General features: G+C 42.2%; 1 protein-coding gene across 1 annotated transcript; it reads right to left on the reverse strand.

Moving 5' to 3' along the window:
• Nucleotides 1-11,727: 11,727 nt before the first annotated feature.
• LOC124015176 (protein ELFN1-like) lies at nt 11,728-106,327 on the reverse strand. Its single transcript, XM_046330181.1, has 3 exons — nt 105,923-106,327; nt 56,025-56,120; nt 11,728-16,670 (listed from the first exon to the last, which is right to left on the reverse strand). Exon 3 carries the CDS (start codon nt 16,279-16,281, stop codon nt 13,873-13,875), a length of 2,409 nt encoding a protein of 802 aa, XP_046186137.1. The 5' UTR covers nt 16,282-16,670; nt 56,025-56,120; nt 105,923-106,327; the 3' UTR covers nt 11,728-13,872.
• Between the last annotated feature and the right edge of the window lie 37,852 nt (nt 106,328-144,179).

Genomic DNA, 144,179 nt, shown 5'->3' on the forward strand with positions numbered 1-144,179 from the left:
AAGACATCAAAACTATGAAACCAAAAAAGTGTTGAACAAATCAAAATATATTTTATATTTGAGATTCTTCAAATAGCCACCCTTTGCCTTAATGACAGCTTTGCACACTCTTGGCATTCTCTCAACCAGCTTCACCTTGAATGCTTTTACAACAGTCTTGAAGGAGTTCCCACATATGCTGAGCATTTGTTAGCTGCTTTTCCTTCACTCTGTGGTCCGACTCATCCCAAACCATCTCAATTTGGTTGAGGTCGGGGGATTGTGGAGGCCAGGTCATCTGATGCAGCACTCCATCACTCTTCTTCTTGGTTAAATAGCCCATACACAGCTTGGAGGTTTGTTGGGTCATTTTCCTGTTGAAAAACAAATGATAGTCCCACTAAGCCAAAACCAGATGGGATGGTATATCGCTGCAGAGTGCTGTGGTAGCCATTCTGGTTAAGTGTGCCTTGAATTCTAAATAAATCACAGACAGTGTCACCAGCAAAGCAACCCCACAACATAACACCTCCTCCTCCATGCTTTACAGTGGGAAATATGCATGCAGAGATCTTCCGTTCATCCACACCGCGTCTCACAAAGACACGGTGGGTTGAAAACAAAAATCTCAAATTTCAAAAAGGACAAATTTCCACCGGTCTAATGTCCATTCCTTGTGTTTCTTGGCCCAAACATGTCTCTTCTTCTTATTGGTGTCCTTTAGTAGTGGTTTCTTTGCAGAATTACGACCATGAAGGACTAATTCACCCAGTCTACTCTGAACAGTTGATGTTGAGATGCGTCTGTTACTTGGACTCTGTGAAGCATTTATTTGGGCTGAAATTTCTGAGGCTGGTAACTCTAATGAACTTATCCTCTGCAGCAGAGGTAACTCTGGGTCTTCCATTCCTGTGGCGGGCCTCATGAGAGCCAGTTTCATCATAGCGCTTGATGGTTTTTGCGACTGCACTTGAAGAAACTTTAAAAGTTCCGTATTGACTGACCTTCATGTCTTAAAGTAATGATGGACTGTCATTTCTCTTTGCTTATTCTAGCTGTTCTCACCATAATATGGACTTGATCTTTTACCAAATAGGGCTATCTTCTTTATACCCCCCATACCTTGTCACAACACAACTGATTGGCTCAAACGCATTCATACGCATTAAGAAGGAAATACATTTCACAAATGTACTTTTAAGAAGACACACCTGTTAATTGAAACGCATTCAAAGTGGAATCGAGGGCGAAGACAATATCACCAAACTAACCATGAAGCTGGTTGAGAAAATGCCAAGAGTGTGTAAAGCTATCATCCAGGCAAAGGGTGGCTATTTGAATAACCTCAAATATAAACACTTTTTTTGGTTACTATGTGATTCCATGTGTGTTATTTCATAGTTTTGATGTCTTCACTATTATTCTACAATGTAGAAAATAGTAAAAGAATAAAGAAAAACCCTTGAATGAGAAGTTGTTCTAAAACTTTTGACCGGTAGTGTCACACATGTAAGGGAACAAATGAGTAATTTTGTAATTTGGGAGAACTATCTCTTTCAAACTACTCTGTCCAGTGACAAATAAAACTACACTAGTATTGTGACAATTAATATACTGCAGGCAAATGTTCTATTGATGTCCCTCCGATCCTCCATATCATTCCAACCCCACAGCAGTTCTATTGCCAGACTCTGATGTCGGATTTCCATATAAAAATGAAGGGGAGAACTGAGAGGAAGAGGAATGGTACTTATCGCTATGGAGAGGCAGCTTTATGGTAACATTTATTTGCACAGAGGGAGCTGTGTCACTTAAGAGGATACAACCGTTTCAAAGATGAGAGTTTTAAGCAGTGAAATGCACAGTATTCTCCTTTCCTGAGTGACTCAAACTGCTGTCTTTGTTGACAAGCTCTCTCCATTTTGCTTCTTATTATATGATGATGGTGTGAGCAGATTTCCGTAGCAAATAGAGAGAATAGAGAATCAGGGTTGACGTAAAGTAGGCACTGTAGACTAAAGAGGGACATTTTGAGATGTCCCTCAACTGTACATAAGATCCTGGAGATGGCAAAGGCAGTCATTAGTCTTTATTGTGTGTTGCAATTTCATCATGGATTGCAATCAACTCAAACCCCAGAGTGTCTTCCTCTTTGCTTGAATCTTATTCGCACCACAAAAAGTGTATTTACTATGTAAATAGCAACAAAATGTATTCAAATTTGGTTGGATATGTTAATTTGTGCTTTCGTTCTATACAGTACCATAGATATCTCAGTTGGATACCTACCCCGAGTCACAGTGAATTGCATTCCTCATTGCACAAATACAGTATATTATTCAATAGGAAGCTCTTTCTGATCTGCAGGATGCTTCAGAGATAGCTAGCTGCCATACAAACCAAAGATCTGTCTGTTCTAAGATGTCAAAATCATCCTCCATTTTCCCTCGCATAAGGAAGAAAATATCGTGACCAACAATGAAGATGGGGATTTGCCAAGACAATGACGTTGCTAGCATTGCTGAATGCATACGTAGTAATGATAGCTATGTAATGTGTGATTTCCAAGTCCCAAACAGTAACACTCAAACTAGTTCAATTTTGACTACTGGTCTCACGGCAATTCACATTGTTCTGTATGGAAATCTGTGACACTCTATTTGTTGGATAAGTTTCATTACATACATTATGAACGGAATAGCAGTTATACAATATCATACATATTAGAGGACGTATAGTATCATGCCTCTTACCTGGTCATACAATAGCATACGAATTGGATGATGTAACTTTCCGTCTTGAAGGATTTTAACAACGAAGGACAATTACAGCGAGAATTTACTTTGATGGTTAGGTGAACTAACGACAAAGGTTAGGATAATTTATGTGGAAAGTTAGGGGAACTAAAACGACAGAGGTTAGGGGAATTGACTTAGCAGATTAGGTGAATTGGGTTTAGAATAAGGGTTAAATAAAAGGTTACACTAGTCCCCGACGAGACTCTGACACACAACCTTTGGTCGGGGAGGATGGGTGGGCGTTAATCCGCGACCATCTAACAATCCAATCTCCCTACTTTCGTTTCTTTCTAAAGTAACTACACCATTAGTAGGTATCATATGTCTTGGAGGTGCTCAGGCATATGTATAGTATGTTTCGTATGTCTCTGAGGCCAGGCTGGTATATCCAACATACATTTAGAGTGAATTAATAGTTATCGTGATCCTCCTCAAAAAAGTATAATTTCTTCCAATCACCACACTGTCTGCGTTGCAATCAGCTTCTGGACACCCAGTCGGTGTGTCTGATTGTTGGACCGATTTGAAGAGTAGATTTTGGCATTTGCATCAGAGAGGCTTCAGCCCAGGAAGGAAAGAACAAGTGCCTCAGAAATCACAAATGAACTCCCGTGGGGTCCAAATCAAGTCTATGATTGCAGTGTTTGATATATTATCACTTACACACCACAACAGTAAAAGGTCTCCTTTCAGGAGGGTGCTCAACAACCCATTGGTTTAAGCCAACCATACAATTATGATTATAACAACAGAGAATGAGAACATTTGCCTTCGGTTTTTATATTTTGACAATGTTTCTGTTTATGGCATTAAGCATCATCTCAGACTCATAATTGCAGGTGTATCGATTGAGAGTCGATAGAGAGGTTGTCTTGATCGTGGAGAGATTCTGCATTGAGGAAGTGTTATCAACCTTTAAGCACCATCTCAGACTCATAATTGCAGGTGTATCGATTGAGAGTCGATAGAGAGGTTGTCTTGATCATGGAGATATTCTGCATTGAGGAAGTGTTTTCAACCTGCCTGCTAGACAGTAGATTGAATAGTTTCCTTGCTATGTTTACCAACGTGTCAGCCGTTGCATTTTTTTCCCCTGGGGATAGTCCTTTACATTCATAGAACTTTAACTGTGAACACTTGGATTTACTGTAATTTGCACTTGCATTTACTGACCCACTCGTTGTAAGTGGGTCAGATATTATACAATGTAATTCATTTCCTGATTTCCCAAAGATAAGTGTGATGCTTAGTGTTTAGTTTTTGTGTAGTAGCCTACAGTACATGGTCTGTGCATATCTGCGGGCACGTTGTTAGAACATGAATGTACTGACCTGAGTTATCCCTAATATACTGTACTGTTTAATGTCTTTTTTGAAAGGAAAAGCATTTCAACTATTGTAAGTATTTGCAGGGGAGCCCTCACCTCTGAATTGAGTTGTAAGCATATGAATAAAGCTACAAGGGGGACATAATTAAAGCCTAAAAGCTGTTTATCTTCCTCAAGAATGGAGCCATTGATTCCTCCCCACCCCAGCTTCCTCTCCTTTGTACTCATCTATGATCAGAAGCGTCTTTGTTTCGAGAATAAAATAAATGAGGACCGAGATGTGGAGAGGAGACCGGCGTGCTCATTATCACCAGAAGCAAAAGTTCCTGGAACAAAAAGTCACGTGACCTGTGTGGGTTACTCTTCTTATGTTCTCCTGTCTGCGGTGTGAAGAGGCTCTTTGATTTGCTCACTCTTTTATATCTTAATGAGCAATACGGTTGAATCCTGCTCCAACATATGGCGCGCTCAGCGATTCCCCTTCTTTCTACCCGCCACTTGTGTTGACTGGCGGTCCCTGTGACCTGCCTTTGCACAGCGCTCATTTGATGGTTGGCTCACTCGCTCTCCCTGCTTGTCATTGGGGCTTCACTCTGGTTGCAGTGCCTTGTATTAATGAGCAGGTCCTGGCTCCTTTTGCAACATCCATCAACATCCATCCTCTTTAACTAGAGTGGAGGGATTCAACCCAACAAGATCGAGACACTCGTACATCACAGGCCAAGACGCCCCTTTGATAATAATAACCTAATAGACTTGCATCGAGATTGACTGATTTACTTTAGGACAGTTGTGTTTTTTGCTTCATACGAAGTGAAAGGGATTTTCCAATTCATTTAGACCTGATCTTGACTCAAGCACATCCAATCAAATTAGCTATAAGCAAATCTATGAAGTGCAAACATCATATCACACAGTGGAATTTGATATTTTCGAAAAGCTTTTTAAGTGAGGCTGTATAGCTAGCTATACTGTTTGTAATCTTCTGAATATCATCACATCCTTCATCTGTTAGCTTTTATTCTTCTCTTAAGAGCTTTATATGGACACAACCTAGTAATTATACCATCCATTTGAGCTTTGAGCTTTGCCAGTGGAGATCTCATTTGGAAGTGCACTGTAGATCCTGTATACTCTGTACTTGATCACCCATATCCTATTAAACATGAGCTACATCTCTGAAGAGTGGAGAGGAACTTTTGGTGTTTTCTCTCTTTTTCCACTTTTCATAACTTCTCCTCTCTGAGCCTTAGTCACGCTCTGTCTACAGCTGATTAATGCTCTCTCCACCATGTCCAGGGGAAACTCGTTGGCTTCCATCTCTTAACTTTGGTGGGGGATGACGGAGAGGCTGGCTGGGAGAAAATAACCATATCTTCCCTTGTGGGGAAGGATTTGACGAGACAAAATGAACGTTTGTTTTAGCCCATTGCAGCCTTAATGCAACTTATATATTCCAATTCGTTTTTTCCCATTAAAATAACCTTGTGAATTCAAATGAATGATGATCAGACCGGCCTATGATGTACAGCCATTGTACAGTGTAGTTGGCATATCCCCACTTTGAGACTCACAATTCAAAAGAAGTGACTCAGCTCTGCACCAACCAGCTCTTTACTATTTGACAATGGATAATGTGAGGGTTGTAAGTGCTTAAGAGATTTTGAAACAAGTTTGACAGTGTACAGTAGTGCACACACAGTGCTTCTCCTCACACAACTAGCTGTCGACGCGTAATAGTAGTTAATTAATAAGACATTTAGTGCTTAGAGACATGGGCCACATCATTTAAACGACATTTGGAATGTTTTGCCAGTAAAAACCTCATTCATTTCCCTGGATGTGGTGTGGCGGAAGAAAGGCATATGCTGACTAATTGCTGAACTGTGTGAAGTTTCACTTTATCAATGATTCATATAGCATAAGGTTAAAAGCAGTAAAACACAATGAATAGAAATCTGAATTGGCCATATATCTTAGACCAAACTATTTATTCAGACTTCCTTGTTAAATATCTGTACATATACTACTACTGGCAAGGTACATTTCATACTGTAAATTACTGCAAAAAAAGACGTATTTACTGAATTAATTTGGTGCGAACCCTAAGGTTGGGAATGTGCTCTCTCCCTGACAGTGCACTTTCAAATCAGATATTCCTTTAAAAAACTGGAGCCTGGCTAGATTAAAGGCAGGGTGAAGCTGATGCTTGGATGCTTTCAAAGAGGGCCTGGTTTATCTTATTTTCCATAAAGCCCTAAAGCAATGGTTCCATACTTATCAGTTCTTTCCAGAATAATCTCCGATGACACTACCCATCCCATTATTTCTGCTGTCAAAAGTACCATACCTTCCTGGAGATATGAGTCCCTAGTTTTAGATGCATTGGATGATATTGACGGGGGATTTACAGAGGAGTACAAGGGAGTCCATTAACAGTATCACACTGAGGAAATATGTCAACTACTCATAAGTGTTATTTCTCAAATTCATTCAATTCCTCCAACAGCAAAATGCTTATCAATTCAATATAATTAGCCCTTGACTAAGCAATCAAAGAAGACCTTCATGTTAGACTCAGATTTCTGATACAAATTGCCTCTAATAACATTGGCTAATCGCAACAATTAGGAGCAGGTCGAAGCCCCGGAATGATACTTCCAATAATGACCTTCTTCGAAAAACATTTACAGTGCCTTCAGAAGGTATTCACACCCCTTGACTTATTCCACATTTTGTTGTGTTACAGCCTGAATTCAACATGGATTACATTCATTCGTTTTGTAACCCATCTATGCACAATATCCCATAATGACAAAGTGAAAACATTTTTTTGCACATTCATTGAAAATTAAATACAGACATTTCTCATTTACATAAGTATTCACACCCGAGTCAATACTTTGTCGAACCACCTTAGGCAGTGATTACAGCTGTGACTCTTTGTAGGTACGTCTCTAAGAGCTTTCCACACCTGGATTGTGCAACATTTGCCTTTTGTTATTCAAAGAATTATTCAAGCCCTGTCAAATTGGTTGTTGATCATTAGACAAACATTTTCAGGTCGTGCCATAGATTCCAAGTAGATTTAAGTCAAAACTTTAACTCGGCCACGCATGAACATTCACTGTCTTCTTGGTAAGCAACTTCAGTGTAGATTTGGCCTGTGTTTTTGGTTATTGTCCTGCTGGAAGGTGAATTCATCTCCCAGTGTCTGGTGGAAAGCAGGCTGAACCAGGTTTTCCTCTAGTATTTGGCCTGTGCTTAGCTCTATTCCATTTCCTTTTTATCCTGAATAACTCCCCAGTCCTTAACGATTACAAGCACACCCATAACATGATACATCCACCACTATGCTTGAAAATAAGGAAGATGATATTCAGTAATGTGTTGTATTGGATTTGCCCCAAACACAACACTTTGTATTCAGGACAGACAGTAAATTGCTTTTGTTGCAAACATGATGAATGTTTTGGAATATTTTATTCTGTACAGGCTTCATTCTTTTCAATTAGGTTAGTATTGTGGAGTAACTGCAATATTGTTCCATCCTGTTTTAAAGTCACCATTGGCCTCATGGTGAAATCCCAGAGGGTTACCTTCCTGTCTGGCAACTGAGTTAGGTAGGACGCCTGTATCTTGGTAGTGACTGGGTGTATTGATACACCATCCAAAGTGTAATTAATAACTTCACCATGCTCAAAGGGATATTCAATGTCTGCTTTTTTTACCCATTTACTAATAGGTGCCCTTCTTTGCGAAGCCTTGGAAAAGATCCCTGGTCTTTGTGAATGACTCCGTGGTTGAAATGCACTGCTCGACTGAGGGACATTATAGATCATTGTATGTGTAGGATAGAGAGATGAGGTAGTCATTCAAAAATAGTGCTAAACGCTATTATGGCACACAGAGTGAGTCCATGCAATTTCTTATGTGACTTGTTAAGCACATGTTTACTTCTGACCACATGTTTACTTCTGACCACATGTTTACTTCTGACCACATGTTTACTTGCCATAACAAAGGGGTTGAATATTTCTTGAATCAAGGCAGTTCAGCTTTTCATTTTAAGTTGATAACATTTTCTAAAAAACATAATTCCACTTTGACGTGATGAATTATTGTGTGTAGGCCACTGCCAAAAAAGTCTAAATGCAGGCTGTTACACAACAAAATGGGAAGCAAGTTAGCAGGTGTGAATACTTCCTGAAAGTACTATATGCAGGGTAACAGAAATACTATTACTATTACTAATACTAATATAAATATAAATACTAAGTCGAATCTGAATATTTTATAGGCTAATAGATTTATTTAACAGTTTCAATGAGCATATGGAGTTGAATTTGAACAGAGTATACATTACTTACTGTTTTAATTTAACACAAATGTGCAAATTTACATGTGTTTTTAGTCTTACCTAAGATACATTGTTGCCTGGTTTACACCGAGTTTCATTTCAACACTTATAAGAGGCCTCTTTCACTCCAACACAATTAGTAACAGGAGATGGAAAGTGTGTATTACAGTTCAATTATTCAAGGATATTAGCTTGCCTTTTGCATATGGTATTATCGGTATAGCTGCTGAAGCGTGCAAGGGCTAGTATTTCAGTTTTAATTTCTGAAATAGAGAACATGATATCACATGCAGAAGTCAGTGTGTTATATACAGTGCATTCAGAAAGTATTCAGACCCCTTTAGTTTTTTCACATTTTCTTACATTACAACTTTATTCTAACATGTATTAAATCATTTTCCCCCTCATCAATTTACACACAATACCACATAATGACAAAGCAAAAACAGGTTTAGAGGTTTTTGCAAATGTATTAAAATAAAAAACTGAAATATCACATTTAGATAAGTATTCAGAACCTTTACTCAGTACTTGGTTGAAGCACTTCTTGGGTCTTCTTGGGTGTGACTCTACAAGCTTGGCACACCTGTATTTGGAGAGTTTCTCCCATTCATCTCTGCAGATCCTCTCAAGCTCTGTCAGGTTGGATGGAGAGCATTGCTGAACAGCTATGTGAACCTTCGGCCCAGTCTGAGGTCCTGAGAACTCTGGAGTAGGTTTTCATCAAGGATCTCCCTCGATTATCGCCTCGATTCTGACTAGTCTCCCAGTCCCTGCCCCTAAAAAACATCTCCACAGCATGAGGCTGCCACCACCATGCTTCATCGTAGGGAGAGTGCCAGGTTTCCGCCAGACGTAACACTTGACATTCAGGCCAAAGAGTTCAACATTGTTTTCATCAGACCAGATAATATTTCTCATGGTCTGAAAGTCTTTAGGTGCCTTTTGGCAAAATCCAAGCGGGCTGTCATGTACCTTTTACTGAGGAGTTGCTTCCCTCTGGCCACTCTACCATAAAGGCCAGATTTCTGGAGCGCTTCAGAGATGGTTGTCCTTCTGGAAGGTTCTCCCATTTCCACAGAGGAACACTAGAGCTTTGTCAGAGTGACCATCTGGGCTCTCGAGTGGCGCAGCGGTCCAAGGCACCGCAGTGCAAGAGGGGTCACTACAGTCCCTGGTTTGAATCAAGGCTGCATCACATCCGGCCGTGACTGGAAGTCCCATATGGTGGTGTACAATTGGCCCAGCATCGTCCGGGTTTGGCCGGGGTAGGCAGTCATTGTAAATACGAATTTGTTCATAACTGACTTGCCTATTTAAATAAAGGTAAAATAAAAAAATCTGGTTCTTGGTCACCTCTCTGACCAAGGTCCTTCTCCCCCGATTGCTCAGTTTGGCCCGGCGGCCAGCTCTAGGAAGAGTCTTGGTGGTTCCAAACGTCTTCCATTTAAGAATGATGGAGGCCACTGTGTTCTTGGGGACCTTCAATGCGGCAGACATTTTTGGGTGCCCTTCCCCTGATCTGTGTCTCAACACAATCCTGTCTCGTAGCTCTATGGACAATTCCTTCGACCTCATAGCTTGGTTTTTGCTCTGACATGCATTGTCAACTGTGGGACCTTATATATATCCTGTCCAAATCATTGGAATTTACCATAAGTGGACTCCAATCAAATTGTTGAAACATCTCATGGATGATCAATGAAAACAGCATGCAGCTCAATTTCGAGTCTCATAGCAAAATGTCTGAATGCTTATTTTTTTATTCTAAAAAGCTGTTTGGTGATGTATTGTCTATAGATTGCTGAGGAAAAACATTTATTTTATAAATTGTAGAATAAGTCTGTAACGTAACAATATGTGGAAAAAGACAAGTGGTCTGCACTGTAATCTGAACACTTGAGATTCTCTGGAGACAGTTACGTCATGTCTGAGAGAAAAGGAAATAGCTTTTTTCAAATGGTACCACAATTGCTAACAATCTCCTGACTCCTTATCTATTGAACACTTTCCAGTCACTTTCAGTTGCTGAAATCTTATCTGAGATATGAAGATACACTTTCATAACAAATACCTGTGTTATTTCCCATCATTCCTCAAAAAAAAATGTAGGTGCTGTTTTAACCTACAAAACAAATAGAATACATATATGTATTAGGTGACCCTTACATTTTGTGAATGATAGTGATTTTTCAAGAAAAGCAATAACTAAAATATTAAAATATAACTTTCTAAGCCAAATACACTTTAAGTGATAGTTCACCCAAATTAGAAATGACATATTGGTTTCCTTTCCCTGTCAGCAGTCTATGGACAAAGTATAACAGCAATACATGCTTTGGATTTTGCTTTGCAGGTTGGCATTTAATGTCAGGAATCTTGTCCTGGAGGCAGCTCTGCAGAATGGTCACTAGCACAGCGACAAAGTCATAAAATCTGATTTTAAACCTAACCCTAACCTTAACCACAATGCTAACCCTAATGTCTAACCTTATATTTTGTTTTCATGAATTTTTATGATATAACCAATTTTGACTTAGCAGCTTGCCCATATAGTGAAAAATTGCTCAGTTCTTTCTTCAGGGCAAGATTCATGACAATAAATGTCAACCTGCTTTTGCTTTGAATGTTTTGGAAGCATATTGGTTTCCTTACTCATTCCACAGTCCTGTGTAGATTGTCAGACAAGCGTGATTGACTCTAAGAGCATTACTTATAGAAGCGACACAGTATGTGCAGTCAATATGGGGTTTCAGGTTTTGAAGTTCTGACAACCTTTGGGGACAAGAAAATTGATGTTTGTTTTTCAAAGTATAGGCAGTCCTAGGGCTCGATTCAATCCATACAGCTGAAGATAAGCGCTGTAGTGCGATTGAAATGTAAAGGTCATTTCCGATTGAGACGACATGTAGCGTTTATCGTGAATGCAGTCTCGGTGAACGCAGGAGCATTAAATGAAATGTATATCGCTCTTCAGCGCAGATCTTCAGCGCTGCATACTGAATCTAGCCCTCAGCATTTTGTGAACATAATAAATATCTTCAGCCCCCAAGATAAAACGCATGCAGTCACTTCTTCAAACATGATAATGATGTGTGTGACACAAATAAGCAAGTCTTCTCATACATTCAGGATTCCATACATTCAGGATTCCATACATTCAGGATTCCATACATTCAGGATTCCATACATTCAGGATTCCATACATTCAGGATTCATACCTTGATTCAGAATTCAAAAGCAGCAAAAGAACATCATGAAGATACTGATGGGTGCACCCTTCCCTTTATTTCACAGTACTTTGTCTGAAAGCAGGTAACATAGTATTAAGAAATGAAATAAAAACACTTTATTGTGCTCTTGTTTGTTTCTGGTGTACTTAAACAACAGCTTTTCACTGTTTTTTTCCACCGGTTTCCCAACAATTCTAACTTTTATGAGCCACAGAAGTGCTACAATATGCAATATAAAAACATGTAGCTTACTTGCTAATTTATCTAGAAATCTGACAGCTCTTGGAATCTATTGAAATGCATTTAGAAAAATTACATCAAATAAGGACTTGTCAACAATATCAACACTGAAAGAAAAATGAAGAAAATGACAGTCGCACACATATCCCAGAAGTTTAAGGCGGTTGAAATAAGAACTCAGACAGCCAAGTTACCTCTTGTATCCACTCAAAAATAGTGTATAGATAATGTACAAATCCAGCGGCAGAATTTTAGTTCAGGCATTCATGGGATATTATTTCATAGTTAACCCAGGCATGTCGATATGCCTCTGATAAGTGACTTCTAATTTACAAAAGTGCCATAACAGCCACACAGTATAGGAAAATATCCTTCAACAAGAGCTTTCAGTGAAACCAACAACTTTGCTGTTTTTTTTACTTTGTTGGCCGAGACAAATACAAAATATGATAAGTTATGGGAAATATATGAATTGAAAAACCAAGTAGAGACAAAGGAAACTCAAGATTATGGTTGTAAATAGCAAACAATTGCTCCGAAATCAAATGAAAAAGCTGCCACATACAGATGTCATCATCTATATTGTACATTCATCCATCGGGCTATAAGGACAGATATTCCAGTAGAGAATGTGAACTGCCTAAACAACAGGTGGGAAACTAAAGTTGCCTTCGGTGGAAAATATTGGTAATATATAGGTGAACGGTCAATTACACTTTCAACAAAAGTAACTCTTAAAATGTTTTGGCTCTTTGAAACACAGTAGAACATATTCAAATTAAATGCATATGGAACCTGATTTACTATGTTCACACATATCTAAGACCTGTGTTTCCCAACCCCCAACTGTACATCTTTTTGTTGTAGCTCCAGACAACCACACCTGATTCTACTTATCAACTAATCGTCAAGCCCTTGACCAAGTTGAATCAGGGGTTTTTGTGCTTGGGCTACAACTCAAATGTGTGCTGTTGGGGGTACTTGAGGACCGGAGTTGGGAAACACTTTCTTAGACCATGCAGAAAAAAAATGTAAACTCTTCAGCTTTTTCTACTTTGGTTCTAAAGATATGACTAATGGCTTACGATGCCGATGTCTAAGACAGACCATCAGCATCAGAATAATACAATGAACTGTTTTATGTAGGATATTACATTTAGAAAACTCCAGCCTTTTAATATTGTGCAGTTTGTTTAGTGGCCTCTAAAATGTATTATGTGAAAGTGCTGCAAATAGGGGAAGGGAAAGTTAAGTGGTCTGGGCAAGATAATACCAATTATCTGACCAGTGTAATGTTTATCAGTTAGGACACGGAAATCATTAGAAAACAAATAACGAGCTGTCTTTGAAATCCATGGGCTAAACCTGAATCAAACATCATTTTTTAAAATCTTATTAACATAAAACATTGCAGATATAGAAACTGTATCAGTACATAGTTCCATTGTAGAATTAAATATATGTGAGGAGAAAAAAAATATTTTTCGTATGATTGTTCAGTAGTTCTTGAAGAAAAAATATTGAGGTTTCAGTAGACATGTTTTTCAATATTTGTTACAGTATTTTCTCAAAGTACACAACAGCAAATCCACTGTCACAGGACTTGGCCATGCGATACCCAAATACCTATAATCCATTGCAACATATAATATGTATATTCTTAATTTGCAATATGTTTTCTTCTTGAAACGTTAGATTACAGTTTATTCCCATAAATTCCATACACAATGTGACAAATTTAAGATGGTAATTTCCAAGAAGGTCATTCCCAAGGTTATTTTCCTATTTTACTCACAGTCAAAATATGTTGCTATATATACGTTTAAGTAGTTGATCGCAATATGGAAGTATCCATCCAATCAATAGTGAGTTTCACATATAAGGTTTCTGTGTCATTTCTAAAAGTTGTGGTCCAGTAGAAAATACTTGGAGAGATTAAGATTTCTGTTGAGCAGATACACCTTTCCAGTAGTCTAAAATGTCATGCAGGTCCTCATCCTTGGCAAACTGCACTTTTTTACGTAGCGCATGCCCTGCAGCCATGTACTCGTCCTCGTCTTTGTGCCGTTTGCCGCGGAGTTTGAAGCGCTCCCAGATGGTGTGATGTGGTTTGCAGTAGTACTCAGGACTGGAGGAGTAGCTGAGGTTATGGTACTGAGGTGAGAGCGGAGAGTACGCCATGTCTCTGGGACGGGGCCGAGTTAGGGGCTCCAGGATGGAGGGCTTGTGGCTTCCGGGCCCTTCCAGCTCCTCGATCTGCAGCTGGTGGCTGTCGGGATAGGAGTGCCGGTGCTCATTGTACTGCCTGATCTTCTCCGCCTCTGCCCTAAGGATGGCAGCGGCAGGCGTTACAGTGAGGATGGTCTCACCCGTTGGCGAGGTCTTCTCTATGTACTTGGACTCTGAGCGGTAAGGCCTTGGGCTCCGCATTGGACCTCCAGTGGCAGTGCTGGGCCGCTTTGGCGGGACATCCGAGGTGTGGTGCCTCTGTAACGAGTGGTGGTAGCTGTCCTTATACACCGGGGACAGGAAGCTAGACTTGCTCTGCGGCTGCTCTGATATTAGGACCAGCTGGGGCTCCTGGGTGGACACAGCTCCTGATTTCACCCCTTGAAAAGATGTGGATTCTGACTTCAGAGCATCGATGCAGTTGTTAATGATCTGATTGACCTTATCCACCTCCTTTGCAATGGTTGAAATCTCGGCCACTGACCCTTGGCTGTTCCCAGGCATGGACATCCCAGGCATGGACATCTCACACTCTCTGCGTTCATGGTGGTCCCCGGTTCCTCGCACCTCTATGTAACTTCCCTTGGCCATTTTAGGCGTGTCATCTCTTATCTCCTGCAGTTTGTACTGCTCCATTTCACTACCAGATGGTAGGTATGGCATGCGGGACATACTCTCCCCACCCATCATTTGCTTCTGTGACATCCTGGAAATGGTTCCCCCTTCGAGCTCTTGTCCATATTTGAGTTCAATTATACTTTTCTTTAGGCTGCCTGCCTTTTTGTGCTTTTCATCTTGCTGACGTTTTTTACGCAAGCAATAGTAGACCACCCCTAGGACAATCACCATACTAAAGAGACAACCTAGGATGGTCATAATGTAGTGGGTAGCTGTTGCATGGTTTTGTGATCTCTCTTTCCCATTCCAGGGTCCTGTGGAGACTGCCAGACAAGTGTGATTGAATCTAAGATTATTCTTTATAGAAGCGACACAGTACGTGTATTCAGTATGGGGTTTCAGGTTTTTAAGTTCAATGTCCTCATTCTGAATTTTGAGGTTTTGAATATCAGTGAAAAAACTGTTATTGTAGAGAACCAGGCTGTACATCTTCTTGAAGGGATGGGGGATCTGAACAGTGATGGTGGCGCTTGTTTTAGAGACTTGCTTGAGCTTCATACTGGGTTTTATATCCACATTAATCACCGTTGGGTTGATACTCATACTCTCATCTGGCTCAGTTCCGGAGGGACAGTCCTCCAGCCCACAGGGAGTGTAGTCTGGTGGGAGGGTGGTGGTCTCAGGAGGCACAGGTATGTACGGCGTCACATAGTCGTCTGTACACACAGTGGAGAGCATATGGAGGGCATTCCGAAAAGTCGGATTGTTAGGGTTCTGGCTGAGCAGACTGTAGCCAGAGACACCTGATGGGGAGTCACAGACCATCCGTTCATTTGTCCTGTTGGGGAATGCAGAGAGCCACTTCACAAAGCCAAGTAGTTCACAGGAACAGTTGAAAGGGTTGGTGTAAAGCTCACAGGTAGTCAGTTTAGTCAGGCTGGTAAACGTGGTCCCATCTAGTTGCTGGATACGGTTCATGGAGAGGTCGATGTTTTCCAGGCTATAGCACTCCAAAAAGGCATTGGGTGTCACAGTCTCAATCAGATTTGCCTGGAGGTAGAGGTACTGCAGCTTGCCCAAACCCCTGAGGATGCCCTCAGTAAGGTTACGGAGTTTGTTGAAGCCTAACTGAAGGACCTGTAAGTTGAACTGGGCAGAAAAGGCCCCGTCATCTATGTAGTTGATCTCATTCTTGGTCAGGTTTAGGTAGGTCAGGTTGGCGAAGCGGCTGAGGGCAGAGAAATGGATACTTTTGATCTTGTTTTCATTGAGCCGAAGGTCCACAATGGTGCTGTTGATATGCGTGGGGATTGCCTCGTATGGAGGCTGGTTTTGGCTGCAGATGGCCAGCCACACAAAACCCTTCTCGCCTTCGATGAGCCAGCAATCCCCATTGACTCTGCCTATATGGGTCAAATATACTATAGCCACAGACCAGAAAAAGGCACTCATTACCATAGCTCCACCGCAGGCCATTGGTGCTCCTCTTGATGTCATGGGCAGTGCCCAAAAGCTCTAAGACGGGAACACCACTGTGGTTTCTAAAGATGCGGAACTGAACTCTTTGTAATCTAGCTGGACTTTCAAGTGTTCTCCTCCGCGAGGACAATCAATATATTGGCCTTGTGTCCAGGGAAGGATAATTCGGTCCCAATGTTCCAGCCATTTACAAAAAGGTGTTGGGCATGTGCATTTAGACCAGCATCCATCCAATGACTTTAGCCTGGAATGAAGTTCTAGAGATGGTTCGCTGAGATTCAGTATTTCACCACCTCAGATTGTCTTGTGCTTATTTCCCCAGGGATAACATCGTTGATCGGTCTCATCCTATTGTTTCTTCCTCTGTCCTTCTTGCTGTGTCACATTCATGGGCTCAGAGGAACTCCCTGTGAAGACAAGAGAAGCAGGCACACGTTAGGGGAATCAATAACTGCTTGAATGTGAGGTTTTCAATTTGAATATAACCACATTTACACCACAAAACGTAAAAAGTATATATTCTTTTGGCCAGAAATATTGAGAATACATGACATGATGCACAAGTAGAATTATATTTCTCCTCCATAGACCATGTATTAGGTATTAGGTGAACAATAGGTAGGTAAAGAGGTAGGTAAAGAAATAAAAACAACAGTAAAAAGACAGTGAAAAATAACATTACGGATCCAAATAATCAAGACACATTTTCATTTTGAACGTTAAGTAAAAATAGCAAATATCATTTTAAAGGAAAAATTGGATTCATGTGTATGCTTCCTCTTTCATCGCCATCCAATTATTTCGTACACAATTTCAGAGGTGCTTTGCGTTCCCTGTGGCATATTGCTATTAAAGGAAACCTTTGGCCAATTACCACTTGACAGGTCGGGGAAAGCAGGGTCCCTATTCTCACATCATTAACCTGTGGACTGTCAAACACAACTGAGTCCAACTAATGTTTAGATGCAGCATGGAATTAATTAATTACTCTGCACCATACTGAAATGTTCCTTTGAAACGGTCTTCTCGAGAATCTTATAGAACCGAAAACTCGAGAACCTTATAGAACCTTACAGAAATAGAACTTAATGTATTTCAGTGTCATGGATGTATCTCTTAAACATCTTACGGTAACTACTGCGGATACAAACCGTGAACCAAAAATAGCAAACTGTTCATGTCACACCCTGACCATCGTTTGCTTTGTATGTTTCTATGTTTTGTTTGGTCAGGGTGTGATCTGAGTGGGCATTCTATGTTGTGTGTCTAGTTTGTCTGTTTCTGTGTTTGGCCTGATATGGTTCTCAATCAGAGGCAGGTTGTCTCTGATTAGTCATTGTCTCTGATTGGGAACCATATTTAGGTAGCCTGTTTGATGTTGGGGTTTGTGGGTGATTGTTCCTGTCTCTGTGTTTGCACCAGATAGGGCCGTTTTGGTTTTTCACGTTTCTTGTTTTGTTAGTCTATTCATGTATAGAACCATGAATAATAACCACGCTGCATTTTGGTCCGCCTCTCCTTCAACTCAAGAAAACCGTTACAGTTCATTGTCAATTTAACCCTGTCAGACAGCTCCCCTGGAAAATTGCAGTGTTCCATTGGGTCTGGTTAAATCGTTTGACCCAATCAATTTGATCAAAAAAAGACACAGCACACAGACAGTCCAAACAGCCCAAGGTTTCCGAACAAAGTTGATAGCTGCAGGAGGAAACCTTGGAGCCTATAGATCCTGTTTTTATGTAGAGGTATTAATGAATTATTAGTCATAAACAGCAGGTGACCTCAGCATGGGAGGTGCTGAGAGGAAGGAAAGTGAAATGTTTAAGTATATGAGTCATTCTCCTAATAGTCTTTGGTATTAACTTGCACCACAGTCGACCAGCACAGCCGTGGTCATAATCAGCAGCAGTGGCCAGCAAGGAACACGTCTTCAGCGAGAAACACACACGGCCAGCGAGGAACACGGAGACACTTCGTCTTCCTGGAAAAAAATACTTTTGTGTTTGGACTATGAATTGCATACACTAGTTCCATTCGAAGAACTACCATATAACTTTGATATTCCCACCATACATATTTCATTGTGCTGAATTTTTATTTTTTAAATGATGGGATAGGCTACTGCACGTGCCAATTACGATATTGATTTATACGTTATGACTGCATGCCAAATACAAAAGTATTTGTTCTGCTTTTTGAGAATAAGAACTGAGGCTGCAAAATGCTTATGAAGGAATGAAAAGGATTTACTGCATGCCAGACATTTCTGAGTGAAAGGGGAAACCTTTCATCTGCATTCACTAATGTGTAGTCAATACATCTTGCTGACCCAAGGGCTACAGTATACTTCATTGTCAGTGGCGCCTAGTATTGCTTTTTATCCAAACCTGAGCCACTTAACTAGCTTTCTAATCAGATTGGACTCAGTCAGATATTCATTTTTCATTGTTAAAATTCTATATGATGGCAAACACAGCCACAGAAGAAACGCTCACCACCATGGCAGGGGTCTCGGCTCAGAGCGATGAATTACAGGTTCTCTTCTCCGGTCCACTTAAAGCAGCCCAGACATCTCAGAGGGAGATATATGTTCAGACCTCACAGAGATGTGTAGGCTGCTGTACAGAACAACACCCGGTACCTCGTCTGCCATGCTTACTGCTGTCACACTTGAATATTTCTAAGAACAATGAGAATCAAGAAGACAAGCAACCTCCAACCTGCAAAGACAGAGAGGGATTTGTGTATATTCATAATTTAACAAAGCCAATGAGAGATGTTTCAATTATGAAAATCATGTTTATGAGGAGAATTCATTTATTTTTCATTTTATACACATTATTCATATTAAGACCTGGAAGGATTCCTACTGTAGATAACGTTTTTTTTTTTTTTTTTAAAGAAAGCAAATCAAATTTTTATCCAATCGAATACAATATATTAGAAATGCAAGTCACTGTTCAAGAAATGGTACTTGTGGACTTCCCTTAAGTAACGTCAAATGTTCAACTCTTCCAGATCCGGTGACTGTGTTATTAGAGCCATTAATTCATTGCGAATGGTGTGGGAGTGACTGACCATGAAAGTGGGCTGTAAACTCAAGTGATGGATAGGTTAATCATAGAGGACAGCAGTTGAATACTTTAAACCCAGAGGTATGTGGTGTGCGCCCTCGTCACTGGCATCTCTTAGCCCTCTGATGCAGCTGCTGACACAGGCCAGGAAGTGGATGTGTTGCCTTGTGGGAGGCCACAGAGGGTGAGAAGAAAGGTGTCCCTAGGTGGTAGAGGACACGGGCCTTTACATAAAGGGGATAATCATGTTGCTACAACAGGATAATTGTGACAGTTTAGTGCGGAGGGAATACACCTCAAATTGGAACTGTGGACGTAAGGTCATTCCAGCAGTCTGTTGACCTTTCGTGTGGTCTGCCCACCGCGCTCCAATTAGGCCTAAACAAATGTTGTGTTGCCATCTAGCATTGCTATCATAAATGAGGAAGTGAGCATATGTTTTCAGGAAGTCAAAATAACTAACAGCCATACCATGATCTCTAGGGCACAATGCGGAACTGTTCATATTCAAAAACAAAACTGTCCGCAATCCACGAACTAACGGACAATATGAATACAATTTCCATTGTTTAGTATCCTCTTACCACACAGTGTACATGATGCTGGCTTCTAATGGGAATCACTGATAATAGAGGAAGTATGTCCATTGTTCAACATAAACCTATTCAGGACTACACTGGTCAGCGTGTTTGCACATAAGTGCTGATTGGGACAGAAACAGGGTTGTTGAGGCTAAGATTCATCACCATGTAGTACTGACACAGTCATCAGTCAGTGGAAACCTTCCAGTGTTTTCATCTTCTCAATATGCTCTACCTTGAAAAGAACATTTATTATGTCCGTGCAATGATTAATTATACGCTTAGCACCTTTCATTCAAATCACTGCTGTAACTGAGTCAAGCTATGCATTTTCCATTTTGATTGAGATGTTTAAGCCTAATTGAAACAAAAGAGTGGAGCCATTCGTAGCGCTGCCTTGTGTGTGTGTGTGTGTGTGTGTGGGGGGGGGCATACTGTGGCTATGGATGAGTTCTGACAGTAAATGTGTACAATTGGATCGGAGGGAGCAGTGCTGAAGTAACCTACTGAGGGACTGTTTGTTTTGCTTGGATTTGTATGAGCCCCGAGGGAGAGATTACACACAAATCTAAAGCCCAGCTTTGTCTACTCGTGCCTGTGTTATGTGGGAATCGTAAACCCGATACATTGGAATACTAAATAAGGAAGCACACTGTAATACAGCACGGTAGCAAACTGGGTTGTCTCCCCTTCTCATATTTCTGCACCCTCACCATTCCTGTACACAGTCTGTCGCCATACATACCAAAGATCCCCCATTTTGGGTATGCGTTTTGTGGGGGACTTTGAAGCAGTGTTATAATAATTGACTTTGTTTCCATTGAGCTTGGGGATGGCTTGAGGCAGTAATATGCTGTGAGCTGCTCAACATAAAATGATCAGGTGGATGTTTGGGTTTGGCAGGTTTCTATAAGGCTGGGGTCGTGCCGGCCCACTCACATCCCTGTGTTCCACTGCTGTATGACATGGTCACCAGAGGAGGCTGGTATGAGGAGCTATAGGAGGATGGGCTTATTGTAAAGACTGGAATGGAATAAATCAAATCAAATCAAAGTGTATTTGTCATGTGCGCCGAATACGAAAGGTATAGACCTTACAGTGAAATGCTTACTTACAGGCCCTAACCAACAGTGCGTATTCGGTGAACAATAGATAAGTAAAGAAATAAAAACAACAGTAAAAAGACAATGAAAAATAACAGTAGCGAGGCTATCTATATACAGTAGTGGAACTGTATCAAACACAATAAACATGTGGAAACCGTTCCATTGACTCAATTCAATGGAACGTCCTCCTATAGCTCCTCCCACCAGGCTCCACTGATGGCCACACTTTATGTGGAGCTCTCTTTTAATGTCTGTCCGTTGAAACTGGAGGATTTTGTTCGCACTGAAGAGGACTGTGCCCGTTGGCTGAAAAATGCATGTGCCCCAGATTTTAATCAAAAGCACATTAAGACAACATTTTATGAGTACATGGTTGGCATTTGTCCAAAGTATTTAAGTGACATTTAGTTTAGTATACCTATTTCCCACTATATCATGGGCATGGTAAAGTGGGTGGAGTCACTCTGTCAGCTGCTAACCTAGACATAGAACCAGGAAGTACATTGTGCACCTCCATACACTGTGTGGAACGCTCTACAAGGAAATGCCAAAAGGCTACCACTACAAAAACCACCTACCACAAAAGTGCATTTACCACGGGGCATTCAAATATAATTACTTTTAAACCCTCTGAAATAAAGAAGGTTTCCGTTTGGAAAGCCAAACCAAATGTTCCATGAAATGAATATGAAAAGTATGGCTCTGGGAAATATCTGGCGAGGCTAAACTTTTTAAAGAGAAAATTGTCTCCTATCATTGTCCCCACCATTCTCTGACCTTTATCGTAAATACCGGCTGGCAGTGTCTGAGAGCCGTTCTGACCCGTCCTCAGTTCTCTCTTAGCAGGGAGGGACCCCTTTAGGTGTTACATGGAAGTTGACGTGAAACCTGAAAAGACTTCCTCTCATTAATAATGCATAGAGGGGTTTGTTTGTCCACTGTGACTCACCCCAGTGGGCTCCGCATCAATTCCACCACCGCTACTGCGGTCCACGGCATAAATTACAACCCTGCTAGTTCGCCTCGTTAGAGTCACCCGCTGTTGCATATGAATGTTAGTGATTTAGTCAACTACCTTTTGCATAAACAAACCTCTCATCATACATTCAGGTTTAGTGTCTCCGAGTGCTTTAATGCCACCCTGGTGCCTATATGCTTAACCAACAAATACCGCAGTGCTCACTAATAAAAAGAGCTTGGAGATGGTGGGAAAAGAACAACCAACATTGGAATCCATGTGTATGCATTAGTTTCACCTAAATCAAATCAAATGTTATTAGTTGTCACATACACGTGTTTAGCAGATGTTATTGCGGGTGTAGCGAAATGCTTGTAAAACGTGTCACATACTAACAATGAGCTTAAGGCAGTTAGGGCAGCATGGCATGTTCATCCTCAGAACAGCCTATTGGTCTATTTGCAGCCCTGGAATCTTTCCCCATTGGCAGCAATCTCTATGGTCCAGTGGTAGTGTAGCCCTGAGGGCAGTAGGCCAGAACACCCAGGGCATCAGAGCCAAGCTCCTCTCCCAGTGGACACCCAGGCAGCCCAGGCAGCCATTCCCCAGTCTACTTGTTCCCATTGGGGCCCTGCTGCATACAGATTAATGATGGATTTTCTTGTCATCCCCTATGAACAACTAATGATGCCCTGATTCAATGGTCCTACATTAAGTTGTTGTAATTCCCACTGTTTTGCTTGCTCAGGGCACTTTCATACACTTACGTAGCCACACTTTTTTGCATTGAATATGTTATTGATGGATTTTATTTGAGAGAGATACTGTATTCTCCATTAGCAGTCAGCGTTGAGGAAAGATACTTCTTTCAAATTATGTTTAACTCAGAGTGTAGATGCTATTTGATCTTTGTTGTAAGTAGTTGCCTTCAAAGTGCCTACAATTAACATATTGGGGCAATACATAGACCCAATGTTTACCATATGACAACTGACATAACACCGTGTAACTGTGAGGCCAACTAGCATTACTGTTTGATGTTAGGGGGCAGACAAGGGTGCTTCGGAAGCTAAGAGCTCATGTTACCTTGAAGGGGAAGTCTTTCAATGCACTGAATTCAAGTCTGTGATTGTGAGACAGGCTTCTACTCTCATATGCCGAGCCTCTGGGGTTCACTCCTCCGCAGCGGCGAGCCTGGGCTTCAAGGCAAAGACATGACAGAATCTCCCATAAGCCTTGTGGATGAAACAGATACAGTAACAAGTGCAACTGTCTCCCAATGAGGTATATTGTATGTAAAGCTGTCATACTGTATCCTCTCTGTCTCTGTCTCTGTCTCTCCTTCTCTCTTGCTCTCTCGGAGGAAAACACACATTTGCAAATTGTATTAGACAGCCTGTATTGGTCAGAAGGGCACAGCGAGACTGGATTCTCAGTTTAATCTGGTCATATCTGTACTGCTATATATAGTCATGTTATCTCCCTCTCATGTCTATGTGTCCAAGGCCTCACCCCCCCACCTCTGCTGTTCGTCTTTATATCTTGCTCCGTCTTTCTCTTTCGGATGGTGACGGTGCCTCAGTCCCCTGAGACCGTCCTCATCCCTCCCAATGACTGCCCTTTATTTGATGTCATTGAAAATGCATGCGCATCTTGCTGGGAAAGAATGAAAAAAGGTAAAGATGGGCGACCAGAAGTGGAGAATCAATTGAGCTGAAATGGAACTGCTTCTCTTGGGGGAGAAAAATATTGTGCTCACTGAGGTACTGAATTGCTTTGGAGAGAAAGGGAGGAGGTGGATGCATGCTTCAGCTATATCCAAGGATATTAAAGTCATGCATTAATTACTAAAAGGAATATTGCCTGGAATTGAATGGAATGTTCTCCCTAGCCCCCAATCCTGTTTGTTTGGAAATGTGCTTGCTTCCTTTGTGGCATCAATGGCATACTTTGTGGACATGCCAGGCCTCTTCAGAAAAAGGGCTTCGTACAGGAGCACAAACAGCTGCAAGGCACTGCACACTAATGAGTTTATATCTAACTTTACTTCCCTGATAAGTGAAGGGTATTGTGCCGCATCTCTGTGATTTGAATTGTTTTTCAGACAAAGCCCTTTTCTTTCCCCATGATAATTGGAATCGGCTCATATAAATTCAGCCAGGAAAAGCTTTCACAATGGTATTTATCTCAATGGAGGAGAATGAATGTCACCGCAGTGATCAAAAACGTGACGAAAACGAACAAAGGAAACACGTAATGGTAAAGTTGTGAATGTGGAGATGCACACAATTTCCAGGTTCGTGCTCTCAATGTGCTCTTCAGACGTTCTTTGAAACCACTCGAAATGCAGTACTCGTGACCTTCTACAGCAGAGGCAGAAAAGGACGTGTAGCAAAAGCTATACCAGTTTTCTTAATGTTTTGCTAGATTGCTTTTCAGTGTTGTCACATACGGTATATCCTGTGGTGGTGTTGGGGGATGGTGGTTGTGGTGGAATGACACGCTTGCACTATGTATGGACAGTGCACTACAAACCAGCCAACAACTTCAGCACGATGGACAGCAGCAAGGGGAAAAAAGGTCAACCAATGCATAAAGACGTAGGATCTTCATTTGAGTCCGTTTTCTACAGCAGGAACATAATCCTGCAGTAACAGGAAATGTGGATTATTATGTGGATTATAATTCATCTATATTTTTGTAGGGGTTGATACATCTTCCGTAAGGGAAAAATCAAGTCTGAAAAATCAAAGTGGCAATTACAATCTTCAGAAGCCTTTTTAAACCTCAAATATACGACACGTTTGACATTTTCTGCATTGCAGGAACCTTCTCCTGCAACTGGGTGATCAAATTAAGATCTTGCATCTGTATGAAGTGCTGGAAGGAGGAAGTAAGGCTGTGCTTACACAGGCAGCCCAATGCTGATTCTTTTGCCCAATTGTTGGCAAAGAGCTGATCTGATTGGTCAAAAGACCAATTAGTAGAAAAATATCATAATTGTGCTGGATGTGTAAACACAGCCTTACACCACTCTTCCCCACAGGGGGAATCCTAAAGAGCAACATTTATCCTTTCGTCAGGATGAACTGTAATGTATGTAAATGTTGACCATTTGTGCGGAATCTATTTCCAATGCATATCTACTGGGAGAGCACTTTTTAAGTTGCTGAAAACAGCTCCACTTGCACACCCAAATGAGGGTGAAACTGTGCTTGTCCTTTTGCATGCCTGTTTCCATCTCCCCCAGTTAATTACTCGAAATAGCCAATTAGCCACATATATTAGCATTTCATACATCCACCTCCGTCATAAATCTAGCTTAAGTGTAGTGTATTTGGTCATTTTGAAGGTAGAACATTTGCTTAAATAGTGAATGATTGGGCTAATTAAGCGCTTTGAGGGCCAAGGGTTGAGGCCAACTATGTAAGTCCAGACCTCGGGAATTAGAATTTGACACAAATGTTCTATTCTACAACAGACTATTTGGTATTCCTGACAGTGTGATGCTTTGTAAAACTTGAAATGACTTACTGCTCTGGCATCTCTTGTAAATTCCCAATGCCACACTCAATTGTTCTTCAGTGGATCGAGTCCTTCAACAGGCTGATGACCTAGTACGATTCTCACCTTTCCGGGAGCAAGAAATCTCATTACAAAGCACAAACTCCATTCCGGATGGCCCTTTAAAAAAAGATGATACGCCATGGAGAATGGCTTGGAATTACAGTGTGCACTGATGGAAACAGTAGCCTTAATGGAGAGAGCTTTTAGAGTTAAAGTCATATCCAAAGTGGAGTTATTGGGAACTGCGGTATGAACGCACTTCAGACAGTTTGCTCAGTTGGTACAATGAGCAAAAAAATAAAATATCATGGTCTGAAACTGTAGATCTAATATGCAAAACCTTCCTTTAACAACATTCATTGATTTGCTACATAAACAAACAAAAAAGTTATGGATTTGTCCCAACAATAATTGTGCATTATGCCACAGACTTGTATTGAGTAAACTTGTAGACAATTCAATTATACTAAGGCCTATTACAAACTGGCAAACCAACTGAGGTATTGTCAGAATTGTCAGAACCAACAGCAGTAGAACGAATCCAATGAGAAAACAATTAGGTTGTAGACAGCCTGTATTTGTCATAAGAACAAGGAGAGCACAACCAACACTTACAGTTTAATTTAATTCAGTTCATGTAAGAGTAAGATACAACTTGGGATAATACCTGCAGGTTTTATTGCAATTTTCCAGACCATCAACTCAGCACTCACGTCTCTGGTCTTTGAGCTCACCAGCTGCCGGTGGGCAGGAGGATGTATGCCGACACATCTTCTGCTGCTGACTCAAGACATGGCAGACTAAACTGGAATCTACTGTACAGTCTTACCTTGATAGTTCACCCAAATTAGGAAATGACACATTGGTTTCCTTACGCTGTAAGCAGTCTTTGGACAAGGTTTGGCAGCGACCCATGCTTTGGTTTAGTTTACCTGGCACTCTTTCCAACGTTTTAGCATTTGTGGCACAAATCCCATTCAAGTCATGGTACTGATATTAGCATTTTTTTTGCACATTGTATTCAAATAATCTACGTGACTTTGTTGAGCTTCACAGTCAATTTCGGTACTTTCGGGTGATTCGGACATGATTCGTGGAAAATGCTAATATCGGTACCATAACTTGAATGGGTATTGAGCCAAAAATGCTAAAAGGTTAGCATTTCAAAATGGTACAAGGGAAATAAAACCAAAGCATGGATCACTGTCATACCTTGTCCATAGACTGCTTACAGGGTAAGAAAACCAATGTGTCATTTTGTATTTTAAGTGAACTATCCCTTTAAGTGTGACGCTAGACGGAGCACATATTGTAAAGCCTGAGTGTTTGTATTGATAGGTTCCATTTGCCTGCTGCACAGTCCTGCTGCTGTTGTCAGTACATACTGTATATAGGGGCTGTCTGTGAGGTCAAATCAGGGCATAAAGTTAAACGTCTGCTAACTACGCGTGTACAGGAACAACGGCACTAATTCCCTCTTCTTGTCAATTACTTTGCTCTGCCAAAGCAGCTTTCTACCCCACCAATTAACCTTCTGAAACCGAGTGGAGTTCCTCAATCAAATTATGCCGTGGGAGAGAACCCAGGGTTCTGAGTGACAGCGAACCCTGCCTCAGCACTCTCATTAAGAGGATATGATTCACTGTCTCCTCCTTTTTCTCCACTCAAGTCCATCAAATTACACATTAACCTTTTTATTTTATTTTATCCGTCCAGGAACCTGTGAGGTGACATGGCGTGTTTAGGGACAGAACACTGACACTGTGTGATATCCAGCTCGGCCAACAACAAATGTCAGAGTGGCCAAAAACAGATTGGTGGGAGACAGAGAACACCTGGGGGCCTGAGCTTAAAGGTCATGAACAGTCAAAAATCCTGTTTTTCATGAAATTGGATGATATTTGAGGGAAACGAGATCAAAATATGATGACCAACGTACGAAAAATGCCTGTTGCTTCTACATTGACAAAGTTTGATCGTAAAGTTACTGGCCCCCTCCCCCGTGTCCAAAACTTTGAATCGTTATTAAGGGGACAAGGTGACATCACCTCAACTCTCATTTTAATACACCAATGGTGACGCGATATTCTCTTACCTAATTGAAATGATGTGCCGGCTTGTAACCGACATCGGTGTGTTTGCAGAGGGGCGTGGTTTAAATAGCTCGACTAAGGTGTCAGCAAATATAATTCAGAGTTTACCCTATTCATCTACGGCAAAGATACTTATATGTTGCACCTGTCATCTGTATCGGGTGTTAGCTAGTTACTGGCTAACTAGGTCTTCAGCCAACATGGAACAGAAAAGAGCGGGGGTTGTCGTTCAAAACTCAAGTCAACACGTCTGTCAGTGTTGCTCTGAACGGCTTCAAAAGAAACATGCCAAATGGGAGATGAATAAAATTCTCTCTATATATATCATTGATGCAATTTCAATGTTGTTTGAGTTGCTTTGTGTATCACCAAATTAGCTTGAGATGATCTCACTGCAACACTGCTCACTGCATCCAAGTTTCTTGACATAGGAGTTTCAAAGAGCTGTCAGTCAAGGTGGGCTCATGAATATAAGCCCTCCGCCCACTCAGCCTGTCTTTTCAAACTCCCTGGTAGTTAGCCATGAGTACTTTTCAGAACTTTTCAGAATGTCTGTTCAGGACCTTTGGCCTAGCGAAGAGATTCTCACTGTTGAAATCCCAACAGCACCTGGAACCACTACAGCAGAGTACACTGTACGTCTGTGACACTGTGACTCACCTGCCCAAGGACCAAGTACCTACATCAACATAACATTGCAGAATGTGGGGGGAAGCTATTTCACAGCCAACACGTAGGGCTTATTTCAGAGGTGTATTTGTTGTTTCCTTGAATCATTCCTCTGCCAGATTCTTACGCACACAGTCTGTAGTCCTTGTGCCAATCATTTTACATTATCAGCACTCAGTGGAGTTACTGTATATAATGTACATATTAATTTGTGGTATTTTAGCTATTGATTAATACATGGAATGTTGGGAGATAAGGAAGGTACTTTGCCAATCTATCGTTGAGGATTTGTACACATGTTTAAAAAAAACAATACATAATGTTTAAGGCAAAAGCACTGTTGGTTTGTGAAAAAATATAAACATTTTTTTTATATGAATACACCAGCAAATTGCTCTTCTTTATCTTTTTAAATACTAATCACAATTCCCTGACAGAATATTTCATGCTGCATGTCTTATGATAATGGCTTTGTGTGGTTGTTTACATTTTATATGTACTTCAATAATGGAACTGCATTCTGGACTCGTAGGCTAATTGTTGCAAGTCACTATTCAGCTTTACAAGCTCCAGCGAACCAGAGACCTGCATTACACATATCAACCCCCAATGCTCTCCCACTCTGTGGTGACAAGGAACTATGCCAACAATAGACATGGCGCATCTGATTCACTCTGACCTTGGCAGCCTTCAGAGGTCACCGTTCCTCTCCAATACATCCCCCATAAAGAAACTCAGCCTGCCTGATAATAGTGCTGTGGCAGCTGTACCATGAACTCATATTGTCCTGCAGCCGCCACCATGATGTGCAATGCATCGTTATTAAAAGTTGGCTTGGGAGTTAAGACGTGGAACATAGAAGCATTAGCATAAGACTACGGGTAGTGAGCCTTTATGTGTATTCCTTTGTTTTGCTTTAGTTTCATACAATATTCTGCAGTGATCGTATTTTCCACTTCGTGTATATTTCAACTTCTCTTAAATAATTATCTGAACATTTCCTTTCAGCTTGTAATAGGACTCCTCACTACTTGGCGATGCAGATTCAGTAGAGTTGAAGATGGAAATACCAGTCGTGGTTACTGAATATACTGTATCCTCCGACTTAGCAACAGATAAGGAAATTCAATCTACTTAGTCATTGTGCTACGGTACTGTAGTCATTTCAGTACAAGAAGCATGTTCAGAATAATCTATGTTTGTGACTGTGCATGATAGGCTACATCTCCTTGTCACTATGGAGATACTGTACAATATCTCTAACCTCCATTCCAAAACATAGAAGATATGACTAGCAGATGATAGTAGTCAGCAACGGAATGAAGGAAAGCTTCAGGATTGGATGAGATAGTAAGGAATGGAATCAATCATTGAGAGGCACAGTGGCAGCAAGGACATTGGGCTTGTCAGACTATTCCACTGGCCACATTTGATCTATACAGAAAGCCTCAGACTCTTGGCTGGAGAAAGCGATGGAAATGGGACGGTTGGATGCAAAATGGAGACATTGAAAGCTGTCTAGTGAGATGGCTATGTTGGGGAATGAAATTGTTTTTGTCTTTTGAAATGAAAGAATTTGACATGGTATATATTCCAGAGAGGACAATATGGAAGGGATTTTTTTTAAAGTTAAGGTTAAGCTATACTGAACTGATGGGTAGGATGGCTGGCATACAGTATCACAAAAAAATGAATAGTAAAGTTATACTCTGAGAGGGGAGGTAGGCAAGAACATGCAGGTAGCAAGGATATTATCTCAGTTAAGGTGGGAGTGATGCAACAGTTTAAAAAGCATTTAAATGCTGACTGCTGGTATAATTGATCTGTCACAAAATGTTCTGATAAAACTTGTCAGCATTTGCATTTTTATTGCTATTGTCCATTTGAATGTTCTCCCAAAAACGCATTGATAATGGGATGAGCATTTTGCGAGGCTGCGTATGGGCAGATGCTACCTCACCTAAAAGGCAGAACAGACATCAAATGCGATGCTACATTCCCTGTGAAATGAAAGAATCAAGTGCTGAAGTTACAGCCCTCCCAAAGTAATGTCACAGCTATGCCGGCACCCTTCTGGTTCGATAGACAGCAGTTCCCTTCCCTGGCAGAATGTCTCCTTCCACAGCAGCAGCCTGGCTGTGGAAGCTGCACCGTCCACCCGCCCACCCACAGTGATCCACAGGTTCCCTCACAAACAGGGATGCCCAACCAACCAACATCAGGTGTTCCTCTGGCAGGTGTCATGTCATTTTGTATTCCCAGTGACTGGTGCCTTCCTGGCCCGACAGCTTCGCAGCTACTCACACTAGCAAATATACATTACAGTATAAGTGCCATGTATTCATTTTTCTAACATGTTTATGCACTTACTGGACTTACTTCACATCAAAATATGAAGTTAGGAGGGCTACTTTTGTGCAATAGAGTACAATGGAATATTTTGAGTTATGTAAAGCAAAACAAAGAGACTCCATAATACCGAAATATATCTAAACCAACTTCACAAAAGACTTCAAACAAACGCTTGTTCTGTCATTTTGAGACTTACTCTTGAATAATTGCCTCAACAACATTAATAATAAAGTGTATCCTGGAGCTGTGTCCATTGTAAAATATGAATCCTGTAGGAAGTGTACAAAGGGCGCATGTGGTGTAATGATCCCTCAATTCATAATGTTCTGAATTTAATTAGCTATCGAGTATCTTTGTTGGGTTTCCTTGAACCGAGTTATGATACGGTTCACTGCAGAGACATGTTGCACAATCAGGTCCCATAGCTGTTTTGTTCACACAGTGACACATTCAAGGTCTTTGCCTGTTACATAAATAGTTGAGAGACAAGAAGGTGCAGATACAGAAAGAGACAGCCGAATAGAAAAGACAGGTTCTTTTCTTAAATACTCCCTCCACACTCGCTGTAATAATCACAGAATGCTAGGATTGATGGCTCCATAGCGGGGGCCACTTAAATAAATAAAAATCCACATGTATGTCGACACACTCCTGGACGGTCTGACAGCAGTTTATTTTGTCGTTTGATGTGATGATCCGATTCGAGTTGATAGTCATGACATGTATCTGTAGTGCATGTCTGATGAAGTATAAACCAGCTTACAGTGCAGAATGTGTTGTAGGGAAGCTCCAGCGGGGAGAATGCTGGTTTATCGTCAGCAACTATAATCTAATCTATTCTGAAGGAGAGGCTCAGGTATAGATGTAAAGATCAAGACTAAATTGGATGCCATTCTCTAATTACTTTTGACACAATTACCCTTGTAGAGCAATACGGGAGTCCTCTCTAAGGTCCTCTTAACTCTCCTCTGAACTTTGCCCCGGACCCAATCCTTTGAGCAGACGGGGCACTCGCCCAAATGAATGAAGGTTTCAATTAGTCACGCTAAATGGAGCCTCATCCAAAACGGATTGGATGGGTTACAGAGACTGGTGCCTTTAGGCTACTTCTAAAAGAAAGGCCTGTGAACTGAGTCACCCTCATCAAAATAATCCAGGACCCATTGAAGATGCAGGTTCGATACCTGCAGGGAAATGAGAAGCCTGAACTGTAGCTTTCTTCCATTGATCATCAGTATTATTTCAAATAAGAGTCTCCTTTGGGGGTAAGCATCTGCAATACAGCACAGCATGTGGTGGGATTTAGGCTGAACTGAATTTAGACACGGAATGACTGTACTCATCCGTTCATATTACATTGATGAGCTAACCACAGGGTGTAAAGATTGGACAGTAGAAATGTAGTCTTTCATACCAATTAGAACTCTGAAAAGGCAGATTACATTGAAGTGTTTACCAAAATAGTAAACTATTGTTAGAGCCAAGGGTTGACTAAGCCCTGGAGTGAGGAAAAATGGATTAGGATAACCAGTATTCAAACTTAAAAGGATTCTTCTGCCAGTAGATGGCACTTTTCCCACTTCACACGGTCTCCTATCTCACCTCCCACAATCCGGTTATCACTGAGATCACTGCACACATCTCCATAGCATTACTACGGCAGCTTAGACATGTAAAATGAAGCCTGTAAAAGGGAGAGGACAGTCTATGATATGTTCTTTCTTCAAGTACTGTACATTCGGCACAAACGGTTTCCCCCCACCCAAAAAAATTAAAACCCTTTCACGCTATTTCAAGGAAATTCTCAACGCAAGATCACATTACATTAGAAAACACCAACACACATCTCTCCGTCTGGTCAATAGCCTGTTCTCAGGCAGTTAAGGAGAATAATGTTCTCATTCAGAGAACTGTGCAGTCTGAGTCATGTTCAGTGTTGCCATACATTACTTACAGAACAGACTTATTTAACAGTGGTTTATGTCTGGGACAATAGTAACAAGTCACCAAACAGCAGCTATGACCAATAGGGTCTCACCAAATATTATGAATTGTTTTAAGTACAGGTATGCCCAATTGTTCCTTCAATGTGTTTTCACACACAGTCTCAGCATTTACGAAAACGATTCTCAGTGTTCTTACAACACAAGATTGAATAGCAAATGTTACCAATACATTTTCAAAGGGGCGGCAGGTGGTGGTTGGAGCGTTGGGCCAGTAACAGAAAGGTTGCTAGGTTGAATCTCCGAGCTGACAAGGTAAAAATCTCTCGTTCTGCCCTTGAACAAGGCAGTAAACAGGCCGTCATTGTAAATAAGAATTTGTTCTTAACTGACTCGCCTAGTTAAATAAAGGTTAAATAAATAAATAAAATATATAATTTAAAAAGGAAATGCACCTCTTGATGAGTGTGGGGGAGGGGAGGCATAAAAACAGATGGTCAAATATCCTACTTTAAAGGTGAGTGGCCTCAGGTCTAAGCTTTTGTTGTGAGCTGTGAAAGATAAACCAAAGCCTGTACCGTTCCTTTCCTCAAATGAGTACTCTACAAAGTGAAGTGAAGGCAGTTCTTCAATCTCATGTACTATGCGAGTAAATTAAACATTCCTTGTGCAATCCGTCACTCGTTATGTGAATCAGACCATCAGATATTCACATGTTAAATGGATTCCCCAATTGTCACAATATTACAAAGCACCCCCCCCAACCAACCGTTCAATCTCTATCCGAGAGCTTGACATGACTGGAAGGTCAACTGGGGTGGCTAGCTGGCTTCAACGTGAATGGGATGCGACGGAACAGAGAGCACAAATGAAGTTTCACGCAGGGCAACCTCGTCACAGTTTACTGTCAGCAGTGAGGAGAGAATCGTCAGGGGTGTCTGTAATAAATGGGTGACAGCTGTCTCTCAACACGGCATCCATCTCCCTGTTTTAACTTACATTTATTTTCCCCATGATTGCCTCTCTCAATGCTAATTCGCTGCGGAGCAGGCTGCGCCAGCCTCTATTAACAGGCTAGTTTGCGCCGCGACACTAATCGCACTTATTATTAATCATGAAGTGCAAACCAACCATTTACCCTTTTCAATATGGACGATCCCCTCGTGAGGAATAGGGCATGCTTCATCCATCTTGTGGCAAGGTCACAGTAAAATAGTAAGCAACGATACCCCACTTTGGTTTTATGATGTCACACTGCATTTAAGACATTACCATGGTGATATGGCGCTAACGTAATTCTTAATAGTGCCTGCGGAGAACATAAGCAGGTCTGATCACTGCTCTCAGGGCTGAATGAAATAGAATGACTGAGACATAAACAGGCATTCTATTTCGTTCCGCCCTTGAGAGCATTGATCATTTCTATCTACGCATTACTGGAACGCAGTGATGGAAAAATCACCGCAGGAACAAGGCCTATATATATGTTTCAGTTTGCAATTCACAACAGCAGCTTGCATGACAGCATTCCTTTGAAGAATGGGAAAGAAAGGGTTAAATTCCCTCTCCGCTGAGTTTGAGAAGCATCAATGGCTGACTCTATAATGTTGTTTTATGATCACTTTATGTGTCCACCTATGTTCCCTCTAGAACTCCATATTTCATGGGCTAATTAATCATAGATGGTCTGTGGTAATCCATTCAAATGACTCTTCACTTCAATTAATTACTGTCCCAGGTGGACTAGAACCGGGCACTTAAAGCTAGAACCCTTAATTGAAGCAATAACAAAGTGCCACCCCGCCTGTGTTTTGGTACAAAGCTGAGGGAGGGCCTGAAGAAATGTAACCACTCTCAAAGTCATAGACAGAGATGTGGATACAAGGACTGACCATCCATGATATCTAAATTATAGTTTTAACCATTTTTTTAAAGGCTATTCAGCATTTGTTTACATTTACATTGTTTACAGACATTGGAGTAAAACATGCTTGTATTCTGGGTTCTGATGGGGTACGACTGTTGAGCTAAGCTCATGAGGCATTTACAGTATAAGTTATATTCTTCACGGATCAATGGGTATACACTGAGTATACCAAACATTAGGAACACCTTCCTAATATTGAGGTCCATCCCCCTTATGCCCTCAGAACAACCTCAATTCGTCGGGGGGCATGGATTCTACGAGGTGTCGAAAGCTTTTCACGAGAATGCTGGCCCATGTTGGAGGTGTACCTGGGAAGTATTTCAAGGCCTATCCTCAAACTCAGTGCCTCTTTGCTTGACATCATGGGAAAATCAAAAGAAATCAGCCAAGACCTCAGAAAGAAAATTGTAGACCTCCAGAAGTCTGCTTCATCCTTGGGAGTAATTTACAAACGCCTGAAGGTACCACGTTAATCTGTACAAACAATAGTACGCAAGTATAAACACCATGTGACCACGCAGTCATCATACCGCTCAGGAAGGAGACACATTCTGTTTCCTAGAGGTGAAATGACTTTGGTGTGAAATCAATCCCAGAAACAACAGAAAAGGACTGTGTGAAGATGCTGGAGGAAACAGGTACAAAAGTATCTATATCCACAGTAAAAACGAGTCCTATATCGATATAACCTGAAACGCTGCTCAGCAAGGAAAAAGCCACTGCTCCAAAACCACCATAAAAAAGCGAAACTATAGTTTGCAACTGCACATGTGGACAAAGATCGTACTTTTTGGAGAAATGTCCTCTGATCTGATGAAACAGAAATGGAATTGTTTGGCCATAATGACCATCATTATGTTTGGAGGAAGAAGGAGGAGGCTTGCAAGTCGAAGAGCACCATCCCAACCGTGAAGTACGGGGGTGGCAGCTTCATATTGTGGGGGTGCTTTGCTGCAGGAGGGACTGGTGCACATCACAAAATAGATGGCATCATGAGGTAGGAAAATTATGTGGATATATTGAAGCAACATCTCAAGACATCAGTCAGGAAAGTTAAAGCTTGGTCGCAAATGGGTCTTCCAAATGGACAATGACCCCAAGCATACTTACAAAGTTGTGGCAAAATGGCTTAAAGGACAACAAAGTCAAGGTATTGGAGTGGCCATCACAAAGCCCTGACCTCAATCCCATCGAAAACGTATGGGCAGAACTGAAAAAGCGTGTGCGAGCAAGGAGGCCTACAAACCTGACTCAGTTACATCAGCTCTGTCAGGGGCAATGGACCAAAATTGTGGAAGGCTACCAAAAACATTTGACCCAAGTTGAACAATTTAAAGGCAATGCCACAAACTACTAATTGAGTGTATCTAAACTTCTGACCCACTGGGATTGCGACCTTTATTATTATTATTATTATTATTAAAATAAATAAAAAATGAAATAAGTAATTCTCTGTACTATTATTCTGACATTTCACGTTCTTAAAATTAAGTGGTGATCCTAACTGACCTAAGACAGGGCATTTTTACCAGGATTAAATATCAGGAATTGTGAAAAACTGGGTTTAAATGTATTTGGCTAAGGTGTATGTAAACGTCTGACTTCACCTGTACATGTAGGTAGAGTTAAAGTTACTGTGCATAGATAATAAACAGTGGCAGCAGCGTAAAAGAGGGGGGGCCTTCTTCTGACACCGCCTGGTATAGAGATCCTTGATGGCAGGAAGCTTGGCCCAAGTGATGTACTGGGCCGTATGCACTACCATCTGTAGTGCCTTGTGGTCGGAGGCCGAGCAGTTGCCATACCAGGCTGTGATGCAACCAGTCAGTATGCTCTCGATGGTGCAGCTGTAGAACGTGAGGATCTGAGAACCCATACCAAATCTTTTCAGTCTCCTGAGGGGGAATATGCTTTTTCTTACCCTCTTCACGACTGCCTTGGTGTGTTTGGACCATGATAGTTCGTTGGTGATGTGGACACCAAGGAACTTGAAACTCTCAACCTGCTCCATTACAGCCCTATCGATGAGAATGGGGGCGTGCTCGGTCCTCCTTTTCCTGTAGTCCACAATCATCTCCTTTGTCTTGATCACGTTGAGGGAGAGGTTGTTATCCTGGCACCACACGGCCCAGGTCTCTGACCTCCTCTCTAACATAAAGGCTGTCTCATATTTGTCATTGATCAGGCCTACCACTGTATTGTCGTCGGCAAACGTAATGATGGTATTGGCCATGCAGTCATGGGAGTACAGGGAGTACAGGAGGTGACATTCTTGATACACACAATAAACTGTTGAGTGTGAAAACCCCAGTTGTGTTGCAGTTCTTCGGTGTGCCTGGCACCTACCACCATACTCCGTTCAAAGGCACTTAAATCTTTTGTCTTGCCCATTCATCCTCTGATTGGCAAAGACACACAATCAATGTTTCAATTGTCTGAAGGCTTAAAAGTCCTTCTTTAACCTGTCTTCTCCCCTTCATCTACACTGATTGAAGTGGATTTAACACGTGACATCAATAAGGGATCATAGCTTACACCTGGATTCACCTGGTCAGTTTATGTCATGGAATGAGCAGGTGTTCTTCATGTTTTGGATAGTCATTAGGACCGGAGCTGTCTTGACCACCATCTCCAGTGGCTTGTAATGGGTAGTATATGGTGTTGTAGGTCCATTGCTGCTTTACATTCAACTCCAGCTGTTAAGTTCAAGGATATTTGAAGGCTGTTTCCAGTAGACTAAATATAGAACATGGAAAATCAATTGTGTTGATTGAGCACCACTGGGCCCTGGCCTTTTCACAGGTGTTTGTGGATGTTTTCATTTGAATTCTCATAACTGTGTTTTTCCTCGAGTTTGGGCTGTAGTTATATGAATCGCAATGCATCATATTTAGCAGGCTGCAGGAAAAAAACATTGGCAGAATGCATCATCAAGCCTGTTTGTTGATTAAAATGTCGTTCTCTCAATCCAGGCTCTGTCAGGTGGATAGGATTGCACTGGCGAAATGGTACATGTGTTTGCTTCACTGCAAGTGATAAAAGCACCTCAAAGACATCAAAAGGTCACTATGCCTCCAACCCTTAACCTGTCTCAGCACTGAATACATTGCCCCACAGTATCAATTGATACCTGTATCAGTTATGTATGAAACTTACTAAAATAGGTGCCATTTGTCTTTCTCTGGGTGCCAACATACATACAGTACCATTCAAAAGTTTGGACACACCTACTCATTTTTTTTTTTTTTTTTACAATTTTGTACATTGTAGAATAATAGTGAAGACATCAAAACTATGAAATAACATATATGGAATTATATGTAGTAACCCCAAAATATATTTTATATTTGGGATTCTTCAAAGTAGCCACCCTTTGCCTTAATGACAGCTTTGCACACTCTTGGCATTTGCTCAACCAGCTTCATGAAGTAGTCCCCTGGAATGCATTTCAATTAACAGGTGTGCCTTGTTAATTTGTGGAAATTTCTTTCCTTCTTAATGCGTTTGAGCCAAGCAGTTGTGTTGTGACAAGGTAGAGATGGTATACAGAAGATAGCCCTATTTGGTAAAAGACCAAGTCCATATTATGTCAAGAACAGGTCAGTCGATACGGAACATTTCAATAACTTTGAAAGTTTCTTCAAGTGCAGTTGCTAAAAACCATGAGAGTCTCTTATGAGGACCGCCACAAGAAAGTATTACTCAGATTTACCTCTACTGTGGAGGATAAATTCATTAGAGTTACCAGCCTCATGAATTGCAGCCCAAATAAATGCTTCACAGAGTTCTAGTAACAGACACATCTCAACATCAACTGTTCAGAGGAGACTGAGGGAATCAGGCCTTCATGATTGAATTGCTGCAAAGAAACCACTACTAAAGGACACCAATAAGAAGAAGAGAGTTGCTTGGGCCAAGAAACACGAGCAATGGGCATAAGACCGCGGGAAAGTCCAAATTTGACATTTTTGGTTCCAACCGCCGTGTCTGTGAGGCGCAGAGTAGGTGAACGGATGATCTCTGCATGTGTGGTTCGCACTGTGAAGCATGGAGGAGGAGGTGTGATGGCGTGGTGGTGCTTTGCTGGTGAAACTGTCAGTGATTTATTTGGAATTCAAGGCACACTTAACCAGCATGGCCACCACAACATTCTGCAGCGATACGCCATCCCATCTAGTTTGCGCTTTGTAGGATTATCATGTGTTTTTCGACAGGAAAATGACCCAAAACACATCTCCAGGCTGTGTAAGGGCTATTTTACCAAATAGAGTGATGGAGTGCTGCATCAGCTGACCTGGCCTCCACAATTCCCCGACCTCAACCCAATTGAGATGGTTTTGGATGAGTTGGACCGGAGAGTGAAAGGTAAAGCAGTCAACAAGTGCTCAGCATATGTGGGAACTCCTTCAAGACAGTCGGAAAAGCATTCCTCATGAAGCTGGTTGAGAGAATGCCAAGAATGTGCAAAGCTGTCACCAAGGAAAAGGGTGGTGTCACGCCTTGGTCAATATGTTTTTGTGTTTTCGTTATATATTTTGGTCAGGCCAGGGTGTGACAGGGTGCCCCTCTGTCACGAGCTGCTCCTCAGTTATGTGGGGATCTGGGTGAGGACTATTAGGCCATGGTCGGCGGAGAGGGTGGATTATCCCAGGACGCGAAGGGGAGGAACTAGGACATTAATGGAGTGGGGTCCACGTCCCGAGCCAGAACCGCCACCATGGACAGACGCCCACCCGGACCCTCCCTATACTCTTGAGGTCACGCCTTGGTCAATATGTTTTTGTGTTTTCGTTATATATTTTCGTCAGGCCAGAGTGTGACATGGGTTTATGTGTTGGGTTCGTATTGTGGTTTTATTAGCATTGGGATTGTGTATGATTAGGGGTGTGTCTAGTTAGGCTTGGCTGCCTGAGGCGGTTCTCAATTGGAGTCAGGTGATTCTCGTTGTCTCGGATTGGGAACCGTATTTAGGTAGCCTGAGTTCACTTTGTAATTCGTGGGTGATTGTTCCTGTCTCTGTGTTGTAGTCACCAGATAGGCTGTAATAGGTTTTCACGTTCCGTTTGTTGTTTTGTATTTAGTATTCAGTTATTTCATGTACCGCGATTAATTTCATTAAAGTCATGAGTAACCTACACGCTGCATTTCGGTCCGACTCTCTTTCTTCAACAGACGAATGCCGTTACAGGTGGCTCCTTTGAAGAATCTCAAATAAAAAAAATATTTTTATTTGTTTAACACTTTTTTGGTTACTACATGATTACATATGTAGAATTTCATAGTTTTGATGTTTTCACTTTTATTCTACATTGTAGAAAATATTAAAAATAAAGAAAAACCCTTGAATGAGTAGGTGTGTGTTGACTGGTACAAAAATCTGATTTAGATGCACTGGTGACTGTTCCACTGGATAAAAATGCACCAATTTGTAAGTCGCTCTGGAAAGAGCGTCTCAGACTTAAATGTACTTGTAATATAAAAAAACGAATCAGAAGACTTGTATCTGATAGTTCCGACCTGGTCTCAGAGCATTTGGTATTATTCTGTATGTAAATCAAATACACTCCATTTCCTTTTTTCAAAGCTTAAAACTGCGTATAGATTGTTGCATCCATCAATGTAATTGTCTGCATAATTTCCAATCCCCCATATATATTTTGTGGTACATATATATATATACACATACAAACATATACCCACATATACTGTACCCACATATACTGTATATACAGTTGAAGTCGGAAGTTTACATACACCTTAGTCAAATAAATTTATAGTTGCACATATATATATACACATATTCATACATACACACTTTAAAAAAAAGAATATATCTTCCTTTATTGTTCCCTGCAAACCCTACGACCCCTCCCTCAATTGGAGTAAACTAATAAACAATAACACTTAGGCTTTTACTGCCGGCTTATACATTCTATACACATTTTTACAGACAATCTATTTTACAATAGTTATATTTTGTTTGTTTTTAGTCCTGGCCTTCCTCTATTTCTGATGTTCATTCAGTTTGATTTCTATTTGCCATATATTTGTAACTTTGCTATTTCACAACATTTCTGAACCTATATACATTTGACAGACCCCGTATGTTTTACATTAGTTATCTTGTTGTTATTAGTCCCACCCTTCAGCTCCATTCAACCCCTCCCATCTATCTCTTAACATCATCCATATTGGATTTCTATTTGCCATTTAATTTTTGACTGTGCTGTGGTGCTTCACAAAAGTACTGAACCTTTCTATTCTCATAGTTTCTACAGATTGTAAATTAAAGATAAAATGTTTTGCTAAAATAATTAGTATATTATTGATCGATTGACTATGACTTTTCAAATGACTTCTAGGTAAATGTTGCAATTCTTCAGCCATTCCTGGACCTGTGACCAAAAAACGAGCTACATACAGTACGGACAGTACCAAAATAAATGGTCTAATAACTCTGCCTCTTCGCAGCAAAGTCAGCAGAGCTGGGAAAATTGTATCCTTCACATATGGCATGTATTAATTTGTGGATGTCCATCCCCCATTTCGTATGATATGTTATGAATTCCAATTCGTATGATATGTTACGAGTTTGCTTAACTTACAAAATGTTACAAATTTGCAAAATGTACCGTATGTTACGGATTTGCTAAATGTATGAATTTTACAAATAGTAGCTAGTTGGCTAACGTTAGCTAGGCTAGAGGTAAGGGTTAGCTAACATGTTGTAAATTACTTACAAAGTAGGTTGTTCATGATGAGTTTTGAACTCGCAACCTTTGGGTTGCTAAACATTTGTGTTATACACCTCTACCAGCCTTAAGTAACCATCCGTCTTATCTAACCATACCAAACGTAACGTATCATACTAATTTGTGTGTCCCTGATTTCCATTTACTATGTTACGTCTAGTCTATGAGACCAGGCTGATAGTTCTCGTTCCTCTCACCAACTCACTAACATAGAGATAATATTTCACAAACTGCACCTTATCAGAGGTGTGATTGGCATTTCTTCATATTCTCACCGTCCAGTGTGCAGTGGCTCTACGGTGCTAAATGTCAGTCAGTAGAGATGAGAAGCAGTTTAAAGCTGATGCTGCAACGACCTACTCTACTCTTTTTAAATGACTCGTATAGATAAAATGATTGTGCAGGGGAGTTAATGGCCATGGCAGGGAAAAGCACCAGGGATCTCCTTGATGATGGAAATTGTGACATTTGGCATATGCAATTGTGCAGATTTATTGCTGCAGAACAGCATCTCATGACATAGTGGAAACATATTTACATCAAACAGTATTTTGTTGTGTGAGACGTACTGCATGTGGCTTGAAAGATAACAGCCCTATAGGACAGCGACGGACCTCATCTTTTAAATTTGAGGTATTTTGCAATAACACCAATACAGTAGCCTTCACAGAGTATGATATTCTAATACATACCTTTTTTCCAGATAAATGCAACTTTGAGGAAGAATGACCTTACTGCACAGTATGTGTGTGAGGGATAGTATATTGACAGCACAACCATATTGTAACGGCGTTCTTCGTTTGTGGAAAGAGAGTCGGACCGAAATGCAGCGTAGTGGTTACTCATGACTTTAATAGAAAAAGTGACACATGAAATAACGATACAAAATACAAAACAACAAACGGAACGTGAAACCTAATTACAGCCTATCTGGTGAAACTACACAGAGACAGGAACAATCACCCACGAAATACACAGTGAAACCCAGGCTACCTAAATACGGTTCCCCATCAGAGACAACAATAATCACCTGACTCTGATTGAGAACAGCCTCAGGCAGCCAAGCCTATACTAGACACACCCCTAATCAACCACAATCCCAATGCCTACAAAAAAAACCAATAAGACAATACAATAAACCCCATGTCACACCCTGGCCTGAACAAATAATAAAGAAAACACAAAATACTAAGACCAAGGCGTGACACATATGAGACAAACAATAAATAGGAAGCCTTTATGTGATTCAAGGCCAGAGGTGAAGGGAGCATGAAGGTTAGCAGTGGAAATCTATTCCGAGTCGATGTCAGTCAACGTTCTCCGATGTCATGAGCATGTCTTCCAGGGGGGTTTTCAGTCCTCTAGTCTCACTATTAGGGGAAGATTTACTGTCCCCACTGGGGCTTTAATGATAAGGCCTGGATGTACAGAATAAATAAAAACAAATAAAACCTCCCCTGTCTCTATAACTTAGAGGGTAAAGGTTTTAAACACTGCCACACTGGTTTCTTACTATTCTCCATTTTGTGTCATATTGCACGTAATGCCACAGTGAATCTTGATCTCAATTGCCTCTACAGTACCATGGGAACAATAGGCGATGTTCCATAGTTTTTCCACAGCATTCTTTCTGGACAGGCTCTGTCCCTTGTGACACGTGTCAAAGAAAGCAGCTTGGCACAGAGGGCCCTCACCTCTTTTCAACTGTTTAACTTCCAGACGTCCTAAACATCCGTCAAAGCAAAGCGTCAATCACAGGTTCAAAGTGGTCATTAAAAACCATACTCACAGTCTGTATTGTCTCCTCAGTGTCAAGGCTCAGTTAGAGGAACTAAATAGAATGAGTGCATGGACTTGAAGTTGACCCCTTTGGGTCATCCTCAGATGAGAAGTCAACATGTTGCTTTTTTACTAAAGTAGGGCTCCCGAGGGCAGTACATCACCACTGTTGATAGTGGAGAGATTAAATCAACGCCAGTCAATTGATCTAGCTATCCAGGCGTTCACATTGATGTGTTCAACTGTGATAACATTTTGAATTCCTTCCAAATGTGCCACTGTCGCTAGTGATTGACAAAGACACATCAAAAGGCGATTTGCCTCACATTGAAATCTAGTTGCCATGGACACTGTCATTGTTTGAAATCAAAGGGAAACAGTGTCAATATTAGCTCCAGTTTGAAATTATAATCAAAAATTGTAACAGGTAAAAATAATTAAAACATGAAAGGCTAATAGATTAAAGAGTTCTAATCCTGCTCCTGATGTGCATAATAAATATCATATTTTAGTGACCCTTGCATTGGTGAGCATATTATAACTATAGATGGTTTGACATTATGGACTCAGGAAAGATTGCTCTTCATAGTATCTACAATTCAGTCCATACACAATTGTGTAAGTTCTTAGATGCCTTCTTCGAAGATTGACAGAGAGCAGCATACCACAATGTGTTCGACACACCCTGATCTGTTTCACCTGTCTTTGTGCTTGTCTCCACCCCCCTCCAGGTGTCGCCCATCTTCCTCGTTATCCCCCGTATATTTATACCTGTGTTCTCTGTTTGTCTGTTGCCAGTTCATCTTCTCTTGTCATGTCTTACCAGTGTCTTTTCCTTTCTCGCTGCGTTCTCAAGTTCTGTTTCCTAGTTTCCATGGTTCTGACCATTCTGCCTGCCCTGACCCAGAGCCTGTCTGCTGTTCTGTACCTTATTGTCTCTGCCCTGGATTACGGACCTCTGCCTGCCTTTTATTGTCTTTTGCCTGCCCCCTGTTTGGGTCAATAAACATCTGTGACTCTAGCTGTCTGCATCTGGGTCTTATCCTGAGTTCTGATAGTGTTGTATTGTCTTTAAAAAATGACATAGATTTGAGCCTTTACCTTAGCAGCAGACAACACGGCTATTTGTGGTTCTACCAACAGATTCCATCCCTACAGGGTTTAACGAGGAGAGTTTGGGGCTTTCTAGCAGTTAACCTTGGTTAACTTCCTGTTCCCATGCTGTTTATTCTCCACTGCCCTCGGATTCTCCACAATGTGAAAAACATGATAGTTCAGGTACTGACTACAAGTTCTAAGAGAACATGTTCCGATTGACCCGTTTGAATCACTTTACCATTCAGTCTCTAGATTTCTGGCACTCAAGCATAGGGAGGGTAGTGTGTTTCTTCCCTGGTTTACATTCACTCTTTTGCAGGTTTTACCATATCATTTCTGCCCTCCTAGACACATTTCCTCATCTGCTTGGTACTGCACTTATGCACTATTTTCCAGACACTAACTATATGACAGGTTAATATTTAAGTCATAATGCCCTCAAAGCAAGTGTTTGGAGGATACATTGGCACGGGTGTTGTTAGGCTCGAGACGAAGTGGAGGGCTGGCAAATCGTGCCAATGTATCCTCCAAACACCGGCATTAAGGACATTAGCCACTTTTATACAACGGATTAGTAACTAATTGAAATGATATTTTCATGAAAAAAATATTTTTATGAACTTAATCATTCTATCCAATTAATTCCTTCAACAAGATATAGTCCCGACACAAATCTAGGGTTGCTACCCAAGCCGGATGGTCGTTCATATATCGGTTCGATTGCCGGAGACTTGACCCTGTCATTCAGTCTTTTTGTTCTGTGTTGCCATACTGGCTGGCAACGCTCTTATCCCTTGCTTGCTAGCTAGCCAACTACAGCTAATTTACTGTCATGTCAAACAGTGCAGCCAGAATAACAACAGTAGCTGCATTTACATTTGTTTAAGTTGTTTTCTCGTGACATTTATTTGGATATATCCATAACAATGAGCTAATGAGGCACAATTTCACCTGGCATAGAAAATGTGCTCTCTCGTCAGGACACTGTTGTTCAGAGGAGCTAGCCAACAACACAGCTAACAATTTCACTTCAAACTGAAGCTGGAAAGACTGCAAACTACCTGCACTTCGTTTTGTTTTACCTTTCTTCAATTGACATTTCTTTGTATATATCAATAAAAATGATGCCAGCTGATTCAAGATTTCGACTGTCTGAGAATTGCTGTCTGCCTGTCTGTCTGTCTGTCTCATCTCGACTACCGACCCCTAAACCTTCTTTACTATGGGACAGCTGGAGATCAAAATTGAATATGGAAACAATGTTGCAAATGTTAGAGAGACAGCAAGGTTTATACAAATCTTTGCTGTTGAAAACTAAATGTTGGTCTAAAATAAATGTAAGATAATGTCTAGATGCTTTTTAAAGTGGAAATCAAGTTTATAAATTGCCTGGTTGGGCTGATGAGACACTGAATTGCACAGTAAGATGGAACAGAGTAAATTGTCATTTTCGTGTCATAGATTTAGCTGGTGGAATAGACACTGGCTGGAATGCTCTTTTAACCAATCAGAATTCAGGATTTTATCCATCCGTTGTATAAAGTCTACCAGACTAACTGTCTATCCTGTACTCTACCCACCATTCATAGTGACAATAGTGGTAAGTGGATCGTTTGTCCAGATCTGCATTTGGCTAACTAGCAATCATACCACACATAAAAGCATTCAAAGCTGCATCAATTTTCCATATGAATCCACAAGAACAAATAGGTACAGCTGATAGGCAGCGGAGAAACCAGGTGCATAATTGCGCATGAAAGGACAGTGAAGACATGAGACATGCAGCTCAAAAACCTTTCCTATTGATCTAGTTTAGGGACATTACAATTATCCTACCTATAGTAGTCTACAACACCGCAATTATAATTAATAACTGCATTATTATACTCTAGGTTGCAGTGAAAATGTTATTTGAAAAGCAGTGGGAAAGCCCTGTAATTTGAATGTTTCATTCAATTTGTATTTTATTTTTATTTTTATTTAACCTTTATTTAACTAGGCAAGTCAGTTAATTAAGAACAAATTTGTATTTACAATGACGGTCTACCCCGGCCAAACCACTGACGACGCTGGGCCAGTTCTGCTCCCCCGCCCTATGGGATCGGTGGATCAGTGGGTGGGTCTTCTCTCTACAGTCTATAAGGTCTAGAAAGGAACAGTAGCAAGCCCGTCTGGGTGTATTTTGACTTCTGTCTTATTTTCTATTTTACTAAGCTGCGCTGTCTGTTGCAGATCATCATTCTCCCAAGTCGTCCTATAATAGTGTGGCCACATATGCTCCTGGCAGTCCCAGTTATTCAGGAAAACTTAACACATGCTCAGCCTCCTCTCCAACCCGAGCCTAAATACTGTATGTGTAATTTAACTATTTAAATGTATTACTTTTTTATATGTGGCAGAAACACAACCAATCAAAATGTTTGGTTCGAAATTCACTTGTAGGCATGCTCACGTTCATCCAAAATATAATTTCAGCATCCTCAAAATGGCTTGACATTAACCAGGCTTCCATCCAACCTTTTTATGCGAGGAAAGTACATGTCGTATGAAAAATGTCAGGATATCGTGGAAAAGCGTACCATTTATTACGTTACAGGTGAAATAATGATAAACTTCACAGGGTGGTGAAAGTGCACAGTGATGAGCTTGATGCGCCTTTCAATAAATATCGAGGGTCTTGTTCTAATGTGTCAAAAGGATCGATGCTTGGCTGCAGTTTGACAAATAAAAATAATTTTGCACTTTTGTCCATAATAATCTGATCATGTAGCCTACACACACAGTGTCTGTGAGCTGCTGTCTAGAGCACACATGCCAATACCAGAGTGGACACATTCACTATACCTACACAACATTTTTGGTGACAATGAGAATTGAACCACAAAAGTTATTTCATGTGTCATGTGCACTACGTATTTATGCACATAATTTTATCCGCAACAAATTAAATTAGATGGAAACACAACTCTGATGGGATAACACAATCTCACACTCAATTCATCGAAATATGTAGAAAAAGTATTTGGCTTAATTTGTAGCAAAATACATTGGGGGGGGGGGCAAGCTTTGGAACAATCTGTTGAAAGATATTGGAGCAATGCATTTTGGGCAATGGTGTTCTACACTGCCTATCACAACTGTATTTATATAAAAAAACAGGTGTTACAACCCAATATTGTTAATCATGGGTGGCAGGTAGCCTAGTGGTTAGAGTGTTGGGCTAGTAACAGAAAGGTTGCTGGATTGAATCCCCGAGCTGACAAGGTAAAAATCTGTTGTTCTGCCCCTGAACAAGGGAGTTAACCCACTTTTCCCCGGTAGGCCGTCATTGCAAATAAGAATTTGTTCTTAAACTGTCACGCCCTGGTCAAAGTATTTTGTGTTTATCTTCATGTATTGGGTCAGGCCAGGGTGTGGCATGGGTTTTTGTATGTGGTGTGTATATATTGGGATTTGTAGCTAGTGGGTTGATCTAGCAAAGTCTATGGCTGTCTGGAGTGGGTCTCAATCAGAGGCAGGTGTTTATCGTTGTCTCTGATTGGGAACCATATTTAGGCAGCCATATTCTTTGAGTTTGTCGTGGGTGATTGTCCTTAGTGTCTTTGTTCCTTGTTCTGTGTGTATGTGCACCAGTATTAGGCTGTTTCGGTTTTCATTACGTTTATTGTTTTGTAGTTTTTGTATTTAGATTCGTGTTACGTTTGTTCATTAAACATGGATCGCAATCTACACGCTGTATTTTGGTCCGACTCTCCTTCACACCTAGAAAACCGTTACATAAACTGACTTGCCTAATTAAATAAAGGTGAAATATTTTTTTAAATTACAAATATCAACCAGGTAGTGACCAAAATACTTACAATATAATAGTAGCCTTAGGTTAAAAATAGTTTTTATTAATTCCGATATTGTTTTCTATGCTTCTATGCTTGTTTCTATGCTTGTTTTAGCTTATTACTTTACTTCCAGATTGGAGTAAAAAGTTGTATTTGTCCGTTTTTTCTGTTTATTTTCTGTGGTATCAATGAAGGTGTTTGATTGGGGAATGGGGATACATTATCATGATGGGAATTAAATAACCAATAAGTGTGGGGAAACAGAAGACCTGTAAAAAAATCTGTTTGGTTTAAATTCCTCTGGTGCAACTGCATGGCATTTGCAACTATAACGAGTCTGTACTATGATCAATTATACCATTTCAATGCAGTTAATTAACAGGTTCATGTAAAATAATAAATTATGTTGACTTACACTTATGGCACTTCCAAGGCCGTTTCACGATGATTGTTATGGTCGTGCCAATCATGTTATATACTTAAGCTATTGTGACAAGGCTTTTTCCAGCATGGTGTAGGCCTACTGCCTCTGCCCAGAGGCCTACTAGGAATTCATGGCAACGGCCGTTAGAGCTCACTTTGCCATGTATGAGCCCTGGTTAGAGTCCTCGTTGCAGCTTTCCCTTTCTTCCGCTACATTGATGGCAGCGTTGGGATCACGTTCAGCTCACACCTAGTTATGTGATCTAGTGGTGGGAAGCATTCTGTTCTTCAACATTGTGTTGGGTGTAATTACATTGATATATTTAGTGAACAATGGATAAGCAACAATGGGCATGACGGATAGAAGTTGTCACTACAGGTATTATCAATCCTTACATCAAAGTTGCCTGAAGCTGGGCCTCCTGGGTGGTGCAGTGGTCTAAGGCACTGCATCGCAGTGCTAGCTGTGCCACCAGAGACTCTGGGTTTGAGCCCAGGCTCTGTCACAGCCGGCTGCGACCGGGAGGTCCATTGGGCGACGCACAATTGGCCTAGCGTCGTCCGGGTTAGGGAGGGTTTGGCCGGTAGGGATATCCTTGTCTCATCGCGCACTAGCGACTCCTGTGGCTAACCAGGTCGGCAGGTGCACGGTGTTTCCTCCGACGCATTGGTGTGGCTGGCTTCCGGGTAGGATGCGCGCTGTGTTAAGATTGGGAATTGTTTCGGAGGATGCATACGGGAGTTGTAGCGATGAGACAAGATAGTAACTACTAACAGTTGGAGTAAAAGGGAGGTAAAATTTTACATTTAATTTTCATTTTTAAAAAGTTGCCTGAAGCTGAATGGAAAGTGCCATACCCAGACCAGTTATTCAGAAGAAAATCCTCTGTATGTCTAATTTGCATAAGTTCACTTACCTGTGTGGACCCAAAACAAACACGTTCTACACCTTTACAAAGTACCTGTTTAAAGTGTTATTACATACATGTTCTTTTGTTAACGCTTATACATATAATAACCTCTAATTATGGGCTATATGTCAGACTCTCCTATACCACTTTGCCCAACATGTTATACCCCATAGGTTGTAAATGAACCCTTTTATAAGGTGATATAACTTGTATGATTATTATTAGAGCTGTGAAACCCATAGCTGAATGGCTCAGACTGAGCATTTCTCACTGGAAATTGCTGCTGACATTGAACATAGCCTAGGGTTATGTTATTCAATTAATTTCAGACTCTCCTATACCACATTTACAAACTTCTTATACCCCATAGGTTGTAAATACAACTTTTTTAAGCTGATTCAACTTGTATCATTATTTTAGAGCTGTGAAACCAATTGCCGAATGGCTTCATTTATTTATGGAGAGCAATTTCCATTTTATAACAGGTAGGGTCCATTTATTTACAGTAGAGTGTTGATTAATTATTGCTTTCTTCAGTGGAAATACAGAATATGTATAAAAATGCAAAATATTCCAAAGGCTAAATCAGGTAAAGATTTAGGGCTATTTAACCATGTTAATCATTACTGAAACATGCAACTGCAAAAATTTAACCAGTTAAAGATTAGGAATACATGACAGATACAACATTTGTATAAAAAATTATGAATACAAAAGTCAAGAGTTGGCTATAACATCAGTAAAAACAAAGTGAGTGTGTGTACATATGTGTGTAAGTGTTGGTGTGTAAGTGTAAGTGTATAATGGTGTGTATTATATAATTTCCCAACGTGAAATTATATCCACATTCCCCAATAAAATATCTTCATCGATACCACAAAAAAAGATGAAAAATCTGTATTTTTTCTCCAATCTGGGAACCCTCATAAAATTTGACATACAGTGCATTCGGAATGTATTCAGACCCCTTGACTTTTTACACATTTTGTTACGTTACAGCCTTATTCTAAAATCAAATAAATTGTTATTTTTCTGAATAAATATACACACTATCATTTATTATTTACATTTTATTTCACCTATATTTAACCAGGTAGGCTAGTTGAGAACAAGTTCTCATTTGCAACTGTGACCTTGCCAAGATAAAGCAAAGCAATTTGACAAATACGACAACACAGAGTTACACATGGGATAAACACACATACAATCAATATATACAGCATGTGCAAATGAGGTAGGATAAGAGAGGTAAGGTAATAAATAGGCTATGGTGGCAAATTAATTACAAATAGCAATTAAACACTGGAATGGTAGGATGTGCAGGAGATGAATGTGCAAGTTGAGATACTGGGGTGCAAAGGAGCAAGATAAATAAATAAATACAGTATGGGGATGAGGTAGACTGGATGGGCTATTTACAGATGAGCTATGTACAGGTGCAGTGATCTGTGAGCTGCTCCAACAGCTGGTGCTTAGTGAGGGAGGTAAGAGTCTCCAGCTTCAGAGATTTTTGCAGTTCGTTCCAGTCATTGGCAGTAGAGAACTGAAAGGAGAGGCAGGCAAAGGAAGAATTGGCTTTGGGGGTGACCAGTGAGATATACCTGCTGGAGCGCGTACTACGGGTGGGTGCTGCTATGGTGACCAGTGAGCTGAGATAAGGCGGGGCTTTACCTAGGCAGAGACTTGTAGATGACCTGGAGCCAGTGAGTTTGGAGACGAGTATGAAGCGAGGGCCAGCCAACGAGAGCATACAGGTCACAGGAGTGGGTAGTATGGGCTTTGGTGACAAAACGGATGGCACTGTGATAGACTGCATCCAATTTGTTGAGTAGAGTGTTGGAGGCTATTTTGTAAATTACATCGACGAAGTCGAGGATCGGTAGGATGGTCAGTTTTACTAGGGTATGTTTGGCAGCATGAGTGGAGGATGCTTTCTTGCAAAATAGGAAGCTGATTCTAGATTTAATTTTGGATTGGAGATGTTTAATGTGAGTCTGGAAGGAGAGTTTACAGTCTAACCAGACACCTAGGTATTTGTAGTTGTCCACATATTCTAAGTCAGAACCGTCCATAGTAGTGATGCTAGACATGCGGGCAGTGATCGGTTGAAAAGCATGCATTTAGTTTTACTCGCATTGAAGAGCAGTTGGAGGCCACAGAAGGAGAGTTCACCAGCAGCGAGAGCGACATCATTGATGTATACAGAGAAGAGAATCGGCCCGAGAATTGAACCCTGTGGCACCCCCATAGAGACTGCCAGAGGTCCGGACAACAGGCCCTCCGATTTGACATACTGAACTCTATCGGAGAAGTAGTTGGTGACCCAAGCCAGGCAATCATTTGAGTAACCAAGGCTGTTGAGTCTGCCAATAAGAATGTTGTGATTGACAGAGTCGAAAGCCTTTGCCAGGTCGATGAATACGGCTGCACAGTAATGTCTCTTATCGATGGCGGTTATGATATCGTTTAGGACCTTGACCATGGCTGAGGTGCACCCATGACCAGCTCTGAAACCAGATTGCATAGTGGAGAAGGCACGGTGAGATTCGAAATGGTCGGTAATCTGTTTGTTAACTTGGCTTTCAAAGACCCTAGAAAAGCAGGGTAGAATAGATTTAGGTCTGTAGCAGTTTGGGTCAAGAGTGTCTCCCCCTTGGAAGAGGGGGATTACCGCGGCAGCTTTCCAATCTATTGGAATCTCAGATGATACGAAAGAGAGGTTGAACAGGCTAGTAATAGGGGTTGCAATGATTTCGGCAGGTAATTTTAGAAAGAGAGGGTCCAGATTGTCTAGCCCAGCTGATTTGTAGGGGTCCAGATTTTGCAGCTCTTTCAGAACATCAGCTATCTGGATTTGGGTGAAGGAGAAGTGGGGGAGGTTTGGGCGAGTTGCTGTGGGGAGCGCAGGGCTGTTGACCGGGGTAGGAGTAGCCAGGTGGAAAGAATGGCCAGCCGTAGAAAAAAAGCTTATTGAAATTCTCAATATTTGTCGATTTATCAGTAGTGACAGTGTTTCCTAGCCTCAGTGCAGTGGGCAGCTGGGAGGAGGTGCTCTTATTCTCCATGGACTTTACAGTGTCCCAGAACCTTTTTGAGTTTGTACTACAGGATGCAAATTTCTGTTTGATAAACTAGCCTTAGCTTTCCTAACTGCCTGTGTATATTGGTTCCTAACTTCCCTGAAAAGTTGCATATCACGGGGGCTATTCGATGCTAATGCAGAATGCCACAGGATGTTTTTGTGCTGGTCAAGGGCAGACAGGTCTGGAGTGAACCAAGGGCTATATCTATTCCTAGTTCTACATTTTTTTAATGGAGCATGCTTATTTAAGATGGTGAGGAAGGCATTTTTAAAGAATAACCAGGCATCCTCTACTGACGGGATGAGGTCAATGTCATGCCAGGATACCCCGGCCAGGTCGATTAGAAAGGCCTATTCGCGGAAGTGTTTTAGGGAGCGTTTGACAGCATTTGACAGTGATGAGAGGTGGTCGTTTGACCGCAAACCCATTACGGATGGAGGCAATGAGGCAGTGATCGCTGAGATCTTGATTGAAAACAGTAGAGGTGTATTTGGAGGGCGAGTTAGTTAGGATGATATCTATGAGGGTGCCCGTGTTTACGGATTTGGGGTTGTACCTGGTAGGTTCATTGATAATTTGTGTGAGATTGAGGGCATCAAGCTTAGATTGTAGGACGGCTGAGTTGTTAAGCATGTCACAGTTTAGGTCACCTAGCAGCACGAGCACAGAAGATAAATGGGAGGCAATCAATTCACAAATGGTGTCCAGGGCACAGCTGGAGGCAGGGGGGTGGGGTGTCTATAGCAAGCGGCAACGGTGAGACACTTGTTTCTGGAAAGGTGAAGTTTTAGAAGTAGAAGCTCAAATTTATTTTTTAAAACTCTGAAATATCACATTTACATAAATATTCAGACCCTTTACTCAGTACTTTGTTGAAGCACCTTTTGCAGAGATTACAGCCTCGAGTGTTCTTGGGTATGATGCTACAAGCTTGGCACACCTGTATTTGGGTAGTTTATCACATTCTTCTCTGCAGATCCTCTCAAGCTATGGCAGGTTGGATGGGTAGTGTTGCTTCATAGCTATTTTCAGGTCTCTCCAGAGATTTTTGATCGGGTTAAAGTCCGGGCTGGGACACTCAAGGACATTCAGAGACTTGTCCCGAAGCCACTCCTGCATTGTCTTGGCTGTGTGCTTAGGGTCGTTGGCCATGTTGGAAGGTGAACCTTCACCCCAGTCTGAGGTCTTGATCGCTTTGGAGCAGGTTTTCATCATCTCTCTGTACTTTGTTCCCTTCATCTTTGCCTCGATCAAAGTCTCTCAGTCCCTGCCGCTTAAAAACATTCCCACTGCATGATGCTACCTCTACCATGCTTCACCGTAAGGATAGTGCCAGGTTTCTTCCAGATGTGATGCTTGACATTTAGGCCAAAGAGTTCAATCTTAGTTTCATCAGACCAGAGAATCTTGTTTCTCATGGTCTGACAGTCTTTAGGTGCCTTTTGGCAAAGTACAAGCATGCTGTCATCTGCCTTTTACTGAGGATTGGCTTCTGTCTGTCAACTCTACCATAAATGCCTGATTGGTGGAGTTGGTTGTCATTCTGGAAGGTTCTCCCATCTCCACAGAGGAACTCTAGAGCTCTGTCAGAGTGACCATCAGGTTCTTGTTCACCTCCCTGACCAAGGCCTTTCTCCCCCGATTGCTCAGTTAGGCTGGACGGCCAGCTCTAGGAAGGGTCTTGGTGGTGATGGAGACCACTGTGTTTTTGGGGACCTTCAATTCTGTAGAAATGTTTTGGTACCCTTCCCCAGATCTGTGCCGCGACACAATCCTGTCTTGGAGCTCGATGGACAATTCCTTCGACCTCATGGCTTGGTTTTTGCTCTGACATGCACTGTCAACTGTTGGATCTTATATAGACAGGTTTGTGCCTTTATGTCCAATCAATTTAATTTACCAAAGGTGGACTGTTGTAGAAACATCTCAAGGGTAATCCATGGAAACAGGATGAACCTGAGCTCAAAATCGAGTCTCATAGCAAAGGGACTGAATACTTATGTGAAGAAGGTATTTGTTTTATTTTTTAATACATTTGCAAACATTTCTAAAAACCTGTTTTCGCTTTGTCATTATGGGTATTCTGTGCAGATTGCTGAGTATTTTTTTACCATTTTAGAGTAAGGCTGTAACATAATGAAATGTGGAAAAAGTCAAGGGGACTGAATACATTCAGAAGGCATTGTATATATATATAAATAAAAGTGGTAAACAAAAAAAGGGAGTGTAGAACACCATTGCCCATCATGCATTGCTCTAATAACTTTCAAAACATTGTTTTCTGAAGTTTGCCTCCCCAAAATGTATTTTCCTATGAATGAAGTCTCATAAAAATGTGTCTTTTCACATGAATTAAGACACACAAAAATGCACGAAATCTGCTTCAATACTATTTCTACATATTTGCACGAATTGAGTGTGAGATTGTGTTGGACGGGGAAAATATTTTTTTAATGCAAATGTTTGAACATTTGCATGAAAATCTTTCGCAATTGGATTGAAACCTAGCTATAAACACCATAAAGACTCTGGCAAGTGCTCTAATCTAGAGTCACTTTGATGATGCCTGCACATCAAGGTTCAACAGCAGCCCCAAACATCTAAAGAATAAGCTACAAACCAGCCAAAACAAGCTTGTAAGAATTGTGCTTGAACTACCCTCTCATACTCATCTGGAGGTCAATCATTTTAAGCAGCTAGGCTGGCTATCTGTGGAAAAAAATTGTATTAATTCAACTTGGTCTGGTCCAAGTTCACAGATTTAGCTCCCAGGTACCTATCCAACTATTTGTTATTTGTTAGAGCTGTCCACCAGAAAAATACCAGAGCCAGAGAGTAATATTAACTGTTTTAAATATAAGTCTACCTGGTAAGAACAATTAAGCAATAAGGCACGAGGGGGTGTGGTATATGGCCAATTTACCACGACTAAGAGCTATGCTTTGTTAATTGGTTGTATGGTGCATTGGCACAGAAACCTGTTAATGGAAAATGTGTTGCATATATTTTACATAACTATAAATATGGCATCAAAATGTAGAAAATCTGATTTCCCCCTAGCTTATCATGGTCTGCAGCCGGCTCTGGTCGTAATGTAGGCCTAGTGAAACAAACAGGGCAAGCTTGTCCGTGGTGGTCGGCGAACCCTCAACCTTCTGGCCTGTAGCCCTGCATGTCAACGACTATGTTACAAAAACATGCCAGAGTGGCAAAGCGGATGTTTATCCACGTTTATAAACGCACGGTCACTAGACTTCCTGTTATTTGTGGACATAAGCATCATTTTTTATCAATTCTATGAGGGTGTGCATTTTTATTTTTAAAGTTCAAAGTGAGGGTCAGATGAAAATATTTGTAACGTTGGGGGGCTTATTTTTATGACCTCCACCGAGTGAATTTAGAACTGACCCTTCAAATTCATTTTCTTTTGTTTGAGAATACCATGTCCTGTGAGGGCTTGTCTTGTCTCATGTAGATATCCATGCGTATTGTGACCGGTAGATTAGAGATAGATTCCCCGGGATCCTCTTAGGGACACACATTACAGGGCAGCGTATCACCTGGAGGGAGTCATGCTAAGGTTGAATCCATGCCAGTCACTGGACTTACCTCTGCTATCTGGGTTAATGTCTCCGATAAGTAAAAGCATCTCTGGGATCCTCCAGTAGCATCAGTCCAGTCCTCATGGATCCTTCTTCTGGTCCTCTGGGGAAACACACAGATAATCGAAGGGTAAATCAAACTGCTCCTTTTTGCTCTACACACAGGAAAACATATGGCAGAGTGCAAAGTGTGAATTAATCTCTTAATAACGTTTGAGTGGTTTAAAAACATTTCTGTCCAAACAAAGATAGAAATCCATGTAGAAATCCATATTTTAGTATCTAGCCAGCTCACACTGCTGTTTCGGTTCAGAACGGGGTCATTGGTTTTAGTAGTGCTCATAAAGGAGTAGTTCCCAACTCCGGTGCTGGAGTACATCCAACAGTATACATTTCTGTTGTGGCCCAGGACAAGCACACTTGATTCTACTTATCAACTAATCATCAACCCCTTAACGAGTTGAATGAGGTGTGTTTGTCTGGGGCTTCAACAGAAGTGTATACTGTTGGATGTACTCCAGGACCGGAGTTGGGAGCCACTGTCATAAAGGATTGATTAGGGGAATTCATCTTAGGTGGGTGACCCTTATTACCTATAATGACCTATCATTGCCGGGGCTCTCTGAAATATAATATCATTCATGAGCACGTCCAACAGCACAACAATTTTTTTCCAAAGGAGTGATTTGATTCACTCTATAAACCTCAATTAACAGGAACAAGCTAATGAAATCCTGTATACCATATTCTAGCCATGCAATTTCCTGTGATCAGCAAACTGCTCATACTAATTAAACAAAACTCAATTAGCTTTCCTCCCTCTAAATGTCTTCCCGTATAAACCCAATGACTATTTTCCACACTCACTGCCCAGGGGGAACATGGTTGCTCTCTCTGTTCATATTACGGAAAGGCAAGACAATGATGAGAAACGGATACTTTGTAACCAGTATATGTCATTTGTTCGCCTAAATAGAATATGATGTATAGTCCTGCTGTTGCCTTTACTCATGTTGGTAGGATCTTGTTTATGAAGTCTCTATGCAACACTGCACTAATGAAAAGTTCCTATATAGAGACACCTACATACATATTAACTCAAGCTTCAGATGAGTGCGCTATCAGTATTCATATCAGTACTCTTGTCGAAATGAAATGATTCTCTATTCCCCTCTCCTGTGATCCACTGTTTGCGTGACATGCAGTATCTTGGGAAAAACACAGACAGAAATTCAATGTAGAACAGTAGCTAATGGAAATCTGAAACACTGCTAGAATTTCAATAAATCCGAGGATGATAGATAACACCATTCAATTAGCTGGTAAGGATGCAATTTGCATTCAGTTGAAAGAGGTGATAGTTTGAGTGCCCCGAGGCAGCTGCCATATAGCGCAGGCAGGCCTATGAAAACCCCCCAAATACGGCGGAAACAAGAACCAAAAGAAGAGTTTGGGGAGTCTTGGGCGCTATTCTTTTAATTACTCATCATAATGACTCCATTTAGCTGTTCAATGGCCCATTTTATGGCATTGAACAGGCCTGGGAAGCCCTGTGTCCTTGGCAGGGTTGATCCTGCAGCTGCCCCAGCTAGCTGCCCCATCTAGCCTACACTGCAAAACTGAAAAACCCTTCCCTCGACTCAGAACCCTTGGGGAATACAAGGGTCTCTCAAATATTGACTTGAAAAACAACACGTCTACATGGGTTTTCACTGTTACTAAACACAACCGTAACTCAATACATTATTTTCCAGAGGAAAAAAAAATGTAAACAGAGAAAAAAATATAAACGGACGAGAAGCACAAAACCCCCAGGGGGGATTTCAAATGTAAGTAAATGGTGTTTCCTGCACATATTTGTAAAAATCAATGAAGTAACTAAATGAAGGAAACAAAATAACAAGTAAACAGGAATCACATCACATCACATCTCCTATTATAGCCCAATTATCCCCTCCCCCCATGTTATCTCAGAGGCTGATGCTCTTCTCTACTCATACAGTACGTGTAGTTTTGACAGGATTCTGACCTATTTGTGATGTAAGTGTTTTCCGAGGTGGGGCGGGAGGTGGGGGGTGGGGGGGGGAGGGGCCCGCAGGGAGGAGCTGGAGCCCAGGAGGAGGTGAAGGCCCCATATGGCCTTGGAGAGAGAGAGAGAGCATGAGTTTATGGCACATCACCGGCACACTGACCCTGAGCACTGGACGGCTGGGCATCAACTCAGTCCGATCTGACTGACTGACTCTGCTCAGCTGCTGACAAGTGCAGAGGGGCACACAGGGGTATGTGGACCAAAATAGCCCTGCTGTGGTCCACTTCAGTTTGAAGCAATTGCTCACAAATCACTGGCATGCTCTCTCCTCCAAGATAGCGTTCCATAAAATGAGCTTTGTTGCACTGGAAATGCATTCCCTTTGTATGTATTCATTATTGAGGACACCCTGGATACCTTGTTTCAATCCGTGATAATGATAGCAATATTACAGGACATCGCTACAAGCGATTAGTGAAGTCCTTAGGTATTACTGTCTCCAGTTAATGATGTTCCCCATGAGTATGGGGTTGAATTTCCTAGACCATTAATAAATTATTGCTCTGAAGATACTGCACGTAGAACATTCTGTCTGCCAAGATACACAGATTGCATTACAATCTGTTCAATGTCGAATATCACACATATTATAAAGTTAACCACAAGAAGTAACAGTAATGTCGTGGCATTGGTTATCCGTGGTAGTGGAATTAAGTTAAGGCCCGGGTTTCAAGACACACAGATTACACGCATCACACCGATTAGATGTCTTGGATGGGATGTCAACAATATGGATTCCCAATACATTGTTTTGTCTGGCTCGGTTGGTCTTGTACTGGATTCACTGTGGAAGATGTGTAGTAGAGAGATGTTGCCAGTTAGTTGTGAGATAACCATCTGTCCATTCCACTCCCTCGGTCTGTCGACAAGAAAATACAATTAATATTGTACTAAAGAAGAACACGACAAGGCTGAACACTAGAAGATGAAACTGGGGCCGTTAATGTGGAAATCCAACATTTCCCAATTACAAACGTTGTTGTGTATTCCCCTCTATGATTAATACTTCAAAGCAGTGCAGCACAAAATAGTGATGGTAATTACATTGTTAAGTTAGTATTGCATTGCAACCCTTCTCTGAGGGACCTCAATGTGCTTGGTTGGTTGAAGCTGAGACTTTAACGACTGTACAAAGAAAACAACACAGACGGGATGAGAGATTTCAGGATGGAATGGATGGATTCGTCTGAAAAACAAAAAGAGCACTGGAATTCCCCAAATGTTCAATGAATAATGAAAGAACCCCTGGCCAATTAATTTCAAGATCATTTTGAACAGAAAGAAAATATGGGTTAGTATGTGTATCTTTGCTCTGAAAAGATGCTATATTTAATCTGCAGAAAATACAAATACAGAAATGAGATAAAACTCAAATAATCTTCCAGGTATGTAAAAATGCCATAGGTTCACAAAAGATTTGTAGAAGAAGAAAGTGCATTTCTAAGTGCATTGGCTTTTTGTACAAGAGCATAATTCCAATGGAATATTCCCAAAAGGCGGAGTTGGAGACAGATGCAGCACTACACAGCACAGTAACATACAGTGAAACCATAAGAATGATGTAAGGTTTAACTGCATTTGTAGGACCTAGTCACATCAGCATTTCGCTGCACCTGCTATAACACCTGCTAAACTGTGTACGCGACCAATAAAGTTTGATTTGATTTGAGGTGTCTTAAAAAAAAGACGGCCATAAGAGAGGGCTGAGGGCTTTGCCTCTAGTGGCTGGCCGTCTTGGAGGCCACTGTAAGAGGAGAGGTATGCAGTCGTGCATTAATGAGTATCCCAGTAATTCTTCTCTATGATGGGCTGAGATGCACACACTGGGATTATGCTTAGACAATCACCGCGGGGACGCCCTATGACAAAGAACAGCCTCCACATGATGGAAACAGAAGCCCCGTTTACACCTGCTTCTAACATGACTCTCCTGATCTTGTCGACATTCTGATTGTGCACAAAAATTTAGAGAGGCGTAGATGATTATAAGACTCGTTGTGATCTGATTGTGATCAGATCTTCCTGACTACCTCCGGAGGGATCCATTGTATCTGGATATCAATCATGTGTAAACAGAGCTGCATAGTCAAACCATTTAAATCATCATCATACTGGTCTCTAAAATGGAAATATTTAGACCACAGAATTAATCATCAGTTGGATTGAAAAGTGACTATATTCTCTGGTGGTGCAATGCAACCAACCTTTCTAAATGCAGTACAGCCAAGCTAATCTAAAAACAATGGATTCAGGCTAATAAATGATGTTTGGGCGGAAGAGACTGATTCCAGGAAGACCTAAAGGATCATTTTCCGAGGCAACTATTTGTTTCGTATTTGTTGAATTCTCACTTTGTTGCGTTATGCTCAAGATCCAGTAGGAAAACAGACCCTGTTGTGAATTTCACATCTGAGTGAGTCAGTCTCTCCGTTAGACCTGGAGGCATGGAGGCGAGGAGCCACACTGTTGTTTCCCCCTAGGGAGACTGAGAGACTGGACTTTTCTGATGGACCTGCAAACAGTAAGCCACTTGGAAAACAAAACACACTGAAATCCTTGAAATGAACATGCCAAAAAGAGATTATACAGTATCATTGTCTACCATCAGGCAATGTAAATATTCTCTGTCTCTTCCAAACACATTTCAAACAAAATGGGTTCCCAGATACCTTTACTACAAGTTTACTGGTTCAATATTGAAGATATGTATGGCATTATTGTACAAGCATGTGTACTTGGAATGTTAAGATGAGTTGTTATACTGAAAGAAGTGTGAGACCAACACAACATGTGTGAGATACATGTCTTTAGTCCATGGGGAACTGGAATCTTCAGGCGATCTCATTGAACCAACCACCAAAATGCTAGTCAGCTAAAAATGAATCATAACAAAATGCTTAATAACGCACAACCTTAGTTAAAGGAAGGACCTCAGGACACTAGAGTGGAGCACAGTTCAAAGTTTTTTATTCGTAGTTTTTTTTTGTCAGACATTTTTGTCAGCTTGACTAACTCATTTTTCAGCTTAATACTCATGACCAGCTGTAATAGTGACTGACTAGCCTAGAAAGGGTTGCATGAATTGATAGCAGCAGCGAACGTTGGCATCATGCACACTATGTCTTAATTGGACTCTGGAGGTTAAGTGGTGCATTTGTGTAATGTGTACTGTACTGTATATAGCCATATTTTGTAACCCCATACACGTTTGCTAATGTTAATGCTCTGACAAACGCTACAACTACCAAAAGAGTGAAACTCTTCAAGTACGCTGTGATACAATAACATCCCATCATTACTTGATGGCTTTCATCTTTTACGACCTGTCAGTCAAAATGCTAACGTTCATATAACATTCATGAGCCATCTAAAAATGTCATCACGTCATGAATACATCAAGATGACATTGTCATGACTGTATGGACCCCCCCCCCCCCCACTGTCCTAATAGAAGCTTGTCATGTCCAAATATGATGTCTGCTCACTGTTCCATTATGGAGAGTTAATGCTTCCACCTGTCCATGTAACAAATGTCGCGCTCAGTGTTATAACACCTAAAAGCTGTACACTTAACTTTTGCCCTGTAAAAGAGGACTATGCAGATCTGTGCAAGGCTGAATTTCAACATCTTTTCTTATATCGACTTTAATGGAGTATAGGGACTGGTGGTTGTGAACACGGCTGTTCGGCTCTAACATAAAAAAGGACTGAATGGTACGCTGAGGAATGCTAGGGGAAGCTATTAAATGACATGCCCTCGGGGGTTTCTGTGTACTTCGCCGGGGGAATTATTCATTTAGTAGCTGATTTTTTACCTCTTTGGGAAGGCTCTGTGTACGAATAGTAATGTGCTCCTGAGAATGGCCTCATGCACACAGATGTGACAAAGAGATTAATGTACTCCCTTGCCTGTTGTTGCTCTCAAGAATCATTCACCAAGAGCACCTTCATAGAGATTTCTAAAAGGCCATAATGACTTTTGTACTTCATCAAAGAAGGATCTCTTAAGTGACACAGGCAATAATGTGTTATTATACTGGATATGTAGGGTGGAAAGATTAGCATGACAGTATGACAGGCTCACTGCATGTGTTTTTTACTCTGGGGCTATTATTGCTTCGAGCAGATTTTCTCCGGGGCCTCAAAAGCTAGAGTTGCATGGAAATCCAGTGTATGATGGCAATCTAGGATTGCTCTGAGGCACAAAAAGGAAAGTGTGGGAACCCTTAAGATACTAATGGATAGAGGTTCTTTTCAGGAATAGAAAGGATTCTTCCAACATTGTGTGCTTTCAATACAACAAAGACAAAGCTACATGAAGACACCAAGTGATTGATGGATTGGGTATTTTTCGAACATGCATGGCACACTATAAGGTAACACTTTATTTGGATAGATCAGTAACATTTCAGCTAACTACAGTCGATGTCGGAAGTTTACATACACTTTAGCCAAATGCATTTAAACTCAGTTTTTCACAATTTATAACATTTCATCCTAGTAAAAATTACCTGTCTTAGCTCAGTTAGGATCACCACTTTATTTTAAGAATGTGAAATGTCAGAAAAAGTTTACATACACTCAATTAGTATTTGGTAGCAATGCCTTTAAAATGTTTAACTTGGGTCAAATGTTTCGCGTAGCCTTCCACAAGCTGCCCACATTAAGTTGGGTGAATTTTGGCCCATTCCTCCTGACAGAGCTGGTGTAATTGAGTCAGGTTTGTAGGCCTCCTTGCTCGCACACATTTTTTCAGTTCTGCCAACAAATTTATATAGGATTGAGGTCAGGGCTTTGTGATGGCCACTCCAATACCTTGACTTTGTTGTCCTTAAGCCATTTTGCCACAACTTTGTAAGTATGCTTGGGGTCATTGTCCATTTGGAAGACAGATTTACGGCCAATCTTTAACTTCCTGACTGATGTCTTGAGATGTTGCTTCAATATATCCACATCATTTTCCCACCTCATGATGCCATCTATTTTGTGATGTGCACCAGTAGCTCTTGCAGCAAAGCAACCCCACAACATGATGCTGCCACCCCCGTGCTTCACAGTTGGGATGGTGTTCTTCAGCTTGCAAGCAACCCCCTTTTCCCTCCAAATATAACGATGGTCATTATGGCCAAACAGTTCTATTTCTGTTTCATCAGACCAGAGGACGTTTCTCAAAAAAGTACGATCTTTGTCCCCATGTGCAGTTGCAAACCGTACTCTGGCTTTTTATGGCGGTTTTGGAGCAGTGGCTTCTTACTTGCTGAGCGGCCTTTCAGGTTATGTCGATTTAGGACTCATTTTACTGTGGATATAGATACTTTTGTACCTGTTTCCTCCAGCATCTTCAAGGTCCTTTGCTGTTGTTCTGGGATTGATTTTCACTTTTCGCACCAAAGTAAGTTAATCTCTAGGAGACAGAACTCGTCTCCTTCTTGAGCGGTATAATGGCTGCGTGGTCCCATGATGTTTATACTTGTGTACTATTATTTGTACAGATGAACGTGCTACCTTCCGGCATTTTGAAATTGCTCCCAAGGATGAACCAGATTTGTGGAGGTCTACAATTTATTTTCTGAGGTCTTGGCTGATTTCTTTTGATTTTCCCATGATGTCAAGCAAAGAGGCACTGAGTTTGAAGGATGGCCTTAAAATACATCCACAGGTACACCTCTAGGTACACCTCTAATTGACTCAAATTATGTAAATTAGCTTATCAGAAGCTTCTAAAGCCATGACATCATTTTCTGGAATTTTCCAAGCTGTTTAAAGGCACAGTGAACTTATTGTATGTAAACTACTGACCCACTGGAATTATGATACAGTGAATTATGAAACAAACTGTCTGGTAAAAATTGTAGGAAAAATTACTTGGGTCATGCACAAAGTAGATGTCCTAACTGACTTGCCAAAACTATAGTTTGTTAACATGAAATTTGTGGAGTGGTTGAAAAACGAGTTTTAATGACTCACTAAGTGTATGTAAACTTCCGACTTCAACTGTATCCACTAACCCTGATCCTAGTTCTAACCATAACCATGACCTTAACCCTTATCCTAACCCTAAACTTAACCCTTACCCTAACACTAACCATAATCCGTATCCTAACCCTGATTCTAAACCTAACCCTAAACGTAAATGTAACCTTAGCGTGCAGTTGCTTATCAACGGATATTTTGTTGATGGTATAGTTTGTTATAAGTGTGACCCGCTATAATTAACAGAAGAGATCAGTGATGAGATGAGCTTTAGAACAGTTGTCATTACATCTCTTAACCCATGACTCCATCTGTAAACCTCTGAAACACCTCAAGTCAACATGCTGACACAAACAACTGATCTCCTGGTGTGAAGTCTTGTTCAAGTCGAGTTGAAATAATTATTAGATAATCCATTGAAACTAGAACACAACACCATGAAACGAGTAGCCTGCTCCCTGGTGCCTGATGCATTTTTCACAATAAGGTTGCTATCAGGTTGCTATCAGGCTGCAATAACAATATAGCAGCCTGAAGAACATCTATTTTTAACCAGCTCTTGGTATTCAGTTATTAATGAAACATATAAAGCAACACATCATATTTATGTATCTGTTTTCATGTGGAAGATTAATTTCCTTTGTAACCCCTGCTACAGGGCTGGAGTACAGTAGCGGGCTAATCAGGAAAAACAAAACAAAAGTGAGGCTAATCAACAGGCCTCGTGGGGTACACTTTCGTTGAGGGATACAGCTAAGCCTGCTACCTGGATCACAACCAAGAACGTTGATAACCGACACTTCTCACTGAAATGTATATGCAAGTTAATGTTATAAGGAAGTCAGGTGGGAACAAATGTGGTAACAAAACTCTGGAGGCACAACAAAACTACGTCCAAGAAGAAGATCTCATCCAGAGAATTTCAGCAAAACATCAAAACAGTAAGGGGTAGATCATCTCCTGATATGGCCCAAGCTTGAAATTAGAGTGAGAAGGCCTGCAGTACCTCCTGGTTGCTCAACAACTCTCCCTGCCAGAAAGAGGAGATAACTATTGTCATCGGTGCCATTATTGGTTTTCTGGGGATATTGAGCAGGATCACTGGAGCACTGCAGAGCATCACAGTGCTGAGTCATAAAGTTCCTCTCTCTCTCTCTCTCTCTGTCTGAGAAGAATATTAATCAGAGTAAGTTGGACATATTCAAAATGTACTATTCTAGACTTGCAGAACAACTAGAGAATCCAAAATGACAGTGGACTGCAGATGTATTGTGTCAGACCGCGCAGCGCCACAGAATCATGAGCTACAGCACCATGGAAACAAATATCTTCTCATTTACACATGTATAATAAATGCCTCCCTTATGTGTGGAATGAAGTTCTGCATGTAGATCTGAATGAAGGATCTGGCCTGTAAAGGGTCAACAGGATTGATATTCCATGAGGATATTGTATAGTGAGCCCCCCATTAAGGCCAGTTGCACTCTAATTGATGGAAGCAGAGCACTGTGAGGTGTAAGTCCCTGCACCCTGTGCTGCACGTTGATGTCCTGAGGCATGATGCTGGAACAAATAACATTGTCCTCTCCAAATGCATAAACAAAACAATTGCAGATTGCAAAGGACTTGGCGGGCGTTAACTCGTGGCGTGCCTGTGGCTTGACTGAATTGTATTGCAGTGAAAAATGCCAGAGGTTTGTACATTCCTCGTGGACAATCCACAATGAAGAAATGACCCAAGCTGTCTTTCCCCTTACTTCACCTAACTCCTTTAAAGTATCGAGTTGAAGGTAATGTTGAGGGTGGCTGACAGTAGGAGCTGCACCAATCATTAGGCCTGTGTTGAACAAGCCCAATGCACACGTACAGCACTCTCTACAGGAGGGACGGTAGCGGGCCAGGTGTTCGGCTCCTGCCTCAGGAGTTTGTTTAACAAGCTTCTGTTACGAGACACCATCTCCTAGTTGCTTTACAGGAACAGAGAGAAGTGCACTGTACTTTGAACACATCCTTGTCCAATCCTCCAAAGCAATCAGTGAAAGTGAACAGTCATCCGGCCATCCGGCCATCCGGCCATCCGGCCATCCGGCCAAGCCCTCCCACACTGTTAATGTATGCCCATTCAAATATTCAAAATTGATAAAACAAAAAGTGGAAAATCAATTTGCTGCTTCTAATTCCGTTATGAACATGTTATCATTCAGAGCACACTGGGCTTCTGCTGCAATGTGGCCCACTGAAGCCTCTGGAAATCACTCACCACCACGACATCCTACTTGCCAGGTTAGGGCACTTTGTTCTGGCTGAAATATGAGCTCAATAAATCACCACACAATAACCTGGATCTTTCATAAGAGCTGGGTGGCCCTTCTGAATACAGACACCAATGTCAATAGCCTTGCACATATTGCTGAACCAAATCTTGACACTATATTAGCCTTGAGAGCATTCATTTTTGCAGATAATCACACCCTGGGTTCTCTAAAACGATGAGCCTCTTGGATTCTCTAAGTGATCAAACACAAATGGGTACATAAATCAAGAAACTGACCAATTGTAATAACATCTTCCCGCAGCTTATTTTTTTCAGTGTACTTCAAGAGTGCTCAATAGTGGAAAGATTCAGTAGTTAAGTGTTTGCACTCTAAGCATTACACGACGTCTTCATATTAATGACTGTTGCCACAGTTGATTCATTAAAGGGCCTGAGAGAGCTGGTAATGTGCCTTTGGGTCTGATAAAGCCACAGTGTTGACGTCTACTGTAGCTTAGAATCCAGAGCAACACAGTGCAACAGCATGTTCCAAACACAGCTGTGGTCTAGTATTCTATAGCTCACACCATACAGGTTTGATACAATAACTAGAATATATCCAAATATATCAAAGATTTTTAGACCTCTTTAAATGGTTGCTTGACATGTTAACCATCCTTAATAACCCTAGTCTATTTAATGTTGCTTTGATACAAAGTCAACTATTAAGATGCAGAAATTCATTTTCTTACATTTATTTGAAATGAAAGTTATGCCAAATTAATGTAAATTGCACATTCTCAGCTATTTCAGAGGACACAAAACGGGACACGAGACAATCCTCATATATCTTTTGGGTCAATGTCATGTATCTAGAATGATTCTGAAGCATGATTGAACTTGCACAGAAGTGCTTGCAAAAGAAAACATTATGCATTCAATGATTATTATTATTCTCTTTCTAGGAGGCAATGCCTGAGCCCAGCGATCCAGTCTTGATTTACCACTGCCTTTTTAACACTGCTGCAAGACACTCCACAAGTGACTTGCGACTCGGCAAATTCACACAATTCATTGTTTGCTTGTAGTCGCCACTCCTCCCAGCCCCCCTGCCTGCTCCAGGGATCTGTGTTGTATTGTGTCCGTGTGCCTGAAGCGTGAGGCCTTCATTAGAGAGACACTCTGAGAGCCTGCTGAGGCTTAGCCCAGACTGGGACTCCTGCCATGTCAATCAAACAGCAGCACAAGGGGACAGAGCCGTTTACAATATCAAAGCAAAGGAACACCAGTCAATGCCCCAAAATAGATTGATGAGCTCGCCTTTCAACGGTGCAACATGTATAGCACCTGGAGCGCAGACAAGGAGTAGCTACAGATTGGAGTAATTGGCAAAAAGATGTCCACAAGCTGTAATCTGTACCAGCATCTCCAGCATCCTTAATTTTCAGTGGACTGCTGTTTGTTAGCCCGCAGTAATGGAAAGGTTTCGACTAATTACTATAGACAAGTAAACGACTGCAATTTACAAGAGGTGAAGCTAAACCCTCAAGCCCAAATGCTTTGTTTCCTATGCACCACTACCATTACTTTAGCTGCCTCTGGTGTACAGCACAGTAGTGTTACTGAATCTGGTGTACAGTACAGTAGTATCACTGAATCTGGTGTACAGTACAGTAGCATTACTGAATCTGGTGTACAGTACAGTAGTGTTACTAAATCGGGTGTAGAGTACAGTAGTGTCACTGAATCTGGTGTAGAGTACAGTAGTGTCACTGAATCTGGTGTACAGTATAGTAGTGTCACTGAATCTGGTGTAGAGTACAGTAGTGTCACTGAATCTGGTGTACAGTATAGTAGTGTTACTGAATCGGGTGTAGAGTACAGTAGTGTCACTGAATCTGGTGTACAGTACAGTAGTGTCACTGAATCTGGTGTACAGTACAGTAGTGTCACTGAATCTGGTGTACAGTACAGTAGTGTCACTGAATCTGGTGTACAGCACAGTAGCGCTACTAAATCTGGTGTACAGTAGCATTACTGCCTCTGGTGTACAGTACAGTAGTGTTACTGAAACTGGTGTACAGTAGCATTACTGCCTCTGGTATACAGTAGCGATACTGCCTCTGGTGTACAGTAGCGATACTGCCTCTGATGTACAGTAGCAATACTGCCTCTGATGTACAGTACAGTAGTGTTACTGAATCTGGTGTACAGTAGCATTACTGCCTCTGGTGTACAGTAGCATACTGCCTCTGGTGTACAGTACAGTAGTGTTCCTAAATCTGGTGTACAGTAGTGATACTGCCTCTGGTGTACAGTAGCGATACTGCCTCTGGTGGACAGTAGCGTTACTGCCTCTGGTGTACAGTAGTGATACAGCCTCTGGTGTACAGTAGCGATACTGCCTCTGGTGTACAGTAGCATTACTGCCTCTGGTGTACAGTAGCATACTGCCTCTGGTGTACAGTACAGTAGTGTTCCTAAATCTGGTGTACAGTAGTGATACTGCCTCTGGTGTACAGTAGCATTACTGCCTCTGGTGTACAGTAGCATACTGCCTCTGGTGTACAGTACAGTAGTGTTCCTAAATCTGGTGTACAGTAGTGATACTGCCTCTGGTGTACAGTAGCGATACTGCCTCTGGTGTACAGTACAGCAGTGTTACTGCCTCCGTATTTATTCTAAATCACACCTACTGCATGAAAGCTGCTCTCTACCCGATATACAGTAGCAATCAAAAGTTTGGACCCCTACTCATTCCAGGATTTTCCTTTGTTTTTCCTTTTTTTTTACATTGTAGAATAATATTGAAGACAAAACTATGAAATAACACATGTGGAATCATGTAGTAACCAAAAAAGTGTTAAACAAATCAAAATATATATTTTATATTTGAGATTCTTCAAAGGAGCCACCCTTTGCCTTGATGACAGCTTTGCACAGTCTTGGCATTCTCTCAACCAGCTTCATGAGGTAGTCACCTGGAATCTTGTTAAAAGTTCATTTGTGGAATTTCTTTCCTTCTTAAGTTGTGTTGTGACAAGGTTTGGTAGGGGTGGTAAACAGAAGATATCCCTATTTGGTAAAAGATCAAGTCCACATTATGGCAAGAACAGCTCAAATAATCAAAAAGAAATGACAGTCTGTCACGTCCTGACCTTAGTTCCTTTTTTATGTCTCTATTTTAGTTTGGTCAGGGCGTGAGTTGGTGGTGGGCATTCTATGTTTTTGTTCTTGGTTTTGTATTTCTGTGTTTGGCCTGGTATGGTTCCCAATCAGAGGCAGCTGTCGATCGTTGTCTCTGATTGACAACCATACTTAGGTGGCCTGTTTTCCCACTATTATTTGTGGGTAGTTATTTTCTGTATAGTGTTGTTGTTGCACCTTGCAGAACTGTTTGTTTGTCGGTTTGTTGTTTTTGTTCCAGTATTCATCTTTATTAAAATCATTATGGATACGTACCACGCTGCACTTTGGTCCTCCTCTCCTTCTCCCGACGACAATTGTAACACAGTCCATCATTACTTTAATACATGAAGGTCATTCAATATGGAAAATTTAAAGAACTTTCAAAGTTTCTTCAAGTGCAGTCGCAAAAAACAATCAAGTGCTATAATGACACTGGCTCTCATGAGGACCGCCACAGGAATGGAAGACACAGACTTACCTCTGCTGCATAGGATAAGTTCATTAGAGTTAACTGCACCTCAGATTGCAGCCCAAATAAATGCTTCACAGGGTTCAAGTAACAGACACATCTCAACATCAACTGTTCAGAGGAGACTGCATGAATCAGGCCTTCATGGTCGAATTTCTGCAAAGAAACCTCTACTAAAGGACACCATTAAGAAGAAGAGACTTGCTTGGGCCAAAAAACACGAGCAATGGACATTAGACTAGTGGAAATCTGTCCTTTGGTCTGAGGAGTCCAAATATGATATTTTTGGTTCCAACCGCTGTGTCTTTGTGAGACACAGAGTAGTTGAACGGATGATCTCTGCATGTGTGGTTCCCACCGTGAAGCATGGAGGAGGAGGTGGGATGGTGTGTGCTTAGCTGGTGACACTGTCTGTGATTTGTTTAGAATTCAAGGCACACTTAACCAGCTTGGCTACCACAGCATTCTGCAATGATACGCCATCCCATCTTCCTTGCGCTTAGTGGGACTACTATTTTTCAACAGGACAATGGCCCAAAACAGACCTCCAGGCTGTATCAGGGTTATTTGACCAAGAATAAGAGTGATGGAGTGTTACATCAGATGACCTGGCCTCCACAATCACCCAATCTCAACCCAATTGAGATGGTTTGGGATAAGTTGGACCGCAGAGTGAAGGAAAAGTAGCCAACATGTGCTCAGCATATGTGTGAACTCATTTAAGACTGTTGGAAAAGCATTCCTCATGAAGCTGGTTGTGAGAATGCCAAGAGTATGCAAATCTGTCATTAAGGCAAAGGGTGGCTTCTTTGAAGAATCTCAAATAAAATATATATTTTGATTTGTTTAACACTTTTGGTTACTACATGATTCCATATGTGTTATTCCATAGTTTTGATGTCTTCACTATTATTCTACAATGTAGAAAATAGTACAAATAAAGAAAAACTCTTTGACTGGTACTGTATATATATCTTTGTTTTTCTATTATTCCAGTGCTAATGGATTGGAAACACTATTAGCACTAGTGCATACTACTGTACCAGTTAAACATAACAGTACGTGCCTGAGTGACATGGTGCTTAATATGGTTATATAAGCACTTAGTAGTAGTAATACTGTTTCTATCCTGATAACCAAAAGAGCAGTCCATTAACACCCCATTAACAAACCATATCTCCTCACCACCATTCAAAAGCCATGGGTTATATTAAAGAACCAAGATGTGCTGCCTAAGGCAATCGCACACACTCGACATAATGTCATTTCCCTCAGTGTTTATCTGAGGTTTTAAGGTTCTAGCCTGTAAGGACACGCCCACCTTATCTAGGGAAGTCTTGACCACGCCTTTCTATGCCATAAAGGTACCATACCTTCTGAACCGAGAGGTGGATTCATCAAAATCTAAAAAGGTGCCTGAGTATAAAGTAGACTCAGATTCACAGTTCGCATGGTTATCACGCGAGCCTACGTCAGAAAATGAATAATTTACCGTAGTAAGTCATATGAAATGGAACTTAAAAGGTATTTGTCTTTGCTCTTGGGTAATTTAAATGTTTTCCTTTGAAACAATTGCATTATTCATGGGACCTTTGAAAGTCATGGCAGAGATTGTGTGCACCCGAGAGAGTAATGTGTAGAATATACTGTAGCAATGTTCACGCTTTCTCCCCAACCGTACTGCACTGTGCCTGGCTCGGAACCAGGCACATAAAGAACCACTGTGCTTACAATGCATTACACTTCCAATGAGGATGGGAGGTGAGAGATTTGCCTCCAACACCCTTACCTAGACAACAATCAGGGGACTGATGAGACATTGGTATGTTGCTACACAAGGATGACTTTCCTCTCTGAAAACGACTGTGTGCAATAGAGGCCTACCGTAGCTTCCAGGGACACACCCTAGAGCAACATGGTGGCACCGTGTTCATTATGGATCACTGTAACGGCAAGTAGCCTAGCGGTTAGAGAGGCAAGCCAACAGCCGTAGGGTTTGCAGTTCGAATCCCGGGTCTGCCATTTATGTGTCCGTGGAGATGTGGCTCTGCTAATGTGAATATAGATAACGCTTATGAACCATACTGCCATTGGGGCAAAACAAATGTAATGTTACACTTGCAGCACTCTACATGTACAGTTGAAGTCAGAGGTTTACATACACTTATGTTGGAGTACTTAAAACTTGTTTTTTCAACCACCTCACAAATTTGTTGTTAACAAACTATAGTTTTGGCAAGTCAGTTAGGACATCTACTTTGTGCATGACACAAGTAATTTTTCCAACAATTGTTTACAGACAGATTATGTCTGTCACGCCCTGGTCGAGGTATTTTGTGTTTGGTCAGGCCAGGGTGTGGCATGGGTTTTTTGTATGTGGTGTGTTGGTATTGGGTTTGTAGCTTAGTGGGGTGTTCTAGTTAGGTCTATGGCTGTCTGAAGTGGTTCTCAATCAGAGGCAGGTGTTTATCGTTGTCTCTGATTGGGAACCATATTTAGGCAGCCATATTCTTTGTGTGTTTCGTGGGTGATTGTCCTTAGTGTCCTTGTTCCTGTCTCTGTGTTAGTTTACACAAGTATAAGCTGTTTCGGTTTTCGTTACGTTCATTACGTTCTTTGTTTTGTAGTGTTTGAGAGGCGCTGGTATGAGGAGGCAGCACGGCGACGCGGATGGAAGCCTGAGAGTCAGTCCCAAAATTTTCTTGGGGGGGCTCACAGGGAGTATGGCTATACCAGGTAGGAGACCTGCGCAAACTCCCTGTGCTTACCGGGGGGCTAGAGAGACCGGGATGGCACCAGCCTTGCGCTCCGTGTCTCCGGTTCGCCTGCATAGCCCAGTGCGGGCTATTCCACCTCGCCGCACTGGCAGGGCGACCAAGAGCATTCAACCGGGTAAGGTTGGGCAGGCTCTGTGCTCAAGAGCTCCAGTGCGCCTGCACGGTCCGGTCCGGTCTATCCAGTACCACCTTCACACACCAGCCCTCCGGTGGCAGCTCCACGCACCAGGCTTCCTGTGCGTGTTCTTGGTCCAGTCCCACCAGTGTCAGCACCACGCATCAGGCCTACAGTGCGCCTCGCCTCTCCAGCGCTGCCGGAGTCTCCCGCCTGCTCGGCGCAGCCAGAGCCTTCCTCCTCTACAGCGCTGCTGGAGTCTCCCGCCTGTTCAGCGCTGCCAGAGCCTTCCTCCTCTACAGCGCTGCTGGAGTCTCCTGCCTGTTCAGCGCAGCCAGAGCTGCCAGCCTGCATGGAGCAGCCAGAGCTGCCAATCTATATGGAGCAGCCAGAGCTGCCAGTCTGCATGAAGCAGCCAGAGTTGCCAGTCTGCATGGAGCATCCAGAGCTACCAGTCTGCATGGAGCATCCAGAGCTGCCAGTCTGCATGGAGCATCCAGAGCTGCCAGTCTGCATGGAGCATCCAGAGCTGCCAGTCTGTATGGAGCATCCAGAGCTGCCAGTCAGTGCCAGTCTGCATGAACTGGAGATGCATCCAGAGCTGCCAGTCTGTCTGCATGGAGCTGCCAGCCAGAGCTGCCAGTCTGTAGCCTGTCAGCATGGAGCAGCCAGAGCCGCCAGTCAGCGTGCAGCAGCCAGAACCGGCAGTCAGCGTGGAGCAGCCAGAGCCGCCAGTCAGCGTGGAGCAGCCAGAGCCGCCAGTCAGCGTGGAGCAGCCAGAGCCGCCAGTCAGCGTGGAGCAGCCAGAGCCGCCAGTCAGCGTGGAGCAGCCAGAGCCGCCAGTCAGCGTGGAGCAGCCAGAGCCGCCAGTCAGCGTGGAGCAGCCAGAGCCGCCAGTCAGCATGGAGCAGCCAGATCTGTCAGTCTGCCAGGATCCGCCAGTCAGCCAGACTCCTCCAGATCCGCCAGTCAGCCAGACTCTTCCAGATCCGCCAATCAGCCAGACTCTTCCAGATCCGCCAGTCAGCCAGACTCTTCCAGATCCGCCAGACTCTTCCAGATCCGCCATTCAGCCAGACTCTTCCAGATCCGCCATTCAGCCAGACTCTTCCAGATCCGCCATTCAGCCAGACTCTTCCAGATCTGCTTGTCAGCCAGACTCTTCCAGATCTGCTTGTCAGCCAGACTCTTCCAGATCTGCTTGTCAGCCAGACTCTTCCAGATCTGCCAGTCAACCAGACTCTTCCAGATCCGCCAGTCAACCAGACTCTTCCAGATCCGCCAGTCAACCAGACTCTTCCAGATCCGCCAGTCAACCAGACTCTTCCAGATCTGCCAGTCAACCAGACTCTTCCAGATCCGCCAGTCAACCAGACTCTTCCAGATCCGCCAGCCAGAATCTGCCGGAGCCAACTACCTGCCTGAGCTTCCTCTCAGTCCCGAGCTTCCTCTCAGTCCCGAGCTTCCCCTCAGTCCCGAGCTTCCCCTCAGTCCCGAGCTTCCCCTCAGTCCCGAGCTTCCCCTCAGTCCCGATCTGCTCCTCAGTCCAGTGGGGTTCTGGGTGAGGACTACTAGGCCATGGTCGGCGGCGAGGGTGGACTATCCAAGGACGCGAGGAGGAGGGACTAAGATGGTGACTGAGTGGGGTCCACGTCCCGGGCCGGAGCCGCCACCATGGACAGACGCCCACCCGGGCCCACCCGGAGCATCATGTTGTGGGGGTGCTTTGCTGCAAGAGCGACTGGTGCACTTCACAAAATAGATGGCATCATGTGGAATGGAAATTATGTGGATATATTGAAGCAACATCTCAAGACATCAGTCAGGAAGATAAAGCTTGGTCGCAAATGGGTCTTCCAAATGGACAATGACCCCAAGCATTCTTCCAAAGTTGTGGCAAAATGGCTTAAGGACAAGTCAACAAGTCAAGGTATTGGAGTAGCCATCACAAAGCCCTGACCTCAATCCCAAAGAAAATTTGTTGGCATAACTGAAAAAGCATGTACGAGCAAGGAGGCCTACAAACCTGACTAAGTTACGCCAGTTCTGTCAGGAGGAATGGGCCAAAATTCACCCAACTCATTGTGGGAAGCTTGTGGAAGGCTACCGGAAATGTTTGACCAAGTTAAACAATTTAAAGGCAATGCTACCAAATACTAATTGAGTGTATGTAAACTTCTGACCCACTGGGAATGTGATGAAAGAAATAAAAGCTGAAATAAATCATTCTCTCTACTATTATTCTGACATTTCACATTCTTAAAATAAAGTGGTGATCCTACCTGACCGAAGAGAGGGAATTTTTACTAGGATTAAATGTCAGGACTTGTGAACAACTGAGTTTAAATGTACTTGGCTAAGGTGCATGTAAACTTCCGAATTCAACTGTATATAGTACTGTAAATACTGTACCCCCAATTCATGTTTAAGTTCAAAAGAATACTAGACCAAAATTGCTGACACCTTTCAAACCAATGAGGGATCAAAAATGTTAAAGCCAATTATCTAAGAAAACACTTTTTTAGAGCCTCACAGTCCCAAGCTCTCAATATGTTGATGCAACGTGAATACTTTGATAAAGCTCAAATAACAAGGGAGCTATGTTGACTCAAGGGGGGTAACCTTTAATGGATTAGCAAAGTTCAGTTCGAGAAGAGATGTCTACTTCCCTTTCCGCCAGACAGAAAACAAGAGTGCACCCTTTCCCTGACACACACATCCATCTGTAATGTGAGGCATTTGACTGTTTTGTCTTGAAAATGCCTCATTTAGTGGAAGCTTGACAGTGATTTGTCACTGTGCTGGCACGGAGAAACATAGTGCCAACCTCATTAGAACAATGATTCCATGTTGATGCTCCGTCCTGTAGGAGCCAGCAGAAATGCACGATCCACAGGCCCACAAATGGCTTGCTTCCCTAATGACTGCCCATTTGGTGTCTTTCATTTCATTATTTCTCCCATGCCTGCAATCAGTAAGTAAGCCTGGAATGTACCCAACCCAGATATTAATGTGAACTAAATATCCCCATTGAAGATATCTTTATTGGTTGTTTGCTTTAGCTCCGAGCCCACGAGAGTAAACTTCAGGGAATGGAATGTTTGACCTTTTCCAAGCTGGAACAATAAAGGCCTGATGAGATTCTTCATATTTCAGCTATCTCACAGCACAGCTAATGAACAATAGACAGAGAATGAGCTTCCACTTGCGCTTGTATAATCTCTCTGTAAACATGGTCCAGTCACAACACTTTTAATACTCCCCTTTGATGTTCTGACACGTGCCATGGATCTGTATTATGACGCAGCCCATAAAGACAATTTTACACGAGGGAAAAGGGACACAACGTGAGACACAACGTGGGAAAGGCATGTCTGAGCAAATTGTTGAGGGAAGAGGACAGCCTTTTGGTTTCACAAACCACTACAAAGCGGATCTTTCTTTTCTGTCTAGAGAGAAATACATCATCACTACTCAAGCTGGTATTACTTTTCTAATGTGTTATTCTTATTCAGAGTTATTCTACGATACAATTTAATCGCAGGCAAAATAGTATTGACTGCCATAGTCATATACATTTACCAGTTCTTTGTTTTATGATTGAAATGTTTTTACACATCTCTAAAGTCACGTGGAAATGTTTTACTGTAAATAGACCTTGTACATGGTGTTTTAACTGAACCCTTGCTTGTACATACAGGTGAGTAAGCTTTAGGAAGAGGTGAGTAGCACAGCTTGTCCTGGTGAACTGTATCTCCACACCCTCCGTGCCTCCCCTTCAGCTCTCCTGCCACTGGGTTCCATTAAGCAGCTGAGATGTAAGACAGCAAATTATCCCCGTACGTCACCTCCCTGATCCACGCTGGCTGACACACGTCCATCACTCTAATGTGTTAAAGGAGCACCGCGGAGAAAGAGAGCCCAGAGATGGACGTCGTCCTCTCTCCCCTCTGCCTTGAATTAGGATTGACTGAGCCTTCTTTTGGAAAAGTACTGTAAGAGTCTGTCAGTAGAGCAGTAGAGTTTGTTTTTGTTCTCTCTCTCTCTCCCACGCCCTCTCTTTCTTACTCTGCCTTAGCTCTTCCTCTGTGCAATAATACACTGTGGATCGAAAGTTGACCCAAACCAGTACAAATATCTTGTTATCTCTCTACGCAGGTCAGAGTTTCACCTCTGGAACTTACAAATCCGATCAAATTCTCAGTGTGACAAATGTACCTTTCAGTATGAGAATACGTTTTCTCTAGGCCTCGGGGAAGAGGGATCTGCTTAACACATTATCCCCAGATGAAAATGTCATATTGTTTGACTGATAACCATGAGTCTCTCACAAATGAGTCCGACTCCTGAACATGAATAGCTAGTCGTTTTGCACCTCACTGTTGAGGTGCTGCTAGTGACACGACTACGCCTAGATGTCTTCATCTGGCTGACTGAATTCATGTAATGTAACAGGAATTCAGATCTTGAATTCTCGAGCAGTATGTCTGAAAATTGGTGTTAAAAGGAAGTGATCCGGGTAAAGGTGAGACGAAATGTCGTAGCGAAGCAACAGAATATGAAAATGTTTAACATGCATTTGAGCAGAGCAGATTACCATTTTCATTCTAATATACTGTGAAGAATCTCCGAGGGCTGTGGGAAAGGCATGTTGTGTTTGCGCCCTAATGTTGTATGGAGACCCCAAGTTAACAACTAAAATAGTTAAAGGAACCATGCAAATGTGTATATATTGAACATTCAAATATAAAATACAATATAATTTAGTAGAACAGTCCATATTTATATATATATATATATATATATATATATATATATATATATCCATATTATATATATATATATATATATATATATATATATATATATATATATATATATATATACATATTGGATTGCCTGACAATTTCCAGGAAAAGAATGGAGAGAAGAGAAATACCATTGAAAGCAATCCCAGTGTGATTTGAATACCGCTCACTTGGTTTGAACAGTCTTGCACTTAATCCAACTCTGTGCCAACACAACATGCTGAGAACCTCATTTACGACGCTCTGTAGGAAATGGAGAGGCATTAGCAGCCTCTTGACCACTTCAAGGAGCCAAGGTGAAGGTTTGACGCAGGGCAGGAGCTGTTTGAGGGAAAGGTGTCCTGCGTAACATTACGTCTGTGTGCTACTCCCTAAATTCCTGGACAGTTGGTTGAGGCACCAGCCCTCAGAGGGATCTTGGGAAATCTAAGATCGATGGACAGTACTGGGGGGAGGGATCTGCTCAAGGCACTGTAGACTGTGATCATGTCAGCTAGCAGTAGAGAGGGCCCCAAGTCCTGTTCTCCAGTCCCACCATGATCTCCTTTTCCTACTGAACTCTAATACTTACAGCGCACTCTAAGCATGACAAATAATGGATTAGTGTGGATTAGAGTCAGACAAACATGAAAAGAGACATATGTTTTGAACCTCCTTCTGACCTAGATATATGTGCATGCAAAGGGGAGATAAACCTAGTGTGCGTGAGCGTGTGTGTGTGTGTGCGTGTGCGTGTGCGTGTTCTGTCCAGAGCAGTTTTATGTGGGCATGTGTGAGTTGTTACAACTCTGCATGTGGCAGAAATCAATTTAAAAAAGATAATTGTATATTTCCGGAGGGAGGAGAGGCAATAAAAGGATGAGTCTCCACCATTGTGCAGAAATAGTGTTAATGAGGACGATGATCATCTGTAAATGAATCCAATTAAGGGAGTGTTATTCTCAGACCTCATGAATCTACAGAGTTATTCATTTGGGGACAGTTTGTCACCCAGGGAAAGACAATGAAAAGTTGTTGACCATCACCATCCAGTGCTAATGAACTCATATCTGAGCCAGACAGTTAAATAGAGAGAGAGAGAGAGAGAGAGAGAGAGAGAGAGAGAGAGAGAGAGAGAGAGAGAGAGAGAGAGAGAGAGAGAGAGAGAGAGAGAGAGAGAGAGAGAGAGAGAGAGAGAGAGAGAGAGAGAGAGAGAGTTGGCTGTCCAGCAATGTTCCCTCACCCTGGAAGGTATAGGCCGTGTGGGCATAATGGAGTCAGTCGATGGGATTACCTGGGGGATTAGGAATGATAAACACAATAACAAAATGGCTTGACGAGGACACTGTCGTTCAACTGTGCTGTGTTTGAATCCAGCTGATAAAGGCTCTAAGAGTCCGTCTGCAGAATGTTAAGGGGCTGAGTCACTCCCACACACTCAGACAGACAGACAGACAGACAGACAGACAGACAGACAGACAGACAGACAGACAGACAGACAGACAGACAGACAGACAGACAGACAGACAGACAGACAGACAGACAGACAGACAGACAGACAGACAGACAGACAGACAGACAGACAGACAGACAGACAGACAGACAGACAGACAGACAGACAGACAGACAGACAGACAAGAAGTCATGGCAAAGCAAGAGGCCACTGGAGTCTGCTGATTTGAAAGGAGAAGACAGCAGGATAGGAATAATGATGTAACATCGAATCAATCTTTGCCCACCATTTTAACTTGACACTCATTTCAGGTTAGATACAAGACTAGTGTATCATATAGAGCTAAAAGGACTGTTTCCTGTACCTTGAACTGTGATATTTTGCTACAGGCTAAACACATTTGGACTTTGCACTCTAATGGTAATTGACCATTTTCAATTGCGCTATTTGACCCTCTTCAAACCAATATCATGTACTGAGCGAGCTAGACGTTCTGCCTCTGCATGGTAAAAAGGCACACTAGAATTCCCTGCCGACATATTGTATCTGAGAGAGAGAGAGAGAGAGAGAGAGAGAGAGAGAGAGAGAGAGAGAGAGAGAGAGAGAGAGAGAGAGAGAGAGAGAGAGATATCAGCGACACAGGTAACTTCCACAGAGCTGTGAACGATTTGAGAGGCAAGGCAAGAAGGGCATTCTATGCCATCAAAAGGAACATAAAATTCAACATACCAATTAGGATCTGGCTAAAAATACTTGAATCAGTCATAGAGCCCATTGCCCTTTATGGTTGTGAGGTCTGGGGTCCGCTCACCAACCAAGACTTTACAAAATGTGACAAACACCAAATTAAGACTCTGCATGCAGAATTCTACAAAAATATCCCCCGTGTACAACGTAGAACACCAAATAATGCATGCAGAGCAGGATTAGGCCGATACCCACTAATGATCAAAATCCAGAAAAGAGACGTTAAATTCTACAACCACCTAAAAGGAAGCGATTCCCAAACCTTCCATGACAAAGCCATCACCTACAGAGAGATGAACCTGGAGAAGAGTCCCCTAAGCAAGCTGGTCCTGGGGCTCTGTTCACAAACACAAACACACCCCACAGAGCCCCAGAACAGCAGCACAATTAGACCCAACCAAATCATGAGAAAACAAAAAGATAATTACTTGACACATTGGAAAGAATTAACAAAAAAACAGAGCAAACTGGAATGCTATTTGGCCCAAAACAGAGAGTACACAGTGGCAGAATACTTGACCACTGTGACTGACCTAAACTTAAGGAAAGCTTCGACTATGTACAGACTCAGTGAGCATAGCCTTGCTATTGAGAAAGGCCGCCGTAGGCAGACATGGCTCTCCAGAGAAGACAGGCTATGTGCTCACTGCCCACAAAATGAGGTGGAAACTGAGCTGCACTTCCTAACCTCCTGCCCAATGTATGACCATATTAGAGAGACATATTTCCCTCAGATTACACAGATCCACAAAGAATTTGAAAACAAATCCAATTTTGATAAACTCCCATATCTACTGGGTGAAATTCCACAGTGTGCCATCACAGCAGCAAGATTTGTGACCTGTTGCCACAAAAAAAAGGCAACCAGTGAAGAACAATCACCATTGTAAATACAACCCATATTTATGCTTATTTATTTTCCCTTGTGTACTTTAACCATTTGTACATTGTTACAACACTGTATATACACTGTATATATATATATAATATATATATAATATGACATTTGTAATGTCTTTATTGTTTTATTGTTTTATTGTTTTGAAACTGTTACTGTTAATTTGTATTGTTTATTTCACTTTTGTATATATCTACCTCACTTTCTTTGGCAATGTTAACACGTTTCCCATGCCAATAAAGCCCCTTGAATTGAATTGAGAGGGAGAGGGAGAGGGGGGGAGAGGGAGAGGGAGAGGGAGAGGGAGAGGGAGAGGGAGAGGGAGAGGGAGAGGGAGGGAGGGAGGGGAGAGGGAGAGGGAGAGGGAGGGAGAGAGAGAGAGGGAGAGGAGGGAGGGAGGGAGAGAGGGAGAGGGGAGAGGGAGGGAGAGAGAGGGAGAGAGGGAGAGGGAGAGAGGGAGGGAGAGAGAGGGAGAGAGCAGGAGAGAGGGAGAGAGGGAGGGAGAGAGAGGGAGAGAGCAGGAGAGAGGGAGAGAGGGAGAGAGGGAGGGAGAGAGAGGGAGAGAGCGGGAGAGAGCGGGAGAGAGAATGAGAGGTGTGGAGAGTAAAGGTGAGGACGAATGAAAAGTGACAAGTGAGGTAAAAGAGGGGAGGAGAGATAAGAATAACTGAAAATAAGAAGTGAAAGATAAGGTGAGAGGGGATGAGGATTGGGGGCAGAATGGAGACAGGAACAGACGAGAGTGTGTGCGGTGGCGAGATTGGCTGTGTGTGGCTGCAGGATATTAGCGCTGGGGGACCAACAGCAGAGCTAACAGACCTCACATCACATTCTCGAGGAGGGTCAACAAGGGGCATCACAAACAGCGCGGCGGGAGATTATCTTAATTCCGAAGGCAAGAAAATCCAAGATACCGTCCATGCTGACACCCTCTAATCGATGCCGACAGGTAATTCAGACGAGTGCATGGGAGAGTTTACAGCTTGCAGCTGGCCTCAGCAGAGCATTCGTGGACGTAGAGCCCCCCCCTCGCACTCATTCAGGTTCAGCCACGGCAATTCATTCAGGAGCACTTTGCTCCTCTATTATAGACCACAATGGGTAGCATTATGTAATATATAATAATCACATGAGTGGATGATAAGGGTAATAACAATATGGGAGAATAATATCTCCACCACTAAACTCTGAACATTCACAGGAAGTCGTTTGTCTCTCACAGGAGTATTCAACTCTTTCCCTATGAGGTCCAGAGCTTGCTGTTTTTTTGTTCTACCTGATAATTAATTACACATACCTGGTGTCCCAGGTCTAAATCTGTCCCTGATTAGAGGGGAACAATGAAAAAAACACAGTGGAACTGGCGTCGGTGTCCAGAGTTAAGTTCGAAGGGTATATAGCAATTGACTCTGCCAAAGCTCTGCAGGGTTCTCAGCTGCCTTCCAAATGTTCCAACATAATGTTGTGACTGTCACTGTAGCGTCTATCAAGCTGTCTACTGACAATAGGCCCGAGAACTCCTTAGTTGCTCCTAAGGACAGTATAATTGTTACACTCACGGTGTAGAATCATATACTACGCCAGCTGTATTAAACCAGTGCAAATAACACAGTTTACAGAATCAAGGCCAGAATTGTACACTAACAGCTTAACCGTTTGGAATGAGCACATCTCTAAATAGGGGCCAAAACGAATGGAGGAAAATGGAGGACGGGTTACTAGGGGAGGTTGTTGCCGGAGTATATCCTGAGGGCATTCGAGAGAGAAAAGAGGCCCAGCCTAGCTGGTGTCTCACGGCTATCACTGGCACTGCTCCAGGGTTGTGAGAGAGGCACTGTTATGTAATTCCACAAGAGCCTCTTTCTCTGATACGTGGCTATTGCTTTTCCGTCCAGTCCTATGTACCTGTGTTGCCAATTCGCCCAAAATGCCTGCATCAAAAAAAAACATCAGGCCAGAGACCAACGTTTTGTTAATGTGTTTGAGAAGCCGGGTGAAGCCAAGAGTGTTCGGATTTTAACACTCACATCACAGGTAGAGCAACATACAGACTAGTGCTACATATTTGGAAGTTAAACCACAAAATACTCAAGGACGTACATTGTTCAATGCCTAGGGGAGAAAAAATAACGCTTCATAGTTTGTCTTTGTTCTAAACACACAGGTATTCAAAAAGGAAATATACACAAAAAAAGAAAAGAATGTCGCCTCAAAAGGCTGAGATTCAGACGCTGTCAGACAGTAAATGAAACATCTCAGGAAGTACATAAAACACCCAGGAGATTTGGAAAAGTAAGCATTTTGACACGCAAGACAAATATCTGCTTGATCATGAAAATAAAATATGTATGTTGGCGCATCATGCAGCACATCTTTGTCTCCCCAGCAAAAAAAACGATCTCATACTTTCGATCTCGTCCTCATATGAGATCGAAAGACGACCCCACAGAATTAGGAATTAGATAGGATCTCTATGGACTACCCCATGCAGTTTTAAGGACATGAATATCTCTGTTTGTGAATGTGCAGCGAGAGTAACACATTTCACACCCTCTTCCTGTGTATCTAAACAGAGTGGATTCATTCACATCTTTCAAAGGAACATTTTCAAAGCTCTTACTTGGCAAAACATCATGAAATAAACACAGGTGAACCTAGAATGACACAAACCATTGTCATGTACAAACCTAGGATAGTGTCACCTGCAACCAGACAAACCAAAACAAGGATGTTGTGCATGGTATGAACGCAAACGGTCTTCTAGGTAGAGAAATAACAAAGAAACAGACAGCGGACCCCATGACTGTAGTTCCATTACAGCCCCAGGGCTCACAGCCTGGACGTCTCACCTACACTCTTAGAAAAAAAGATGCTGTCTAGAACCAAAGAGGGTTCTTCGGCTGTCCCCCCTTTTGGAACACTTTTTTCTAAAAGTGTAAGTCCACACACACTTAAACCCGCTGACTTTGCCACTTCTACCTGGAGAGACCATGACGCGCAAACACGCATGAAAAGCTTTCAGGTCCCACTGTTCTTCTGCCTGAGTAAAAAGACTGACGCACTCATGTGTCATTTTGAATGAGAGAGAAGCAGTGGCACGTTCTGCACACCTCACACCGTGTGTGGGGAAAAGCACCGCGCCATCCCTCTTTAACAGTGATTAAATAAAAGATGAATGCGTCACGTGACGCGCCTCGGCTCATTTCTGTTGGACAGGTTCGCGGCCAACCGAGTTGATGTGAGGAGTCATCAAAGTGGAAAGGGAGGTGTGCTCAAAGCCATGTGTGTCTACGGTGTGTCTCCTCGCAGTAGAGGGACTGGCAGGTGAAGGCCTATAGGTTCCTGATCCTGTGGAAACGAGTCGGAGAGCAGAGCCTGTTTGCATATTTAACCACCATAGTTGCTCCTCCATTGGTCATGCGGTTCACTATTCGGCATGCCTTCAGGCTTCAGATATGCTCTTAGCAAGCTGAGACCAGCAGTGTACTATAAATACTGAGGCATTGCTATCTCTCCCTGGTAGACCCAGCCCTGTCTCAGCACAGCTGATAATGCTGGAGCTCACTAAACAGCCAGGGTAATGAGAAGCGAAAGCCCAAAACCGGCCTAATTAAAAGTAAACAGACATGGGCATGTAACACCCAGGATGAGCATTTAGCCGTGAACATCAGATTAGACCGTATGTAAGGATACAGTTGTTGAGTTTAAATCTCAGAAATAACAGGGGCCAAAGACGAGCATCGGCCGTGGTTTACTTTCTTCTGCCCCTCCAGGATGAAACGGTTTCCTGTGTTCGGGGTGTGGTTAATGTGGCTTTCCCTGGTGTTCAGAAGGGATTATAGTTGATAATCAGCTCCAGGTCTTATAGGAGAATCAAAGAGAATGAATTGGATTCTCAGCCTTCTTCTATGGTGTGATTAATGTGGCAACTTAATTTATGCATCACAGACCACTTTAGATGCCCTTATTTACTTCTGTGTTTCTAGGGATGTGTTTACACTCTTATTACTGGAAAGAAGTAATGGAATGCATACCTCACGTTACCTAATTGATACTGGTGGTGGATAAATAAATAATACTAGTTGATGATTAATTCAAAGATCAAACATCCTTTAATCCGGTCATATTTAAGTGAAACAAATGAGAAAATGCAATCAGACATGGTTAATTATGATCCAGGAATGTGATTATGGTGTGCAGTTGTTAACCTACAACATGGCCATTGGGTTACTGCCTGTGGGTACAAAGAGTAAAGGTTCAGGCCAGTCACTGCAATAATACTAATAAGGAAACAGAAGACTGCAGGGGGTGCAGTTTCCTTTAAGATTCTAGCACAGATGTGGATTCCAAATGGATTTGGTTTCATAAATGTAACTTTTAACTCGCATTCTCATTCTCAATGGTGCCCTGACAGCAAACAAGTCAACATGAAAATGTCAATAAAACAGGAAAGGAATTCAACAGATACACTACATTTCAACAACAACACAAACACATTATTCCAATCAACCAAAACGCTCGCATACCTCAGTGAATTCATTCCTCGTTGGAAACGACACTATTGGCACCAGGGATTCAAGATGTAATGAGGATGATCGTTTTTCCAAACATGGGGTGCGTTAAAACGAAAGGCTGATTTACCCAGGTTGGTAGAGACACGAGGGACCTGAAGAGTTAACCAACCCCGTGAGCGGGTTTGGTGCCTCGTATTATTCTACTTTAACAGAGAAGTGAGATCTTTTAGAAGCTTGTGCAGCAGAGATTTGTAAACAAAATGGGAGAAATGAAGTGATGGACAGGAATTTAGAGAGGTCCAGTAGACCTTTTGATAAAGGATGCAGCGATGGTATTAAACCTGTCACCTGTGATAAGCACTCTATGGTACACTATATCCAAGGGTTTTAGAGTAGTGGCTGTTTAAGGAGAGGCGTGATCTATTTCTATAAATCAAAATGCCTTGATATTCACAGGCATAAATGTGTAAACCATCTGAAATATTTCTATGAGAGTAGGAAAAAATCATACATTCAGTTTTTCCCACATTAAGTGCCAATTTTAAATCAGCAATGTCTTTTTGCCATGCAACAAAATGAGAATGCAGGTCTGACAGCCTGGTCAGCAGAAGCGGCAACAGTGTACATAACAGTGTCATCTGCATACAGATGAATATTACAGGTTTTTGCAGATAGACCAATATTATTTATATACAGTAGAGGACAGGTCCCAAAATCATCCCCTGCAGGACACCTTTATTACTACCGAGGTAACTTGACACCATCAGAAAGCACACATTGTGTACTGTCTGACAGATGGTTCCCAAACCACTTGCAAAACGCATTGGTCGAGGCCCATTTCAGACAACCGTTGTATGAGTGGTGGTCGACAGTATCAAAGGCCTTAGGTCTATACATGTGGCAGCATAGTGATTCCTATGAAATAAGCAATTTAACTCAGAATCTAAGACTTGCATAGCTGCTTCAATGGTGCTATGTCCAGGCCTAAAACCAGACTGGTGCACATTAATTAAGAATATAATTTGAAGTTCTTAGCTGAGAGTTTGTGAGTGAATTCTAATATTTTTTTGCAAGGCAAAATAGTTTAGAAAACTATCTCCATGTCCCCTTGATCTGGACATATCCTTCTATATTTCTCTTCTCCATCTCACACTGGCTCGGCACAAAGAATCACATGGTCTTGCTAAAAAGGTAGGATGGCATAATTGACATGCAGGACATGCAGGATTGACATAGATCTCCACATTTATCTCAGTGATAACACCTCACATTTATCTCAGGGATAACACCTCTAATTTATCTCAGTGATAACACCTCACATTTATCTCAGGGATAACACCTCTAATTTATCTCAGTGATAACACCTCACATTTATCTCAGGGATAACACCTCTAATTTATCTCAGTGATAACACCTCACATTTATCTCAGGGATAACACCTCTAATTTATCTCAGTGATAACACCTCTAATTTATCTCAGTGATAACACCTCTAATTTATCTCAGGGATAACACCTCACAGGCTCAGCAATGTGGCACCCCAAATCCCTCTCTCTCTCCTTTCTCCCTCTCTCTCAGTGCTCTGGTCTCACAGTGGGTGATCACCAGGCTGAGCTGATGCGGCCTGAAAGGCAGCACTGTTTAACGAGCAGCGCAAGGCGTGTGAGTGAGGAGACAACAGGTGGACCGTCAGATTGATGCGCCGCAGCTGTGGAAGCACCACTATTCTTGCCAGCTGTCGGCCTGAATAATAATCATTAAAAAAGGGATCTTTGCAAAGAACCTAGCATGCTGCCAAGATGTTTGTCTATTCCTACATCACATGGGCGGGAAGGAAAATAAGTTATAGACATAGAGATGTTGTTCCTTCCTCTGGTTGAAGTGACACTGCATGGCTTCGCTCAAGGCGGTTGCATCGTGTAAATATTGAAATGTGTGTGGCTCCTGCCTACAGAACATAACTCAGTTACAGTGAAAGTCTACACAACGCTTGCACACTCTTCTTTTGCTGCCTTAAAATTTTATCTAAAAAGGAATTACATTTAGATGTTTTCTCTAAAGATCTACATAACCTACTCCACAATTTGAAAGTGAAAGATTTGTTTATATTTTATTACAAAATTAATAACACAAAAACGAAGATGTCTTGATTGTATATGTCTCCCTCCCCCTGGTCGAAGCACCTTTGGCAGCTATTACAGCTGTGAATCATTTTGAATGAGATTCTAACAACTTTGCACACTTAGGGAAACATACAGTTGAAGTCGGAAGTTTACATACACTTAGGTTGGAGTCATTAAAAATAGTTTTCAACCACTCCATACATTTCTTGTTTACAAACTATTGCTTTGGCAAGTCGTTTAGGACATCTACTTTGTGCATGACACAAGTAATTTTTCCAACAGATGTTTACAGACAGATTATTTCACTTATAATTCACTGCATCACAATTCCAGTGGGTCAGAAGTTTACATACACCAAGTTGACTGTGCCTTTAAACAGCTTGGAAAATTCCAGAAAATGATGTCATGGCTTTAGAAGCTTCTGATAGGCTAATTGACATCATTTAGGTCAATTGGAGGTGTACCTGTTGATGTATTTCAAGGCCATCCTTCAAACTTTACTTGACATCATGGAAAAATCAAAAGAAATCAGCCAAGACATCAGAAAAAAATGTAGACCTCCACAAGTCTGGTTCATCCTTGTGTAACAGAATAACTTTACGTCCGTCCCCTTGCCCATACCCGGGCGCGAACCAGGGACCTTCTGCACACATCAACAACAGTCACCCTCGAAGCATCGTTACCCATCGCTCCACAAAAGCCGCGGCCCTTGCAGCGCAAGGGGAACTACTACTTCAAGGTCTCAGAGCAAGTGACGTAACCGATTGAAACGCTATTTAGCGCGCACCGCTAACTAAGCTAGCCGTTTCACATCCGTTACACTTGGGAGCAATTTCCAAATGCCTGAAGGTACCACGTTAATCTGTACAAACAATAGTACGCAAGTATAAACACCATGGGACCATGCAGCCGTCATACCACTCAGGAAGGAGACGCGTTCTGTCTCCTAGAGATTAACTTACTTTGGTGAGAAAAGTGAAAATCAATCCCGGAACAACAGCAAAGGACCTTGAAGATGCTGGAGGAAACAGGTACAAAAGTATCTATATCCACATTAAAACGAGTCCTATATCGACATAACCTGAAAGGCCACTCAGTAAGGACGAAGCCACTGCTCCAAAACCGCCAAAAAAAAGTCAGACTACAGTTTGCAACTGCACATAGGGACAAAGATCGTACTTTTTGGAGAAATGTCCTCTGGTCTGATGAAATCAAAATAGAACTATTTGGCCATAATGGCCATTGTTTTGTTTGGAGGGAAAAGGGGGAGGCTTGCAAGCCGAAGAACACCATCCCAACTCTGAAGCACGGAGGTGGCAGCATCATGTTGTGGGGGTGCTTTGAGCAGGAGGAACTGGTGCACATCACAAAATAGATGGCATCATGAGGTGGGAAAATTACGTGGATATATTGAAGCAACATCTGAAGACATCAGTCAGGAAATTAAAGCTTGGTCGCAAATGGGTCTTCCAAATGGACAATGACCCCAAGCATACTTCCAAGTTCTGGCAAAATGGCTTAAGGACAACAAAGTCAAGGTATTGGAGTGACCATCACAAAGCCCTGACCTTAATACTACAGAAAATTGGTTGGCAGAAGTGAAAAAGTGTGTGTGAGCAAGGAGGCCTACAAACCTGACTCAGTTACACCAGTTCTGTCAGGAGGAACTTCTTGTGAGAAGCTTGTGGAAGGCTACGTGAAACGTTTGACCCAAGTTAAACAATTTAAAGACAATGCTACCAAATACTAATCGAGTGTATGTAAATTTCTGAACCACTGGGAATGTGATGAAAGAAATAAAAGCTGAAATAAATCATTATTTCTACTATTATTCTGACATTTCACATTCTTATAATAAAGTGGTGATCCTAACTGACCCAAGACAGGGCATTTTTACTAGGATTAAATGTCAGGAATTGTGAAAAGCTGAGTGTAAATGTATTTGGCTAATGTTTATGCAAACTTCCGACTTCAACTGTATGTCTATTGTTTTTGCCAAGATAACTCAAGCTCAGTAAATTTGATTAGGAATCATTGATGGACAGCAATTTTCAAACCTTGTCTCTGATTTTCAATCTAATATAAGTCAGGACTGAGGCTGGAGCACTCAGGACCACGCAACACCTCTTCGAAAGCCAATCCGGTGTGCCTTTGGTATTAACATTTGGGTAATTGTCCCGCTGAAATGTTGAATTTTTATCTCAGTGTTATGTTTTCAGAAGGCTAAGGCAGGTTTTCCTCAAACTTTCTTTACCTTGGATTTGCTGCTATCATATTTCGTTAAACCCTGAAAAACTCCCCAGTCCTGCCACTGACGTGATGCTGCCACCACAATACTTTCACTCTGTGTTGTGTTGTATTGGATTTGTCCCACACCTGTGGTTTTTAATTTAGGCCCCAAAATGTATTTATTTGCCAAATTGTCTTAATGGCCTTGTTGCAAACAGAACAGATGATTTGGAGTGGATTCATTATTTTGACGTTGTCATAGAGGCCAATGTGGAGTGAATGTGGAGTGAATGTGGAGTGAATGCTATGTGGTTGATACTCTGTATTTTCAAGTATTGTGGTGGCAGCATTATGTTATACATCCAGTTTGCCCGTCACCGGCAGGGACTGGGAAGTTTGTCAGCATTATGTTATACGTACAGTTTGCCCGTCACCGGCAGGGACTGGGAAGTTTGTCAGCATTATGTTATACGTACAGTTTGCCCGTCACCGGCAGGGACTGGGAAGTTTGTCAGCATTATGTTATACGTACAGTTTGCCCGTCACCGGCAGGGACTGGGAAGTTTGGCAGCATTATGTTATACGTACAGTTTGCCCGTCACCGGCAGGGACTGGGAAGTTTGGCAGCATTATGTTATACGTACAGTTTGCCCGTCACCGGCAGGGACTGGGAAGTTTGGCAGCATTATGTTATACGTACAGTATGCCCGTCACCGGCAGGGGCTGGGAAGTTTGGCAGCATTATGTTATACGTACAGTTTGCCCGTCACCGGCAGGGACTGGGAAGTTTGGCAGCATTATGTTATACGTACAGTTTGCCCGTCACCGGCAGGGACTGGGAAGTTTGGCAGCATTATGTTATACGTACAGTATGCCCGTCACCGGCAGGGCTTGGAAGTTTGTCAGCATTATGTTATACATACAGTTTTCCCGTCACCGGCAGGGACTGGGAAGTTTGGCAGCATTATGTTATACGTACAGTATGCCCGTCACCGGCAGGGGCTTGGAAGTTTGTCAGCATTATGTTATATGTACAGTATGCCCGTCACCGGCAGGGGCTTGGAAGTTTGTCAGCATTATGTTATATGTACAGTATGCCCGTCACCGGCAGGGGCTTGGAAGTTTGGCAGCATTATGTTATACGTACAGTTTGCCCGTCACCGGCAGGGACTGGGAAGTTTGGCAGCATTATGTTATACGTACAGTTTGCCCGTCACCGGCAGGGACTGGGAAATTTGGCAGCATTATGTTATACGTACAGTTTGCCCATCACCGGCAGGGACTGGGAAATTTGGCAGCATTATGTTATACGTACAGTATGCCCGTCACCGGCAGGTACTGGGAGGTTTGTCAGAATTATGTTATACGTACAGTATGCCGGCAGGGACTGGGAAGTTTGTCAGCATTATGTTATACGTACAGTATGCCCGTCACCGGCAGGGACTGGGAAGTTTGTCAGCATTATGTTATACGTACAGTATGCCCGTCACCGGTAGGGACTGGGAGGTTTGTCAGCATTATGTTATACGTACAGTATGCCCGTCACCGGCAGGGGCTGGGAAGTTTGTCAGCATTATGTTATACGTACAGTATGCCCGTCACCGGCAGGGACTGGGAAGTTTAGCAGCATTATGTTATACGTACAGTTTGCCCGTCACCGGCAGGGACTGGGAAGTTTGGCAGCATTATGTTATACGTACAGTTTGCCCGTCACCGGCAGGGACTGGGAAGTTTGGCAGCATTATGTTATACGTACAGTATGCCCGTCACCGGCAGGGACTGGGAAGTTTGGCAGCATTATGTTATACGTACAGTATGCCCGTCACCGGCAGGGACTGGGAAGTTTGTCAGAATCAAAATAAATATGAAAGTAGCAAAGCCCAGGCAAAAAGAGGAAAGCCGGCCCTAGTCTTCTGAAAACCTAACCCTGGGATAGAGTTGTACAGTTACAACCGGACGACTATACTGATTGTAATGATAAAGAGGTGCTCAGTGTTCCTGAATGGTCCAGTCCCAGTCCTGACTTGAAAATCAGAGACAAGGTTTGAATATTGCTGTCCATCAATGATTCCCAACCAAATGTACTGAGCTTGAGCAATTTTGACAAAAACAATGGTTATATTTTTCCCTAAGAGTTGTGCAAGGTTGGTAGGATCTTAATCAAAATGAATCACAGCTGTAATGACTGTAAAATGTATTTTCACCAAGTACTAATATATAAGTCATCAATACATGTTGTTTTTTATTTGTATTCATTTGGACAATTTTCTATAATAGTTGTTTCACTTGTGGAGTAGGTTGTGGACCGTGCCCCAGGACTACCTGACATGATGACTCCTTGCTGTCCCCAGTCCACCTGACTGTGCTGCTGCTCCAGTTTCAACTGTTCTGCCTTATTATTATTCGACCATGCTGGTCATTTATGAACATTTGAACATCTTGGCCATGTTCTGTTATAATCTCCACCCGGCACAGCCAGAAGAGGACTGGCCACCCCACATAGCCTGGTTCCTCTCTAGGTTTCTTCCTAGGTTTTGTCCTTTCTAGGGAGTTTTTCCTAGCCACCGTGCTTCTACACCTGCATTGCTTGCTGTTTGGGGTTTTAGGCTGGGTTTCTGTACAGCACTTTGAGATATCAGCTGATGTACGAAGGGCTGTATAAATAAATTTGATTCGATTTGATTTGATTTTGTGTACATCGGTAAACGTAAAATTGTACGTCAGCAAAACGTGAAGACTGTGCAAGGGGTGGGTAGGCTTTCACTAGGCACTGCAACTTCTCAGAGGAATCTAGAGTCTGATCTGAATCATGATGCATGGCTCCGTGCAACGGCACTCTCCAAGCTTGGCACGACAAGGGATCGACTTCATTGCTCAGGGCACACAACATATAATGAGCTAAATGTATTTAATTCATTTGGTGTTGCTGTGTGAAGCTGTTGCCCTGAAAGCCCAATTCTGTGTCCACCTTCATTACTCTGCAATCGATCATCATCTGGGCGGCCACTTCTTTGGAAATGACTAGGCTGTGGTCAACATCCTCTTAAAGATCTCAGACAAAACAATAGTGACAACAGAAACTGCTTCTAAATTGGGACAAAAAAGGATTACGTTATTCCAAAACGAAGTTAGATTATTTATTTTTTAATTCAAGGATTTCAACACACACAATACTTGACAGCACTGAAAATCAGGACAGCACTACTGTTCTACAAACAAATCAATATGCAAATCATGTTTTATTTCATATGCGCTACCAATAGTAAAAGCAGTTGAAAGACCACTACCTTATAATGTAATGACATGTTTTCCATACATACAGTCTAAGGAACAGGGAGGGCCAGTAAGTAAAGCATGCTCTCCAACATAATTGTTATCATACACTGTGGCTGGAAAACGGTGTGAATACTGGCACATTTTAATGAGTAGATGCTAGTATGTTTAGAGGCAGTTCCTATGGTAACAATGCCATCTCTTCACTCTCTTGTTGACAATCCATTAGATTCCTCCAGTAATACTGATGGAAATCCTGAGTTTAGATTCGATTAGATTAGTTTAATAGTCGCATGTACAGAGTGACAGATGTCATTCTTGAGCGCCAAACTCCAACAATGCATTCGAAATAACAAAATAAAAAATATAGTAAAAACATGGATAATACTACCAATAAATGTATATAGAGATGTCCATAAAGAGGGGGTGGGGTCTGGGTGTGCAGTGGGAGGAGGAGGGAACAGGGATTATCTTAACTCCTAATGCGGACATTGCATGAATGATTTTAAATCTCTAATAGTCTTTAATTATGAATCAATACTTGAGCTTAGGTAATTGCGAAGCCTCAGCAGGCCAAAATGTTGATTTATGGTGCATCTTGACATAAGTGCTTAGAGACCCTTAAAAGAGCTGGATTAAAGCTACAGCTGCTTCACAGTCTGCAGTCAATAGAATTTAAAATACATTTGGCTTAATTACCTCACTACCTTAAAAAGGGACTTTGGGTCCTAAATGGTGCGCCTAAAAATGGGGCTGAATTGAGAACGTGGATGTCGCACAAGAAAAAGTAGCTCCCTGTCCATGGCTTTGTAAGTTATCAATCATCTTTCTTCAAACGACGTAGGCATTGATGTCAAGTGTCATCCCCGTTCTCTCGTCTGGTGTGACACTGTGGTTACTGATGCTATGTCTGAGGTCAAAGGTTGCTCATAGAGGCTCAACATGCTTCACTAACCCTGCTCACATTACCTATGACTGATGACTGTCACCACTGTTCACTGCCATGTCTCCTACCTCACCTCATCCATCAGAGGGGTGCTCATCTAGCCACACGCCCATCCAAACACCTCACTGGACCCCGGGACAGACACTATTGATGGTGCTCCAAATGAATATTCATGAATCAAAGTTTTGTTTTGTTTGGGGATCCATTTTTAAGAGAGAGGGAAAACCACTTAGACCTTCTACACCAGAGGGCTCCCAGTAATTTAACAGATGCTGGGCTTAACCCTCGCACAGCAGATGCTGATGATTTATTCTCTTTTTTTGTTGCCAGATTAAAGCACTCTGCCTCGACAGCCGCACGGTGGCCTTTTGGAGGTATCAAGCATTTGCCATTGGATGAAATGGTTCATCACCAACAGCCACCTGTGTAGCATTACTCTTCATTAGGAAAACGCATCACACTAATCCAGTTAAATGCTTAACTGATAATAAAACACTATGATACAAAAGGATGTGTTCCATCTAGGATCAACTGCAACTCTTTAAATATAGCAAATCACACGATTCATATTAAGATGTCAGAGACCTTGATGTGGCACAGCTTCGTGGAAGAAGGGTGAAATAACGTTGTTTTGTGACCACTGTCCCCAAGGAATCAACATCTTTGAAACCTCCTGACTTTTAATGACCCGGAGTTATCCTTGAATTCCTCTGTTGGCACTTCAACGTGCAGGGCAACGAACTAAGTCAATCTTCTGTCCACGACCCCTCATGGGTAAAGCATTACCTGTCATTCCCTGACGACGGGGGAGATAAGAAATCTTCTGAAATCAAAGGGAGAGTGTTTTCTTCATAGCCACAGGCGCCAGATTACCCATCAGCGATGGCCGTGCAAAGATGCAGAACGGAGGTTGCAAGAATAACCCGTTTGGGATTTGTCAGACGGGGCGGAAGCATAATTTGTCCCGATAAACAAGCCAGACTCAACGTGTGTAAATCAGCCTTACATATAGGTGGGAGTGCAGCTACATGATATCAAAAGGGGGGAAATAGTGCTGCGTCTGTCTGCTGCTGTGCTGCGGCGGCGCCAATTTGGACTATTCCTCTAAGGCAATGAGTTCCTTTCAATTCGGTTTCTCCTTCGCTCTCTTGATTTCCCACGGTAGAATTGACAGAATTACAGTGTGTAACGTTCATGTTTTGTCAACTTTTCCATGTCTGTTTAGCAGACAAGCACGTTATTAATTAGATAAGCAGGGCATTAGACAATCCATTCCAAGAGGCAGGAAGCATTTCATTGCAGATGGCAGTGTGGCTGTCTCCATCAAATCCCACCTGTTCCATTGACTTCACTTCTTCACTTTTTAAAACATACCTGTTGTCTCAGCTGTTTGGCTGTACATACCAATGGGAGTAATGCTCTGCATTCTAAAAAACAACTACCAATTGCTTTACAGGGTGTGAATCATCAAAAGCCCACACATATAGATCCATACTGAACACCACAAAGACATGTGCTATTGCATGGATTTCACATTGCATTTGATCTCTTAATAATTCACATAAATACTGAAAGCACTGTCAATCATAGAATCTCTCTCAGGAAAAGACAAGCATCTATCCACAGCGATTAGCATGCACAGGGGCAGATCTGAGGCAATGTGATCACTTGACATTCAAAGAGAGAGAGAGATAAGTATTGATTATGGTGAGGAGGGTTTGGCACTTGCACGGCTTGAAGCGGCTATAGTTAAAACATGCAGCACAGGGTTGGGCAGTGCACACTCACCTCTCTGCCGGAACCTCAGTCATTACTGCAAAGTGAATCACCCACCTGCACTGTGATGGAACTCTGTATGGAAACTCCCTCTAGGTAGGCAAGTGTTTATCTTAATGATCTATTACATAAACTATTATGAATCCAATCTCATCTAAAGGGTTTTAAACTTATATACATATATATTTACCTGAAGTAAGACATAGCAAATTCACTGCATTTCTAAATGTACATTTTTTTAAGACTTACTGATAGTTCACCTTTTTTGTGGTTGTAAAATTAGCTTAATTTCAGTTTATGTGACAAAACAAGCAAGTATAGTATAGAGAATCATTGTACCATCTAAACCGTTGTGAAATATATTTTTCACAGAGGTTCTAATTCAAGTGTCTGGTATCCAACCTTTTCATGAGTGTGTGTGTGTGTGTGTGTGTGTGTGTGTGTGTGTGTGTGTGTGTGTGTGTGTGTGTGTGCGTGCGTGCGTGCGTGCGTGCGTGCGTGCGTGCGTGCGTGCGTGTGTGCGTGCGTGCGTGCGTGTGCGTGTGCATTGGTCCCACCTCACATTTTGCAGTAGTGTCCAGTCCCCTTGCAACCAGTCTAATCACTTAAGTGTGAATGATAGACTCAAGCATCATACCTAGTGGAACACATATTTTGCTATACAACTAAACAATATGAACAACATCAATATATTTGGCTTCAACTTCTTTAGCTTTTCCTATCATCTGATATGCATAACACATTGACACAAACAATGTATTCGGCCAGAGACTTCACAGACAGTGTGCTGTTTCAAAACGGCAATGTTCATGTCATTTGTAAATGTATTGGTAGGACAACTGTATAACGTATTGAAGAAAAAATGTTTTTGACAGGTTTTTAAAACAAGTAAACAAAAAAGATGATGTTGTGTTGTTATGCCTGATTGGATATGTTTTTAATAGAATACATTTGCTATTATTGTTACTATTTCTGACAGTTTCTTGGCATGTACATACATTGCTTTATCTTTCCTCTGTATTATGCGGTTGACCTTTCACCCTGAATTTCTGCAGTGTGCCTCGTATGCATATTCCGCCATCCAAGAGTATGTAATTCAGTGAAGGAAATACTGTTTCTCGTACACTCACTCAATAAAGCCAGATCAATAAGAAAGCCTCTGAAGTGAGCACATTGACAAACCCGTTATGTATCGCCCGTTTTAATGGGTTCTCATGCGCAGGATATTCATCAACCCGTGTGGTGCTGCAGCCTGCAGGTATACAGCCCCCGTGGTATTTTGTAGCCCTGCCCTGTAATTACTTTGCAGAGAAGATGGCAAGGGAGAGGGGGACGGGGGAGGGGGAGAGGGACGTTCAATATGCCTCGCTGCCGTGCCACTTGTGTGATGCTTGTTTGCTAAAGGTTTTCTTCCGTCATAAATCAGTCAGCATGAGGCTGAGGAACTACATGCCTGGCGCACCAGAACGATTTTCATCTTTGTGCACTCGTATATGAGTTGTGACCAACCGAGCCAACCCCTGCGAAGGAAAACTTCTCAACAATTAGACTCCTATTATAATGTATCTGTCTCCTTTTCAAATGGACACTCTTCTTCAGCAGGGTGGTACGGCATGATCAGGGGCTCGACTGCTTTTAAACAACAGTGAGCTTGAGGAAATTCGACCTTTGTGAACTGGAGACAGCACTTAATCGTCAACCCGACAACACTCTGAAACTGACACTGGAAGCAAACTTTTCTCAAGTACAAAATATGCTTTGCATCATCTGGTCCCATTAGTTTCTAGATGTATCCGGGATCTAAATGGCCATCTCTGCCACCTTCAATAAAGTCTCCTAAGTAAACGCCAACACATTTCTTCTTGAGACGGGTCCAGGTCACAGCTCAGTAAACGCCATACACAGTTAATGAGTCAAACAAGCTGCTGATTCAAGGTGAAGCTTGCAAATGCCATTTTGTATGCTTTCTAAAAGATACTATCTCGGCAATTGTGCCATCTTTGCTTTGCAGAATTGAAATACAACAGGACCCAAGGGCAACCATCCAGCTTTAGGACATCAGCTTTGTATTTCCAGCTTATCTGCAATTTCCAGGCTCCATTAGATACAGAAAGTCCTCAACCTTCAGTCATATTGTTTCTTGCCACTGAATGCTCAGGGACTGTCAATAGACTTTATTTTGGATATCAATTGTCCCGAGATACAATTCAGACAATGTCTTTATGACAAACGTCCTTCAACTCGGAGGCATTTATAGACCCTCCATGTTTCAATGAAATGTTGAACTTGTTTTTTACAGTATAGAACTACGCAGTTTCTTCAGTTGGGATTTGCAAACTGGAATCTCACCTTTAATTTAAACGGATGCATTTTGACTACAGAACTGTGGCTCAGTCTAGCATATGCCACCACAGTGTGGTACAATGCCTGTGTCACAGTGTTCATTGTCTTTAAATGACAAGAGGCAGGGTGTGATGTTGACTATAATGGAGGGGTTTTAAACACTGTCAACATTTACAATTTCATTCACCAATCATTTATGTTAATGAGATACATTTATCAAAAGGCACATCCCGCTGGGTACAAAAACTGGTTGAATCAAAATTGTTTCAATGGAATGTGTCAACGTATTGTGACATGGAATCTGCGTGGAAAATACATGGGATTTGAAAAAGTCATCAAAGCGGTTGTTTTGAGGGTGAAACTTGTTTTGAGGGTGATTATGTCATCATGGTAACCAAATATCAGCGTGGACAAACCTTTTATCAAATATATTTAATGTTCACCTTTTAAAACACAGGTCAGATCTTAAGCACTATATTCACTATCAGAAAATAAATAAGTCCTACAAGAGAATTGATATATCTTCAGTGACCCTTTGCTCTCCCATCCAGGTTGTTAACCAAGCCCATCCAGGTTGTTAACCAAGCCCATCCAGGTTGTTAACCAAGCCCATCCAGGTTGTTAACCAAGCCCATCCAGGTTGTTAACCAAGCCCATCCAGGTTGTTAACCAAGCCCATCCAGGTTGTTAACCAAGCCCATCCAGGTTGTTAACCAAGCCCATCCAGGTTGTTAATCAAGCCCATCCAGGTTGTTAACCAAGCCCATCCAGGTTGTTAATCAAGCCCATCCAGGTTGTTAACCAAGCCCATCCAGGTTGTTAACCAAGCCCATCCAGGTTGTTAACCAAGCCCATCCAGGTTGTTAACCAAGCCCATCCAGGTTGTTAACCAAGCCCATCCAGGTTGTTAACCAGGTTGTTAACCAAGCCCATCCAGGTTGTTAACCAAGCCCATCCAGGTTGTTAACCAAGCCCATCCAGGTTGTTAATCAAGCCCATCCAGGTTGTTAACCAAGCCCATCCAGGTTGTTAATCAAGCCCATCCAGGTTGTTAACCAAGCCCATCCAGGTTGTTAACCAAGCCCATCCAGGTTGTTAACCAAGCCCAGCGCTGTTAACCTAAGATATGTGTCACTGACCATTGCCAATGTGCTATTGTGAGAATAATTGTTGAGAGCTCTAACATTTAAAACTAAATAGATTCACGGTTGCTGTCAAAGTCATTCCATAAGGTAGGTTTTAACAGAGCAAATGAAACGTGACCATATTTGATCACTTACAGTATATCATCAATGATGCTATTTAGGCCTATATAGCATTTGCAAAAGTCATCAACAGCAATTGTTTCATTTCAACCCAGAATTCAACCAGAAATAGACAATACAATAGGCCTAGGGTTTCAAGCGCTGGTTGATTTCAAATTTAATTATTGGTTTATATAATGGTTGAAAGCACAGGGATAGACATTTGGGTGACAGCTAAACCACAAATCCGACATTGTTTTCCATTTGAATTTGGTTGGGCTTTTAGATGGTTGAAAGAAGAGGGAATACACAGAGTGAATACACAGAGTGAATACACAGAGTGAATACACATTGGAAATTCAACTATCTTTTGGCTGTCTTTTTGAATGGGTGAATATAGGTTGTAATTTCATTGATCGACATCTCAACCAAATATGGCCCAATTACCCACGTTGAAATGACATAGTGTGCCCAGTGGGATACTTGTTATCCCAAAGGAGAGGGAGGAATTGCAGCACATGTGCTACTTCAAGCTGATATCTTATTAGTACCACAGACACTTCCCTCACATGTGCCATTTAATGATCTTGTCTGAATTTGAAAGATGATCATTTCACAATTGCACGCAACTTTTCTCATAATCCTGCCATGTAACACGTTTGACATGATAGCATCTCAGATATCTATTTTCCATAGCAGGCCTAATCCTATTCCTCATCTGTATGAGATGAGATGAAACATGAAGTAAAGCACATAAGGTATTATGCCCCCTACATTAATATGGAAAGAAATTATTTGATTCTTATAGATTCCAACCGGTGTTATTGCATAATTTACCAAGACACCTCTTGGTGATGAGGCTGACTTGGACAATGCTGGTCTCACTCAAAACCTCTTGGTTTGTCCACATACTAGTCAATACTCAATGCAAACACTACTCATGACATCATATTGTAGCCATAACTGGACTCAAAGTCATCAGTACTATAAACTATAATACCAACAGGTCTTAACCTCTTCACAAGATCGTTGGTGTTGTATTGAGGCTGTGATCGCTGCAGGTCCTATGCTTCTCTGCGTGATGGTCCCTCAGGCCAAGGCCCCGTACTGATGCTCTCACAGCGGCACCAACCCACTTCTGGGTTAGACCAAATGGGACTCCATGACCTCGCAGCTGCCAATCCAACACCAAAATGTTACTACAAAAAAAGAAACGTCCCTTTTTCAGGACCCTGTCTTTCAAAGATAATTCATAAAAATCCAATTAACTTCACAGATCTTCATTGTAAAGGGTTTAAACACGGTTTCCCATGCTTGTTCAATGAACCATACACCATACATACCAAACAATTCATGAAGACATCCTCCTCCCTCATCCTCCTCCCTCACCCTTCCTGCAGGCTCATACTGACATGACCCTCCAGAATGACAATGCCATCAGCCAGACTGCTCATTTTGTGCGTGATTTCCTGCAAGACAGGAATGTCAGTGTTCTGCCATGGCCAGCGAAGAGCCCGGGTCTCAATCCCATTGAGCCCGTGTGGGACCTGTTGGATCGGAGGGTGAGGGCTAGGGCCATTCCCCCAGAAATGTCTGAGAACTTGCAGGTGCCTTGGTGGAAGAGTGGGGTAACATCTCACAGCAAGAATGGCCAAATCTGGTGCAGTCCATGAGGAGGAGATGCACTGCATGCAGCTGGTGGCCACACCAGATACTGACAGTTACTTTTGATTTTGACCCCCCCTTTGTTCAGGGACACAGTATTCAATTTATGTTAGTGACATGTCTGTGGAACTTGTGCAGTTTATGCCTCAGTTGTTGAATCTTGTTATGTTCATACAAATATTTACACATGTTAAGTTTGCTGAAGATAAACACAGTTGAAAGTGAGAGGATGCTGTTCTGTTTCTTTTTTTGTCGAGTTTAGTTGGCAGTCTGGCTAGATGACTTTAGCCTGGCTAAAAACATAGCAAGCTAGCTAGCCTTTTTAGCTTCCCCCCTCTCCATGTCAAATAAGGCATGTCTCACTCTCAATCTTCAGGTATTACAAGGAGCTTCCCCTTTTGTGACGAAAAACGACATTGCAATACCGAATCTTGCGCCTGCGTAGAGTTTGTAGAAGCTTAAGACATTCCACTAAGAGGCCCTATTGAGGAGGATACTGATGTCGTACGGATGCTGGGGCCGCTACAGTATTGTGGTATTGTAACTGCAGATTTTGGCATGCTGTTCTACCATATGTTTCTTAGCTCTGTCCACAAAGCATGACTGGTCTCTTTGATTACACTTTACACATTGTTAACCATTTACCCAGAGCATCTGGGTTTGAGCACGCCAGTATGTCATGCTTAGGTAAGTTCTCTACAACATGCAGGGCATCTACTGCAAACAATTCTGAAACAAAGCATGGATGCCTCCCACAAGACAGTCATGTTTTTGTACATCTTCAGTATGATTCCTTATTGTGTAGTACTTTTTATCACTTTTTTTCCAACAAGAGAATAATGCTTTGTTGCTTTGTCCAGGAAATCATCAGTTACCATGCCGGATTAAATGTACTATGTCTTCGCAAAGTTATGCACGAGTTTACTTTAGTTCGACAACTACATTGACAACCTATCACCACCAGTAGACTCCTCCTCCTCCTCCTCCTCCTCCTCCTCCTCCACCTCCTCATCATCATCAGCATCAGCATCACTACTTACAGTGTCTTCAGAAAGTATTCATACCCACTGACTTATTTCACATTTTGTTGTGTTTCAGCCTGAATTCAAAATGGATGAAATATATATTTTATCTTTACATAAGTATTCACACCCCTAAGTCAATACCTTGTGGAAGCACCATTGGTGGCGATTACAGCTGTAAGTCTTCCTGGGTAAGTCTCTAAGTGCGTTGCACACCTGGATTGTAAAATGTTTCCCCATTATTATTCTTTAAATTCTTCAAGCTCCGTCAAGTTGAGTGTTGATTTCTGCTAGACAGACATTTTCAAGTCTTGCCATAGATTTGAATGCCGATTTAAGTCAAAACTGTAACTAGGCCACTCAGGAATATTCGATGTTGTGTTGGTAAGCAACTCCAGTGTAGATTTGGCCTGGTATTTTAGGTTATTGTCCTGCTGAAAGGTCTATTTGTCTCCCAGTGTCTGTTGGAAAGCAGACTGAACCAGATTTTCCTCTAGGATTTTGCCTGTGCTTATAGCTGTATTCGGTTTATTTTTATCCTAAAAAAACTCCTTAGCCCCTGGCGATCACAAGCATACCCATAACGTGATGCAGCCACCACCATGCTGGAAAATATGAAGAGTGGTACCCAGTGAATTTCTTGTGTTAGATTTCCCCAAACATAACGCTTTGTATTGAGGATAAAAAAAGTTGATTTGTTTGCCACATTTTGTTGCAGTTTTACTTGAGTTTTCTGTTTTGTTTTCTGTATTTATTTCACCTTTATTTAACCAGGTAGGCCAGATGAGAACAAGTTCTCATTTACAACTGCGACTTGTGCCTTGTTGCAAACACAATGCATGTTTTGTAATATTTTATTCTGTACAGGCTTCCTTCTTTTAACTCTGTCATTTAGGTTAGTGTTGTGAACTAACTACATTGTTGTTGATCCATCCTCAGTTTTGTCCTATCACAGCCATTAAACTCTGTAACTGTTTTAAAATCACCATTGGCCTCATGGTGAAATCCCAGAGCGTTTCCTTCCTCTCCGGCAACTGAGTTAGGATGGACACCTGTATCTTTGTAGTGATTGGGTGTATTGATACACCATCCAAAGTGTAATTAATAATTTCATCATGATCAAAGGGATATTCAATGTCTGCTTTTATTCTACCAATAGGTGCCCTTCTTTGCAAGCCATTGGAAAACCTCCCCGGTCTGTGTGGTTGAATCGGTGTTTGAAATTCACAAACACAGATTCAGGGACTTTACAGATAATTGTATGCGTGCGGTGCAAAATCATGTTAAACACTATTATTGCAAATGTTCACTCCTGAACGTATTTAGCCTTACCATACCAAAGGGGTTGAATACTTACTGACTCAATCTTTTCATTTTCGTTACTTAGTAAACATTTCAAAAAACCTAATTCCACTTTGACATGATGGGATATTGTGTGTAGACCTGTGACACAAAATCAAAATGTAATCCATTTTAAATTCAGGCTGTAACACAACTACATGTGGAATAACGTCAAGGGGTGTGAATACTTTCTGAAGGTACTGTATGTCTTTTTCCAATGGCAATATCGATCAGGACAGCTTCGTCTCCTCCACTCCTTGCCGTCATGAGAAGCTGTAATTATTTTCAGTATCCGCAGCACGATCTCACTCTCTTCCACAAATAACCAAGCTAAGGCAACTTGCATACAAAATAGCTGACTCAATCATCAAGCTGCATAATCAAGATAAGAAAGACGGGGACAGGAGAAGGAGATGCGGGATGCTAATGTGAGGCAAAGCTCCAGCGACAGTAGCTATGAAACTGTGTGAGGATGTTTTAAAATCGTCAAAACTCTCACGGTTTAGCTGCAAACATCAAGTTAGGTTGCTCATCCCACCACTATTTACAAAGACGTGGAAAGTAAATGGTGTCATGGAAATGAGGGGTAAACAATAGGAAGAAAAAAACATAGATTGGTTTTAATTATTGTCTTCGTACCCTACTGTCTTTATGTATACATGTTTCGTTCAACATATTGATACAATGCACTTGTGCCATGTGCCAGGTGAGCGCGTAACAGGTGAGTATACCTTTTATTTTACTTGTCAACTGTGTAAGCCGAGGGTTTACGCACCACTATACGCAACAGCTCAAGCTGTTGTCGTAATATGTTTGGCTGAGTATCAGCTGAGCATTAGGCTCTTGTCATGGCAACCTTTGTAAGCGAACCACACTTTCTCAGCACTCATGCAAATAAGGCCTACTCAATATCGTGAATCAATTTAGAATGTCATTATCAATGCCACACATTCATCAAATGGTGCAGTTGATCCACAAAAATAATGTAATATACAATATTTGCATATTGGTAAAAAAAAAAAGATAAAAATAAAAAAAAATAAAAAAAGAAGATTTGCACAGAAAAAAGACGTGTAAGAAAGATATTGCAACAATATTTGTAAACAATATTTACAAACACCTAGGCTATACAATATACATTTGCATACAAGATGAATAGCAAAGACGCCTTATTTTCAACCAAGGAGATGTAGGCTGCACCCCCTGCCCCATACACTAGCTCTGCCTATATCCATAGAGGGTCATATTGTTGTTTGTATGGGTCTGACTTCAACCGTATGAATTATGTGACGACGGATATGAATCACAGGATAAAAACAAATATTTAGTCGTTGAATAAAATCAACTGCAATCCAAAATCTCTGAGATAATTCAATCATCTGATGTCACTTTTATAGGGATAAATCCGTACCCTAACTTAGCCTGCCTGGGTGTTTATATACGTCACAAACCCTTATTTCACATGAATTACAAAATGTATTACCATGCTCAGAGGCATGCAACTAAGAGTCTACATAGTCACCGATTAATTATACCCGCGATGTTTAACTGCACATGGTGCAGCAATATGTTACAGCAGGCTAAGTATTTATGTGTACTGTAGGGTATGTCATGTAGACTCACCGGTACAGATTAGCCCTGTTGACTGGGTCAGTTCCTCGTGTCCTCACGGACCTGGCGCGCCTAGCACATCGGGCTGTACTCTGGATGTCATACCGTATGTTGCTTATTCTGTAACCTACAATCCTGCACGCAAACTCAAATTCTGAACGTTTAAGACCGCTGAGAAATTATCCGATAAGGTGTCGCCTTGACGTCAGCAAGGATCTGCGCACTAGTGTACATTTAGCAAATTGTTCATAATTTAATTAAATAGGAAAGTAACACAGTTGTCATATAATTCTCAGAAACCCCATGGAGGGAAGCCATGAGAGAAAAATATCTTCTATGGTTCAAGGCGAACTCTAGCGGTAAAGAGGGTCCGTTCGCTGTCCATGGTGCTGAAATGCATTTCAGACAATAGTGGCTACTTCAATGTTGGCGTCCCTTTTTACATTTGCATTACAATTGCATATTACATACAATGAACATTAAATTAGATAAGATAAAGATGTTTGGAGGATGGCAACCCTGATTTTCTATTTAGTCAATATGGTTGTGTATTTCTCTATATGGGACAGATTATTATAAACCTAGCTATATCAAATAACTTAGAAACCACTCTACGTGAATATTATTTTTTAACGTGCTACAGTTTAAATACCTAGATGTGTTCGTTCACTGATAAAATAAACACATTCCAAACCACTTAAACTATGCATGTCATCATAAAGGCATGTGCAAAATGTGTTTAAGTTTTACGCATGCATATGCAACTTCAAACCAGGTCTACATTTTCTACAGCTAACTCAAGGATAAGTGATATGCTACAATGTGTTGCTAACACACGTCGCCATTGGAATGTGGCTCATGTGTGAAAACTATTCTCGCTAATAACACGCAATCACTTTTACATCGTTTCACTTTCAATGTACTGTGCCGATATTTAAAGACACGACTACAACGTGTACGTTGAATATGTTAGAGAATTAAGTCGCATTGTGTCTACTGCGGCATTGAAGCGTATTAGATAGAGTACAGCATTCCTCCACTAACCAGAAACATTTAAGCGCTTACCTGCTTACAACAGCGGAGCAGAATCCCTCTAGCCTTTCCCGATCAAAAACTGGAACCCTATGTCACCATGAACCCCAAGACATTTTCAAGGAGGCAGCAGGTTTCTGATGAAAAATCCAGGGTCCTGTTGGTCTCGGAATACAAGAAACGCAGCTCCTCACTGCGTCAAGCACAAGCCTCAAAGATCCATTAAACAGTGAGTGATTAATTTAAGCCAGAGAGCCCTGATCGAAATCTCTTTCACTCCTTGCCTTTATGTATTTCCGAACAGGAGTCGGGAGTTTCCATTATGCCGCGACAGGGCTCATTTTTTCAATCATATCGCGGCTGACACCACGTTTTAACCATAATCGGCGGGTTATTATTTCAGTTGGGAAGCTCAGTGGAGAACTATGAGACAGGAGAAGAAGCATGTTGATCCTCAAACCCAGTTGGGGTGAAGATAAATCTCATAATAAGATTGTTTGTCACCGCACGTCTATAAATGGTGGAGTTCAACACAGTCTGAAGGCTAATTGTAAATCCTTTTGTTGAAGTGTGCCACTGCACCTCTAAATATAGTATAGATCAGCCATATATATCATAGGGCCTACATATTTAACCTGGCCTCACAACATGTTCATGTAGAAAAAGATTTGTTCTATGGTGGAACTTCATCAAGATAATGTTGATAGGCATGGTTCACTTGTATGCACACATGGCACTTATTCAAACGGAGGCACATTATTTGACTAAATACTTAAAGGGACTGTTTTGCAATTAGTATATATTTTTTATAAATCAATTACATAATTTTTTGCTTAATTTTGTCAACTTGGCAGAAAGATAAGCTGGTATAGCTTTCCAAAATACAAACACAAATGTATTGAAATTGATATAAAGACGTTGAAATGAACTGTACATTAAGACCACCCAGTATTACTTGGGCCATGCCATAACAACCACAGGTCGTTCAACTCCTGAAGCTGGATATTGGCAGCCGTTGATGCCCATGAGAGCTCTTACATTTGATTTATAGAGAGTGCAGCCTGATGTCCTCTATGGTGACGTAGGCTGGATGGGGGATGACCGGTGTGGCCGGCTGGCCAGGCTGCAGATGCTTGTCTGTCAGAGTGAGGGAGAGGGCTTGTGAGGAGCTGGCGCAGGAGGCTGCATTGCCCCTGTCTCATTGCAGCACTCAGGCTCTGGACATAGGCAGGCGGACGGCCGGGCAGCATGGTTCTGCTGCTGCAGCACTGGGGTTGGCAGGAGCACAGTGTCACTCTCACTAATATCTTTATGATACTGGGGGGAGGCCTGCTGCTGTGCTGTGCTGGGTTTCCCTGGCCCTGGCTGTTGCAGTGCTGCCTAGCTGCCTGGATGTCTTTGGGCCTGGTGCAGCAGCTCCACACGCCCCACTCCTCAGTCAGGCATCAGGGGCTACTGCTCTCTCTCTCTCTGAGACATTTGGGTTATTCCTCCATCCTCCCTTGGCCTCCAGTAAAAATAATTTATTCTGTTTCTAGAGGCAGCACTAATTAATTTAGGTTGTAACCTGCCTAGGTTGAACTTGGGATGACTTCTGCCCCCCCCCCCCCACACACACACACTAATCACAAACAACCACAAACAACATACCCAATTCTGTTTGTTATCACTGCACAGTCCATCAAAACCTACAATACAGGAGCTGTGCTGTATCTTTTCAATGTTAATTTATTTCCCACAAAAAAATGCCTTTGATCATAACCAAAGTGAATGGACTGTCAACCAAAGTCAGCAGGGCAGCTAACAGTAAACATGGCACTAACATCAGATGAATGAAGAAGTAGATGTCAATGCTAGTGTATCTGGATCTGAACAGTTTCAAATGAAACATCATATGAACAGGAACTTTCTGTTCCTGTTTTTTTCTATACTGATTCTGTTTTCTTCTGTGACGGAACAAATGGGATTGATTTCTGAGGCAGTGAAGCAGTGAAGTAAAGGGGAAAATGACAATACCATGGCATGTTGTCCACAGTTCTTTGATATGTTCATAGACATTGACACCAAGATGCACTGGGGAATACAGTACAGGTTCTAGGAATAACTGCTTGTTAGGCATACCTGCCAGCAGCATACCACCCTGCATACCACTGCTGGCTTGCTTCTGAAGCTAAACAGGGTTGGTCCTGGTTAGTTCCTGGATGGGAGACCAGATGCTGCTGGAAGTGGTGTTGGAGGGCCAGTAGGAGCACTCTTTCCTCTGGTCTAAAAAAATATCCCAATGCCCTGTGTAGGGTGCTGTCTTTCGGATGGGACATTAAACGGGTGTCCTGACTCTCTGAGGTCATTAATGATCCCATGGCACTTATCGTAAGAGTATGGGTGTTAACCCCGGTGTCCTGGCTAAATTCCCGATCTGGCCCTCAAGCCATCACGGTCTACTAATAATCCCCAATTTACAATTGGCTCATTCATCCCTCTCCCCTGTAACTATTCCCCAGGTGGTTGCTGCAAGTGAGGATGTGTTCTCAGTCAACTTACCTGGTAAAATAACGGATAAATAAAATAAAAATAAATGTAAAGCCAACATTAAATATTTTAAGTAGCTTTCAATGCAAAAGAGAATATTTTAATGTCAGTAAATGGAGTTTTGGGGAAAGAAGGCGAAGCAGGCCAATAGGTGGGAATGTCGGGTGTTATTTATTCAAATCCTCCATTTACTGGCTAAGCCTGTTTGGGGCTGAGGAGAAGAGACGACAGGGCTAGTTATAATTCAGGGCAGGACATGGTGAGTCGCAGTTGGTATAATGGAGCATCTGCTGACACTGAATGCTCCAGATCCATCTTAACATCTGGGCGGTGGGACAGACGAACAGACGCCTACTGCAGCAGCTCTCCTATTGATGGTGTTGCGTCAAGGTAAATGAGATCCCATCAACTCGGAGGTTGTTTGAAATGTTTGTTTAAACACCCCCTGTAACATGGTTGTCATTGTCTCCGCGTTAAAGCATTAATCCGGTGTAACAGATGAAGTACTACGACGCCTTTGATATAGCCCAGTGGAGAATGTATTGATTCGGGTTTTTGAAGTGGATGGGATTGTCTCGTCGTAAAAGCGTGGGAGCAACCAAAAACGTTATTTGCCCTTTTCTAAATGTTAAATGAGTGATATTTGATTTCATTGCCCCACGGTATTGCGTATTGTCTAAACTGGATTGACTAAATCCATGTTTAGAGGATTAGAGGGTTTGAGCCCTGTGACCAAAAGGCCTCTTTTTAGGAATGGAAATCTCACCGGATAAAAAAAAATTGAACAGATTAAAAGGAGGGTCTTTCTCTACAAAGGGGCATAACCATGGACATTTTCAAACTTGTATTTCACTTAAAGGACCAACCCAAGTAATGCAGTTGATCCAAACCTAAATCGGTATTGCTCAGTAGAGTCAGTGAGGATAACGTATTGCTCTGCTGTCCTGACGTTTCCTTCTTCTTCTTATGAAAATCACATGAATTATGCACTGGCCTAGTACGACAGTATTCATAGGCGTAAAATAATGTTTTGTCTTTGTTAATATGTAAATACGAATGGAAGTGTAGATCAAGCTAGATAAAGCTATTAATCCAGATCCGTAAAGAAATAATATAACCAAAGCATATCGTTGTTTGACACTGACAGGGCTTTTAATAGAACATGAATGTGTACTCTAACCTGAAAATAACATTGCAGACTCCAGACCATCTAACGAGTGCAATGGAAATCATGTCTCAAAAATATCTAACATTATGTGATAGTTCCCAAAACCTTCAGGTTGCGGCAAATGTTCTCTCCTTACACAAAAACTGTCCAGTTGTGTTGATGATTCTAGAATATTTGTATAAAACGTTTGTCTGATGTGTTTTCAGAACACATTTTGTCTGTTCTTTACCTGGAAACCTAGCGATAACGTTTGGGGAATGTTCTGTGGTGGTTTGTTACAGACGTTGTGCACAACGTTTCAGTGGATGTTAGGAAAAAAATCCCAATGTTCTCCTAACATCCACTGAAACGTTGTGCACAACATATGTAACAAACCACCACAAAACATTCCCCAAACATTCCCATTTTCGTGAAATCAACTATCACTCAATATGATACTCTGAGGTTAAAGTGCGGACTGACAGCTTTAATTTAAGTGTATTTTCAACCATATCGGGTGAACCGTTTAGAAATTACAGCACTTTTTGTACATAGTCCCCCATTTTAGGAGATCAAAAGTATTGGGACAAAATAACTTAGAGGTACCAGTCAAAAGTTTGGACACACCTAGTCATCCGAGGGTTTTTCTTGATTTTTACTATTTTCTACATTGTAGAATAATAGTGAATACATACAAACTTTGAAATAACACACATGGAATCATGTAGTAACCAAAAAAGTGTTAAACCAAAATACATTTAATATTTGAGATTCTTCAAAGTAGCCACCCTTTGCCTTGATGACAGCTTTGCACAGTCTTGTCATTCTCTCAACCAGCTTCATGAGGTAGTCACCTGGAAATCATTTCAAATAACAGATGTGCCTTGTTAAAAGTTAATTTGTGGAATTTATTTCCTTCATAATGCGTTTGAGCCCATCAGTTTTGTTGCGACAAGGTAGGGGGGTATACAGAAGATCGCCCTATTTGGTAAAAGACCAGGTCCATATTATGGTACGAACAGCTCAGATAAGCAATGAGAAACGACAGTCCATCTTTACTTTAAGACATGAAGGTCAGTCAATACGGAAAATTTCAAGAACTTTGAATGTTTCTTCAAGTGCAGTCGCAAAAGCCATTAAGCACTATGATGAAACTGGCTCTCATGAGAACTGCCACAGGAATGGAAGACCCAAAGTTACCTCTGCTGCAGAGTTACCAGTCTCAGAAATTGCACCCAAATAAATGCTTCACAGAGTCCAAGTAACAGACACATCTCAACATCAACTGTTCAGAGGAGACTGTGTGAATCAGGCCTTCATGGTCGAATTGCTGCAAAGAAACCACAACTTAAGGACACCAATAAGAAGAAGAGACTTGCCTGGGCCAGAAAAAACACGAGCAATGGACAATAGACCAGTGGGAATTTGTCCTTTGCTCTGGAGTCCAAATTTTAGATTTTTGGTTCCAACCGCTGTGCCTTTGTGAGACTCGGTGTGGGTGAACGGATGATCTCCACGTGTGTATTTCCCACCGTAAAGCATGGAGGAGCTTTGCTTTAAAGCTTTGCTTTATTTAGGGTCTGTGATTTACTTAGATTTCAAGGCATACTTAACCAGCATGGCTACCACAGAATTCTGCAGCGATACGCCATCCCATCTGGTTTGCGCTTAGTGGGATTATCATTTGTTTTTCAACAGAACAATGGCCCAACACACATCCAGGCTATTTGAACTAGAATGATGGAGTGCTGCATCAGATGACCTGGCCTCCACAATCCCCCGACCTCAACAAAATTGAGATGGTTTGGGATGAGTCAGACCGCAGAGTGAAGGAAAAGCAGCCAACAAGTGCTCAGCATATGTGGGAAATCCTTCAAGACTGTTTGAAAAGCATTCCAGGTGAAGCTGGTTGAAAGAATACCAAGAATGCGCAAAGCTGTCATCAAGGCAAAGGGTGGCTATTTGAAGATATACAAATCAAAATAGATTTTATATTTGAGTAACACGTTTTTGGTTACAACTTGATTCCATATGTGTTATTTCATAGTTTTGATGTCCCCCTGTTATTCTACAATGTAGAAAATAGTAAAAATAAAGAGAAACCCAGCTGGTCAACTAACAACTGAGGTCAGCCTGCAGGTGCCCGGCCCGCCACAAGGAGTCGTTAGAGTGCAATGAGCCAAGTGAAGTCCCTCCCTCGGCCAAACCCTCCCTTAACCTGGATGACTCTGGGCCAATTGTGCGCCGCCCTATGGGACTACCAATCACGGCCGGTTGTGATACAGCCCAGGATCCAACCCGGATCTGTAGTGACGCATCTAGCACTACGATGCAGTGCCTTAGACCGCTGCACCACTCGGGAGGCCTCTAAAGAATTATTAATGAGATACATAGATGTGTGAGACATAGACAGGCTAACATAGGTAGTACTCTAAAAGCTACAAGTAAAAAGTGAGACAACCAGAGTTAATTCAAGTGCCTTCATTGAACGTTCTGGACTTCATCTACAGAGTGCACAATGAAACAGTAACGAGAAACAGACAGAAGAAGGAATCTCTGACTGAGAGATTTATGCAGCAACTAATGGAACTTTTACCATGGAACTTTTACCAAAGAATTGAAATGAGCCAACTAACTCTGGGGTAGTTAGATGAGGTGCAAGGAATGATTTACATAAACACTATGTATTACAATGAGTGGGGCTGGGTTCAAACACAGAGCCAAAGCAGTTTATTTCGTGGGAGTTCCATTTGAATTCATTTAAATAGGCTGTCTGAAGCGATAGACTCTATGAACAACAGTATCCCTGTTCAGATTCACCCTTACATTTCACTCTCTCTTAAAGTTTATAAAAGTTTCTAAATTAAATTAGTCAAGGAATTTATTCACTGAGGAGAATATCCAGCATCCATTCACCTACTAAAACACAATAAATGCTACATGGTTCTGTTTCAAGGAAAACCTGTCATGCAAAATGCAAACCCAAGAAGACAACACAAAATCAGATACAATCACACAATGGGTTTATCCCTATTGTTTAACATGTAGCCAATACAATCCACCATTGATATAGAAGATACAGCAGAGTCAAAAGCATTCCAGAGACTTTCCTTCTACAGTGCATTGTCCTTAGCTTCCTGGATTGCACTTTACATGTATTTAAATGACTTATCTCTATGCTAAGCATCAAACAGTGGAGGTGTCCATTTTTTTCATCATCTTTCATCCACCCTGAGTGAATCAGCGGGGGGGTCAAACTCACTCTATTATTTAGTGCAAATTATTTTTTTCCCTCTAAATTTACAGTAAAGGCTTTTGAAGGCTTCAGCACAGCATGAGTCGACAGGCTCAGAGGAGAGGAGTGGAGAGCTGAGCGTGGGCTAACTCAGTCAGTCTTCACTCAGTAAGGAACAGTGGGGCCCCATGGTGGCTCCCTCGGCCTGGCCGTTGGGATAAACACACCACCTACACTAGAAGCCTTGCAAAAGACACATGGCTTTTCAAACAGCTGTGACATGCTGCCTCTAGCCCCATGACTCTGGAATGAACAAGGTTTATTTGTGGCTTAAATGGAGAGGGGAAAACAGTCAGAAACGACCTGACGTCTGTGCTTTCAGCTGTCTGGGTCTGGAGCTCCTCTGGGCTGCAGTGGGGAGCAGGACCTGGGGCTAGGCTCCCGGTGGGGGCAGTGCTCCATGTCTGGAAATAGTGCCAGCCTCAGATTGATACACTTATAAGGAACAAGCAGAATAGTTACTTTGACAGTGGATGCAGACCATACATAATTAAAATTGGCTAAGTGCCTGGGCGCACTGCCTTGGTCATTTTTACCTTCCCGTTGCTCCCTCTCTCCATTCGCCGTGGAGCAAAGGAGGGAAATATGGCGTATGCTATGGCTAAATATCACGCATCCCCCTGATAACTCAGCGGAGAATTTCCTATCCTGCATGGTTCAGAGATTTACAGGGTCTATATATGGCTTGTCCTGGCTTGCGATGTATTCTATTTGACAGAGACGTATGAGTCTCTGGGAGGAAGGGGTTAAACGGAATGTATAGCTGGCAGAAGGATTTTGTGATAGGTAACAATTGAGGGGGGAAATGCTTGCCAGTGCAGGTTCCTTTACATTAATTGACACCCTTGTAGAGGTGTAAAATCTCCAAAGACAAGTGTGAAATACAGTACCCGAGAACGTTGAGGCAGTGTATGAGGAAGTGTTTCAGATCATTCCCCTGACAGTGTCGTTGAAAGAGGTTAATGATGTTGTATACACTGATCAAGAAGGAAGACTGAGCCTTCACATGTTGGGGGTTTAGATCATAGAAATCTGAAAGCAGCAGGCTGCATTGAAACGTGGTGTACGCCTAGAAAGAAGCAAGTCATTAATTGGCTAGCTTGGCTGAGGCCCGTGAAACCATGGGACCTTCTGACTCCCTGCCAGTGCAGTCATTAATGCAGTCCACAATCCTCTCACCTGTCTGCACACATACTGACTGGCACCTCATTCATGCCCAAGAGAGTTAAAAAACCTGGATTCATTATTTAGGCCTAGGAAATGTCATTATAGATATACAGTATAGTGAATGCTTCAACTGTGATACTGTGGACACTTACCAAAGATCTCCAAACATGTTCTCTTACATCACCATGACGCACCTTGTTATGATATTGGGATTTTACTTACCATAAATCAGGGTCCACATTGATGTTCTCTTCAGTAAAATGCTGTACAAGTACTGTTAGACTCATTGTGCACTGCGAACACCCACTGCTAAGGAATCTATCTAGCGATACAGTGCAGTCTACTCATTCAAGGGGCTTTTTAAGATGAAACATTAATGTGCACTCTCTCTCATCTCATGTAATTCTTCTACTCCCACAGTAGTTGTAGACAAATACCAGACCTGAAGCGTATACCGTTAGCTACTACTAGGGGTCAGGGGACAAAAGGCAAGCAAAGCTTGAGTTAGAAAGATCCACATGCATATTTATATCCATTTCCAGGGCTTCTTGACATCACTCTACATTGGCATGGACTGTGGTTCTGTCTGTCTCTGACTGCAGGCGGTTAGTTCCCATCGGGGCGTCCACCAGTATGCATCTGTCTGTGAGAAGCAGCAGAAGCAGCAACCGGGGAGTGTGTGGCCCTTCCATGAGAGAGCCCAGCCCAGCAGGCCTCCCACGCAGACGCTCAGCGCACAAACAAAAGGGACATCCTCCTACGCTTTGTCGGCCAAGTGATTCCCAGCTCACGAAGCAGGGGAGAGAAGAAGAAAAAAAAATAGATTGAGTGCCGCATGATGATAGGGAGGGGGTGGTGATTTTGAAAAATACCTGACTCATTTTCTCAACTACTTTTTAATGTTTTTGCACAACGTCTCTCTGGAAGTTGGAAGCAATGTTGTTGAATATCCAAGGGTCACTCGTATACTCCCACGACTTTAGGTCCGCAAAAGTGATGTGTAGTTTTCTAATAAATGCCTGTACATTGTTGGTAAAGGAAGATTCTCAATCAACTTAGTTGAAAGGCCTTTCTTGCCTGTGGAGGGAAAGATCTCTGACCCTATGCCCTGGGAGCACTTACTTCTCCACAGCTAAGACAGGTTCAAAGTGGATTAATGCACAAGTTACACACACACACACACACATGCACGCACACACAAACCCTTCTTGTTGTGGTTTGATAATCCTCTAAAAGGTGATCCAACTGTGCTGAAAGTTTAATCAGGATTGGATGTGTCCATTAACCACAATCTCTAAATTCCGCATGAGCATTAGCTTGACTTGATAATCACTGTTCATTAAGACATGAATTCATTTATGAAGTCCTGTTGGGCTGTAACTTTTCAGAATAATTACATTCTTCCTTCATTTAAAAATTCCAGTTTGAAATGTTAATATTTCAAAGCTGTTCAGTCTAAGCTGTAATAATTACTTTTTGTCACAATTTGCTGCTCGGGTGAGTTGTTGGGAGCAAAATATCTGACTAAAGTGTATTAAAATTAATGGACTGTGCTTTCTGTTACATAATGAGGGTACTAAAACACAATTGTTATATTTAATATACTCATTTATAAACTGTTGGTTTAATTTTCTATAATTCCTTGTAATTGACAAGCCTTACCATTGGATTTGAAATGGAGTTTCAATTTCTGTCTGGGTTTCTTCTATGTAACAGATGCTCGAGGGTAGACTGACACACTCGAAGAAGATTGCTCTCTAATTTAACACTTTCCTTTAAATCAAGACAAAAATAACCTTGAGCCATTTAGATCTGTAGAAAAGTGAATTGAAATGTCTGCACTTGACTGTTAGCACATAGACGTTATGAATGTGCCTTAAAAGGATACTTTGGGATTTGGGGAATTATTTTTCCTACTTACCCAGAGTCAGACGAACTCATGGATACCAGTTATATGTCTCTGAGTGTAGTTTTAAGGAAGTTGAAGGTAGCATATATCATTAGCTTAGCCCAATTGCTGGAACTCTCCATGGACTACTAGCCAGCTCCTCTCAAAAGTGGGGAATTAGATCTTATAGTCTTACAAAGCTATGCATAGTAATTGATATTTAATACATGTGTTGATTTGACTGATAATCAAAAGGAACAAGATTCTAACCACTTCCTCATATTCTGTCCCATTGTCGCATAAAGAGGTATAGAGACCAGTGGAGGCTGCTGGGGGGAGGATGGCTCATAATAATGTCCGGAATGGAGTCAATGGAATGGTATCAACCACATGGGAACCATGTGTTTGATGTGTATGGGCAGCGTCATTGAGACAGATATAATGGTGCGATCTCTATATCTTTATGTAACAACTTGACCGAATATGAAGAAGTGGATAGAATCTTGTTTCTTACGATTATCAGTAAAATTAACACATATATTAAATATTGATTACGATGTATAACTTTGTAAGATTATAAATGACCAACCGCCCAGCTATTTACTAGTTAGAAAGTCTATTTCCCTGCTTTTGAGAGGAGCTGGCCAGTAGTTCCTTGAGAATTCCAGCAATTCCGCTCTGCTAACAATATGCTACTTCCAATTCCCAAAATCCCGAAGAGTCCCTTTAAGCTTCTCAGGATAGGAAGATAGTCCCTCACATCAGATCTGAGCTGTGAAATCCTCCTGTCCTGGTACATGGTCCTCAGGACAGACAGCAGTCAGTGCAATGGCCTCTCCTCCCCTGAACTGAACCCTCATCATCTCCCTCCTTCACCGCCAGAGAGTCTTTGCATTTCATCCAGAGCCACGCTGACTAACACTCCAACTCAAAACCACCACACACACTTCCATTCCCATCTGAAATTGAAATTCCAGTTGTATCAATGAGAATCTGTCTGAGGCTTGATATCGAAGAGAGATGTGAAGTGACATGAATGCTTCCTTTTCGCATTCTCAGCAGAGGTCTCTCAAGGATGCATGAGCTATTTCCCACCTCAGTCCTTCACAACTTAACACATCTTCAAACCGCTGTGTTCCCGTATACGCAGCTTTAATAGGTGGTGCTTTATGCAGGTAAAAAAATTCCTGGGCTCCTCCTGGCGTTTTGTATTCATGTGCCATGTCAAAGTGAAGCGTGATATTAAATCTCTAAATTGCATTGATCCCATCTTCTGCAGTCTGTTGATGTGCGTTCAAGGGTCGTTTGCTTTGGATCAGAGTAAAACGGTTGTGCAAAAGCTCTATCTTACAGTCTAGTGGTGATGTTCCTGATGGATAAGGAAACTCACTGATGATTTGACATAGAAACAATGTTTTTAAGCTACCTGCTGTGAAATCATATGATATTAATAGCTTCACAGCTGCTCAAGCCTGAGGGAGCTATGTGTCAGTGTAGAATGTGGCAGGCAACATTAGGTCATGTGTCTACAGTTGGAATCAACTTTTCTTACCACAACTTACTGTTTTCTCTTTTCATTACAATACTTCTGAGACTTACTGTTCTCTCTACAACACTTCTGAGACTTACTGTTCTCTCTACAACACTTCTGAGACTTACTGTTTTCTCTTTCCATTACAATACTTCTGAGACTTACTGTTCTCTCTACAACACTTCTGAGACTTACTGTTCTCTCTACAACACTTCTGAGACTTACTGTTTTCTCTTTCCATTACAATACTTCTGAGACTTACTGTTCTCTCTACAACACTTCTGAGACTTACTGTTCTCTCTACAACACTTCTGAGACTTACTGTTTTCTCTTTCCATTACAATACTTCTGAGACTTACTGTTCTCTCTACAACACTTCTGAGACTTACTGTTTTCTCTTTCCATTACAATACTTCTGAGACTTACTGTTCTCTCTACAACATTTCTGAGACTTACTGTTCTCTCTACAACACTTCTGAGACTTACTGTTTTCTCTTTCCATTACAATACTTCTGAGACTTACTGTTCTCTCTACAACACTTCTGACTTAAACACTTCTGAGACTTACTACTTCTGAGACTTACTGTTCTCTCTACAACACTTCTGAGACTTACTGTTCTCTCTACAACACTTCTGAGACTTACTGTTTTCTCTTTCCATTACAATACTTCTGAGACTTACTGTTCTCTCTACAACACTTCTGAGACTTACTGTTCTCTCTACAACACTTCTGAGACTTACTGTTCTCTCTACAACACTTCTGAGACTTACTGTTTTCTCTTTCCATTACAATACTTCTGAGACCTCTGTGTTTCTTCACACCATCTGCGCTAGAATATGTTAGAAATTAATTTGGTATACGTTAATAAACAGGGATGTTAGCAATGGATATTATGCAACGTAAATAAAAACATGCTGAAAGTAAATGCAAAATTATTCATTTGACGAGCAGATTTAAGATCGACATTAAGACAGAACTTTAGACCAAAATGTTTTAGTAAGGCATGACCCAGAAATACATTTTAGTGTGCTGAACCGTACTGAAAATACTACCCAGTTAAATGCAATATTTACAACAAAGCTTTCAAAGGGCAGAGTGATTGGACTGTAGTGAATGTGTCATGGCATAACCGTATATTTTCATAGTATAGCATTCTGAGTCACGGCCATAAAAAAATATTGATGAATATGTAGTAACCAAAAATAAATGGTCAGGGGTTAAAATAGCATGTTAGTCAAATGTTTACATTCTCAATTATGTCAAGATTTGCATGCTTAAGATGTACTTTATACTGTGCACTTTACCATATACAGTGCGCAAAACTGAGTGAAAGAGTCCAGAATGTCGACTTTGACAGTCAATTTGTGTTCATAGTTTCAGTACTTTTATTACTTTAAGAATGATTAAAAATCCAACCGTCACTCCTGCAGTTTGTGGCGGTATCAAGCCTCATCCATTTCAAGGTAGCGGTATCAAGCCTCATCCATTTCAAGGTAGCGGTATCAAGCCTCATCCATTTCAAGGTAGGCTGGGACACCGCTTTCAGGGGTTCTGCTGACGGAGCACTCCAGTTAAGTTTCAGGCTTGGTCTGTCGTTTCCTCACTAAAGTCTGCATCACTGCCTGCCTTTATATACAGTCTGCTTTTCATGATCTCCTGTTTAGAAGAAATCATTCCCATCCCTAAAAGAGAATGACAATTTCACTCACCATGTCCAAGATTTCCTAAGACTCCCATTACTTTTCATCTGTCAACTAATGGGCTCATCTTTGTTTTAGAACTAGATACGTTTCTTTACATATGTGTGGTCATAGAGTTCCCTGCACATTCCCTCTGTCAATATGAACTGTACACACTGGGTTCCCCTCAATATGAAGACTCAGACTTTTCATTCAAAATGTTGCTGCCATGTTGACAGCCATCTTTTATGGCTGAAGGGAAATTTGACAATTTATATTCCCCAAAAGATTGAATCTAAGCTGTTCTAAATTCAACGATGGCTGAACTCCCAGTGACTGTTAATAGGCTCCAGGAGATCTCTTTTCACTTTTAGCTCGATACAATAGTGAAGCTAATGTGTCCTAAAATGACTTCCTCATGTAGTCCTTAGCCTAAAGCTTCCAATATGTTGCCACATGTCTAGCCCGTGTGTCTCAGTTGGTAGAGAATGGTGCTTGCAACACCAGGGTTGTGGGTACAAATCCCATAGGGGACCAGAAAGTTCTTTCAATAACAGACAGTCAGTGTCTACAGTTCATTAATATCTTTCTTTCCTTAGTATTTAAAAAAAGGGGGCTACAGGATAAAAGCAACACAGAACAAAACACAAGGACAGGCCCTGGGCACACTCACTCCACATACACACAAGTCCATTGATGTTTAGCATGGTGGTTTGTCGCATCTTAGTTGGCATCATGGGGTTCCGATGCGGTAGTCTAGCTGGCTACATCTGGAGAGAGTGGAGAAAGCTTCATCAGTACCGCCAACATACTGGGAACCTCTGGTACACACTCACATGTCGTTCCACTCTTTATCAGTACCGTCAACATACTGGGAACCACTGGTACACACTCACACGTCGTTCCACTCTTCATCAGTACCGTCAATATACTGGGAACCACTGGTACACACTCACACGTCGTTCCACTCTTCATCAGTACCGTCAACATACTGGGAACCACTGGTACACACTCACACGTCGTTCCACTCTTCATCAGTACCGTCAACATACTGGGAACCACTGGTACACACTCACACGTCGTTCCACTCTTCATCAGTACCGTCCACATACTGGGAACCACTGGTACACACTCACACGTCGTTCCACTCTTCATCAGTACCGTCAATATACTGGAAACCACTGGTACACACTCACACGTCGTTCCACTCTTCATCAGTACCGTCAACATACTGGGAACCACTGGTACACACTCACATGTCGTTCCACTCTTCATCAGTACCGTCAACATACTGGGAACCACTGGTACACACTCACATGTCGTTCCACTCTTTATCAGTACCGTCAACATACTGGGAACCACTGGTACACACTCACATGTCGTTCCACTCTTTATCAGTACCGTCAACATACTGGGAACCACTGGTACACACTCACACGTCGTTCCACTCTTCATCAGTACCGTCAATATACTAGGAACCACTGGTACACACTCACATGTCGTTCCACTCTTCATCAGTACCGTCAACATACTGGGAATCACTGGTACACACTCACATTTCGTTCCACTCTTTATCAGTACCGTCAACATACTGGGAACCACTGGTACACACTCACATGTCGTTCTTCATCAGTACTCTTCCACTGGTACACACTCACATGTCGTTCCACTCTTTATCAGTACAACATACTGGGAACCACTGGTACACACTCACATGTCGTTCTTTATCACTCTTTATCACATGTCGTTCCACTCTTTATCAGTACCGTCAACATACTGGGAACCACTGGTACACACTCACATGTCGTTCCACTCTTTATCAGTACCGTCAACATACTGGGAACCACTGGTACACACTCACATGTCGTTCTTCATCTCTTTATCACTGGTACACACTCACACGTCAATCATACTGGGAACCACTGGTACACACTCACATGTCGTTCCACTCTTCATCAGTACCGTCAACCATACTGGGTACCGTCACCACTGGTACACACTCACATGTCGTTCCAATCTTTATCAGTACCGTCAACATACTGGGAACCACTGGTACACACTCACATGTCGTTCCACTCTTCATCAGTACGTCAATATACTGAGAACCACTGGTACACACTCACATGTCGTTCCACTCTTCATCAGTACCGTCAACATACTGGGAACCACTGGTACACACTCACTCTTCATCAGTATGTGGGAACGTACACACTCCGTTCTTCATCAGTACCGTCAACATACTGGGAACCACTGGTACACACTCACATGTCGTTCCACTCTTTATCAGTACCGTCAACATACTGGGAACCACTGGTACACACTCACATGTCGTTCCACTCTTTATCAGTACGTTACTGGGAACCACTGGTACACACTCACATGTCGTTCCATTTATCAGTACCGTCAACATACTGGGAACCACTGGTACACACTCACATGTCGTTCCACTCTTCATCAGTACGTCAATATACTGAGAAACACTGGTACACACTCACACGTCGTTCCACTCTTCATCAGTACCGTCAACATACTGGGAACCACTGGTACACACTCACATGTCGTTCCACTCTTCATCAGTACCGTCAACATACTGGGAACCACTGGTACCCACTCACACGTCGTTCCACTCTTCATCAGTACCGTCAATATACTGGGAACCACTGGTACACACTCACATGTCGTTCCAATCTTTATCAGTACCGTCAACATACTGGGAACCACTGGTACACACTCACATGTCGTTCCACTCTTCATCAGTACGTCAATATACTGAGAAACACTGGTACACACTCACACGTCGTTCCACTCTTCATCAGTACCGTCAACATACTGGGAACCACTGGTACACACTCACATGTCGTTCCACTCTTCATCAGTACCGTCAACATACTGGGAACCACTGGTACACACTCACATGTCGTTCCACTCTTTATCAGTACCGTCAACATACTGGGAACCACTGGTACACACTCACATGTCGTTCCACTCTTTATCAGTACCGTCAACATACTGGGAACCACTGGTACACACTCACATGTCGTTCCACTCTTTATCAGTACCGTCAACATACTGGGAACCACTGGTACACACTCACATGTCGTTCCAATCTTTATCAGTACCGTCAACATACTGGGAACCACTGGTACACACTCACATGTCGTTCCACTCTTCATCAGTACGTCAATATACTGAGAAACACTGGTACACACTCACACGTCGTTCCACTCTTCATCAGTACCGTCAACATACTGGGAACCACTGGTACACACTCACATGTCGTTCCACTCTTCATCAGTACCGTCAACATACTGGGAACCACTGGTACACACTCACATGTCGTTCCACTCTTTATCAGTACCGTCAATATACTGGGAACCACTGGTACACACTCACATGTCGTTCCAATCTTTATCAGTACCGTCAACATACTGGGAACCACTGGTACACACTCACATGTCGTTCCACTCTTCATCAGTACGTCAATATACTGAGAACCACTGGTACACACTCACATGTCGTTCCACTCTTCATCAGTACCGTCAACATACTGGGAACCACTGGTACACACTCACATGTCGTTCCACTCTTTATCAGTACCGTCAACATACTGGGAACCACTGGTACACACTCACATGTCGTTCCACTCTTTATCAGTACCGTCAACATACTGGGAACCACTGGTACACACTCACATGTCGTTCCAATCTTTATCAGTACCGTCAACATACTGGGAACCACTGGTACACACTCACATGTCGTTCCACTCTTCATCAGTACGTCAATATACTGAGAAACACTGGTACACACTCACACGATAATAAATGACAAACATGTTCCACTCTTCATCAGTACCGTCAACATACTGGGAACCACTGGTACACACTCACATGTCGTTCCACTCTTCATCAGTACCGTCAACATACTGGGAACCACTGGTACCCACTCACACGTCGTTCCACTCTTCATCAGTACCGTCAATATACTGGGAACCACTGGTACACACTCACATGTCGTTCCAATCTTTATCAGTACCGTCAACATACTGGGAACCACTGGTACACACTCACATGTCGTTCCACTCTTCATCAGTACGTCAATATACTGAGAAACACTGGTCCCAATCACTAAGTATTGGTGACCCCGTCCCCGACACACTCACACGTCGTTCCACTCTTCATCAGTACCGTCAACATACTGGGAACCACTGGTACACACTCACATGTCGTTCCACTCTTCATCAGTACCGTCAACATACTGGGAACCACTGGTACACACTCACATGTCGTTCCACTCTTTATCAGTACCGTCAACATACTGGGAACCACTGGTACACACTCACATGTCGTTCCACTCTTCATCAGTGTTTCCTAGTATGTTGACGGTACTGGTACACACTCACACGTCGTTCCACTCTTCATCAGTACCGTCAATATACTGGGAACCACTGGTACACACTCACACGTCGTTCCACTCTTCATCAGTACCGTCAACATACTAGGAAACACTGGTACACACTCACATGTCGTTCCACTCTTCATCAGTACCGTCAACATACTGGGAACCACTGATACACACTCACATGTCGTTCCACTCTTCATCAGTACCGTCAATATATTGGGAACCACTGGTACACACTCACATGTCACTCTGTGAATGCCTTCAGCGGAAATCCCGGAGGAGACATGAAAGAGCACTTCTCAGCCTTACGTAGAGACAATTCTCTAAAAGGCGCTGAAAACACGTCGAACGTGCTGAACATGAATCTCGCTTCATCAGTACCATCAACATACTGGGAACCACTGGTACACACTCACATGTCGTTCCACTCTTCATCAGTACCGTCAATATACTGGGAACCACTGGTACACACTCACACGTCGTTCCATCCTTCATCAGTACCGTCAACATACTGGGAACCACTGGTACACACTCACATGTCGTTCCAGTCTTCATCAGTACCGTCAACATACTGGGAACCACTGGTACACACTCACATGTCGTTCCAGTCTTCATCAGTACCGTCAACATACTGGGAACCACTGGTACACACTCACACGTCGTTCCACTCTTCATCAGTACTGTCAATATACTGGGAACCACTGGTACACACTCTCATGTCGTTCCACTCTTTATCAGTACCGTCAACATACTGGGAACCACTGGTACACACTCACACGTCGTTCCACTCTTCATCAGTACCGTCAATATACTGGGAACCACTGGTACACACTCTCACGTCGTTCCACTCTTCCTCAGTACCGTCAACATACTGGGAACCACTGGTACACACTCACATGTCGTTCCACTCTTCATCAGTACCGTCAATATACTGAGAACCACTGGTACACACTCTCACGTCGTTCCACTCTTCATCAGTACTGTCAACATACTGGGAACCACTGGTACACACTCACACATCGTTCCACTCTTCATCAGTACCGTCAATATACTGGGAACCACTGGTACACACTCACACGTCGTTCCACTCTTCATCAGTACCGTCAACATACTGGGAACCACTGGTACACACTCACACGTCGTTCCACTCTTTATCAGTACTGTCAATATACTGGGAACCACTGGTACACACTCACACATCGTTCCACCCTTCATCAGTACCGTCAACATACTGGGAACCACTGGTACACACTCACACATCGTTCCACTCTTCATCAGTACCGTCAATATACTGGGAACCACTGGTACACACTCACACGTCGTTCCACCCTTCATCAGTACCGTCAACATACTGGGAACCACTGGTACACACTCATATGTCGTTCCACTCTTTATCAGTACCGTCAACATACTGGGAACCACTGGTACACACTCACACGTCGTTCCACCCTTCAACAGTACAGTCAACATACTGGAAACCACTGGTACACACTCACACGTCGTTCCACCCTTCAACAGTACAGTCAACATACTGGGAACCACTGGTACACACTCACATGTCGTTCCACTCTTCATCAGTACCGTCAATATACTGGGAATCACTGGTACACACTCTCACGTCTTTCCACTCTTCATCAGTTCCGTCAATATACTGGGAACCACTGGTACACACTCACACATCGTTCCACTCTTCATCAGTACCGTCAATATACTGGGAACCACTGGTACACACTCACACGTCGTTCCACTCTTCATCAGTACCGTCAATATACTGGGAACCACTGGTACACACTCACACATCGTTCCACTCTCATGTCGTTCCACGCTTCATCAGTACCGTCAATATACTGGGAACCACTGGTACACACTCTCACGTCGTTGCACTCTTCATCAGTACCGTCAATATACTAGGAACCACTGGTACACACTCTCACGTCGTTCCACTCTTCATCAGTACTGTCAATATACTGGGAACCACTGGTACACACTCACACGTCGTTCCACTCTTCATCAGTACCGTCAATATACTAGGAACCACTGGTACACACTCTCACGTCGTTCCACTCTTCATCAGTACTGTCAATATACTGGGAACCACTGGTACACACTCACACGTCCGTTCCACTCTCATGTCGTTCCACGCACACTTCATCAGTACCGTCAATATACTGGGAACCACTGGTACACACTCTCACGTCGTTCCACTCTTCATCAGTACTGTCAATATACTGGGAACCACTGGTACACACTCTCACGTCGTTCCACTCTTCATCAGTACTGTCAATATACTGGGAACCACTGGTACACACTCTCACGTCGTTCCACTCTTCATCAGTACCGTCAACATACTGGGAACCACTGGTACACACTCACACGTCGTTCCACCCTTCATCAGTACCGTCAATATACTGGGAACCACTGGTACACACTCTCACGTCGTTCCACTCTTCATCAGTACCGTCAACATACTGGGAACCACTGGTACACACTCACACATCGTTCCACTCTTCATCAGTACCGTCAATATACTGGGAACCACTGGTACACACTCACACGTCGTTCCACTCTTCATCAGTACCGTCAACATACTGGGAACCACTGGTACACACTCACACGTCGTTCCACTCTTCATCAGTACCGTCAATATACTGGGAACCACTGGTACACACTCACATCAGTCGTCAATCCCACTGGTACACTTCATCAGTACCGTCAATATACTGGGAACCACTGGTACACACTCACATGTCGTTCCACTCTTCATCAGTACCGTCTGAGAACCACTACACACTACTGGGAACCAACTGGTACACACTCACACGTCGTTCCACCCTTCATCAGTACCGTCAACATACTGGGAACCACTGGTACACACTCATATGTCGTTCCACTCTTTATCAGTACCGTCAACATACTGGGAACCACTGGTACACACTCACACGTCGTTCCACCCTTCAACAGTACAGTCAACATACTGGAAACCACTGGTACACACTCACACGTCGTTCCACCCTTCAACAGTACAGTCAACATACTGGGAACCACTGGTACACACTCACATGTCGTTCCACTCTTCATCAGTACCGTCAATATACTGGGAATCACTGGTACACACTCTCACGTCGTTCCACTCTTCATCAGTTCCGTCAATATACTGGGAACCACTGGTACACACTCACACGTCGTTCCACTCTTCATCAGTACCGTCAATATACTAGGAACCACTGGTACACACTCTCACGTCGTTCCACTCTTCATCAGTACTGTCAATATACTGGGAACCACTGGTACACACTCACACGTCGTTCCACTCTCATGTCGTTCCACGCTTCATCAGTACCGTCAATATACTGGGAACCACTGGTACACACTCTCACGTCGTTCCACTCTTCATCAGTACTGTCAATATACTGGGAACCACTGGTACACACTCTCACGTCGTTCCACTCTTCATCAGTACTGTCAATATACTGGGAACCACTGGTACACACTCTCACGTCGTTCCACTCTTCATCAGTACCGTCAACATACTGGGAACCACTGGTACACACTCACACGTCGTTCCACCCTTCATCAGTACCGTCAATATACTGGGAACCACTGGTACACACTCACACGTCGTTCCACTCTTCATCAGTACCGTCAATATACTAGGAACCACTGGTACACACTCTCACGTCGTTCCACTCTTCATCAGTACTGTCAATATACTGGGAACCACTGGTACACACTCTCACGTCGTTCCACTCTTCATCAGTACTGTCAATATACTGGGAACCACTGGTACACACTCACATGTCGTTCCACTCTTCATCAGTACCGTCAATATACTGAGAACCACTGGTACACACTCTCACGTCGTTCCACTCTTCATCAGTACCGTCAACATACTGGGAACCACTGGTACACACTCACACATCGTTCCACTCTTCATCAGTACCGTCAATATACTGGGAACCACTGGTACACACTCACACGTCGTTCCACTCTTCATCAGTACCGTCAACATACTGGGAACCACTGGTACACACTCACACGTCGTTCCACTCTTTATCAGTACCGTCAATATACTGGGAACCACTGGTACACACTCACACAATATACTGGGAACCACTCGTTCCACCCTTCATCAGTACCGTCAACATACTGGGAACCACTGGTACACACTCATATGTCACATCGTTCCACTCTTCATCAGTACCGTCAACAGTATCAACTGGGAACCACTGGTACACACTCACACGTCGTTCCACCCTTCATCAGTACCGTCAACATACTGGGAACCACTGGTACACACTCATATGTCGTTCCACTCTTTATCAGTACCGTCAACATACTGGGAATCACTGGTACACACTCTCACGTCGTTCCACTCTTCATCAGTTCCGTCAATATACTGGGAACCACTGGTACACACTCACACATCGTTCCACTCTTCATCAGTACCGTCAATATACTGGGAACCACTGGTACACACTCACACGTCGTTCCAATCTTCATCAGTACCGTCAATATACTGGGAACCACTGGTACACACTCACACATCGTTCCACTCTCATGTCGTTCCACGCTTCATCAGTACCGTCAATATACTGGGAACCACTGGTACACACTCTCACGTCGTTGCACTCTTCATCAGTACCGTCAATATACTAGGAACCACTGGTACACACTCTCACGTCGTTCCACTCTTCATCAGTACTGTCAATATACTGGGAACCACTGGTACACACTCTCACGTCGTTCCACTCTTCATCAGTACTGTCAATATACTGGGAACCACTGGTACACACCCTCACGTCGTTCCACTCTTCATCAGTACTGTCAATATACTGGGAACCACTGGTACACACTCTCACGTTGTTCCACTCTTCATCAGTACCGTCAACATACTGGGAACCACTGGTACACACTCACACGTCGTTCCACCCTTCATCAGTACCGTCAATATACTGGGAACCACTGGTACACACTCACACGTCGTTCCACTCTTCATCAGTACCGTCAATATACTAGGAACCACTGGTACACACTCTCACGTCGTTCCACTCTTCATCAGTACTGTCAATATACTGGGAACCACTGGTACACACTCTCACGTCGTTCCACTCTTCATCAGTACTGTCAATATACTGGGAACCACTGGTACACACTCACATGTCGTTCCACTCTTCATCAGTACTGTCAGTATACTGGGAACCACTGGTACACACTCACATGTCGTTCCACTCTTCATCAGTACTGTCAATATACTGGGAACCACTGGTACACACTCACATGTCGTTCCACTCTTCATCAGTACCGTCAATATACTGGGAACCACTGGTACACACTCACATGTCGTTCCACTCTTTATCAGTACCGTCAACATACTGGGAACCACTGGTACACACTCACACGTCGTTCCACCCTTCATCAGTACCGTCAATATACTGGGATCCACTGGTACACACTCACACGTCGTTCCACTCTTCATCAGTACCGTTAACATACTGGGAACCACTGGTACACACTCACACGTCGTTCCACTCTTCATCAGTACCGTCAATATACTGGGAACCACTGGCTCTTCATCCCGAGCAGGGTCACACTCATCCGGTCCCCTCTCCCCAGACGCCACCGTGGCTGAATACAGCCTGTGGCACCTGTCCTCTCCCGTTGCTGGCTTGACTCTGCTGAACAATGTCAGAGAGCTGCCTTTGTGCAGGTACAGCTCGTTAGCCCCAAAGTTCCTCAGGTGTGGGGGGCGTGGCTCAGGTCCCTTATTAAGACACTCATTTGCACAAGGAGACTAACACTCAAGGAGGTTAACCAATTCAAAGTAAAGGAAGTTACTTAATTAGTAAATACGAAATAAACCAAAACACAGCACATGATAGGGTAAATATTTAAAGCACTTCAAGGTTAATATTTTCAAAATAAAGCAAATAATGTAATAAAGAAAAATTACTAATTAGAGCCGCAGGCACACGTGACATATGCACCCATTACTGTAAAAGACAGTGACATATGCACCCATTACTGTAAAAGACAGTGACATATGCACCCATTACTGTAAAAGACGGTGACATATGCACCCATTACTGTAAAAGACAGCGACATATGCACCCATTACTGTAAAAAACACTGCCATATGCACACATTACTCTAAAGACACATGGCATATGCACCCATTACTGTAAAATACACTGCCATATGCACCCATTACTGTAAAAGACACTGCCATATGCACCCATTACTGTAAAAGACACATGCCATATGCACCCATTACTGTAAAAGACACATGCCATATGCACTCATTACTGTAAAATACACTGCCATATGGACCCATTACTGTAAAAGACACTGCCATATGTACCCATTACTGTAAAAGACACGTGTCATATCCGCCTATTACTGTAAAAGGTACTGACATATGCACCCATTACAGTAAAAGGCATGGCCAATCCAACGTCTGCATTGGGCGTGCAGCATTTACCATGATATGGCTTCTGCTGAAGTACTTCTTGTGCTTCGCGGAGAAGCACAGAGCTGTCGGGAAGGACGTTTGTGTTTCTACAGGACCTTCAGCCTCCACCTACCGTCAACCAATCAATCATGTCAATGCAAATTTGGGAGGCGCACAGCGATGTGGTACGGTGCTCGATTTGTCCTCTGCATTTAGCAATTGCCTCACACCCTCCATACGGAGCCTCCAACCACATCTTTAGATTATAGCGCATTTCATACGTATATTGTGGAGTTGGGAAACTATTGCCCTAAAATCACAATATCACAAGTTCCAAGATGTACCCAACATCTGCAACAAATAACAACCTTATCTTGAAATATCTCACTCGAGCATTCTCCACAAACTCAAAAAATGGAATATGACTTCCTTCACATTCCACATCTTCGCTTCACTTTCAACTTTTTTTACCTTGTTTCTAAAAAGGTCTTGCTTTTGAACATATCCAAATATAGCCATTGATTGGCTTCTAGCAATCTACCAGCTCCACTAGTATGAGTGCCTATGGGCAGGCAGGCAGGCAATAGATTAATGACACTGAAGAGATTTGCATGAATTACATGCATGTATCTGTGGGCTCGGAGTCATCAGCTGAACTTGTTAACTAGCCTTGAGGAAACATATTTAAATCCACTCTTTTCATAAGAACTATTCAATGCTAGAGAACATTCAATGCTGCTAGAGAACATTCAATGCCAGATAACAATTCAATACCAGGTAACTATTCAATGCTAGAGAACATTCAATGCTAGAGACAACTAGTTCAGTTGTACGTGTCTGCTGTGTTACTATGATGTAGTTCCCCTCTCTCCTGGGAACTGGATTATAATCTGTGCTTTTCCTGAATTTCATTTGCAAAGTCCCCCCCCCCCCCCCCGGTGCTTTGACACAAATCGGCTTTGTGTGGTATCTAAGGGATGAATTCCACTCTGGCCTCCTACAAACATTTGCATTGTGAGATAATGGCACCGATTAGCATTAGCAAGCAAGTGAAGGCTAAAAGAGCACGATACTATACATTTTAAAGCAGTTTAGATTATTGAAATGACATCTGGGGACACACCTATGTCTAGCAATTTGCATTTTAAAACGATCCTATGCCTTTGGTTCTCATGCAAATGACCAGAGAGTGATTTAAATGGAGAATTATAGTCTCATAGAAGACATGGCTTCATATCAACGATATGTGGCCTTTTCCTACAGTCAAATTATTTAGTGGCCTCATGGGTGAAATGCAATTTAAAAATATATATAATATCATAATTAATCAACATTATTTTTAAAAAGCAGTTGAAAATCCGGTGTTTCTATGTCAAACAGTGTTGTTATATTTCAGTCTTCTGTGATGCATATAAAGTGTAATATTGGGATGCAAACTCAAAATTCACATTTCAACTCTAAATCTGACATGGTGTGAGGTGGGTACTTTTGTTTCAAAGTAGAGTTGTTTAAGACTACCAAGAAACACTGTGACCCGGATTTAACCCAAAAGGTTAAGACATTTGGAAATGTTTGTGAATACTTAACCAACTGAACCTCTTAGTGCATTGTATTCATGATGATGTTGAGGATGGGTGATGATGATGGATATTCACCATGGAGACTTAGAACACAACATTTACATAACTCCCGAGTGGCGCAGTGGTCTAAGACACTGCATCCCAGTGCAAGAGGTGTCACTGCAGTACCTGGTTTGGCTGTGATTGGGAGCCCCATAGGGCAGCGCGCAATCGGCCCAGCGTCGCCGGGGTAGTCCGTCATTGTAAATAAGAATTTGTTCGTGTAAAATACATTTTAAAAATAGCGCAACAAGTCAACATAGTGAAATTAGCCTATATTTTAACACATCCACAGCTGCCATGTGGGGGATCAGGAGTCCAAACAGCTCAAATCAAATCAAATCAAATTTTATTTGTCACATACACATGGTTAGCAGATGTTAAATGCGAGTGTAGCGAAATGCTTGTGCTTCTAGTTCCGACAATGCAGTGATAACCAACAAGTAACCTAACTAACAATTCCAAAACTACTGTCTTATACACAGTGTAAGGGGATAAGGAACATGTACATAAGGATATATGAATGAGTGATGGTACAGAGCAGCATACAGTAGATGGTATCGAGTACAGTATATACATATGAGATGAGTGTGTAGACAAAGTAACAAAGTGGCATAGTTAAAGTGGCTAGTGATACATGTGTTACATAAGGATGCAGTCGATGATGTAGAGTACAGTATATACATATGCATATGAGATGAATAATGTAGGGTAAGTAACATTATATAAGGTAGCATTGTTTAAAGTGGCTAGTGATATATTTACATCATTTCCCATCAATTCCCATTATTAAAATGGCTGGAGTTGGGTCAGTGTCAATGACAGTGTGTTGGCAGAAGCCACTCAATGTTAGTGGTGGCTGTTTAACAGTCTGATGGCCTTGAGATAGAAGCTGTTTTTCAGTCTCTCGGTCCCAGCTTTGATGCACCTGTACTGACCTCGCCTTCTGGATGATAGCGGGGTGAACAGGCAGTGGTTCGGGTGGTTGATGTCCTTGATGATCTTTATGGCCTTCCTGTAACAACGGGTGGTGTAGGTGTCCTGGAGGGCAGGTAGTTTGCCCCCGGTGATGCGTTGTGCAGTCCTCACTACCCTCTGGAGAGCCTTACAGTTGAGGGCGGAGCAGTTGCCGTACCAGGCGGTGATACAGCCCGCCAGGATGCTCTCGATTGTGCATCTGTAGAAGTTTGTGAGTGCTTTTGGTGACAAGCCGAATTTCTTCAGCCTCCTGAGGTTGAATAGGCGCTGCTGCGCCTTCTTCACTTAATGTATCTCCCATCGATGATAATCCTTACCACTTCTTGCCTGCTCCTTGTAACTCATTGTCTGCAGCTATTGTGAAACGCCACTTTAAAGTGTCTTTCAAATACCATCTCCCTCTTTTCTTGCGCTCTCTCTCTTATTCTCCACAGCTGGCTTTGTTCATTTCATGGCCTGTGGCAAATGCCAATTTTCCTGAGAGACTTAATTTACCATTCTGAATGATGAATACTTGAATGCTGAAGTAAAAGCACAAAGCTCTTACAAGGAAAAGGTATATAGGGTCTGCCCCTTTAAGAGATTGTTTTCCTGACTGCTTCACCATAGGGTGCTCCGATATAGAAAGAGAGACATAGACAGAGCTTGGCCCCTGTCCAGTACACACACACACACACACACACACACACACACACACACACACACACACACACACACACACACACACACACACACACACACACACACACACACACACACACACACACACACAATGTGCACACACACACACACACACACACACACACACACACACACACACACACACACACACACACACACACACACACACACACACACACACACACACACACACACACACACACACACACACACACACACAAACACAAACGCACACGCACACGCACACGCACACACTCACACGCACACGCACGCACACACACACGCACACACGACAACCTATTCTTTGCCTTGTACTGCCAGTTGTATGATGATTGGAAAAAATATGCTTCTTGGCTGTGTGTGGTACTGTATGTGAGGCAGAATAGTTTCCAGTGCTCTGAATGGATTAGGCCTCACATATGTGCATGGTGGAGCCCCAGAGACAGAGGAGGCAGCATGGAGCCAATCCCGCTGAGAGCAGCTCCAGTCCTGTCTAAGGCCCGCGGCTCTCATGTGTGAAAAATACAGCGTATGGAGGCAGTCAACTGAAAAGCCTACCAGGTGCTTTAGCAAAGATGACACAGATCTCTGTTTCCGTCCCAGACATGTGGAACTGAACTAGACTACTTACAAGGATTCTTCTTTGATATGACATCACATCAAACTTTTTTGTAAGAAATATAAACAAAAAATACATGAGTTTGTTGTCATGCATTTAATTGAATCGTATCGAGCCAGTCACTATTCTGCAGACTCAAGGGTTTCAGTTTTCAGATCACATCTCCAAGTACCCAAGCAGTGCTGTGAGTTCTGCAGACTGAATCAAATTGAAATGAGACATACGCAAAGTATGTATTGCATACCTGTGATACTGCTCCTATAACATATATGTTGGCTGTGTTTTCTTCAGGGCTGCTACTGTAATTGGTAAGTGCATTAGTACAATTGAACATATCTACAGCTAATATATGCATTTCGAGAAAGCTGCATAACAGAGGGCTTTAGCATCTAAATGAACTGTAAGACCATACACACTGCAGTGTTGATTGTGTTCTTTCATAATGGAAAAGCATTTGGTGTAGATTACAGGTGGTTTGCTCGTAGTGGCACAAGCTTGGATACTGGATCCTGGACAGCGGACACACCACTGCAATATGACCTCACTAGCCAGACACATATCACTGTCCAGGGACAGAGCAAATCTCAGTCCTTTTCTCTAATGTTTCTGAGACAGAATGTTCAAATGAGACCATTCATATGATTCAGGGCTGTCTGTGTGCAGCTTGGAAGAGTTCAGAGTCGGACAACGGTGACCCTGTGACTTCAGCACTGTCAGCGGGAGATGAACGTGTTCGATGGTTACCATCCGAAAGTAGAGCCAGACCTGCCTGTACTCCTTAATAAAGAGGGATGGCTGAATGTGTGTGGCCTTTCATTGAATATTTCATTGAGGTCAAGGGCAAACCGCAGTCATTCCTGAATACATTGAGCAACAGGAGAAGGCACTGAGGCTGCAGACTGGACAGTTGATCAGCTTTGTCCTGTGACTACAAATTAAGTCATCTAGATGCACAATTTAAAATTGAAATCTAAAGTTATCTGAATTGCGAGACTTTACAAACTGCTGATTTTTAGCAGTGATAAATCTGAAACTCAGGTTCTCACACACTTAAATACATTGTCTCTGATTCAACACTCTAATATTGTTATAATGGTTCCTTTGACAATAGAGGAGCAGAGAGAAGATATATGCCTATTCTAGTTTTACTTCTGTGTAAATTGTATTGGATATTTTCAACTGTGAATGGATTTTTAGTCCTCCCAGTTAACGAGCGTTGCACCCACATAGTGTTCCACAGCTGCCATCAGCTGTGACACTCCAAAGGGGCAGAGGGAGAGACATGTTCAAATGAATTAATGGGAAGTTCTGCATTGGAGAGAGAGTGTTTTTCATTATTTTTCTGTCACTCTGGTCACCGCAAAGTCGTTCTCTATGATTAACAGCCAAATGGCAGAGGTACAAAGCACCGGAACTATCCATTTCAAAGACGGTTAACATAGTGCTACCACAGAATAAAACATAAGCATTCATTAATATGCAAATCAAGAAGTTCTCTGTAGGAACCACAGTAGTCCGTTTGTTGCCGGCGGTTGTTTGTCTCTAGTCTTACTGTTGACATGACAAACATGTTCTCCTTCATAGACATCATCTCTAGCACCACCTCAACATCACCATATGTGACAATGGTGTGTTTCTATGTTTTGTAGTAAAAAAAGATAGGGAAAGATAAGTGTTTCCAATGACATCATCAACCAATTAGTAGGCAATGCCTACTCACAATTGGTCAAAATCACACGATGCACACCGATGATGTCATTGGAAACCCTTATCTCCCTCTATTGTTTTGACTACAAAACACAGAAACGCACCATTCCCACGTATGTTGATGTTGGGGTGGTGCTGGAGATGATGAACATGGAACATTTTCCCCTTTAAGTGACATTGTGTACTTCTTTGGATCCTCCCTGTGAAGTCTGTCTATCACTTATGTAAATGATAACACTTTAAATGAAGGTTATTTTTTATAAACTCTTCATAAAGTACACCTTAATATTTAGTGTTACCATGTAAGTTAAAAAAAACAAACAACAACAACACTGTAGGTCTTGGTACGTTTTGGCACGTATTTTTTGAAAGTCAGCCTAAATTTCAAATGCACTTTTTCAATAAAATCAGTAGTGCAATGAGCAGGCCGTGTACTTGGCGTCTCTTGCTTATTGTTTTGCTCACTGGGTGACTTGAGGTATTCATATTTGTATTTAGCCCCGGAGAGTACCTAGTAGGCATTGTTTAAGGGCCGCCCTTGACATTGTGTAAAAGTCTGCTAATTAGGTGCAAACGGGAACTTAATTAGAAGCTACATATCTAGAGATGTAACCTCGTTAACGAACAACAACGTATTGCATTGCTAAAAACTCAAAACATAAAAAATATTTAAAAAACACTGATAACATCCTTGAAACTCAACATAGATTCTAGTCTATCCACCAGTTCCTGCGTTCCTTCCCTGCATCGATTACTTTACCTCCGAATGAAAGGCAGTCTATTAAGCTCAGTATTGCTCAGTGCATAGATAGGTAAGTATTCCCACAGATCATTAATAAGTGGCAGAGCTGAAACCCTGCAGCTATGACTGTGCACACGGTAATATCTTCATCAGGTCCCCTCATCTGCATTTACAATCAAACTGGGCAGCCAGCCATTAAGAAGTGGAGGATGAGGACCTAGCAGAACCCCGATGAAGAGTATGCGTTCCGAATGACCGGATGGGAAATGAATCAGTCTGTCACCGGTTTGGAGAGTGCCTTTTTTTCCCCTCCATAAACTTCTTCCCACTCTTTTGAAATCTCTCAAAGCTGGAAACTCTGGATCCTCTGTATATTGATCCCTTAGAGAGTGCTCGAGACAGATCTTAAAAGCTAGCAAATAAAAAAAAAATGAGCTTGCACTGTCAAAAATAAGTAGATCATATTTTTCTCTGAATGGCAAAAAAATCAGACTCATTATTTTCTTAGAAACAGATGGTGTGCTGCCAATTAGGCAGTGAATTTACGTTATTAGTCATTGAAATTTGCTGCTGGCTCCTGCACGGAACTTTCGTTGAGCATCTTTTATTTGCCGTTCCGCAAGAGAATAGCTCTTAAAACCCTTGTTTCTATCCCTTTCCTCATCACCATACACTCATTTTCTTCTAGGTCACTTTTGCCAAAAAAAGTTGTCATTCACTGCAGCTCAACACGGGATTTCTCTACAGAAACAACTTAACCACAGCTCCCGGAGCATTACAGCTGAAAATATTGAGATAGTTACACAAAGAAGATGGCATATCAATGCAACCCACTCAAAATGACAGGCATCCTGAAAACGTATGTGCATTAAAAATGTTTTACTTACTTCAAAGGTTGTTTTCTGTATACTTCCCAACTGTTTAATCAATAAATACGCCACGCAAGTTTTTTTCACACAAATGACACATTTCATTCACAATGAATAATAGAACTTGATAAATACTTAATAGGTTGGCAAAACAAGACAAAGTTAGTTTTGGTCCATGAACGACATTGAATACATTTGACAGCACTAGTGTTTTAGAACCAACTATTTTCAAGTTAGTTTGTCAATCATGACTTGCTGGCCAGTATGCATCCATTTCAGACTGACTCCATTGGTAAATGAAAATAGAAGCCTTTTGACCCTCTCGCAACAAGATCTTACTATTGGTTCGTTAAAATTCAGAGGACATTTCTACTCTTTTGTGAGGGTCAGCGGGGCGAGTGCGTCTGTGAATATGAAGGTATTAAGAATGATAATTTTATGCGGAAAAAAACACATTTTGTCATTTAAATGTGTGACCGTGATAAGCTTTGTCTGATTAACATTTACCTTCGGGTTACAGAATGAGAAGCATGTATTCAAGGCTCTGTTTCACTGACTTACAAGACAAAAAGAAAGCATCTCTGTGCAGTGTATGTTTTGTTATCGGATATGCATACGGACCATTTAACTCAGAAAGAGTACATTCCACATTTGCATGTAGGTCATTAAGCAGACGCTCTCCATTCATTCATCTCAGGTGGAAATGAGACAACCCCAAATCACAGTCATAGTAGGCACATTTTCCCTCAATAGGTAGCTATCAGCCAAGTCAGTGCTAGTAAGAAAAGTCAAGTGCGAGTGTTCTTTTTTTGTTGTTGTTGTCTTTGCAAACATTCACTTGGTTATTCCAGTTTCTAGTGTATTTTGCCTACTTTTGCCCCTTTTCATCTCCTAGGTAACGCAGCTGGGTGCCTGAAAACACACACAAAAATAAATAAGAACACAGTGCTTCTTTGACAGCTCCTCTATTTCCCGACAAGGCCTTCCCTCGGAACCAGAGCAATGTACTTTATTGCCAATGTCCTCTAAGTCATAGCTGCTGCAAGTAAAATGGATTGAATATGGACCTGTGGTTGCTCATCAACTTCTGGCCATGGTCATGCTAAATACAATCTTGGTCGGATTCAGATATGTTCAAGTGCCTCCACACACCGTGGCCACTAACATGAAACCTCACCGGATGTGACCAGGGAGCAAATCAGAACATAAACACACATGGTACCAGAGGCTTTACACAGGAGCAACCATAGCAACAGGGGTTACACAACAAACCTTATAAGTGTCCACTGAATCAGACAAGTAACTAGTAGGAGTCCCTTAACAAAATAGCCCATTTCTAAAACTAAGAACAGATGGGGTGTTTGAAGTTGACTGATAAACGTTCAGAGGTATTGAATTCCTATCAGAATATAACCGGTATGAACAGAGGAGCTACTGATTGGCCTTGCCGCAGAGGGGAAGAACTCCGACCTCCCACTTCTTCCCCTGACTGTTGCTGGGATGGACAACACATCAGACGACTTGACATGAAACAGAATGGAAACTGAAAACATACAAGGGGACACATACAGTATTTTGTGGGTCTTTGATTCCTGGTTGGAACCCTAGGCAGAGTTAATTTAATTTCGACCTGTAAGCATTAAATCCCTACTTTGAACCACATGCTGCATTGAGATTAGAGGGTGCCTCGGGTATTTCTCATGCAAGAGACTATTATGAAAATATACTATGTACTTTCGCCACTGATGATTATGTTCAACAGCAGTCAAGAGAAGAGCTAAGCTGGTTAACTAACTACTGTTATGGACCTTAACATTTGATTTGGTAACATATGTTGGGAGTTCAGGCAACTACCTCATGATGAATCTGATGAATGCTCAGGCCCCTGGGGGAAGAAAATGCTTAATAAATGTATATGAAATTCTGTGTACTACTAAAATATATGGAATCATATAGTGTACTTTAAAAAAAACTCTCCATAACAATGAAAACTATGATACAGACTGTGAACAAACAAAAACATTCAGCCAATGTCAATGGGAACACTAACAACATGACTAATGTCATATCTTCTCAAAATGCCTTCGGTTCGTGTCAAATACCCATTGACTGATCATCTGTGGACAAAGGAATATTTTGAGGAAATGCAAGATTGCCCCTCAGTAAATCTTGTCATATCTGGTTTACTGGTGTATCTGTAATGTCCCCCTTGGTTTGGCATTGCATCAATCCCAATTAAAGTGAACCACAGCAACACAGGACTGTTTGAATTGCAATACCCACTGCTATTTTACTAAAAAGCTTGGACAGAACAGCAAGCTCTTAACACAAGCACATCAGCCTTTACATTAATCGTGAGAAATGTTGAATGTTTCATTCATTTATTATTTAGCTTGCCTCAGCCCATACTAAAGTGGTCCATAATGGATTTGGAGCATCGTCCTTGTAATATTCACAACTTGATAATGAATTCAATGTTTGTTTGACGTTATAATGTGTTTTCTTAAGACGGCTAAATAGAGTTAATGCACTTAGGGAACAGAAGGAAGTACAGAATGAAGTAGGAAGAATATAGATTGTGGCTAATCGTCCTGTAAATGGGATGTTTTGTTAGGTTTCTGTAAGAGGGCAAGCACAGTGCTGTCCTGTCAAACATAGATGATCCATGCCCTACTTCTTTCTTGAAAGTTTCAAAGGCAGTTCTGCTATGACTCAGTGTGTCACACCCTGATCTGTTTCACCCCTTTTTGTGCTTATCTCCACCCCCTTCCAGGTGTCACCAATCTTCCCTATTATCCCCAGTGTATTTATACCTGTGTTCTCCATTTGTCTGTAGCCAGTTCGTTTTGTTTCGGGAAGCCTACCAGCATTTTTCCCCTTGTGCCTGTCTATTCTAGTTCCTGTTTTCTAGTTTTTGACCATTCTTCCTGCCCTGACGCTAAGCCTGCCTGCCTGCCGTTATGTACCTTGCCACACGACACTGGATTATTGACCCCTGCCTGCTCTGACCCTAAGACTGCCTGCCATTCTGGACCTTTTGTACTCTATCTGGATTACTGACCTCTGCCTGACCTTGACCTGTCGTTTTGCCTGCCCCCTGTTCTAGTAATAAACTCTTGTTACTTCGACACTGTCTGCATCTGGGTCTTACCTGAAACGTGATTCAGTGTAGATAAATTGAGTGTAACTTACATGCTGTACATGTCATCATGCTGTTAAAACAATTTCCACATATCAGTCATTTACTTCTTAGACATCATAGTATGACAAAAGGAACATAAAAGTGCAGGGAGACAAGCAACAGTGTTACAGAATGATCAGAAGAATTGAAATATTTCCATGATCCCTCATGGCTTCCCAGATACTGCCTCCTAATAATTAAATAGACACATGTTATTTTATGGTATCAGTCCCTATCCAATCATAATACTGTATAGCTTCAAGTTAACATGGATGCTGTGGGTGGTGTGGGCCTGCCAATATAACTTCTCCTGAGAGATGGATTCTGGGTTCTCTGTCAAATCCCTCACTTGGTCTGACATCCTCCACAGCCCTCATCCATCCAGGGACATTGTATCAAAGAGGATGGAGAGGTTGGTGGGATGGGGGTAGGAGGCATGAGATACTGACTAGAAGATTGCAAGTTACATTACGGAAGACTCTACCAGATTCTGTCCAGTTCCCCAAAAGGAAGATTCGTGTTTTTTTTATTTTTAAAGTAGCCCTTATGATAAACAGCCCCCTTATTTAGGAGAAGTTCATGGCATCCATTTCCTAACTGAACTCACAATCTGCACTTTGTGACACTTTCAGTTTAGATCCTTTTGCCTTGCAATGACAGTTTACTGCAGTCTCCATGAAAGTGCATTGCGAGGGGGAACTAAACCATCAAACTCCTCCGCAGTGACTTCAAAGGCTTCAATTTTTAAAGACACCCGAGATGTGTTCCAGCGTACGTTTAAAAGCATACAGTAAGCAAACAATGCCGTGTTTAGCACAGATGTGTGGGAGATAACGATCATCTGGAAACATCTATTATGGGGAACTCCCACTGTAGCCTCTATTATCTACATCATCATTTCCCACTTTAAGGCGTCATACTTTGATCCACAACACAGACATTCAGACAATAAAACATCATGTCTTTTCAGAGCTGCACTGAGCGCTGTGATCCTAAATGGTTTTATCTTTCACATATGGTTTAAGAGAAGTATGATTTGGTTAATAAAGAGAAATGTGATGTTTCATAGAAGCCTATCATGCACATGTAAAATGCATGGTATTCAAAGCTTGAAGATCAATAGAGGAAGCCTGACATTATAACGGGCAGTGAATGATCAGGTCCCAATGAGGTCGCTGCAGCGTTGCTCGTCTCCATAAACGTCTCACGTAGAACGTATCTCCCATCACTGGCTGTATAGTTGCAAAGTACAATGTGCAGAAAGTTTGAATACAAAACTATTTGCCATTTTGAGACTTCATGACATCATCATAACATGCCAATGTCATAACACAACACTTTGTGATCACTAATTAACTGTAATGGATGTCAAGCTGAGCCGCGATTTGGGACTGATCAATAGACAACGGAGACAACTGGGGAATGATCTGAATCCTCCTAGGTTTGGAGGATGCATCATTGATTACTCTGTAGAGCATGTTGTCTCTATCATTAACACAAACTGACACCGTACGGAAACCCACACACACAGCCAGAGCCTTAATGAAAGCGCAACAACAAACAAATTGTTGACAAAGAAGACAGCGAGATAAAAAAAAAGGACCAAAATATCTTCAAAACAAGAAAGAAAAAAAGTGTGGCAGAAAAAACAGTAAACAAATGCATAATCCACATTCTATCCTATTTATTCCAGACATCCAACTATCTCCGCTGTCAGTGGAGGCTCTGGTACACCTCTCCTCTTAATAACATGTTACTTCAGGCTTTCAGGGGAAGGAATGGTTACGTTGACAAGTTAATGTGTCTCCAATAACTCTCTTAAATTGTCCTCTTGGATTGCAGCCCAAGAAATCTACTGAAATCCATTAATGCATGAACTAGATTAAAACTGGGCTTTAACCCTTTGGCATGGCTACAGGTTATGCAATAGCTAATCATTCGGAGTGCCGGGGAGTTTGTATAGGAGGCCTCTATATTCTTGAAATAACACAAGTGACCATGTAGCATGTAATATGATGTGTCTATTTCCTTGAAGAGCTGGGATCTTAAAAACAAGACGCTACACTGTAATTGTCAAAAGCCTCTCAATTGTCATGTATTACGTACTCGTATACAACAGGGTGCCATGAAAACCCTCAATATGCTTAATTCAAGTACCCTCTTGTTCCAAAGAAATAAACACACCTGCTGTACTGTGACATTCAACTCACACATACAGTTGCCGTATGGTACAGTATATACAAAATATTGGCAACTCCAATGCACTTATCTTACACACACACACACACACACACACACACACACACACACACACACACACACACACACACACACACACACACACACACACACACACACACACACACACACACACACACACACACACACACACACACACACATTCCAGTTTCTCTGGACCCCCGCAATAAAATCGAAAGGCGTCTGCAAGACAGTCACTCACAAAATATAGACTACCGATCGCTGTCCATGGTGCTGAAATGTCCAGCTGCCTATTGAATTGATGATAGGCTTTCTGTGGTGCCTGGGCATATGGCCTATAGCTTTGCTTTATCTAATGGATAAATGTTTATTGGTAGGCCAGTTTGGTCATAATTTTTTCATGTTAAGCCTAACGTTTTACAAAGCTATATATGGTGTCGCATTAATTACTTGTTCAGTAATTAAAGTTGCAAATTGAAATAGATTGTAAAAGCTCTGTCAGGTTGGATGGGGAGCGTTGCAGAACAGCTATTTTCAGGTCTCTCCAGAGATGTTCGATCCGGTTCAAATCCAGGCTCTGGCTGGACCACTCAAGGACATTCAGAGACTTTTCCCGAAGCCACTCCAGCGTTGTCTTGGCTGTGTGCTTAGGTTTGTTGTCCTGTTGGAGGGAGAACCTTCGCCCCAGTCTGAATTCCTGAGCACTCTGGAGAAGTTTTTCATCAAGGATCTCTCTGTACTTTGTTCTGTTCATCTTTCCCTCGATCCTGACTAGTCTCCTAGTCCCTGCCACTGATAAACCTCCCCAAAGCATGATGCTGCCACCACCATGCTTCACAGTAGGGATGGTGCCAGATTTCCTCTAGACATGACTCTTGGCATTCAGGCTTTTTTTCATCAGACCAGAGAATCTTGTTTCTCATGGTTTGAGAGTCCCTTAGGTGACTTTTGGCAAAATCCAAGTGGGCTGTTATGTACATTTTACTAAGGAGTGGCTACCGTCTGGTCACTTTACCATAAACACCTCATTGGTGGAGTACTGCAGATATGATTTTCCTTCTGGAAGCTTCTCCCCATCTCCACAGAGGAACTCCGGAGCTCTGTCAGTGTGGCCATCGGGTTCTTGGTCACCTCCCTGACCAAGGCCCTTCTCCCCCGATTGCTCAATTTTGCCTGTTAGCCAGCTCTAGGAAGAGTCTTAGTGGTTCCAATTTTCTTCCATTTAAGAATGATGGAGGCCACTGTGTTATTGGGGACCTACAATGCTGCAGACATTTTTTGGTACCCTTCCCCAGATCTGTGCCTCGACACAATCCTGAATTGGCGCTCTACAGACAATTCATCCCACATCATGGCTTGGTTTTTGCTCTGACATGCACTGTCAACTGTGGGCCACTATTTAGACAGGTGTGTGCCTTTCCAAATCATGTCCAATCAGGCGTGTGCCTTTCCAAATCATGTCCAATAATTTGTATTTCCCACAGGTGGACTCAAGGATGATCAATGGAAAAAGGAAGCACCTGAACTCAATTTAGAGTCTCATAGCAAAGGGTCTCGACTTTTTCCATTTTTGTCAAGCCTTATTCTAAAA

The sequence above is a fragment of the Oncorhynchus gorbuscha genome, linkage group LG26, assembly GCF_021184085.1.
Source record: "Oncorhynchus gorbuscha isolate QuinsamMale2020 ecotype Even-year linkage group LG26, OgorEven_v1.0, whole genome shotgun sequence".
Lineage (NCBI taxonomy): Eukaryota > Metazoa > Chordata > Actinopteri > Salmoniformes > Salmonidae > Oncorhynchus > Oncorhynchus gorbuscha.

Excerpts from the sequence above, each read along its gene's own strand:
- LOC124015176 (XM_046330181.1), bottom strand. The coding sequence starts at position 16,281 with ATGACATCAAGAGGAGCACCAATGGCCTGCGGTGGAGCTATGGTAATG.